General features: G+C 41.5%; 1 protein-coding gene across 2 annotated transcripts; it reads left to right on the forward strand.

The window, feature by feature from the left end:
• The first annotated feature begins 18740 nt into the window (after positions 1–18740).
• Positions 18741–115370, forward strand: REPS2 (RALBP1 associated Eps domain containing 2). Of its 2 annotated transcripts, none has more exons than XM_042868321.1 (18): positions 18741–18935; positions 48469–48592; positions 50191–50339; positions 51215–51341; positions 54638–54735; positions 56353–56491; positions 58861–58924; positions 61197–61339; positions 64393–64487; positions 69187–69256; positions 71335–71400; positions 75788–75830; positions 77961–78097; positions 94408–94472; positions 107369–107452; positions 110017–110162; positions 112225–112330; positions 113258–115370. In XM_042868321.1, the coding sequence occupies exons 1-18, from the start codon at positions 18741–18743 to the stop codon at positions 113324–113326; spliced, it is 1920 nt and encodes a 639-aa protein (XP_042724255.1). In that variant the 3' UTR covers positions 113327–115370. The 2 variants fall into 2 exon arrangements, with proteins under 2 accessions (XP_042724255.1, XP_042724256.1); XM_042868322.1 differs by having other exon boundaries at positions 51218–51341.
• The last annotated feature ends 28809 nt before the right edge of the window (positions 115371–144179 follow it).

The raw sequence follows: 144179 nt of genomic DNA on the forward strand, positions 1-144179 counted from the left end.
AACTCAAGCTGTCTGATCTAGCAGAAGCTAGAACAGGAATTCATGTCCTGAGCTGTTCATAAAGCCATTTTGCCATATGCAGCTGTACAATAATATCATCCAAACCGGTCACTTCAATTCAGAATACTGATTTGCAAGGGATCAACAGAATTGTCAGAGACAACTCTTACTCTGCTGTAAGCAGTCATGACATAGATTTCCATCCAAGATTGATTCCACTTTTAAAACCATTAAGTTTCCTATTGCCTGTGTAAGTGGAGGCAGGAGAATATTTTCATATTTCTGCCTGCCACCTCATTTCTTTGCATTCCAAATGTTACCAGAATATTTATCTTCTGAAGCATTCTGTAGGATCTGAAAATGTTCTAGGTAATTAAACCATTAATTAAGTTTCTCCAATGTCCTCCCCTCATTACCAATTTTGAAATTACTGAATAAAGTGTTAGGCAAACAGAATTGGGATTTGTGAACCACTCTGCCCAAGAGAAAGGTAAACCCATTAACTATGTCCATAACATAGTGTTACACAATGGGAGGTACATGTCCTTGCAGGTTATTGGTGCCAGAAAAGGCACTGCAAGACCTTATGCTGGGAGAACACAATTTTAGTTCCCAATCTTCTGTGTCAGACAGTTTACCCATTCACAGCTTCATGCCCACATACCTGGAAGCACTAAGACATGTGCATGCCTATGCAGTTTTGCTGGGGCCACCTGTATGTAATACAGATGGCAACAACAAGGTGCTGTCAGATTGTCACTACATTTCTTGCATGACAATAAACTAAATTAGGACAGGTTTGTATAACCTTTAGGAGTCAACAGTTAATATGGAGCAATCAATCTTTCTGCCTCTATGACTCCTCAGCAAGTCTGATGCCCCTTCTCTTTGCTTCTGCATGTCACTTATCTTTATGATGATTGTCTGTCTTAATGTTGAGCAAAGAGGGAGAGGAATGGCACTTCCATGGTGATGTAGCTTTGTTACTTCACTCCATTGTTTCTTTTGGTACTGTCAGACAGGCCTTCCCATCCGTACCAATTTTAGTATTTATGTTACATGTCTTTACACCATGTAAGGGCAAACAGGTTTTTACATAGTTTGCTGTAAAGGAACTCACCCGGTGTATGGGAACTGCTGAGTCACGGCCTGAACCTCTGATTGATCACCTGAGGTGAGCCATGAGTCAGCCAGAGGAGCACAGGTGAAGGCAATTCACCTGTGCTGCCGGAAGGGGTGGAGCCAGGCTCCACCCCTCCTGGACCTATTTAAGAGCTGGCTACCAGAGGGGAAGGATCTCTTCTGGAGATCCTCCTCTTTGATATCTTCTAGTGAGCTCAACCCAAGGGTAAGCTCTTCTACTTATTCTCTTTTGTGATCCTTGTTTGCCTTACTCTTTTGATTATATTGCAATTATAACATCTTGGTTATACAGCTTTGCCTTACTCTTTTGATTATATTGCAATTATAACATCTTGGTTATACACCCGGTATATTGGGGTATTTATTAGAGCACTGAGAATCCTGGTGTATGGCCCCAGAAGTTGTGGCGCAGCAATGCAAGCGTGGTTTTAAAGTGTCTTACCTCTAAGGACATTTGAACATAATCATTGCTCTGCAATGAGGTCAGCTAAAGGTCATTTTCATGCCTGGATATTTTCCTTTAACCAAGGTTACCACTCCTGCTTTCCAACCAGTATTCCTCCCAATATCACAGGGAAGAAAGCGGGGGAATGCCTTGCACTCCTTGACAGATATGTAACTTTTATGAAGAAGCAAAGCTTTTTATTACTAGAACTGGGAAAAAAAAAGACAAACATTTAAGCTCAAAGTTCTTTCAGCAGGTCACTTGAGGTACAGAAACAGTTTAACAATGCTTAACATAAATCCTCCAAATACTTATATATTCCAAGCTGTTTCTTCTTGCTACCTATATTCAAGACTGCAGTTGTACTGTATCAGGTCACCTACAGAATAAAACAAAACTTTTCATACCTTTTTTTTTTTCAAACTGTCCATTTTTAGTGCATGTGAAGATGTTTTGATAATGACCTTTTAAAATCTCTCCTTTATTATTTTCTCCAAAGATTAAGCACGTTAGGTTTTGACACTTCTTCAGTTATTAGGGGTTATTGACAAGATCTAAGTGTCATTTGTTATCACTGAGAATAGAGAGCGTTCATTTCAAACTCCAACGAATTATATCATAAGACTGGAATCATCAGTATGAAAGAGATCTGTCTCCAAAAAAATAATCATTGATTTTTTTTTCTCTGAATTTCTTTCTCTGGAATATGGAATTTGTCATCTTGGCTTGAACCACTCTGGTAGAACTCTGTCTCCAGTGAATGTATCTAGCCAAATGATGGAGGATTGCATTGCCAGTGGGAAGAGTATTTCTTTTATGAGTCTCACAAATGATTGGTTTACGTGGTTGGATTTATTAAATTGGCTTGCAATTAGTTAATAGTAACTAAAATTATGCCACACTTCAAAAAACATTGATGCAGCAATTAACTTGGTGATCATCTAAGAGTTTAACTTTGGATTAATTCCCTTTGGTTTTGCAAAATTGTAACTTAGGTCCTAGATATCCATTTCAGTAAAGAAGTAGCTGCAACAGTATGAACTGTTGTTCACCAACTCTTTGTTGTTCTACTTCTGCCAGAGATGAACACAACCACATTTTCCACATCCTCCCTTGTCAAATCAGGAAAGCAAAATATACTTCAGCCAGTTTGATGTGAAGTCTAGTAGTTTAGTAACTGGACTTAAATTACTGCGAGAAGCGGTTGTTGCCAAGCTTCCAGATTTTGTATGGTATTGGCACTTAAACACTTCAACATCACTTGCAAGAAGTTTGGAAAAGATAAGTGGGTCTGGACAGAGAGGGCAGGAAGGAATGGCAGCATCTTAAATCACTGCAACTGTTTCTTAAATGAAAAAGCACATAAGTCCTAGAATTCTACTCTGCCATGACAGTAATTATCGTACTGCTGCTGCTTGTTGTCCTTTACAAACCGCTTGGAAGAGCTGCTAAGTTGTTCAGCATATGTAGGCGGCTTGCTCACATTTGTTGCAGAGGAATGGTCATCAGTCACTCTAGAGACTGTTTAAGAAAAAGAATTGGCTTTGCTACTGTATCCAAAAGGAGATACTATTTGAATTTTGCCTCGAAACTCAGCTTTCAAAATGCTGAGTCAGAAAATGTGTGAAGAATGATAGAAATTTGCTGGTTCCAAAATTTAAAAGGTGCTATTTTCATTCCCATAAACTGTCGGTTGTTCTCCATGAGAGGTAAAATAATGTGTAATGAACCATAATAGACAAAATTCTGAGTCTGTGAAATACCTTTGCAGAAATATGGATAGGAACAAAACCAGTCACTAATAAGTTACCAGACTAAAAACGTTTTGAGCCAGGTGAAAGAGGTGCTGTATTTCCCATTTGGTACTATACACGCACAGCATAAAATCCACAAAGAAAACTGAGGAGGAAAACACTGCCCCAAAAAGCAGTAGTTATCTTCCACGCTATTTTTAGTGAGGGAACATCGCCAGAGAGCATCACTCAGCAGCCTGCCCTGCTGTCCTCTGCTTCAAGTAGACAGTCCAAAACCCAAGGAATGACTTTGCTCTCATGTTTGTACCAAGGAAACTGCAGAAAGCTTTCCATTCTTCCCTAACGCAGTCAGTGGTACTAAGAGCTGTATTTGTCAACAGCTTTACATTGCTCTCTGTATCCTGTCTACTATCCCTGCTCCTGAGGTTTCTGTTGGCAGCACTGTCTGTGCTAAAGCTGCTAACAACAGGGCAGCTGAATCACTGTGAGCAAAATTCTCTATTGTGCACAAAGCTTGAGAGGACTCAAAATAGTGGTGATGTACTGCCATCAAAAAGTGCCTGGGAGCAGAAAAGAGATAATGAAGGCTGGCCAAGGGCTGCCTGGTGTGAACAGCCATTCTTGCATATGACTGGGGCAGATAGCAGAGGTCTCTTTGCAGTACAACAGCTTTGAATAGAAGGGTGCAGTTATGTGGCATACCCACAAGCACACACCTTCAAGAGTGGAAAAAGGAAAAAATATTCAGTGAGAGACTTTTAGTGGTGTTATTTTATATCCTCTCCCCAAAGGCTTCTATTGACACAGGATTGTACTGAGATAGCATGTGGAATAATTAACCTTTTCTGCAACAGTGTACTGACATTTGCTGGTTGGTATACAATGCTGGCAAGGCATTTATAATTTTGTAGCAGTCATTGTTCAGACATAGAGTTCTTCTGAAGAAGATTATCACTTCTCAACCAGCTCCAAGAAACTCTCATTTTGGTTTGTTCCTAACTATAGCTGCTTGGGAGGACTCGGTTGACCAGCAGGACCTCCCGGACACTGCCAGAAGCACCCAGAAGATGCCCAGCATCACCTCATGGTAAGGAATGGCTGAAACACCTCCTGCATGGCAGGATAGGATTTTGCCCATATGTTTAAATACACATAATCCTTTCTTATTAATTGCCGATACCCACTGATGCTTTTTTCTTTGGCTGAAATACATTCCAGAGTATTGAGCCCAAGTGATTTCTATATTGAAATGATCTAAAGGGCAATAATAAATAACAAGTCGCAAAATAATACCGACATTGATTTCCAGCTGTCATTATCTGGGCTCTTAAGAAGAATCTGTTTTGCCTTCCTTCCAGAAACCTCTCACTGCCCTTGTCAGGAGGCAATTTTATTTAATGAAGACACCCATACTTTGGTATAAAGGTGTCAAGTGAATTATTCATCAGCTCCTTTATCTCCAAAGCATTCCAGCTGCTTTATCTCACAGTAAAACTGCAAAAGAAAATTAAAGTTTTTTGTTGAAGTGCAGCTGTTGCTTTGAAAAGCATCTGTTTAGCAGCTAATACTGTGAGACAGTAACATTTTCAGTTTCTGCCGCCAGGCAGCAGAAGTACAGGACTAGCAGAACTGGGATGGAGGGAAACAAGCATAAATGCTCATCAGCACTGTGAGGAAAGCTATATTTGGATATTTTTAGATGCCTCATTTTCTGCAATTAATGTCTCGAGCAATACTGGAATATGGAGTAGCTGAGCTGTTTTCCCCTTCATTCCCCATTCCTTAGCATGTGGCTGCTCTTCACCACGAAGTATTTTGTTGCAGACCGGGCCTGCCCTTAGCACAGTGTGTTGGCATATCTTTACTCATGAGGAACCCAATATAGGCAGCACAGCCACACTCAAACACAACAGGCTCTGCATTTAATCTAATTTCAGAGCCAAGATGTGCATACACGGATTCAATTACAGAGTTTAATTCACTAGAGCAACTGTTGGCTTTGTTATTACTTCTCTGGCTACATCATTACTTAAATCTGCATAAATTTGCAAAAGGGCTGCAAAAGCCTGTCGTTTTATTGCTAGTATTTTATTTATGCTGAAGTGAAAATAAACCGTCATTAGGAATGTGGTTAAAAAATAGCTGTATCTTTCAAAGTAAGAGCAAACCACATATAAACAGTTTGCTGAACTCACAACAGCATTTTAGAGTACTGTGAGAGCAGGCACACTGCAGGCTTTGTCCTGCATTTCATCCACTACATCTTCTGAACTTGCATAGTGAGTTCTGGTGTGAAGTCACCATGATTTATATTTCTACACCCTATTTTACAATCTTATTGCGAAGTATTTCCTCATAATCATTTAATCATAAAGAAAGTGTGGCTCTGTGCCTACACGTATTTTTACAGAGGGGATACACGAAGATCATCACGCTGTCACCCTTGGGAGATGCTCTCCAGGGATGGCCACAAACCACTGACACCACACGTTTTGCATCCCAGCAAGAGATACTGGAGTTAATTGGTTGTGCTTCTTGTTTGCTCATTTACAGCTGTGATGCACAGATACATTCTTGTGAAGCTCAGCATTAAGTGAGTTTGCAGCAGAATTATCACGTGGCTCCTTCAGCCCTTCCTTGCTTGCCCCGATGAGCTTCTCTCACTGCTCTAATTCTGACCCCTGCACTATTCAACATCTCCTCTTTCAAGGTTTGTAAACCATGCTTCAGAAATTAATTATCTTGTTTACTGTTAGGAGGTTTCTTTATTCAGAAGTGAGTAAAGTCCTATCTCCCCTGGGCAGATAATGTGCTATGTTCCATCACTATTTAGCAAACACAGCTGAACTTTACAGCATTCATTTTTACCTTGCACTTATGTTATGGCCTTTGTACCCCTAACAAGACAGAAATAATGTTGTGTAGGCCATCTTACCTGTGACATTTCCTAATTTGGTATCACTTCGTTATTTTATCTAAGCATTTCTGAAGGCTGCACTGAAAATAATGCCTTCTGTTTTATTCTGCTGGCCCACAACATCAGAGGTAGATGTTGGTGGTATAGAAGCAGAGGCTGAACCTTCCCACCAATATTCCCTTACATGTTGTTGCTGTGTGACAGATCGCAGCAGAGGGGCACTCTGACAAAAGGGCACCTGAATGAAAGTGCATATGAAGCAATGGGGTGTCATTGAATGCCTCCATGCAAAAAAAAAAAAACAAACCCAAAACCAAAAACCAAAAAATACCGGCAGCCATTGATGTTTATTGATGCTATTGATGCTCACTGAATGTTTGTGGATACCAACCAGTGGGTGTGAGCACAGTGAAGGATGAGTGGTGTGTTTCAGCAGTGGTAACAGTGACAGTGGGTTACCTCCACTGGTGCTGATTGTTATGAGTGTGGCACACAGGCTCTTATTTGTTACTGGTGACAAAGCGTAGCTCATGGTGGTGATTATGTTGAAAAATAGTATTTTGTAGCTGAGAATTTGTTCTATCAAATAGTGTTATTTGTATCTGTTGTAGTTTCCTTGGAAATAAACAGGAAGCATTACTTTCAGAGCAACCTACATATTTTTTATAGACTGTTTTGTCTAAAACAGTTCTAATAGATGGCATCTATCCTCAGATACCATCTTTTACCACATTTAAAAACATTGCTATAATCTTGAAGGCTCAAGCATAAAGACAAGGAAATACATAATCATGAAAAGATATTCTCTTTGGTGCAGAAGTAGATTGCAATTATTCCTAATTAATTCTAGTGCTGCTGAGATCAGTATCTGGTTGAATACAGACGACTTGCCAACAGGATGCTAATTTCTTCCTTCTGAGCACGCAGTTTTTCTGTTTTAATTTAACTGATAACGTAGGATTTGCTGTGGTAGCTACAGCTGTTTTTTTTTTTCACCCTTGTTACATCTGATGCTAAATTTCACAGCTGATCAGAAGAAGCTATAAGCAAATGCCTCCTGAATTTGGGCAATACTCATATGCCTATCTTGTAGGACAGAACAGAGGAGAGAGGGGTCTGTGGGCAGATCCGTCAGTATCAGTTTGCATCACATAAAGGAAAAGCTGGATATACCAAGGAAGAAGAAAACGTGTCAGTAACGGCATGAGATTGCTGTGCACTGGCTTGAGTGACTGGAGTAAGTGAAAAGTAATACAAAATTGAAAGGTAATACAAAAATGAAAGGTAATAAAAAATTTCATTTCATCCAATACCAGTGCCTTCATGTCTTCCGAACAGAAGAATGCATTTGATCAAGGCTTTCTGGCAGTGTTGTGAGGGTAGAAACATACCATGGGTATGTTCACACTGGGGAACGTTTGTGGTGTTCCCTCAAACCCCTGTGGGCACTCAAGAATCCAGACAGAATCACAGAACTGTAGAGGCTGGAAGGGACCTCCAGAGACCATCCAGTCCAATCCCCCTGCAAAGCAGGCCCCCCACAGCAGTCTAAGACAAGGGAGAACAGTGGGAAAACCACGCTTCATAAACTCCACTTCTCACAGAATTATTATTTTAATTAGGAATGCTGTTAACTGAATTACTTTTCATCTGCAGCTCCCTTGTGAGTGTTCTCAAAATAAGATACTAGGATATTTCTGAATCTATGGGATCGTCGAAGATTTCTGGAGCTGACCTTTAAAACATCCACAGAATAAAATGTCCTTCTTGAGAACATTGGCAGCTATGACATTTCTCATACGGCTTTGGTTTGTAAGTACTCCAGACATCAGACTGCCTCTGAACATCTGTTCGCTGAATATCCCTGAGAGATTGGGTTTGTGCTGCAGATTTCAAGCATCTCTAATCTTCTGTAGAACACCATCATCTTAGTTCCTTTTGCTGAAATGTGTTTACTGTGGATAACTTAGACATAACATTGGTCTGAAAGCTGAAAAAAAATTTTTTTTAGATCTTGAAGAAGTTTGTAATACTCACATACAATCATCCAGTTTAGCTATTTCTTTTAGCATTCTCTTTTCTTTTTATTTCATTTTCTTTCCATGGTGTTTCCTATCACTGGACCAGTTGTTGGCTTTTTAGATGATGATGACTTTTCTTTGAGGTTCCTGCTCAGAATGTACACTTCCATTAAAGCCTCAGTGACAATTTAGTAAAGTAGAAAATTATAATCTAATGTTTGAGATTGAGCCTCATCTGGCACAGTTTCTTATTGCAGATCTTTACAGTAAGACAGATGTCTTACTGTAAATACTGAGGCCATTATCCTGCACATCCTTAACTTTGCAACTATGGGCAGTGGAAATTCAGTATTCTTTCATGGATTTTAAACTCAAGCAAATACAAAGAGATCTGGCCCTCAGGGTCAGATACCTGTCTGTGGATAGTTGACACAGGAAAGAATCAATTAAGATACAAGGCATAGTAAAATTACTCCCCAAAATCAGTATAGCCATTCTTTAGTTTTGGCTGTAGACATTCATACTTTATAAACTTTTCATATTGCTTTATCCCAATATTGCAAGTTAATTAATTTGAAATCAATGGCATAAATATTTCTAGGAATGAATTAACTCTTCTGTAGCAGGATATAGAGTTCAAAAAATCTACCTTGTTTATGTTGAATGACCAAAATGAAAAATAAATTGGCAGCAAAGAACAGAAAAATAAACCCCATGACTTTGAATAAGAAAGTGGGCAGGCGAGGTAGGAAACCGGCTTGGCTCAGCAAGGACCTGCTGAGAGAACTGAGGGCGAAGAAAGGGGTGTACAAGCTCTGGAAACAAGGCTGTGTCACCTGGGAAGAGTACAGGAATGCCGTCCGGACTTGCAGACGTGGGATCAGGGAAGCCAAGGCGCAGGCAGAACTGAACTTGGCAAGGGACGTGAAAAACAATAAGAAAACCTTCTACAGGTACATTGCCCAGAAGAGACAGGCCAAAACGGGCGTACCTACTTTGGTAAATTTAAAAGGAGAACTGGCTTCAACAGATGAAGAGAAAGCTGAGGTGCTGAATGAGTTCTTCACCTCGGTCTTCACTGGTGGCCAGGATTCTAGTCTTTTTCACGTCCCTGAACCCTGCATCACCAAACCTCTATGTGGGGACCAAGGAGGTAAATCCCTCCCCACTGTAAGGACAGAGCAAGTCCGAGAGTGCCTCCTTAGACTGAATGAATACAAGTCTATGGGGCCGGATGGCGTGCATCCCAGGGTCCTGAAGGAGCTGGCTGAGGTGGTTGCCGAGCCGCTCTCCATCATATTTGAGAAGTCATGGCTGTCAGGTGAGGTCCCGAACGACTGGAGGAAGGGTCATGTCACTCCCATATACAAGAAGGGGAGCAGGGAGGACCCGGGGAACTACAGGCCGGTGAGTCTCACCTCCGTGCCTGGGAAGATCATGGAACAGATCCTCCTGGACAACATGCTCGGTCACATAAAGAATGAGCATGTGATCCGAGACAGCCAGCACAGCTTCACCAAAGGAAGGTCATGCCTAACTAATCTTGTGGCCTTCTATGATGGAGTGACGGCATTGGTGGACGAAGGGAAGGCGACCGATGTCATTTACCTGGACCTGAGCAAGGCCTTTGACATGGTCCCCCACCACATCCTCATCTCCAAATTGGAGGGAAGTGGATTTGATGGGTGGACGACCCGATGGATAAGCAATTGGTTGAAAGGCCGCAGACAGAGGGTGGTGGTCAATGGCTCTGTGTCCAGGTGGAGGCCGGTAACAAGTGGTGTCCCCCAAGGGTCTGTCTTGGGACCGGTGCTCTTTAACATCTTTATTAATGACATCGATGAGGGAATTGAGTGCACCCTCAGCAAGTTTGCTGACGACACCAAGCTGAGTGGTGCGGTTGATACGGTGGAAGGAAGGGATGCCATTCAGAGGGACCTCGACAGGCTGGAGGGCTGGGCTCGGGTGAACCTGATGAGGTTCAACACGGCAAAGTGCAAGGTTTTGTATTTGGGCCGGAAGAACCCCAGGCACCTGTACAGGCTGGGAGGAGTGGTCCTTGAGAGCAGCTCGGCAGAGAAGGACCTGGGGGTCCTGATGGACAAGAGACTGAATATGAGCCAGCAGTGCGCTCTGGCAGCTCGAAAGGCAAATGGGATCCTGGGCTCCATCAGGAGAGGGGTGGCCAGCAGGGACAGGGAGGTGATTGTCCCTCTCTACTCGGCTCTTGTGAGGCCCCATCTGGAGTACTGTGTCCAGGTGTGGAGCCCTCAGTACAAGAAAGACATAGAGATTTTGGAAAGGGTCCAGAGGAGGGCGACTAAGATGATCAGGGGGCTGGAGCACCTCCCCTATGAGGACAGGCTGAGGGAGTTGGGCTTGTTCAGCCTGGAGAAGAGAAGGCTGCGGGGTGACCTCATTGCAGCCTATCAATACCTGAAGGGAACCTACACCCAGGAGGGGAGTAAACTGTTCAGAAGGGCTGATAACAGCAGGACTAGGGGAAATGGATCCAAGTTGAAGGAGGGAAGATTTAGGTTGGATGTTAGGGGGAAGTTCTTTACTAGGAGAGTGGTTAGGCCCTGGAACGGGCTGCCCAGGGAGGTTGTGGATGCCCCGTCCTTGGACGTGTTTAAGGCCAGGTTGGACGGGGTCCTGGGCAACCTGATCTGAATGTGTATGTTTGGTGGCCCTGCTAGGCAGGGGGGTTGGAACTACATGATCCTTGGGGTCCCTTCCAACCCGGGTGATTCTGTGATTCTGTGATTCTGTGTGACTTTGAGCAAATATTTTTCCTTTAAATCAGTTACTCCTTGAGCAAATACACTCATTAAATTATAATGAGTTTCTCCCTTAAACTATCCATAGTTTTAGAAAGGTCAAGGCTTGCTAGATGTATGTCATTTAATCTGTGTGGAAAGTACAACAGTGTTTGAAAGCAAAACTGCTCTAACACAATTGCTAGAAAAAAGAGGATGCGTGTTCACTGTGCATCTCAGCCTGGGATCCTGTAATAGGGGCTTCACTTCTCAGCTGTTCTACTTCAAAATGATTCTGTGGTTTCCACAGATCCTTTTATTGTTTTCTACTACTCAATGGGGATACTGCCCAACTGGATTGAATGCTAAAGCAAAAACACCAGACGTCCCTAAGAGCTTTAGTTTATAATGGGAATGTTTTGGAAAACCTTTTGTCTCTAGCTGTTCATAGAGCCCTAAAAAATTAGGGTGGGATAATCCCAAGTTTCACCACAGTGATACTGCACCAGAACATCAGAGTTTGCAATAGCAATTATGAGCATAATTGAAGCATTGTTGTAGGAAATGTTTGTAAAATGTCTGACTGAGTGCAAGAGAGTAGCTAGACATCCTGTGGCCAAGTTCCAATTGTTTCTTTTAATACACGGGCCAGGAGAGGTTGATTTACCACACCCAGAAGAGTAAACAGGAAAGGCTGCATCCATTGGGTTGTTCTGCAGTGGTATGTAGTGAGGTGAGATGCAGGATGCAGCCAGGCATTGCATGCAAGCAGTAAGCTTGGGTACAGCACAGAGCCTCAGCCCCCTGCACTCCCGTGTTAGAGATCCTTTGAGACAAGCGATCTTTCCTTCTTGTTTTTGCCTGGCTAATCTCCAGTGTTACAAATCTTCCACCATTTAGAGCTGAATATTAAAAGGTGGCATCAACCATAGATTCCAAATGATGCCCTCAGGCAAAGAAGCAGGATTTTCTAGTCCAAGGGGCTATATCCCCTGGCAGAAATGAAGAGAGTTCTCTGTCAGCTACAAAGAGGGGAAACATCTTCAAGTCAGTTACAAGGAGGGGAAATAATGGGAAGGTTCCCATATAACTTGCAGATGAAAGTATAGAAAGGGAGGATACGGCTCATGGTGTTAAGCCTGGCAAGGAGGATGGTGGAGGGATGATAGAATCACAGAATCACAGAATGGCCTGGGTTGAGAGGGTCCACTTTAATCATCCAGTTTCAACCTTCCTGCTATGTGCAGGGTCGCCAATCAGCAGACCAGGCTGCCCAGAGCCACATCCAGCCTGGCCTTGAATGCCTCCAGGGATGGGGCATCCACAGCCTCCTTGGGCAACCTGTTCCAGTGTGTCACCACCCTCTGAGTGAAAAACTTCTTCCTAATATCTAACCTTAACCTAATAAAGTTCTCAGGTTGCCCATAGCCAGGACAGGGAGCTGTGACATTAATTACTCTAAGGAGGGGTATGAAACAGGGCAGAGATAGCCTGGAGATGCTTTTTTCTTCTTTTATTCAAGAGATGCTTCCAAACCCTGACCTGTCCTTCTTGCTATGTCACTGACTATTGTCCCATCCAGACAGAGCTCTCCATGTGGATGCTGTGTCCCCGCACTTCTGTGCATTCCCTTCCTGATGCACAGCTATGTGACACAATGCTAATCAGTAGTGGAAAACCTGTAGCTAGCACCAAACAGCTGGTGTGTCACAACAGCCAGGCCCAGTGCCATTCACAAGTGATAGTTTGGATTCCAGAAAGGCAATTTTGCTATTATTCTTCACCTGAGCTTGTAACCTTGGCACAGGCAGCTGTACTGCTTCAGTCTGTGAGCCAACTAGTGTGGCTCCCACACGTCTCTGAATGTAGCTGTGTGGTGGCCAGATTGTTCATGCAGGATAACTTCTGAAGCTTGTAATCAGGTTCTGCATTTCACCAACTTATTTCCTGTTAGTTACTGCCATGACAACTCAGGTTACTCCGGGTTTAATGTCAGAAATTACCTTCTGCCTACTAGTCCTTCACGCATTTATTTGCTCCCCATTACCCTTCTAGAGCATCTGAATGCCCTGCGAACATTGTCCATATTTCAAAAGACTGCTGTAAGATTATGAGTATTTTATTTGTACTACTAACAAAAAATGTTGGCAGGACTGTGTGGGAAATACAGCAAAAGCAGGAAGGGTACTGTATCCTTCTTAGTCCCACTAAGACAAAATCCCAAGTCTCAAGAATGTAATTGATCCTCCTCACATGCACCTTCCCTCTCTACCACGATGAGATTTAATATCTAATCCCTACATAGTGAATAACAGTCAGCTGTCAATTGCCTGGAATTCTTACATGGGACAAAATGAAGAGCACATGAACAGTGACACAAATAGTATCTTAACAATATTTAGTCTATTATATTATATTGATATTATATTTAGAGGAGGCTCTTATCAAGGCACAACAGCCCTGCAGCTAAGCCTTACCACCCAGCTTGCCCCACCAGTCAAGGCTGCCCAGCCCCTGGCCCTTCCCACAAACAGGCCCTGCCCTGGGGTGAGGTTATGAAAAGGTAATGAGACCTGGGCACAATGCTGTGAAGGATGGAGCAAGGCTCTGGTGGCTGGAGCTGCACCAGAGGCTTCAATTGCATTGCAGATAGAGTGTCAGTGATAGCAGCTTTTGCATAATGCACAATGCAGCACAAATGCACCCTTTCTAAAGCTAATGCTGAATGAAGAGATTTGCCACAGGCAGGTTACAAGCTTTATGGCACAGTGCATGTTCCTGCAAAAAATACCTGCAACAGTGCTTGCTGCAATTGCGAAGACATTATTGTAGCTGTGTTTGGTCTGGGAAAATTGGTAGTAAATATAATTTCTTGTCACTTGCCTCCTCTATCATAGTTGAAGCTGTAACACTTTGCAGCTGATCTGTTTATGTTTTACACTGAGTTTGTGAATTAACCAGAGGACTAGGTGGACTACTTGCTCTGTTAAAATGTAACAGAGCATACTATTTTCTTCAGGTAATACTGTTTTCCTTAGGTCAAAGCTGCACACGAAGCATGATTCTGCAGTAGCAGCATTGAAAGCCCTTTTTGGTCAGTAGATTATCTCATAACTCAGCATTTCTTGGATTTATTTTTTTTTCCCCAAGTCTTAAGGCAAAGTTTTGGAGAGGTAAATTAGCTGAATAACACACAGAGAAGTAAACACACAGTGGCTTTTTATTTAATTAATACTTCTTGAAGTAGAAAACACACATTTTGCTTTGCATTAGAGGCTTCATTGTAATAATGTCTCTGTGCTATTCTGCGATGACTGTGCACTCAGGAGCACAAGTGCCAGTAAGAGTTCGTTAAAAGAAACAGGTGGTGGAACATTAGCAACCTCACTAAGCACTGAGAAATGTTCTTTAATTATAATCCATGCTCTTGTTATCACCCTTGCACCTGACACGTGTCTCCCTCCTTTTCTGTGGTTATACTGCAAGGCAAATCTTTTAACTTGCATCTGTGAGCAAAGACAGTTGTGGGCCCCTCCTATTTACTTGTGTTTTCCTGCATGTGACTTCCAGGGATGTGTATGCCTTCCTTGAGTAGCACTTCTTGGCCCAGGATTTCAAGCTGCTGCTGATAAGATCTGTAGGAAGCATTGCCCTGCAGTGTGGAAAGGTGTAGTGCATTCTAGTAGGAACCAGATGCGTGGATTGCTGCTGGAGGCCTTGTGAAATTCCTGTGTTAAAGTATAGAGGAACCACTTTTTCTAATGCTTGGTTTGTTGAGCGACCTCTTGCATCTACAGAACATAAAAGGAAGTAGACCATCTTTCAAAACAAAACCTAAATTACAGTGGATGTACACCTAAAATACTATGTTTTTCAATTTCACATGGAGCCAATATTTTAAAAGAAATAAACTACCAGGGGCTTTGATGGAAACGAGGCTCTACTTTCATGGAAAGTTATTGAAAAGTAGTGTCCTCTTTCTGGCATTGATGTTATAGAGGAGTGTGCATGGGCTTAGCCTGGTGCCACTGACGCTCACACCACATGCCTTAGTGTCTGTAAAAAGACTTTGTAAAACGACTATTCTAAACACAGCTAGTTGTGATATCACTGCAAGTTTTCAAAACTTTCCTGTATCTAAGGAACCCCATGCAGCAGTAAATCAACACAATGTAAGTATTTATGGTTTGCTGGAAAAAAAATAATAATGTCCCTTAGGTAAACTAGACTGAAATTTGACTTCTCTAAGTATGGTTTGGATCTGTGTGTGGTCCTCTTTTCCTCATTCCCTCTCCACCCAGACAATAAATATTTGGATATTTGTCAAATATTTTATGAGCCCGATAGTTATTTTCTATGGTGCACTATGGTTCTCAGTTGCTTACTGAAAAAACTGACATGAAGCGCATCTCCCACAGTCTGCTCAGAGAAGGCAGTTCTCATTTATAATGCCATTCAATTCTTGAAAACACTGAATAGGTCAAAGCTAGGAAATAGGTGCTATTTCTCCAGTGTTTTTCGTGCATTAGAGGCATTAACAAGCTGGAAGACAGGGAATCAAATTTTATGGTTCACTAACCATTTATCCTTATTTTCTTAGAGATAGCACATCTTCAAGCAAGCAGCAACATGAAGAATAATAAAGGATCTGTACTCTCAGCTGGAGTATTTACACGCTGAATTGATACATCAATCTCCAAGGCTGTCAATTATGTTCCAAGCGTGCTTGAAGCAATGGGCGTGAAACCTGTGCAACCAGCTACTTGTCACCAAAGCCTTTATTCATTTTGCAAAGAAAGCAAACAAAAAGAATTGTTATTAGTAACAATGGGTGAGATTCACTCGAGCTGATCTGGGAAAATGACAGTTTTGCAGCCAAATATTTTCTTGTGTATCTGAAGCTTCACCCAGTGATACATGGAACACTGTCACTGTCAACAGGACGCAGCTGTCAGACAGGTTTTGTGCCTTTTGGCCAGGGCACACTTAGCAGGGTCTGAGCCCTGAGATGAATGAAATAATGCACATGTTCTAGTTTTCAGCCTTTGGATTGTACTGCTCAAACATATGTATGTATATATATTTATTCCCAGGATCCCCATATTGAAATGGATTTTTTTAGTGTTGATTATATATGTTGTATTATACATGTCTGTCTATACCGACCACTTCATTCTGAAAAAAAAAAAAAATACTTATCATACATATCACTAAAATTACTTCTGTTCCTACTATCAAAACTTTTGAAGCAGTATTTATTCTTCTTTTTTTTTTTTCTTTTAATAATGCTTTCATCTCCTTCCCACCCTTGATCAAGGAAGTGTTTGTAGGACTGCTGCTGGCTGTTTCTAAAGTCACTGTTGTTATTTGGGTGGGGAGGAAAGGAGGACCACACACAGATCTAAAGCATACTTTGATACGTCAGATTTCAATCCAGTTTACATTACTGACATGATTTTTTTCCAACAAACAATAAATACTTACATTGTTTTGGTTTACTGATGGGCACTGCTTCTCAGTCATTAAAAAAAAAAAAAAAAAAAATTAGTAGCCTATACTGCCATCACAATTTGCCTGTAAACAGGAAGGTTTAAAACATCTCCCTATCTACTTGTACGGCTTCAGTTACCACTGAGCATCTGTCAGTCTGAACTTATGTACCCTCATAAGGACCACAGCACAGATAGGAAACGGAGGCACACTGCTGGCAGACCCAGCAGCGTGGTGCTATCCTTGCCACTTTATGCAGAAGTAAAGGGCAGTGATTTCCCTGCCTCACCCCTCAGCCTGTGAGGGTCAGTCCTTGGTCAAGGGGTCAAGAAAGAAGAAAAAACTGTCCAGAGGGAAAAATTAAAAATAAAAAAGCTGTGTCTGTTTGCAGTAACAGGTGTGCCTGTGGGAAAACAGACCACAGGACTTGTGGTAGTGGGTGTTGTCAGTGTTTTCCTGCCCGTCCAACTTAGAAAAACTTAGAGAAACTGGAGCCAACACGCTGACAAAGGTCTGCTGGTGTCTGCTGAGGTACCGTAGAAGGGAGTTTTTGTGATGTTAACAGCACAAATACTGAGCTAGTCAATTATCAGTGGGTATCTTCAGTCACAGGAAAATGTAAAATGTCAGTATTTTTTTTTTTGTCCGTCTTGTTCAAGTTCAGCTGTTAGACAGCTGTTTTCCATCAGCTGATGTGAAGATAGGATCTAATTTCACAGGACTGCTGTTATTAAACACCTTGTAATCAGGTAAAGCCCCATGCCATCTCTGTAATGCTAGTGCCTTTTCCTCTGACCAGCATCCTGTACCGGACAGAAGCTGGCAGCCCTAATGCAGCCCAGCCTTTGCTCTGCTGCACCTTCTCCTAGGGACTCACGTTGTTATTCTGAGTTTTCTAATTTGGGCTCCAGAGTTCACTTTCTGAGATACAATTGCTCTCTTTCCAAACAATATGTTTTACAATGACAAAACACCATAGCAAAACATCCACTATCCCTAAGGGAACAGAGATTTTCCCATTAACAGTCCCTTAACACTCTTATCATAATCATGAGCTATGCAGCTGGCAATAACTGCAAACCACAACCATGCAGCATTCTGAGCACTGAGAAGACTGACACATGTATTCATGGCAGAATAAAAGGTTTGCATGTTTTGTGCAGGTTAGGAGGTACAGTTGCATGGTGTGGAAAGGATAAAGTAATTTTCATAGAACAGTTTGAGTTAGAAGGAACTATTAAAGGCCATCTAGTCCAACTTCCCTGCCAATGAACAGGGACACCTACAGCCATATCAGGTGCTCAGAGCCCCATACAGCCTGACCTTGAGTGTCTACACAGACAGGGCATCCACCACCTCTCTGCGCAATCTGTGCCAGTGCCTCATCACCCTTACTGTAAAAACTTATTCTTTATATCCAATCTAAATATTCCCTCTTTTAGTTTGAAAGCATTTCCCCTTTGTCCCGTTATCACAGACTCTGCTAAAGAGTCCGTCCCCTAAGAAGGGGAGAAGAAAGACCTTACAGCTCCCCTTTAGATACTGAAAGGCTGCTACCAGGTGTCCCCAGGATGCTGAACAGCCCCAGCTCTCTCAGAGTTGTCCTTGTAGGAGACATGTTCCATCCCTTGGATCACTTTTGTGCTCCTCCTCTGGAAATGCTCAACAGGTCCATGTCTCTCCTGTACTGAGGACTCCACGTAGGAACACAGTACTCCACGTGAGGCCTCATCAGTATAGAGCAGAGCAGCAGGACCACCTCCCTCACCCTGCTGGGCACGTTTCTTTTGATGCAGCCCAGGATATGGTCGGCCTTCTGGGCTGCGAGGGCACATTGCTGGCTCACATCCAGCTTCCCATCCACCAGTACCCCCAGGTCCTTTTCGGCAGGGCTGCACATCACACTGCCGGACTGTGCTCCGGCAGCACCTCCAGCAGCAGCCAGCACTTTACGAGAGACTGCCGGTGCCCTCGCCGCACAAGGAGGCACACAGCTCCCGGCCGACGGCTTTCCGTGGCGGCGCTGACCCGCGGGACGGCGGCGCAGCCCGGGGCGCCGCGACCCCGCACCGGGCGGGGGGCGGGAGGGGGCGCGGCCTGCACCTTCCCGTCGCGGCGCAGCCCCGCCTCCCTCCCGCCCGCCAGCCAGCCGCCGCCACACCTCCCCCGGCGGCTCGGCACCCGCTGCCCGCCGAGCGGCTCTGCCCCGCCATGGAGCAGGGGCCGGCCGGGGCGCCCGCCGCCGTGGCCGCCGCCGGCGTGCTGGTGCCTCTGAGCGAGAGCGAGCAACAGCGCTACTCGGAGCTCTTCTCGCGGTGCTGCCCGCCCCCCGAGGCGGCCGCCGGGGGCAGCAGCGTGGGGGAATTGTTCCGGGCCTCGCAGCTGCCCCCGGACACTCTGCACCAGGTGGGTCGGGGCGCCGAGGGCGTGAGGAGGGTGAGCGAGAGGCTGCGCGGAGCTCCACGGCACCGCGGTGCGTCGGCTGCGGCGCCGAGCTCACCGAGAGCCCCGTGCCGGCGGGCTGCGGCGGAGCTCCGGAGGTCCCGCAGGGTTGAGGAGGGAAGCCCCGCTGCCGGGCCGGGGGTTTCACGTGCTGCCGGGGATGTCGTTTCTCGGCGGCCTTTATTTGCCGAGCGGAAAGAAGCGGTGTCGGCGCCGGGTGGGAGCACGGAGGCACCTGGCTGCGGGCGGAGGGAGCGGAACTCCGCTGTTCTGCCGAGAGCTGTCAGCCCGTCTCTCCGTGACTCCGTGTTACGTAAATCCCTATCGCACAGGTGGAAGCGGGGATGCTTCCTGCGTGTTTTTGTCCTCGCTTCGCTATTTACCAGCCGTGCAAACTGCTGTTGCTTTTCTTTGAGTCGCACCGTGGCCTTCGTCTTCTGTGTAGAGAACAGGGGTTGCCCACAGGGCCAGCGCCAAGAGTCCAATTTCAATTAGCGAGGCTTAGTTATGGAGCGTGCTAAAGCCCTGTTAGCAGATTTGTGTGACTTTGGCGTAGAGTTGTAGAAAAACACTTCTTATTTTTGCTGTGTAGGTCCTTATCCTAACTTTGGAGTAAATCTTGCTGTGTTATCACTGTCTGCTTTGGGGGTTGTTTGGGATTTAATGTGTGACTTAAGCCTGGAAATGCCGTTTTTTCAATATTCTGAGTTTTCTTTCATTTTCCCCCCACACTATTTTGGATTATTTCTTGGTATGTTTATGATGTGAAGTGAGTGTTACTGGGAAGCAGGTCTGTAATTGGCTTCAGAAATCGTCAGGATAATAAGGCCTTTGGGACCTGGGCTATTTCTCTCCCCTTTCCTGCCTTCCCAGTCTTGTTTGTGTGGCACCAATCACAGTCTGTGACTGGAGCTCCTGTTCCAAAGCCCGCTGCTGTCAGGTGCTCTTATTAACATTTTCTTGAACTGGAAAAAAAAAAAAGAGAGAGAGAAAAAAATTAACATAATGGGGGAGAAAAAAGAGTAAAACATGAGCCTTCTGATATGAGAAAAACTTTTTTTTTTTTTTTTTCCGAAGACATTAGCTGATGTTTTGTCTTTTATTGTTCTCCAAAACTGCAATTAAATGGTTTCTGTTTTAAAAAGTCATATACTGTGCTAACAGTTATGGGTACGAGGCATAGCAGTGCATGGCATCTGTTTTTTCCACTAGCATGGGGAAAGTGCATTTTAAGCAGAGGCAGCTCAGCTGGGTTAAGATAACATGATTTCTTTTAAATAATTGTTGACTGTGGAAGTTTTCTTAAAACAGAATGTGCCCTTTTAAAATCCCCATCTGCCACAACTAGTGCTTGGTGACTTGGCATCCTTACCAACCCACTGAGCTACATTTGTGTGACTTACAGATTTTCATCCTCGTGGTTATTCATTGAGGAGTGGTTGTACTGATCCACATGCTCTCAGCTGGTCCGTGTCACAGCAGTGCTGAGGTGGTGCTGTTGCCTTCAAGGCATTATGGTTTGGGATAGAACAGTGAGACATGTTCAGAGAGGTGGTAGATGCCCCATTCCTGGAGACATTCAAGGTCAGACTGGATGGGGCTCTGAGCACCCTGATGTAGCTGTAGGTGTCCCTGTTCATTGCAGGGCAGTTGGACTAGATGGCCTTTAAGGGTCCCTTCCAACTCAAACCATTCCATGATTCTGTGAAAGAAGGAGCTTATTGTTATCAGTCTTGATAGAGATTTCTCGTTGACTGGGAAGGTGTTGAACTAAGTAATGGAAGTCTCCTTCTGCCATCATTAAATGCATCATCAGTTTGTAGTCTAGGCATACATCAGGTGGATGCAGGAATGTAGCAGTTCCTGTGGAAAAAACAAGGACATGTACTCCTAAATAGCAGTCAGTGTTCAGTTTGGTTTGAGGTTCGTTGGCATGATACAGGAGGTTATTCAGATGAAACTGGTAAGGTAGCTGAGAGCAGATAGATAATGTGAGGGAATGTGCCAGAAGAGGAAGTGCTCGAATAAATAGGAAACAATCCAAGAGCAGTCAGGTCAGAAGGAGCAGATGGTATGCACCCAAGAGCTGTGAGTCTCGCTAAGAATGAAGTGCTTGAATGCAGATTCATTAAACACAGGCTTGTTAAAATCAGCTCTTCTGCTGGGCTGTACAGTACAGCAGAGGCTGCAGCTATTGAAATGGCTTTAAATAAAAGGCCAAGGAGTAGAAATTAGAAATTTAGAAATAGAAATTCTAGAGAAATTATTGGAGTTACAGCTGGAATTAAAAATGTAAAGCACTTTGTGTGACTAGGGAGGGCATGGTAGCAACTGGACAGTGTGCTTTCTGCAGGCTGTCACTGCACAGGGTTGCAATGTGACTGGGGCTGACAGGCATCTTCAGAGGATCCCAGCCCTCCCAAGTCTGTATAGTTATCCCAGCATCACAGGAGGCAACAGTGGCTGTTCTGCCTTGTCCTGTTTGGGGCACTCAAGAGTGACCCCATTTTAAAGCTGGCCCTCAGTGAGTACAGCCTCTGCTCGTTGGCTCCTTGGATTCCAAATGCATTTGTTTTGTATGCCACATGCCAATGGGCAGAGGTTTGCGTAGATTTCAGGTAAAATAGAGCTTTATGTGTAGTTATCATCTGCTGATCAGCAAAGAAGAGATGGCTTGTGCTAGTTCTGTTGTTTGCCTGTGTTACTGTGAGTCTGTGAAGATATTGGGAAATGAGGGAGCAGGAGGATAGGGCTCAAGTTTTACACTGGGCTGCTTATCTTTGTTATTAGTTTTTGACTTAATTAATTTTCATTTGGTTGTCTGTTGGAATCTTTAATTCTAGTTTTATAAACTGTAGTCTTATTTGTGGGCTTGCAGTATCAGCACAGAGATCCAATTCTATTAAGAAAGCACATTCTTTCCTCCACAAATGAACAAACTGCGTTATTTTGAGCTTTGAGGATGACAAGTACTAATTGTATGACTTTGGAAGCTGCACAGAGATGCATTTTTTAGTTAGACCTCTCCATCCAGTTCTGTGTGAATGGAGAATTCAGACTGGGGGTCTTGCTTTTCCTGTGCACGGTCTGTGTGGTATTTTGTGTTTGTGGTAACCTGTCTCTATAGTTACACTGAATTGTTTATCTGTCCTGTTGTGTTCAAAAAGCAGAAGTGTGGATAGATTAAAAAAGGGGTTGGGGGGGGGGGGGGGGGGGGGGGGAGAAGTTGCTAAGCTGCTATTTGCTGTTTCATTGGAAAAATGCTAGCAAGGGTTCACTTTTCCATCATTTATTTTTCATAGGCATGAATTACTACCTGCGTGATAGCTGGGGTGGCATTAACTGTATGCTTAGAATGCTTTCCCTGGGTGGAAAAGAACGGTGACAGTTAAAATAGGAGCTTTTTGAGGGAGAAAAGTCTGGACTAATTGTTACTTGACAAAAAGTAAAATTCATTCTGTTGTGCTCTCATGCGGAATTCAGCATTAAGCTGTTTTCAGCGCTGGAAGTGCGATTGAGCTGACAGAAGAACACCAGCTCTGTCAAAGAGGTGTTAGGTAGGAATGCACGTGGAGAAATTGCATCCAGTTGACATCTTTGAGTCAGAAAGAAACAAAGAAGGGGTGCAATTTTCTGTAAGTGTTACAGCAAAAAGAGGAAAGGAGAACTGACATTGTGGTGTCGGTTCTTCTGGCCGCAGTCCTCCAAACTGTCATTGCATTCCTAAGGTCTCAAGCAGACCTGCGTAGGAATGTGTAAATTGGAGATATATAAGAACATTACAAAAAAATAATAATTATATTTGTATATATAGTACCGAGGTAGAGGGTAGAACTTCACCTGAAACAACCTTGACCATATATTCCATTAAAAACAATTCAGTGTTCCTAGTGCATCTTAGAACTGTCTACCAGTTTAAACTATCACTTAGCAGTCAGAGGATTAGTAGTTCGGAGTGCCGAACTAAGAGTTGTGATGTAAGAAACTGCAGAGGCTGTTCTTTCTTGTGTGTGTTCCAAGCTGTAAAACCTGAGGTTTCTGAGCCTGTTTGATGTAGGCTTCTCATCAGTGGTCAGAAATAGAATCATAGAATGGTTTGGGCTGGAAGGGATCTTTAAGATCATCTAGTTCCAACCCCCCTGCTATAGGCAGGGACACCTCCCACTAGACCAGGTTGCTCAGAACCACATCCAGCCTGGCTTTGAACGCTTCCAGGGAGGTGGCATCTGCAACCTATTCCAGTGTCTCACCACCCTCCTGACCCAACCTGGTCAAGGCCTGCAGACTTTGTTGATTAACCTTCATTGCAACCAGCTATGAATTTAGCAGTTTGTTTTCCAGTAAAACAGTGCTTTGCTCTGCCAGTGATTTAAATAACTGCGCAAGAGGGATTTAGGAAGAAAGTCAACTGGGATGAAAATGAACAACTTTCATTCTTCATGAGGGAGTGCTGCAGAGTGAAGCAATGATGAAGAATTTATTTTATTTTTTTTTTTTTTAAGCAAGTGTTTTTGTTGTGGTACTTGCACAAGAGCGGTAGGTTCACTGAACAGTCAGTTGCCATCTGCAGCCACGTGCTGTCAGTATTAAAGTCTTTACCTACGGGCTGACTGATGTGGTTTGCAATTTGCATTGCAATGGAAGGGTTACATAGAGAACCCACCTGCTTCATGGGCCATTTTAGTGCAGGTGCCTTACAAAGCAGGGTTGGAGTGTGAAATTTGCAGAGCTTAGAAACTTAGCAAAGGCAGATCCGCAAAAGCCAGAACAAGCATTTCTGTGACAAGAAATCAGGATAAATAACCTATTTAAATTTAAAATACGATGATTTGGGGAGTGTGTTTGATACGCTATTTGTAAAGCACGATTCTTTGATGTATTAACATCTAAACATAGCAGCAGCGTAGTAAAATAAAACATTAATAAGCAATACATGCTAGTTCAAATGATTGTCTGCAAAGTTGAGTGTGTGAGTTGTGGATAATTAACTACAAAAGGCTGCTGGAGTAGAAAACCAATCATGGACAATAAAAGCCTCCCTTTCCAGTAAAGGGAATGTTTTCTTTTTTCCAGTGCTCACTGACCACTGCATATGATTTGAAAGCTGTTGGGGGAAAAACCTGGTTGTCTTCCTGCAACTCGGAGCAATAACGAGGTGGAAGCCTGTGGGAGGATGAGATTTGTTAGTTCTGTGGTCTGTAGGATGCAGTGAGCAGAAGTAATCAGCGAAATCGCTAACTGCAAATTATGCTTTATTTGTGGAAAATATTTTAAACAGAAAGCATGTTTTTGTAAACTCCCAAGTGCTTGTATGCATAAGAAATGGACACTTTTCATCTTCTAGCAGATGAAAATAGTCTGCATGTTTTTAAATGAATGCCAATTTTCTTCTAGGTTTCTTTGCATCGATCACAGGTAGATGATACTTACACAGGAAGATATCTCCCGTTAAAGGACATAAAGCAAATTGCTTGAGAAATAAAAATTAAGACATATTATATGCTGTATAGTTACTTAAATGTCATTAAATATACTATTTGTTACTAAAACTAAAATTGTTGTTCTTTATAAATTAAAAATTGTTTTTATGACCGACCGATGAGACAGACCTTTACCAATGTGGCTTGCTCCGAAAGTAATGCCTCCTGTTTATTTCTATGGAAACTGCAGTAGATACGAAGAGCGCAGTAACATTGTTTGTTGGAGCAAATCCTCAGCTGCAATACTCAACACAGTCACCGCCATGAGCTGTGCATTTGTGCCAGCGGTGAACAAGAATCTGCATGCTGTGTTCATAAGCCTGCACCAGTGGAAGTGACCCGAGTGGTGTGCCAGGCAGTGAGGAGGCAGGCAGAGAGATGTGAGGCCCCACCAGCTGCAGTGAGATCTGCTTGGACTAACGCAAGGTTCCATGCTGCATCTTAAATGATCTCTTGTTCCTGAGTGAATCATTCACTGGCTATCCTAATGAATGTAAATTACTGAGCATGGCTACAGTTGTGCCCAGTGTGGAGCAAGGTGGCTGGCAATTGTTTTTTAAGAAACAGACTTGAGAAACTGTGAGTAGCCTGGTTACCAGAGTACATTTTCAGCCAGTGTTTTCTTCTGCTTCTTTATTTTTGAACTTCGTTTTTTTCTATTTTTTTTTTTTTCCCTCCATCCAATGCCCCCAAGCAATCTCCCCCATCTGAAAAAGCTGGAAATGATTCTTTCACTATCTCCTGTTTGTATCTGTATAGTCGTGCAATCTGGACTTGTGTCTCAACCTCTCCTCTTCTGTAACAGAAGATGGCAAAGCACTGCTCCTTTGAACAGGGCCATACCTGAAACACTGGATCTAGAACTCAGAACTCCCATTGGCTTGGTGACGCTGAAAATTTCGAGTGTGCTAATGGGAAGCACTCAGCTGAGCTGAACGTGGCTGTAGAGTCTGTTTGCTCATTACTGTATGAATCATGAAGCTGAATTCCACCTTCAATAGCAAATGTCTGTAGTGTTAGTTTATTATTATTATATATTTCAAGTGGTTTTGGCATCAGCTTTTCAGACTATTATTATTATTTTTCCCTCTTCTTGGATTCTCTTTCTACACCAGCAAACATTAGCTCAGCTTTGGCACAGGTAGCGTTTCACATTTCATGCGTTCTTTACTTATGGCATAATTTATGCACTGATGTCCTATGGAAGCCAATACGTGGTCTTTCAGAATAAAACAATGTGTCTAATCTGCTAAATAGGATGGGAGCTCTGGGCTGACAAATACAGTCAGAATTATTTTGTTACCAATTGTAACAGCAGTGGAGCAGTAAAAGATGAAGCACTCAATAGTTTGGATAAAAGTAAATGGGAAAGGAAGCAACAACAGCTCAGTACTGTCCTTTACATATTTATTTATTTTGCTTTCCTTCCTCTTGGAATGATTGCTGCTCTTATAAGGAACATCTTATTGTTCTAATTTTCACTTCCTTTGTTATCTAGGGAAAGAAAAGTACGAGTAATGACATTAGTTGTGCTACAACATGCTTGTCCACCTGGACAACAGAGATGATGTAATCCTTGGCTATGTCCAGTGTTGATTCTTTAAAGACCTGCATTCTTCAGCAGAAAGAGAGAATGTTTAATTTAGGCACAGACATGTAGGTTCTGACTGACTGAGATGCATTTTGACACTTAAAGTGCAAGTTGGTTGAGATGATGATCATTTTAGTCTTTCGTTTAGTGCTGTGGAACAGAAATTTTAAGCTGCTATTCCTTGTCACTTATTGATCCAAGCTATAGGAAAACGAGGTCAAGAATGGTCGGGAAACATCCTCTGCACACACACCATATGCAGTGACGTCAGCTAAAATTGAATGCTTTCGGTTAAGAGGTCTTTTGACAAGCCTTCAGTCACACAAAAATAATGCGTGCATCTCAGTAAAACAAGATGTAAATTTCTGTGATATTCATTATGTTAAATGTATAACTAAAGAAGGCAATACTTGCATGCTTACTGCATTGCTTTTAGAACTACCTGCTCAATGTGCTAGGGAAGTGGACTCAGGAAATGTGCCAAATACAATAAAATGTAGGAAATCACACTGCTGTAAATACAGTGTAAAAAGGCTTTCTTTAGGAATAATAATAATAAAAAAAAAAAGGATTACAGTAATGATAGATAACAGACTGCATGTGGTTTGTGTTTGTGACAAAAATACCTCACAGGGTCTCTGTTTTCCTCTGTATTAGCAGAGTCTCCCTTTGTCTGCAAAGCAGAACAAAACCTGGAATTACATTTTCATAGAAAACGCCAGAATTTCTTGCAGCTTCCTGAAGCAAAGTCTAACATGAACAACGTTCACAAGAGAAGTTGATTTGGACAGATATAAAACCCCATCATTTATTCAACTAAATCAGAAGATTTTGTTTAGAACTGCTTAGGTGTTCAAGTGCTGGCATCTTAAATAGATAAATTCTGGAAAGGAGATTGGTTGGTTGTTTGTGCACATCATCTCTTGGTCCCGCCTGTTAGTTAGACTCCTTTTGCTGTTAGATGTAGCCTTGGTGGTGGCCAGGCAGCTTGTGGTGCCCCACAGGTGTGACGTGAGGAACTGTGAGAGCAAGGGTGTGAACTGTCAAAACTAGAGCTTCCATAAGATTCTGTGGTACCTTTGTATTAAGGTGTCCTGGAGCAAAATATTTCATTTCTCAGCAGAATCTTGAAAAGCTCATTGAAATCTGAATGTTCTTTTAAGAACATTAAGAAACCCAAGATTTTTTAGGGTTTTTTTTTCCCAGTTAGTTAAGTTCAAGATGACTGGACCTGGTTGTTTCCATCTAGCTGTGGAGGATTTATCTGCTTGTTGTGGAAAATAACTGTCATGATTTTTAGCAACTTGAAGTACTTTGTATTGCTGCCCTCAGAATGTCCCATCTCCTTTCTTGTTTGGCTGGTATTGCTTCACCTATGAAAGGTGGAGGACTCACAAGCGTGGAATATCAGATCTGCAGTGCAGAGTTGTCAATAACTGATTCTCATTCCCAGCAGTGAGAAGCGAAAAGCATAAACCTCTGAAGAATGAGTTGTTTTTTTTTTTTTTTTCTATTGAAGTTTCATCATTGAAGTTACGGAAGACCTGCATAACTGTAGCTGCCAGAAATGTTCTCCATTTTTGCTGTGAACACAAATCCCATGCAGACAGCAATGTTCCTTGCTATTCTAGTATCCTGTTCTGTAAATTCCAAATTCAGCATAAATAGTAAAAGAAAAAAAAGAGGTCCTGCACGTTTTTCTTTGGACTCAAAATACATTTCCATTCTTCAACAGAGTAAGAAAAAAACTGAAAGTACTGCACTTCCAGAGCAATTGTATTTTTCTTTAAAATGAAGGCTCCTTTCTGCTGTGGTAACTGAGATGTCTGTGCCTTCCAACAGCTTTCTGTGCTTCTGATGCTTACGTGGGATCCCTTTCATTATTGGTAGAAAGCATAGAGAGCATGTGAGGCAAAACTAGTTTTCCATTACAAGAACTTCCAAGAAGAGGAGGCGTTAGGTGAGCACGAGGGTGGAGAGGTTTTGAAGGACTGCACTGAATCCTTCTCAAAGCTGTGGTTTGGCAGGATCAGCCAGGTGTCAGTGTGTGCTGTTGGACAGTATCTGGTCTGGGAGATCAGTAGGTAAAAATAAATCCCTACATCACTGATGACTGTTGTTCTCTGTTGTGGAATAATAAAAGGCAGAAGCCAGGAAACTGCTTGTTTCTGGTTTTTATTAGAAGCTGTAAATACCATGGCGATGAGCAGGTTATAAATACAAATGTCTGCTGCAGATAGAACTTGAAACAGGGTGGAACCTGATAACCTTTAAAGAGAGGTAATATGAGATTTAAAATTATGCTCATTACTGAAGCTTCCTGCAGAGTCTTTAGCAATGCTATGAAAAGCCTATGAATAGTATGGTTGTGGTTGGTTTTTTTTTTTTCTTTTAAGGCAAAACCAAGAAAGTTGCAGCGCTGAAATCTTGTTTTTAGGTTGTGGTTCTTGTGTGATGGCACCAAAGTCAGAAGTGAAGAGGCCCTTAGCTGTGTTCTACACTTTCTATTATACCACTGTAACAAATAGTATGCTTGGGGTTTTTTGATGCTTGTAACCTGCTGCTAGCCATGCCTAAGTGGGGACTTGTTTTAAAACAAACAAACAAACAAAAAAAACCAGTATTAAAGTATTATTCTGAATCTATATTTTACTTAGAAGATAATACAGCCATCGAGTCACGCCCTTCAAGAAGCTTTCTGAATGTTTCGAGAGGAAGGAACCCAAATGGGAGCCTCTGTGTTATGGTGCTCCAGCACCGGGTACCACACGGTACAACTGGCCAGAGCAAGCGTTGTTTCAGGGCAAGAGGCAGCAGCACCAGGCAACGCTGCTCTCAGCAGGGAAATAATTCTTAATGTTATTTACGTTGAGTTATCAGTCACCTGCTCTCTTTCTCTCCCTGTTCGCAGCTGTAACACAGTAATTACACCTCTTTTTTGAACTAATCTACATCTGGGTCCTCCTTGAGGAGGATAATCTCCAAAGGACTATTTCTCTTATGGAAGTGCTAATCAGCTGTTTTTAAAAAGCTGCTTTTTTTTTTTTTTTTTTTTAAACCATGTACATACTTATTTGTAGGGAATATGTATGAAAGACTTCTAAATTCAGTCTAGCAAGACGGTTTATTTCCATATAACCCCTGAATTTAAGCCCTGCAACAAAACAGGGCACTCTGGAATTGTGGCGAATATACTCTCTTCAGATGTTGAAGGACAGATCTTAAATATCTCTTAGTAGGTGAAATATCTTTTTTTTTTTCCTTTTTTTTTTTTTTTGATCACTGCACAGTATAAAGTATTTGGTGCTAAGTGCAAATTTCAGTATCAACCGTATTTATACTGACATAAGCATGGTGATATTTGTGTCCTTCTAGTAACCTTCTAGTCACTCAAGTGTAAGTTAAGTTTCAAAAGAGGAGAGAGCCTGCAGTATTTTAATGAAGAGAAAGAGGAGCAGTGTGTCAAGTACTGTAGATGTGGGATGCTTCTAAATAAACGGATTAGAAGAAATTTTCCATGTTCGCGATTTGCTCCTATATAGAGAATGCTGGCAAATCAAGTTTTTAAACAGGTAGTTGCAGAACCATCCTATGCTCAAGTTGGCAAAACAACATTTTTTAGTTTCTATGGCGCTTTCTGGTTGTGTGACATAATAATGATGTGACTTTATATAGCTCAGAGATTCACTAAGTTTGTCTGAAGTGCTCAAGTCATTTGGATCAACTCTAAATATTTGAAATTTTACTTTCTTTTCTGATGTCTGTTGCAAGGCATCAGTTCTTCCAAGAAGCATTGTGCAGCAGTTTTATTTTATTTTGTTTTGAATTAAGCCATGGTCACTGTTTCTGTAAAATGGTAGCAGTTTTATACTGAAAGAGCATACCAGAGTTCTGTAGTTTCAAGGGAAGGAGGATTCAAATCATTAAGTAACACTCATTACCATAGAGAACTACTTCCCTGCAGTAAAGCTTAAAGGATTTAAAACTAAAATTGCTTTTCCTTCCCATGAAATGTGAAATATAAAATGTTTATTTAGGCTTGCTGCTGATGTTTCTGTTCTTTTAGATATTTGCTGGTCCATGCTGTTTTTACCTTGTTATATGTTTCACTCTTGCTGATGCAGCGTTTTCTTGTGGTCCACCTGGGAGAACTGCTACAAGAATCACATTGAAAATATTCACCTGCAATGGGAACATTCAGTTAATTTCTCCTGGGGAGAGTAATTCATCTATTACCAAGGTTGCAAGCAGAATAAGAAATCTATTTATATTCCTGTGTGTACATTCATCAGTCTCATTAGATACCAAGGTAGACTGTCAGCATTTCGCATCTGCTATTTTTTTGAATGCTTAAATGGCTGATGATATATTTGAGTTCCTGAATGTATAATGTACTCTTTGGGGGAGGCACCTTTCCTCTCATTCTCCCTGGGGAGTTTGCTTAACGTGCCTTCCATCTCTTTAGCTAACTTAGACTTTCAGCTCCTGCTAAGAATGACTTAGCAACTAAGTCTTTGGTTACCATTATATGGCTGGCCATGGGCATGTCTTCGTGAAAGGTCTTGACATTTCCTACGTAACTGCATGGTTTCAGCTGAAAATTAGCATAAAACTGAGTTATAGTCTCCTTTATTACTGCTGATTCCACTTCATCTTTCTTAATGTAATCTAAAATTTCCCAATTTCCCGTGTCATAGGTTGAGGTTAATATGGCCTGGTTTTGAAATAAATGAGGCTTCTGCAATAATGCTGTTAGTTCAGCCCAGTATTAACTTTTGAATTTGTTCATTGCCAATAAAACTTCACAGAAAATTAAGAGACTTTGATGAGATGTAGTTCCCTAGTTATGTGAAAGACCCAGGAGATTTGGTAAAGGCAAACCCCAATCATTTTCATTCTGAGGGAAATCTCCCTAGTCTTGTCGAAGAATTAATGAGAATGCCACTTCACGGCAAGAATCTAAAGGAAATTGGGATTCATTGGTTCTGCTGCTCATGGGTGGCTTTTTCTAGGAGCCAGTATTATTGTTAAATAGTGGTTTGGCCATGAGGTAAAAGAAAGGTTGTAGAAGAGCACTTTAAAACTCACCATGCTTGAACATAAGGAGGGAGGCAAAGGAGAGATGGGTCTCAGTGTCATCTCCGGGATGCTATTTTGGTGCCTCTCTGTCCCCAGCCCTCCCTACGCTGCTCCACCTGCACTGCTCTTTGTTCCCTCGGTTCCAGCTGGCGGCCTCCATGAGCCAAGGGAGCTGCTGCTTCAGCGCTTCTCCGCATCTGCCAGGAAATAAATAAATAGTGGGGAAAGAAACGGAAGGGATGCGTTCTTGTTCTTTATGTCAGCTGTGCTTGGGGCTTTTTTTAATTGTATGTCTCGCAAAAGTGTATCACTGTGAGAAAATTTCCTTGGAACTAGAGCTGAATCCTGTTGCTGCCTTGGTTTCTTTAGTTTTCCGGCGTTAAGAAAAATGCGAGGGCTTCAACACTGATGCATCTGAGCTAGATTCTCATCTTTACTGCTATTAAATACACCATTGCTGTTGAGTGGTTTGGTGCAGTGCCCTGAAGGCTTGCCAAGCGTTGTGTTCTGTCTGCATGCACTCTTGCTCATGCAGTGCTTTGTAAGGAGTCTCATGCCTGTGCACCTGCAGGTAGGCAGCCCAAATTGATCCTGGTGTTGCTTTGGCAGTTTGACCCATATCCTATAAATTCCCTCTAACTCTTCTTCTGGAAAGACGAAGATTACATGGTGGCTCTATTTCTGCTCCTTTTGTACCCTTGCTTTCTCCTGATGTTTCCAGCCTCTGTGGTTGGGTCCCAGAGAAAGCAGTCCCAGTCCTTTTCTTGTTGTTCTCTGGTGCCCCCAGTGATATCTCATCCCATGGATGGAATTCAGAGCAGATTACATTTCTGCTGTCTTTTTTTCCTTACCTTAGAAGGAAAGTTTGCCTTATCTTCCACTTTCCATTACAGACATGTTTAGGTATAAGCACTGCAGGGAAATACTTCCTTGCACAAAAAATGCACAACTATTTCCAATGGAATTAAAAAAAAAACAAAAAAAAACAACGCCATCTTGTTGCTGAAGCATTTCTGCTGATGTTATCTCTTGGAAAGGAATATTTAACAAAATTAATTGAGCCGTATTTTGCCTGACTGTATACTTTCTGACTTTGTAAATGTGTTAGAGGTTTTAAAACACAAAGTGTATTTTAGCTTGTGACATTTGAAGGACTATTTGGAATGCAAGATAATTTCTGAAACAGTCTATTATTGGAATAAAGGGAAGGATAACCAGCTAGATAACCAGTGGAAGCATGTCTGAGATTTTATAGGTGTTAGATATTGTTTGAAATTAGTGATATTTCAGTAGTTCGTTAATCAAACAGCTGAGGTGGAGGTCAGTGGGCACAGCTTCATCTTAACTAGCTCTTAAGAATGTCCCCCCAGTGTGCTTTGTGGAAGCAAGGAAGAAGGCAAGTGCATGAGTGCTGTGTAGCACTTCTCATGGCCCACAGACAGCATGATCATGAACTGGCTCAGAAACACACTTGTTCTGGCTAGCGACCTGGCTGCTGCGTCAGCAGGGGAAAGGGTCTGAGCTGTTTTGGCCTTCTCATGGCACTGGCAATCCCAACTGGATGTGTGAAAATCAGAGCCTGGGAAATACGCTCCCTTCTCAGCTCTTCTTTCAAACCAAATGGAAACCAAAGCTAATGGGTTATGAAAAACACTGAGGAGGGGATTTGGTGCAATGTGGTCACACCAGCATCATCTGCATGGGAAGCAGGACAAAATACAGCTGTGGAAAGACCTCAGGTGATCTCTAGATCCCTTTTACAGCAAAATCCTATTTCTTTATAATTCCTGAGCAATTTGTTAATCCCTAGCAATGAAAACTGTATTGCTTCTGTAGGCAACACACTCTAGTGCTGCCTTCTCTTTAGTATGAGGATTTTTTTAAATGCCACATTGTTTATAGCTGATCTATGGAGGATGTGAAGAACAGATTATCCTCTCCCTTTTAAAGCTGACTCTTCCTTTTACTTTAACATTTCAAACTGGTATTGTGCTGGGTTTCTGTGGCAAGGTTTTGGTGGCGAGGTGGCCACAGGAGTCACTTTTGAAAGAGGAGGCTCAGAGCTACCCTCGTTGGATATGGCCTGTGTTAGGGAGCCACTGGTTGGGCAGTTGGCTTCCAGTCAAGGTCAGCCCACCCCAGCAGAAATGATGCCATCAGGCAGAAGAGTGGAGACCCCACGGGCATAACTCCTCAGAAGCACCCCCTCTCCCAAAGGGGTAATCTGTAAAGAGTTTGTGAAGACTTCATAGAATCTATTGACAGGCCTCCAAGATCATTCAGCTCAACTCGCTTCCACATTCCAAAGAGCTTAATTTCACTCAGGCACACCTGATGTTGCAGTTCCTACAGACGAACTGAGTGTATTGAAATTATATTGCATGGTGTGTTTGTCAGTGTTGCTCCCTTTCTTTTCTTTTAATTCTAGTTGTAAAATCAGCATTCCTGGTGCTGTGGCCTTGTCCTGTGGTCACAATTGCTCTTTGTCCCAGAAACCAACTTTGGCTGAGAACCACAAAAGACTGTATTTATGAGAGGCCGGCTTACAGTTTTTTGGAAATATTGGCAGTGCCCTGCAATACCTAGCCCCTCTCTGATGAAAGGATTGCACAGTAAATATCTTGTTGAGTAGGAAATGTTTCTTATTCCTTTCTTGAAAAATGAGCCACATACTGAACTTATGAGGGGAAGCTAGTTTGGATGGTGACCGTTTTACGTGATTTTCAAAACATACAGAAGATCAGAATTACCAGAAAGCAATTTAATTACAGAACACTTAATAAGGAGACTGAAACAAAATAATAGAAAAATCACCATGTTAAACTCTTAAACTGTTTGTTTTGTTATCATCCATTCTGTTCATTAGGACTTTTATTCTCAAAGTTTCGTTAGGGTCCCAACTAGTTCAATGTGCCTTTATTTTTTTTATGCACTGTGCTCTCATCTGTGTGGGTCATGTTGTAGATTTGGACCTAAATGGAATATCAATAGCTTGTGCAGGAATCCCTTGTCAAGTCCTTTCCAAAGTTTTTGTAGAAAATCAATTTCCTGTGAGGAGAGTGTCAAGATTTTTATGGTTAACGTTTCCATGGAGGAAACGCCTCCAACTTTTTTAGCAAGCTGGAAAAAAATCCTGTATTGTTATGCAATACAAATTAAGTTTGTGCTCTTGAAATGTAATAAGTATAATTACGTACTTGGTTAAAATTTCTTATGTGAAAGTGTGAATGCAGAAGTATTTGTATTCTTTCAGCTTGAATTAAATCCTGTTGACGTTGAAGCGTGAGCCAAAGATTTTCAGTGTTGGGAAAATTACTGTGAAGAAAGAAATTCTGAGGGCTTTAAAAACAATGAGAGGCAATGGTATGGTGCCCAAATGATGTGACATTAAAAAGAAAGGTGAAAAATACAAATATATTGCAATGTAAGTTGTGGGTATTGTGTGACTGAAAAGGACAGGCATGGCTATTTCAAGAATCATGGATATTTTTCTGAATTTCTTTTTCAATTGTTCAAAATGTTTCGTATTTTTTGATAGCATTTAGTTTCCTTTTACTGCTTAATGAAGCGTTTGGAATTGTCATAATTTTTCCACAGTCACTTGCCCTGAAAAATAGAAGTAATGAAGTGAATGGATGTATTTCTCACTGTTTATTTGGGAGACAAAAGTAGCACGGTTTGTCTTCATTTGAAAGAATTAAAATTATCCTGGTTTTGTGTATACCTCAAGATCTGAATACACAGGCATATGGTTCTTCAAAGTTGTGCTTTATCTGTTAGTAGTAATAAATGCTGTTTGTGTTAATAAGGGACACGCAGTGCAGAGATTCAGAATTGTTTGTGATGTTAATCGTAACTGTAGTTCTGAAATTGTAGAAGATTGTCACCTTTTTTTCAATATACACGAAGAACTTACACTAGCCATAAACTTTTCAGGAAATGAGGAAATTATTCTATTATGTATTACTCAGTGGTATTTTTAATTTTCTTGTCTCTAGGTGAAGAGACGTTGTTTTAATTCAGGACTAACAAATTTAAAAAGCCATTTCACTTCAACATTACGTTTTCTCTAAAACCTGAGAGTCTTTCAGATTTCAAAAAAAAACAAACAAACAAGGTTTTTAAGTGTACACACAGTGTTTTGTTTTCAGAAGTCTTTGCGACTAAAAGCTCACAGCTGTTTTCTACTTGAAATGATTGTTCTTTCTACAGGCTGACAATAGTTTATTTGTGTGTTATAGGACAATTTTGGTTGAAAATGAGTGTGACTAAAAGCTGGGGGAGGAAGCTGCTCCCTTCTGCAGTAATCAGCAGCGAACCCACATCTGTGCTGAGAAGTGTGGCACAGATTGATGGACTTCTTTGGTTTTACTGGGGTGGGTCATGCAGGAGGACAGATGCAAACTGGCATTCCTTCCCTACCCCGTACCAGTCCCTACCAGTGGTAAGGAAAAAATAATAATAAATCAACATCTTACCTCCTCTCTCTGTCCTCTCCTTCCTACCCTCAGCATGCACAAGAAAACAGTGATGAAATGCATTTTAGATTCATTTTAAGTACTCACACATGTGGAGAAAATACTCCCACTTCTTGACTGAAGACCTAGTTTCAGCAGCAAAATAAAACTAAGCCACAGTTGAAAGATTTCTAGTGAAGGAGTGAAGCAATAACATTGGTGGGTTTTTTTCTTCTTCTATTATTTTTCTGTTTTAAGACCTTTCTATACTTAAACTTACTTTCTGTAAGCTGTTAATAATCAGATTCTCACTGCAAAGTCAAGCTTGGGACGCACCAAGCTTGATTTGCTATAATAACACTTTCGCCAAGCAGTGTATGTCAGGTAGAGCAATACTTGCTAGGTAGGACCAGAGTGGAAAGGAGTGTCAGAAATAGGGCTTTCCGTGTAATCTTGCTTAACAAAGTAGCTGTTGTTAAGTCTGCTAAGCCAACAGATTCCTGTGCAAAAGCGTTGCAGGAATTAAAAGCTTAATCAGCCTGTGTGCTCTCAGAAGTTTAAATGATTTAGGCATAGAAAACAGGGGAAAGAGTATATATTTGTTAGGTACGAATGCTTTTGCTTATGCTCAGCCTGGCTCCAATCTAAGAAAACAGTTAAGAAACAGGGTTTTCCAGCCCATGAGCATTCCTGTTGAACTCACATGGGGCTATTTCATGTGAATCTCGGAGAGAGAAATCTTTTTAATTGTATGGCTCTTGAGTAAGAAAAGAATTTCTATTCCAACCATACAAAGAGTGTGTGCTTACTACAATACATATTTATTAATAGTCTTCCGTGGCTTTGCCTTTTTAAAGCTGCTGTGCTTTGACCCCTTTCGTGAATGTGTTTTGGGGGTTTAATTGCATGATAAACCTCTTGCTCCACAGGATTCCTTTCCATTTAGTGCAGAAATTGTACAAAGTAGAAGGCGGAGGTTTACAAGAAGGAAAGGAGACTGCTGCTTTTAAGATGTGGATTGGCACGTAACGCAGTTTTTGGTATCCAGATTTCATATGCTTGAAGCAATAATTCACCTCAAGGTTTCTGCCTGGATGTAAAATTTACCGATATTAAGTAACAGAAAAGAAAATAAAGCGATTGAAAGGGAAAAGTGATTGCTAAATGATATATTCACTGTCCTGGTGCGTATGCTTAATTTTCCATGCTGAAAGAAAGTAATGCTAAAAATGAACAGATAGTTGGAAAAGCTGCCTGTGATAAGCTTTCACAAATCCTTTTCTTTTTTTTTTTTTTTTAATATGTGGTAATGTGTACAGATGTCTTTTTGTTCTTCTAGCTCCAGAAAGTCCTGTGAAAGAGTCATAAAAACCTGACAGCTTTTTTAATACCTTGACTGCTGTGATGCTTTGTTCTAATGGTGGGGCTATATTAATATAAGCAGGTTGCTGCATAAAGGACAAAGAAATGACATGCTCTGAACAGTTTAGCATTTCACATGCATTTGTCTGGCTGGCATGGGGGGCTGGGGATCGTTCTACTGAGATCATTAGTACCTGAGGAGATCTAAAATCCTCCTTAGAATACCAGCCACAGATCACTCACCACATCATCAGCTCTTCAGAGCTGAATAGATCATCGGTCTTTTCTCTGCCGAATGTGTTAAATCCTTCCTTATTAACTTGCTACATTGAGCCACCAATGTTTGCTGAAAGCTATGTGGAGAACGTTGAAATGAAATAGAATTTGTACACCAATTGAAGATTTTGGGCACTGGGCTTCTCCCCTCACCTGCCCAAGCAAACACAGCTTCTACTGCAGTGCAGCAATGCCTAGTGTAGGGATGTGCTGCCATGAGCAGACTTGTGCCGTTTGATTAGAGTCTGAGAAGTTCAAAGAGATATTTGAAGATCTGTCTTGCAAGCACAAATTGTGCTGTTGCCATCTTTAACTGAATGTGGGAGAGAGGGGGTTGGCAGGAATAGCTGTGATGGTGACGCTTCAGCAGTGGAGGATAAATAGACATAACTTTAAGTAGTCTGTAACTTTCTTCCTATACTTTTAATCTACAGAATTTCACTTACTGAGTGGATTAAAAGAAAAAGAAAAAAGATAATTTTTGCTGTACAGCTTCCTGAGTCTTTAAACTCACGTTACTAAAATTCTGCATAATGATCTCTTCATGTACTTCCATGGAAGACTTTGCAAGAGAGCTGTAGTTCTCAAGTGGTATGTTGTTTTTGTGGATTGTGATGCTTGGATCCCATGATTGTGCTAGGCCATTAAAGGTTAAGGAGGAAAGCCTGATGGAAATAGGCACGTGTGCATTGCTGAATGTTTAAGTGCTCATTTGTATTGCACTGGCCACAAAATGTTAATGACACAAATTATATGTTAGACATCAGTGTATGAGAAGGGCTTTATTCTTATTTTTCATTACTGGCGCCAAGACATGCACAAAACAAATAGATTCAAAGGAATTAACTTGAGTTCTGTCCTACAGAAAAATCTTGCTGTGAAGTGAATTGTACATGTGAGATGACATCCTGCTTTGGTCCGTGTGCCAGGCTTTCTTCACTGACATCCAGAAACCTGTGGTTAATCACATTACTGCTCTGGTTTTTCAGTTGGCAAACTTACCAGTCTACATATCAGACTACATATTAGTTACCCATGGGACCAGGGTAGTAATATTTCCATGAGCCAGAGTTCACAGCTGCAGAACCCAGCAAGAAGGCTGTACTGGGGGGCTGGGAGGGCACCCATGGATCTTCTGAAGCTAATGGGAACAGTGCTGCTTATCTGTGGGTGCAGAAAATTCACATTTCAGCTTGCTTTTGGGTGGACATTTCTACTTATTATTTGAGATTGCTCCTGTTTCTTTAGGAGGTTGTTGGAGGATGCTGTCTGAGTTTTTTTAAAGCATTTGTCGCAGATATCATGAGAAAAACAAATCATAGAATGGCCTGGGTTGAAAAGACCTCAAAGATCATCTAGTTTCAACCCCCATGCTTCATGCAGGGTCACCAACCACCAGACCAGGCTGCCCAGGGCCACATCCAGCCTGGCCTTGAATGCCTCCAGGGATGGGGCATCCACAACCTCTCTAGACAACCTGTTCCAGTCATCGCCCTCTGAGTGAAAAAATCAATTAATCATTTCTTTTTTAGGAGCAACTATGAACAGCACTTGCTCTATGTCTTTGTCTAAGAACAAAAAAAAAAAGGCAAAAATAATGTAATAAATCACCACAAAGCCAAAAGAAAAAAAGCAAACAGACTGTCCTAGAGCACTGGAATTTACGCCTGACAGATATATAATCCTCTTTGTTTGAGATGTTCCTGGAGGAAGCCTTCAGGAGTGACCAGAATGCTGGAGCAATGCAGCCATGTAGTGGGTGACACTACTGCTGCTTGTGAATAAAAATTGCTTGTCCAAAATCAGGCAAAAACATGGCAGTGGCAGAGGAAGGGTTGCGTGTGCTGCCTTTCACAGAGCTGTGGGTGACTGTGACCTTTTTGTTTTCCCAACCATCTCACAGGTGTCCTGTGGGCTGCCCAATAAGGCCCGTTGTCTCAGCCCAATGCAGAGGGAATGCAGAGTGCATTGTTTTGTTATTGTCTGGGATTGAGGACTTATTTACCTGATATTCAGCTGGGAGTTGTGCCCTGTGTGCACCAGGATGCACACAGGTGGAGATGAGTGGTGGAGATGAAGGGCCACGGCCTGTCTGTGAGTAGGAGTGCACTTGCTTTCCAAAAGAAGTTAGGAAATGTTTTTTTGGATTTGGAAATGGATCTGTAGAGATAACAGTAATTGCCATGAGGTTTGCTGTCGGCTGCCCTTGGTATATTTTCAGTTGTGAAAAAAGCATCCAAATGGAACAGATCGTAAAGTTATTCTGGCACAGCATCTGAGGGTGAAATATTTCCTTGCTTTAGTTGCAGAGAAATGTGGAAATAATAAGGCAGCTGTTGTGGAGGCAGCATGCTGTGGTGCTGCCTGTGGATGGCTGTGTAGGTCTCTTCGTTGTGATAGCACGTTAAAATTAAGTCAGCTGTGTTTGCCAGGATTTGCCTGTAGTAACACTTTGTGCTCTGCTGGAGGGAAACCTTCAAGCATTGCTACCAAATGAGAAAATAAAGGAAAGTTTAATGGAGAAGGTTGATATTCTGGGTGAAGCATATTTTGGTGGTCTGTTCATAAAACGTTGTGTATGTCTGTAGAAGACATCTTTGTTTAAGCTCAAAGCTTCTCATTTTTCAGCAGATGCAAGTAGTATGTGCATTAGAGGAGCTTGGCTAGCTTCTTCACTGGTGGTGCCAAGGTGTTTTCAGAAATCATGGAATCATTAAGGTTGGAAAAGACCACTAAGATCACCTACTCCAACCATTAACCCACCACACCATGCCTGCTAACCATGCCCCTCAGTGCCACGTCCACACGGTTCTTGAACACGGGACGGTGACTCTACCATCTCCCTGGGCAGCCTGTGCCACTGCCTCGCCATTCTTTCTGAGAAGAAATTCTTCCTAACACCCAGCCTGAATCTCACCTGGTGCGACTTGAGGCCATTCCCTCTCATCCTATTGCCGTTACCGGGGAGAAGAGGCCGATCCCTACCTCGCCACAGCCTCCTTTCAGGCAGTTGTAGAGAGCGATAAGGTCTCCCTTGAGCCTCCATTGGACACAACAATCCCAGCTCCCTCAGCCACTGCCCTTATGACTTGTACTCCAGACCCCTCACAGCTTCAGTGCCCTTCTCTGAACAAGCTCCCAGGTCTCAATTGCTTTCTTGTTTTGAGGCGCCCAAAACTGAACACAGCACTCGAGGTGCAGCGTCACGAGGGCTCAGTACTAATTGTACTGAAATGTTTTATGGTGATATTTCATCGTGACAGCAGAGTAGGTTGTATTGCTGAGCTTTGCAGGCTAGGTTATTTAATGAAAAGTCAATTGCAAAAAATAATTGGTTTTAGGTTCTTTGGCAAATAAGGTAAATCCTGTATTAAAACACTGTTGGTGAAATGGTAAGGAAAAGGAGTGGATTTTTCACTAATACAAATTTGTATTGTAAGATTAGTACTCATGCATCTGCCTGAGTTTTGACACTAGCAAACAAAATGACTTCAAATCAGTGGGAATTTTTTTTTTCTGAAAGCACAATCATTGACTTCTAAGTCTATGGAAAGGTAGAATAAAAGTTGGCTGCATGAATACAGCACTGCAAGATTCAATCATAATTTTTTTTTTTTTTTTTTTTTTTTGCAAGCTTGAGGAGTCTTGCCTTATAAATGGCTCTATGTGCCGTTACCAAATTTCATTATTTTAATTGTTAAAAATTTTTATTACTTTTTTAAAACTCAGGGTTTTTTAGGTGCTTTAATCCATATCTGAACTGCAGTGATGGAGTGACCACTCTTCCTGTTTAAAAAAAAAGGAGACCTGGACAGCTTGCAGAAATTTATCTTATTAAAGGTTTGATGGTTGAAAATGAGCTTTAAGTTAAATTCACTTTCAGTTATGTATATATAGGCAGTGCTTTGAGTAGACTTTTTTTTAGAAGATGTATTGAGATACATTGGTGTTTATAATAAATGTCATTTTACATAATGAATTCAAGCTTACAAATTATTGCTGTATTTTAAATCAGTGAAAATGTACTCTCCAGATGACAATATGCTGATGAAAATTATGTTTCTGCAAAATATCCTTTGCAGAATTAACAACTTGGTTGGTGTAGTTGTCTAAAATAATAAGAACGCAAGGATATCTTGTTACCTGTCCCCAAAAAACAGCCTTGTTGGATATAGGTGCTGTTGCTTAGCTTTCATGTGGTTGTACTGTATTTTAATATGAAAAAGGCACTGATGCAGCTCATTTGCAAAATGTGACATTTCTACTTCAGCTGAAACACAGCTTCCCCTTCACTCTCATTGCTAGCAAAAGTTGTGTACTGTTTTTGCTTCAGCCTCCAGAAAATGGAAGAAGTTTTAGGGAGTGATTTGTATTTCAGCTGGCCCAGCGCCAGTCCTGACCAAATTCCCATTTGGGGAGTTCCTTCTCATCAATGTCAAGTTGTGGTGCATTCCATTACTCTCCGGCAGGAGAGCTCTCTGCTGAGCAAATAAGAGTCGATGGGCCTAGGTTCTCCTCTCTTGTGCCCTGAGCCTTCTTGGTGTTATTTCCATAGATAAGCTCTTGGAAGAGAAGGGGTGAGTGGGAAAATGAGCAGAAGTCCTTGGAATGACTAGTGTCTTTACACACTGCATAGAATATGAACGTGCTTCCTTAGCATTAAACGCCTGCAGGGTGGAATCTATGAATCCCACATCTCGTGTCCAAGAGAATGAAAAGCTCTTGGCAGTGTCTAGCATCACCAGAAGTTCGGATGAGCTCTATGGAAGCTCCCTGAAGTTAGTTTGTTTGGATGGATGGTGTGACAGCTCTTGTACTGTACACAAAGTGACAGTACTTGTCACTTTGATTGGGATGCTACCTTTACTCCCTTGCTTCTACAATAAGACTTGAAAAGTGGATAAAATGTCTGTCATCAAATTCTGCATACTCTGCAGATTTCCGTGGGATTTCAAGACTTAATAGTGATGTTGGCAAGGCTATGTGTACTGCATTTTATAGAGTGTCCTGATGACTATGTACATTTCTATGGCCAAATGCTGAGGAACTGATTGCCAAAAAAGAATGCGAAGGAGCTTAGTGAATAAATGGAATCATACTTCTACAATTGTTGGCAATTGTTGTGCTTATGACAAGTTCTTAAATTCAGAGTAACCTGTTTTCAGGTGTTTTATTTTTGTGTTGCAAGTGTAATAAGCTTATTGAAGTTTCATGTGTCCTATACAAATCTATTGGTACAAGGTGTGTTTACTGACCTGGATAGATGTTTATAGGATTTGATACAAACTAGTGAATATGAAGCACAGCTAAAACAATTAGATGGATTAATGCAGTTTCTCAGGTACAGCATACAATTGCCAAATAGAAGAAAAAAATGCATGGAGGTTTTGGAAAGAATTTGCTTCATCTCTTTTGCCCCTGCAGGCTTTCCACACACAACGAAAGGCATGTGTTTAGTTACAATGACAGCAGGTTTTTCTTTTAAAGAGACGGTAGAATGGATTATGAGCAAATGAGCATAACAGTGTCTTGATCTTATTCTGTAGGCACAGCTATTGTGACAGTTATTTTCATTATGTGGCATGGAAGCTTTCAGGTATTTCTCAGCAATGTTTGTTATTAAACCTCCTGGTAAAAAGATGGAAGTGTTCACTTTTTCCACATCACACCCTGATAAAGCAGAAAAGATTTATTAGTGTTTGTATGTTAAAGACAAAAGATTGAGTGTAGGAGACTGGATTTCTTTGAGGTGCAGTTCCATGCTTTTAAGTGTTAGGCTGCATCTGCAGCCTTTATTCCCTGGCAGTTTTTCTAGCCCACACTCCTTAATAATTGAAATCTTTTGATGAATTGTGCTGACTCACCTGTCCTGGTAGCTGCCCAGTGTTCAGACCAGTATTTTTTTTGTAGCTTGTCGTATGCTGGTGTTGCCACTTGTCCTTTCTGACAAGAAGTGATTTGCATACTCTTAATTTGTCTGGGCATCTGCAGCTGATGTACAATATGAAACAGAGGGCTACACAGACCTTTGCATTAATCAAGTTTTTATGAGACTTGCAGAGTTGTTTGAAAGTATTTTGTGTGTGCCTAAATGTGCTTTGTATCATAAACTTTGCAGTTCTTGGTGCTGGTGTAAAACATTCTGCCTGGAGCTGCTTAGCAAAGCTTCACTGTTGCCAAGGAAAGAGCTTGCCCCAGGAGTGCCCAGGCGAGCACCTGCACCTGCAAACCAAGTGGTTCTGGGTTGTGTGAGCACAAGGGAGCCTGGTGAGCAATGGCAGGGCTGTCAGCACATTTTGTGTAACGTGTAATGTGGTTTCTTTCTGCTCTTTTTACCACTGTGTTAACTGATTTCTAAGCTGTGGCAGCTGATCAGTAACTTACCTTATCACTTTAGCTTGAAGAACACAGTAAGTTTAAACTGGAGTCACACAGAGTTTAAAGTGAGGACAAGACGTTTTGTGGTTAAGTCTTTAAAAAATGCCCTATGTGTGTGTTGTCTGTGTGCATGAAGTAAGCAATTTCTAATTCCTTTCTTTTTAGGTGTCAGAACCCAGTTGCCAAAATGTTAGTGAGCGTTCCAGGCGATGTTTAAAGAAGTTTGAAACAGATAAAGCATCCTTTTTTAAAAGACTGGGCAGCAGCAGGTAATGGGCTGAGGCAGAGAAGCAGCACTAACAACCCGCCCCATGGCAGAGTGCCTTCCTCTGCGTGCAAAACTGCCCCAGCACTTCCCAGGCACTGATCCTTTGGTATCTGGACACGCTGTTCTGTGCTTCACTTCACTTTAATGAAGAGAGAGGAGCCCTGGGCTCCAGGCAGTGCTACAATGACCCATTCAGAATGAAATACCTGATTAAGAATGTAGCAAAACTTGTCTGTGACAAGCAGATCTCAGAATCTGTAAACAGAATTTTATTTATTTTATTTTATTTTTTTTTTTTTAAGGAGCAAAGTGGGTCAGACGCATGGAACAGTTTTGTGATAAACTGTTGATAAGCTACTGCTGCAAATATGTGGCTGTGGAGCAGTGATTATAGGTCTGTGGGTCTGGAGAGCTGGGTGCAGAGCTGCATCAGCACAGCTGGTCTTGGGTCTGGGCAGAAGCTCTTCACCCTGTTCCTTGTACTGTGGAGGAAACAGAGGAAAGGGAAAGATCTTGTAATCACTTTGTATCATGGGTAAGAACAAGCATTAAAAACTGTTTTTTGGAGCTGGACTGAGGTAGAAGGTGCAGTGAGAAAATTCCCTTTAATGCGGGAGCAAGCTGTTGCTTGTTTTCTTTTTCTCACAGAGAATTTGCCATTCAGCTTACATACTTTCAGAGTGTAAGACAGAGTGCACAGAGGCTTCCTCTTTCCTGGGCTAGGTTTGCCTGCAAGTGACAGGCAGTGACCGTGACAGATCATGACAAGAGAGCAGAACAGACCCAAACTGAGTGCCAGAGGACAGCACAGCAAAGTTACTGGCTAAGTGAAAAAACAAAAATCTTAGAATTATAGGTTGGCTTGGTTTGGAAAGGACCTCAAAGATCATCTAGATCCAACCTCCTGCTGCAGTCAGGGTTGCCAGCCATTAAGTTAGGCACCAGCTCGGGCTGCCCAGGGCCCTATCCAACCTGGCCTTGAAAGCCTCCAGGGGTGGGATATGCATAACTTCTTTGGGTAGCCTGTTCCAGTGCCTCACTGCCTTCTCAGTGAAAAATTTCCCAGCTTTACCATTGCTTGCAGCTGAAAACCTTTCCCTTGAGGCTGGAAGATGGCCATCTCAGCCAGCCCATCTGTTCTAGGGTTACCAAATGGCTCCTTCTGAGTGTACCTTGCAATCAATGTACAGTAAGTAAACTTCATTCTTAGGTTTTGGCTCCCAAAGTTTAGCTCTTGCAATCTAAATTGGACCTGCCCAGGGTATTTGAGAGGTCAGTGCTCTTGGAGACTGCAGTGGAAACTTGTTTGTAGAGAAACAGGGAGAGCTGGAACAATGTCAGATTGTTCTGGGAAAAGCAGCTTCATTGGGATATCTTCAAGGAGCAATTGCAAAAATAATACTTGCTGCCTGCTAATGGAGCAGAGCGGTGAGTGGATAAGAAATAGAAAAACCTGCTTTTTGTTCCAGCATCTCAAGATGTAAGACTTTCCTGGTAGGAGTATGCACGGAGAACGGTAATTTAAAGCAGCCACTCTACAGAACAGCTCATAGATATGTCTTAAATGTTAACGTTGATAAGCCAGAGATCTCTTTTAAAATAAATAAATAAATAAAAATGGGGAGGGGGAACATTTTTTGTTAAAATAATTGTAGAAAATCTTCTGGCCCGTCAGAATACTATACGGGCAGTCTTCCTCTCTATTTTTTTGTGGCTATTTGGTTGGGAGGGCAGGGTGGTTCTTGCACAGAATGTGTTCTAAGGCTTTCTGCTGAAATGCCATTGAAGGTACAGGCATTGTTCCAGGGCTGACATAGAGCAAGCATGAGGTTAGGCACCGCAGGTCTCCATCCTTCTCTGAAAGATGTTGCTTTTGCATGTTGTGTGAAATGAACTTTCTTTCTCAAGTGGCAGCCGACCCATGTATTTCTTCCACGTATGCAGTTATACCTTGCAGAAATTTAAACTCAGTTTTAGTCCACTCAGCACGGTGCCTCAAGAGCTGTTCAGTAGACCAGTCTTTGAGTAACTCTGTTTATTATCCCGAGGTTAGATTTGGCAAGAGGCAGCAGTAACCTGCCACCATGAAAAATTGTTTCCAACGTGTGCTGCATTAAACTTTTCTTCCATATTCAGCTATCACTAGAGGATTGCATTTTTTTTGCTGAAGAATTTAAAAAAAAAAAAAAAAAAAAAAAAAAGAAATTGACTGTCAATAGTGTTGTGTTAAAATCCCCTGCGGTATCAAGGTCTGCAGTTTATTTTATTTTACATTTGTGTGAGTAGAAAAAAAATCAGTTCTCTCCTTGTATCTCACTGAAAACAAAGTAACCTAAGCTGACAACAGGAAGGGATGAAAAGAGTTTGTTTTTAATATCAGTTGAAGGAAAGCAGTATAGATGTTTCCCTTTTGCAGGGGACCTTTTAATATGTCTTAGTTCCAAAGTAGTGCTCCCTGTTTATTTTCTTAGAGTCTAGTTTTCATCCTGAAAAGATGCAATTTCGCATTCAGGTACAATGCCTTTAATTCGGATGGATCTTGGAGACTACTAATAGCTTTTTGCACAACCTAGCTTAGCTGCAGCAATGCATATCACTAAATGCAATCTGCCCGTCAAGAGGCTGTGTGCACTGACCCTGCAAAAGGTAAAATCAGGAAATTAAAAAGAAAAAAAAAAAAAGCAGTATTGAGTTTAAACTGCTATGGGAATTTGAAGCGGGCAGCATGTTCTGAGGAACTGGTTTTGGATGAAAGTTGACCTGCCAGCTACCCGTGCTGCTGGAGGAGAAGAGGTGCTCCACCAGCAGCTCCGAGTGGGTCCTGATGTAGGTGGGGTGAGCTGCTGGCTGCAGGGGACCCACAGCCCTTTCCTTTGGCTGTCAGGGAAACTAATGAGTGTAAATGCCTGTACCTACAATTAATCTATGTAAATATCTACAGTTCTGTAATAAATTGAGCTTCTGTGGCAGCTTACATCTGTTTCTCCAGGCCATTAACATGAGACCAGGATTTAGTTGTTGTAATAATACAGAGGAGATTGTGCCTACAGAATATTTTGCTGTTGTTGCCATTGAAGGGCAAAGTCACAAAGAGGCGGTTTTGGGATGGTTGTTTTAAGAGTGCTTGAGAAGCAGCACAGTGTTTCTGAAAGACCACACATCCCTGATTAATTAAATAGTAAAAAAGGGTTTAAGCTGCTTAATCAAAATAAAATGTCTGTGTTTCCATATCAAGAGCAAGCAGATCATTTACAACATTCAGAACAGAGATGGGGAGAGTCCCTCAGGATATATATGCATGGCCACAGTCTTGGCTACTTGTACCCTGAGGTGCTGCTGGGAATGATGGCTGATGGACCACCACCTCCAGTCCTGGGACTGACCTTATCCTTGCTCTTCTCCTGCGATAAATGAGGGTGGGCACCCAGGTCTGGTGTCAGCTTACTGATGCGTGCCTGTTGCCTTCCACTGGCTGTGCCTGCTGCTTCATCCTGGGGCTGACACCAGGGATTTGTGCACCACAGCAAGGCATGTTTCCCACCCTCAGCACCACGTCCTGGCACAGGATCTAAGCACCCAGCCAGACATAAGGAAAAAAAAAAAAAAAAAGGAATGGCAGATTCCAGTGGTTAATTGGAGCTCTGCTTGTCCAGAGAATCAATCTCCCTTTTCATTGTGCAGTGAGAAAAAAGAAATCAGCTTGGTGCAGCAAGGAATGAAGCCACGCATCTCAGAAACTTACAGGAAGAGCAAAAAAACAAAGTTCAGTCAGTCAAAGCAGAAGCAGAAGCCACATCCAGAGAAGAAAAGCTTGGAGATATGTTTCATTGATTATTAATAATACTCTGAAATGTCTCAGTTTTCAGGAATTGTTTCACCTAATGTTCTGCTACAGTATGCAAGTGTATGTATATATGTATCTATGTAAATAGATATATAATTAGAGAAAAATGGCTATTCATTTGTTCTATTTGTTTCTATGCATCAGTTGAATAGTTTCTGTCATGCCAGTGTAGCTTGGGAGCATCCCACTGTTGGGTGTTACCTAGAGGAGAACCTACCTGTGGAGAAATGCCAATGAATTTGTTAGGTCAGGATGATAGTATTTGCAATCATACAAGAAGCAAATTAAAAACAATAGGGTTCAGAGACAACATTGAGGCCTGTAAGACAACATGGAAGCAGTAGAAGGGGGAATTTCTTGTACTGAGTTTGCCATTCCAGTTACAGTGGTTGTAAGGTCTAATTGTATTTCTGTGAACACCACAGCTCCTGCAGTGGGAACATCTGACTAAACAATGTGCAAAATAAGCAATCATTTCACCTGCTAAGATCGTGCATAATATGAAAGCAAATAAATCATTTTAGGATAGCTCTGCTACCCTTCACTGTAGCTGAAAATGATAATAAATAACTACTTGTCTCTGATGTACTAAGGAGAATGTGATCAGACAGCAGTCAGAACAAATACGTTTAATAGATAACTTTAAATACAGTAAGTATTTTGAACTTCAAAATATGTATTTCTTTGCTTGTGTATGCAGAGCTGTTCACGTTCCCTGAAAGAGTGAAATGCATTTTACCAACAATGTCTCTTCTCTCCTAGATCACAGAAGTTTGTGGAGCCAAACGTGTGGGCTATTTTGGTCCTGCTCAGTTTTACATTGCTTTGAAGTTAATTGCGGCAGCGCAGTCAGGGTTCCCAGTACGGATTGAGAGCATTAAGAATGGTGAGTAGCAAATGTTGCTTGCAGCACTGTGTGCTTGTTTTTCCCTGTCTTTAATCCTTGCAAGCTTCCAGTGGTGGTGAACTTTTCTTCTAATTTGTCTGTGAAACCAGTGTATTTTGACGATCTGAGGCTGGGTAGGAGGCGATGTTACTTTCTCTAAGTGGAAAAAATGGTAGAACATTGCACTGAATGACATGTGTGGCTGAGGTAGGATTGCAGCTCTGTCTCCTAAGGGGACTGCTGGGTGACAGCCAGTCAGTGCTGTAGGTACACTTCCCTGCCACCTTTGGACTCTGGTCCCAGAGGCCTCTGAGTGGAAACCAGTACTGCTTCAGATGGAGGATTGTTTGGGAGCCATGATAAAATAACACATTGTATTGGTAGGTATGGCAATGTATAGTAGATGTAATTTAGAAGAGCTTTGTTCTTCACAAAGTAGTGGTAGTAATAGTAGGTGTACCATTTTGATGGAGATACATGTTTCTTAGAAGGCAAATCAAACTCAAGTGGTGAAGAGAGAAAGCAGGTGCCTTTCAGCTGCAGAACTGTCACAGTGACTGCACAGAGGGAGCTGGATCTTCTTGCCCTGGTTGTCCTTGCTCAGCCTTGGCAGGATTCAGACTGAGGATCAGGAGGGTTTCCACTTATGTAACATTCTCTTGTGCTGTGCTCCTTTCTAAGGATGCCACTGCTGGTCTGAAAAGAAGCAAACTGAGTAAGAAACCTGAACTGAAGTGATATACTGTGTGTGTGTATGTGTTACGAGCACAGCAGCTGCATATCATCTACTAATTTGAGTGAACAAAGGTGCTTGCAGCCTGCCTACTGATATCTTGCTCTTAGAAATGCTTCCAGTGCTAATTGCATTTTCTCTTGAAATGTATTAGTGATTTTAGAGCGGGATGAGTAGCAAGCACCAAACCTACATTGATTTCTTTTTCTTCCTCCTAGCAGTTGTAGGTGTGTAAATGATTATGGAGGTGATGCATGGTTTGACCTTGAACACTGTGTTCTGTTAATTTTAGTTGTATTGATCTTCAGGTCTGACTGCACAAAAATTTATGGTTTCTAATAAGATTCCCCTAAACTAGTTATGAATTGTCTTAAAGATGCATTTGCTTAGGTGTCACTCTTCTGCTATGCAGAGCAGAGACGAAATGGTACCCCCCATCTCCCTCTCTGACCTGGTCACTGAACCCCACTGTTTGTAATTTGCTTCCTGTATGATGGGAACACTGAGAATGCTGTCACCCCAACCTAATGAATTAATCAGTCACACAGTTTCTATGGGAAACTATTCTTCTTACTAAAGACATTTCCAAGTCAGAAAAGGAGTTTGCCTCTTGCTGTAATAATGTGTGTAAGACTTCTTTCTTTCTCTACACGTTAAGAGATAATGCATAAATACGGCAGACGTAGCTTCGTGTAACATTCTATGAAGACAAAGTAATCACAAGAGTTGCACATTTATAGATGTTACAAAATACAAGTAGCTTTCTTTTACAGATAACCTTTTCACTGGTTTTACAATATGGTACTGCTTCAAGGACTTTCATTGTTCTGAAGTCCCAATTGAATGTTTCTCTCTTTTAATGAAGAATTGCCTCTGCCACGGTTCATGGCGCTGAAAAATGACAGCGAAGTACGCTATGGGACTCCAGCAGAGCTCCATGGGGCTAAGTTTCAGTCTCCACACGCAACTCTGGAAAAAAATTCCTTCAAAAGAACAGATGAAGTAGACAAACAGGTAATGGGCTGTCTTCTTCAGGCTAGTGTATCACTGTGCATGCTGCATTTGGGCCTGGTCCTGGAAGCAATGACACTTGCGTGAATGTGTGCAGCTTTGCAGCACTGTACTGAATGAGAGCTCCTTACGTGTTAATAATCACCATCAGGGCTGTGCTCTTGTTTTGATGATACCTCTCGTATCAGGTTATCCCTGAGGGAAATTTCTTTATGTGAGCATGTGTAAAACTGTCAGCCCTGTAAGAATTTTGTGTAAGTTCTTCCAGTGTTGTTCTACTGATTGTAGTGCTATTTCTTGGAGAGGTCAAGGGGTGGAGGTGCAAACAGAAATCTCTCTGCTCATGGAGGAATAAACAGGAAAATGAGGAATTTTTCATGGCAGGCATGATCCTTAGTTGCTACAGAAACATTCAGTTGGAGAAGAGGTGGTGAAATGGGGGAGCTGGTTATTAGCCACTCTTTCTGGGTGGGATAAGCCACCGTATTTCCTTCCTTTCTAATCTCCAGGGGAGGTCCAGAAAAAACTCTTTTTCTTTTGTCCTCAGTGAAACACCATCCCAGCTTCTCTTGTCCTAAACTGCCAGTTGACTCATGTTAAGCCTTCTGTAGATGCTTCTTTGGGCATGTTTGGAAGTAGATTGTCCTGAGCTGTTTTAAAGCTTTGCTATGCCATTACCATTCTTTATCCTGGAAGGTTCAATACCAAATTCATCTTTTCTTTTTAGTGAGAGTTTTCTTGGATATAGAGGGTCTGAGGAAATTGAAGTGCTTTCCTCTTCTTTGTCCATCATGCTGTATGTTTTTGGGCTACTGGGCAGAATTACTTGGTTTTGTTGTTGTCTTAGGATTCCTTTCTGTATTGATGTGTTTTTGAAGCAGGAACCCAAGTCTCCACCAATGTCTCCGATCTGTTCACCTCCTGCTTCTCCGTCTACCTACCAGAGAATACCCTTAACTTACGGATATGGTAAATCAAGAAGTGGGCTGGAGCAGCAGCATGGAGGTAGGGTAAAAGTAGGGATACGCACACTGTGTTCAGTTATTCTTCTTCCTTTTCTCAGAAGCAACCAAGTTTCCAATGGAACTGACAGCGTAGAGATTTTAAAATTTAATTATACCCCTGTTTTGGAAAATGATCCAATCATCTCATTTTATTGTGCCTAAAAGCTTTTCTTTGATTGTTCAATCCTGTCTTCTTGTTTACTTTCAGGTAGATTAGTTAGATTTATGTTTCGTAGGTCACAGATGAATGCTCATACCTAGTCCCTGGCAAGACTCCCTGTGATGTATCACAGTGGATATGTTTGTAAGTATTTTCAGAGCATGTGCCCTGGTAACGGAGGACACTGAGAAGGAGGAATTAGTGAACACTCTCCTTGCTTCAGTCTTCATTGCTAAGACTGCCTCTCGGAAATTCCAGATTCTGGAGATAAAAGAGAGGGCCCAGGGAGGGGAAAACTTCCCCTTAGTCAAGGAGAATCTGTTCAGAGACTGTCTAGGCAAACTTGACATACACAGATCCATGGGCCCTGACAGGATGTGCCCATGAGTGCTGAGGGAGCTGGCAGAAGTGATTGCCAAGCTGCTCTCTATCATCATACTACTGGGTCTTGTCTTGTTCAGCATCTTTATCAGTGACCTGGATGAATGACAGAGTGCATCCTCAGCAAGTTTGCTGATTATATGAAAGTGGGAGAGCGGCCAATGCACGAGAAGGCTGAGCTGCCATTCAGTGAGACCTGGACAGGTGGAGAGTTGGGCAGAAAGGAGCCTTATGAAGTTCAATAAAGGGAAATGCGGAGTCCTACACCTCGGGAGAAATAACTTAATGCATCTGTAGGGGTTAGGAGCTGACCTGCTGGGAAGGAACCACTTAGAGAAGGACCTTGGTGTCTTGGTGGACAACAGGGTGACCATGAGCCAGCAGAGCTCGTGATTTCAGTAGCTACTGTATTAATATTCAGATTTACAATGGACCTTCCTTTGCAGGAAATGATAATAATCTGTCTGATTTCATAACGGAAATTACAATGGGATATGAATATAAATACAGCCCAACAGCATAATGTAGACAAAACAGATAAAAACAAGGCACTACAACGTTGTCCTTCCTTTAAACTAATTGGCAAAACTTTCTGGTTTTGGTCAGAGGATAGTGGAGCAGGAGCCGGTCTTTACAAAAGCCTGAGGTGAGCCTGTTAATAGTAGGATGTCAGTGCTCTCCTAATTGCAGCATCTGGTGACCAAGGAGGTGAAGATAGTAGGCACTGGTACATAGCACTCCTTTAGCTAGGAGTCCTTCAGCAACTGTTTTTGTTTACACATGAGTGGGAAAAAACAGGGCTAATACAACATTTAGAAACTCCTTACAGAACATGTTCAACATGTAAAATGGTCTTCACATGAAAATCATGTAAGTGCTGAGTTGCAGGCATTCCATTTGTTGGTTAGGTAAACTACCATTCATTCAGAAATGGACTTTTTCCCACCCCACCTTTACTGTTTTGATCCGTTACACTAATGGATGACTTCTGAAATAAGCAGTGTTAGTAAGGTTGCCTTCTGGTAGGACATGTTTTCCACTTTGATGAATGAGACCAGTAGCAGCAGAAACCCTGAAGACCGGAGCACAAGGAAGGGGGATGCCATCAAAGCTGCCCATAGTAGTGCTCTCTGCTGTTTTCTGGGATTTTTTTCAGTCTCTGCCAACAGTATGTTTTTGGGGGAAGATGGGGTGGAGTGCCTAGGAATTTGCTTACAGTAGTAACTTCAATGAAAGTTCTCATGGAATCAATCAGTATTTGTGCAAAATACATAAAGACAACAGCATCCAATCCAGGTATATCAACTTCTGAAACTAATCATTCAGCTGCTTGAGTTGGTAAAATCCTGGAGGAGTAGAGCACTAAACGTATTTTTCAGAAAGCATTTGGGATTAAAATAAGGACATGAGTTTTCAGCTCAGCATTGGGTGCCTTACCAGAAACAAATTCTTCAGCCAAATGCATTCGCAGTGGAAGTAACTAAATAACATGTTAGGAACTGTGCTGTACCAAAGGGCTGGGCTAGATAACGTACTGATTCCTTCTGGCCTTTTAAATTAAGAACCTTCCAGTTTCCTGTGAGCGCACAAGAGGATAGACTTGAAAACAACAGCACTTGTGCATGTGTGTGAGGTAATAGCTTCACAGAAGTGATCTTAATAAATACGTTTTATATGAATGCATGATTCTGAAGTTGAGACAGTGTGACTAATAGTCAGCCTTTGCATTCATTGGTATCCAAATACTAGTGGATTTTACTTTTTTCTGGGTAATTTTGAAGTTTTTCTTGCTTGCAAACACACAGCAGTGACCCTGTGCTTAAATCTCCTCTTGAAGTGCTTCTGTATATTTCCCAACTTCCTTCCTGTGTTATTTTTCTTTTTGTTTTTTTTTTTTTCCTGAAGTTAGAACTTAATTGTACAGGAATAAAAATAGATGCCAATACAGGATAAGTCGCTTAGGAAACCGAGGGGGTTTGGAAATGTAGTTTTTAAGGTCTTCCTGAGCTCAAAACCATTAAGATTTCTTGGACTCACTTTTCATCAAGACTCTTAAATTTTGTCTCCCTAATGCTGACTGTCATTGTAGCGGTGTATTTTAAATGTCCCAGGAGCAAAAGTTTTCACCTCTGTAAGAGTTTGCAAGCGAGTTGCCTTTGCGTTTGCATGCTTGACCTATTTTTAAAACATTGTTCTTAAATGTGCCGTTATGTCACTGCTTACTATATTTACTGCAGTGGAATGCAAGTGACACTTATCTTGACAAAAGAAGGAGCGATTGTTACTTTTCTTGACTAACTTTACTCCAAATAATGAGAAGTGGTGAGTCACATATTTTGATTTTCAAAAGAAATCAGGGATAGGGGGAAGAATAGCACGTGGAAGATTATTGTATCAGAACATTAGAGTTTTACTGTTTGATAGCATTGTCAAAGCATGTTGTTTTGCAGCTCAACTATTTCTTAAAACTTGCAATGCTATCTTCTGCTATATAAAGGTGTAAGTAAAGACAATGTATAAATATATAAACAATATATAGACATATATTTACACATCATTTATAATGTTTTCTGTTATCTACTAATAATGACAATTTCTATCAGAAACATCTAAAGACAAGCATGTAGCTGGCATTTTGTTGTTGAACACTCAATCTTCTTTGATACTGTGTTGCTAAGGTCACTGATACTTGCAGGATTTAATGTTTTGCTTTTGGATTATCCTTTCATTTATGTACTCATTTTAAATGTCTGTAGCTCCCTATGAAGTCAGACACTCTACTCACCAGCAAGATGGATCATCATCAGGGAATTATGGGGCCAAACCTGCTCTCTCATGTTCAACTCTTAGCCGGGTAATGGATTATTTGTCTTTTCTTTAGCAATGTTACTGATAAAGCAATTGAGAAAATTGAAAAAGAAATCTCGCTTTAAAAACTTAAAGTGTTCTCCGTGGTATTTTTAGACAAGAGACTGAAAGATGCTTTTTTAGTGTAAGAAAAAGGAAGTAGAAATTAAAATGAATGATCCAATTAAATTTCTGAAGCTAAGTAAAATGAGAAGCACCAAATAACGTAGAAAGGAAAACTGGACTGAGAATCTTCAAAAGTTAAAAATAATTGTGAGGTTATCCTAGCAGAGGCAAAACATTTAAATTTGAAATATATGAGGTTTCATTGAGATTCCTTCTTGAGTTAGGATGTCATCTGTAACACCTGCACAGGGGTCCAATACTGTGTGTGTCCCTTTTTTACCCCAGTTTATGAGATGACAGCTCAAGCAGAACAAACAGATTGATGGTCATTTATTGTTCTTATGAGGTGGGTCCTATGTTTTCCTGCTTGTTGCAAAAGCAGATTTTTCTGATGTTCCAGTAAGCCTGCTGTACATTTCTTATGCAAACAGAGTTTGCCTTGAGGAGGCGCAGAGCTCTCCCAAGGGGAAGTTTTTCCTAAATAAGTGCAACTCAGGGACTTTGTAGCTTTTCCATAGTGTTTAGCATTGCATAATAAAATGTCACCAAAGCTTCGGGGAAAGATCTAGAGATAATGGTGTATAATTTGTGCAAACTGGAAATGAAATTGAATGCATTTGTGCAGTACTTTGAAATGAAAATTAATTTACAACTGTATGAAGTTGCCTGTTTCAGGGGATCTTTTGATGTATTTCAGAAATGGTGTTTTGCTTTGATACTTAAATAAAGTGATGTCTGTCAGAGAAAGGGTTTTGGAGATGATTGGCACCTGGTTGTTCGTTTTTACCCCCTCTCTATGAATGCTGTCATCCAGACCTAAAGCGTCTCAAACCCAAAGTCATTTCAGTTCAAAAAATGTCCTAATTATATTGGCAGCCCTCTTCTAGAGTCAATCAGAAAAGCATGTAAATAAAGGACTACAACATCCTCTAGAATATTCTTTTTCCTCAAGTTGTGGTTTTTACTCAAAGTGTGGGAAATGATAGAAAATTAAGGAGATCCCTGAGGGCTTGCAAATCTGAGTGAAGTGTGTGCCGAATTACCTTGGGTGAGCTGTGGATGCAGAGGCAGACCAGCTCTGTAGATACAGCATCTCTCCAAGGCCAAATAGTTTCTTAGAGCTAAAAAGTCAGGCACTGCACTGCACAGGTATAGATGTAGGTCTGTTACTAGCCCCATTTTAGACATATGGTGTTCAGATTGTAAGCATGGCTGAAACCTCAAAATGAATTCAGAGGTGGTAAGGGATGACTTAGACTTTATTGTGGTCAGCACTAATAAGATTTTGTTTTTCTTTTAGCTTTGGTAATAATGTAAAACTTCCTTTAATTGTCCGAATAAAGTATTAGCCTCAGTGTTAAAAGTAATCAACGTGGCCGTTTCTACTTTTCATCTCTCTGAATACCTGTGTGCTGCCAGAACAGCACGAATCTGGTCTGTTGAGGTTCCCAGAGCCCTATCTGGCCCTGTCAGCTGGTGCCAGTGACCCTTCTCTCAGTCTCTTTCAGTGGAGCGGGAGCAGCCGGACAGCAGTGCCCATTACTCAGATGACCCTTGGAGGATAACCGAGGAGCAGCGAGACTACTATGTCAACCAGTTCAAGTCCCTGCAGCCTGATCTGAACTCTTTTATTTCAGGTAATTTTTTTACCAAGACGTGTCCACTTTGAGTAGGGGAACCAGGTTGAGAGATGTGAAGTGTTAAGTAGTTGAATTATTTGTTTTCTCTTTAATGAGCTTATGGACAGGAGTTCATTGTGATTTATTTTTAAAGGCAGGCAACTTAAAGAACAGCCCAATACTGTGGGCATTATGTTTTTTTTCCTAAATATGGATATTAATTCTTTCAGAACTGATTCTGTTCCGAAGGGTAACCATTTGAAAAGCAGAATGCATCATACCTCCTTCAGTTTTGCAGATACTCTTCAATACTGAAGATCTCTTTCCCCTTCATTTTAATCCCTGCAAGTTTACTCTTCCATCAGAGAATCAGGCAAGGCATTTTTTCTTTCCCTTGAGCATCTTCCAAAGAAATCCAAACGGTGCTTTTTAATACAGATCTGCACTCCTGTTGTCCTGTTTCACAGGTGTTATTGTTGGTAGCAGTAATGGTACACATCATGTTTTTGTCCTTGGTTAAGCTGCTTGCAGAGCTAAGGGGAAAAAGACATAAAAAATTCGTGACTTCACACAAAAACAAACTGGTTACCTATTTCCAGTGCATGATTTGAAACCTTTGAGAGAATATGCACACTGGCTGCTCAGACTTGAGGCAACACTAAATGTTTGGTCCTGATTTGGAGAAAATACCTCTTAGGAGAAGCGTTGTGGTTTGGTGAAAATTAAGATGAGCTAATATTCTGAGCATGTGTATTTGTAGATCACACCTGCAGTGTTTATTGAGCTGAAAACTCTGTAGGCTTGGGCTTCACTTTCCCTGACCTGCGTATCAAGCCTGAGGGTTTATGGCTCTGAGGGACTGAGATTTTGTCTTCGAGGTGGTTAAAAGCAAATGCTGGAAAGCACATACATGGTATAATTGTAGTAACAGCATAATGAGATTGCATTTCCATCCTGAGTGGGAGGATCAGGGTGCCTGTAACAGGCTTCCCTGCAGGTACTGACAGTCTGTCAAAGAAGTTGCAGTGTTTACAGTGAGGACATTTTTTGAGTCTAGTTGTACTGCTGTTCTTCAGCATCATCTGGGATTCAGCATCCTTGGATGGAGCCGATGGTTTGAATGAATGAGTTGTCTGGATGAGGTGCTACAAGATGTGGTTTAGTAGCTTAGTGGGTAGTAATGGTTATAGGAGGACTGTTGGACTAGATGATCTTGTAGGTCCTTTCCAACCTTGTGATTCTGTGATGAATCACCTGATGCTGACAGAAATTAATGCTTCTGCAATACTTTTCCTCAATTAAGTTTTATAATTTACTCGAGGGAGAAAATGGTTGTTCAACTACACCGCATTTCCTCACACACCTATATACATCTGTGACTGTGTGCATGTGTGTATACTCATATAGAGTTTCTCAGGGAGCTCTGCATTTTTATTTATGTTGAGCAAGACTCTCAGACAGTCTTACGCATCCAGACTTACTGCTTATAAGTGATAAATTCGAGCTTCCCACAACGTCTTAAAATAATTAAGCTGTAGAAATCTTTGCTGTGGGGTGATACTGGTGCTAGAAATTTGTTCAGGCTTAGGAATTTATTTAAGAAATCCATCATATGAAAATCCATCAGTAGTTACTGAATATTTCAGTCCTAGCCCTGGTCAGTGCTTGAGGGGATATTTTGGAGCTGTACTATTACATGGCTTTGTCATGGTCTTATCCTCCTTTCTTGACATCTGGCTCCATAGATGACATGCTGTGCTAGCTGTATCTTGACCTGTCCTAGTTACATCTTTCTCACGCGCTGCAGTGGGTGATCTCACCTGAATGCATGAAGAAAAAAGGGGTATCGACCTAGAAGTGTGTGTTACTTTACATTCTGTAAAATATCAACGTAGGTTTTGTAAGCCTACATCCTGGCAGGGCTTCCAGAACACAGAGAACTTGTGCTGCCCCAGTAGCAATATGCCCATGTGCTTATTTCACGTTTGGGCCGTTCAAGGTGACGCTGTGGTTGAAGCAGTGGTTTGGGAGAGTAGTATACATTGCAGCACTGCGCTGCCATGCACGTGGCTTCTGAATGAAGCAGAGCTGTTTGTGTCTGTTATTTCATCCTTGATGACATGGTAGTGTGTTAGTTATAATCACTATCACTGAAGCATTTTTTCTTTTATCCGTTTTTCCCATGTGGAGGGAATGGGGAAATGAGGTCAACAGCTCTGTCTGGATTTCTCTGTTACAAATGGTCCAACAACTACATTAGGATGCGGTTAATCCTGGTGCCTGCTGAACGTACAGTAACCAGCTGCTTCTGATAAAGCAGCCTGGACCAAATGTAAACAACTGGAGAATTAATTTCTAGCAGTTGATAAGGCATGGTTTCCCAACAGGTTCTGTGGCAAAGAATTTCTTCACGAAATCAAAGCTGCCCATCCCAGAGCTTTCTCACATCTGGTAAGTACTGTAGTAGCATTTGGGATGTGTATCCTGTTTTTCAAAAGATACCTAATGGAAGAATTCTTTTTGAATTAAAAAAAGTGTCTTCAATTCTAATTATCACTCTTATCTCCAGATTCACTCTCAGGCCCAAGCAGCAGGGTGCTCATTGATCTTCCTGACACGCTTCTTTTCTGCAGGGATGTTTGCTTGCTCAGCGGGATGGGAAAGGCTTGAAGAGCAGTGTAACTGAGAGCTGTTCCTAAGTGTGCTGTAAGGAACATCATTAGCTCAACGAACTGACATTTTTCATAAAACGATGTAGAGGAAGGCACATTTGGAATGTTTTAGATGTGTTGTTGGCTTTATGGTCCTGGCATTGTTCTGTCAGATGAGGCCTAATTAATGCCTAATTTTTAGTAAGTGCAACTACATAATTCATCAATGCTTTTCTAATGAAGTAGCACGCTTCCTTTTAATGAGTCTATTTAGAAACAATTGCAGATGGAACTGTACATGATAAAATTTGACAAGAATTCTATAATCTTTTCATAAACAATGTGGTGCTTTGTAGTTCAGTGTCTTCCTTCCATCTAGGTAGGAAAACTGTTTTAAATGTTGTTCAAAAATGCTGATGAGTTTTTACTTTATATATGCTTTTGTGAGAGTGGATATGAAGAAAAGCTTTCAAGAGCTGGAACATATATTGGGATCCAAGAATGTGTCTGGAATTTTTTTCAAAGCAGATTGTAAGTCAAGAAAATAAAAGGAGAATAGAAAACCAACAGCACAACAAAGCTGCTTGGAGAAGAGAAGGCTCTGAGGAGGCCTCATTGCGGCCTTCCAATATTTGGAGGGGGCGTATAAACAGGAGGGAGTATGACTACTTACGTAGGTGGATAGTGATGAGACAAGGGGGCATAGTTTTAAACTGAGACAGGGGAAATTTAGGTTAGATATGAGGAGGAAGTTTTTCACTCAGAGGGTGGTGAGGCACTGGAACAGGTTGCCCAAGGAGGCTGTGGATGCCCCATCCCTGAAGGCATTCGAGGCCAGGCTGGATGTGGCTCTGGGCAGCCTGGTCTGGTGGTTGGTGACCCTGCGCATAGCAGGGGGGTTGAAACTGGATGATCATCATGGCCCTTTTCAACCCGGGCCATTCCATGATACTATGACAAAAACAACAGAAACACAGCCAGAAAGGCATTCTGTCAGGGCAAGTCAGTATTTGAATTTGAAGTAAAGATTATATAAGAAGAATGGATTAAACCAATATGTTAATAAAACACATTCTATTTGTATTGCTCACATAAGTTGTTCTCTGCACAGAATTCAAAGAAAGCATTCCTTTCTAGTAGATAATTATAATTTTGTAGTGATTTATCAAGTATACTATGTGTTAAACGTATGGGGTGTTTATTCTTTGCCACTATGACCTCAGCAGCTTGAAAAAATACTTGCTATTTTCAAAGTATTGAAAGGTATGTGTTTCTTTATTTTAGTCACTGTGTTAATAGTAAGATATTACTTCTGGCAGGAGTTAATTTATGAAATTGAATTCTTCAATATCTGAAGCCCAGTGTTATTGTTTTATAAGCATTCAAGAGTTAAAGATACAAGAGATTTAATGAGCACTTAACAGTGATACTCAGACATGTCAAGAACTTTAATTTACCTACTTTCTTGAGGCTAGTCAGCATTACTGATTAAACGCTTGCTGAAATCTATTCTTAACTTTGCTTTAACTGGCTTAAGATCCTGCATGGGTTAGTCAAAACTGCTTGCAACCATTAGAAAGTTGATTTCACCCTTAGAAATGCAAGGGCAAGCGCTGCTCCAAAAATAATGCTTCCTATTTTATTATATTGGCCCATAATGTCAGAGGCAAATGTTGGCTTTAAAATAAATGAGGAGATATTGAGATTGGACATTATGAGGTAATTCTTTACTCAGAGGGTGGTGAGGCACTGGCACAGCTGCTTAGAGAAGCTGTGGTGCCCCATTCCTGGAGGCACTCAAGGCCAGGTTGGATGGGGCCCTGGGCAGCTGAGCTGATGGGGGGCAGCCCTGCCCACAGCAGGGGTTGGGGTGGGTGGGCTTTGAGGTCCCTTCTAATGCCACCTCTTCTGTGGTTCTAGGAGTTTTATAGTTACAGTCAAGTGGAACAATCAGTGGTTGTCCTCTATCAAAATACCTGTTTTCAAAGCTTAATTTCTCCATCCCCTGTAATTGCGTGTGTACACTTGCCTGAGGTGATGGCTTGGTAAACATGTTACTGCTGTACCTACAGGGAGCTCAGTGACGTGGATTGCGATGGGGCGTTGACACTCCCTGAGTTTTGTGCTGCTTTCCATCTGGTGGTTGCAAGGAAGAATGGTTACCAGTTGCCTGAGACACTGCCTGAGACACTGCTGCCGGACTACCTCCAAGCAGGTAACATCCCTGCAGCAGGGTAACATCCCAAGCACCTAGAAACTCACGGTCAACCTTGTAAACAAGGTTTAATTTTCCACATGGCAGGTGGAGCTGAGTTCATTGCATAGTGGCTCCCCATTATTTTTTTTTAAGGCGTGTGTTTTTAATTGTGTTTATGATGCAATTGTTGAAGAGTGAATGTATGAAAGCACAAAACAACAGTGTGACATGTAACAGTTACCTGCCTCTGTCTGATTGTCTGCTCCAGTGTGCTTTAAGTGCCATTATAGCTAAAGTGGCAGACGATTATGTGTAGCTATGACAAACCAACAAGACATATATGGCTTTTAACTCTTAGTTATTTTCTCATGTATCTGTCTTTTGAAGATGTGTTGGAAACAAGACTGGACTGCTTTAGAAATTGCTGTGCTAATATATGTTGTTGCATTCAGCCACCAGTTGTAGGAAAGGGTGAATTTTGTTTTAACTTATGTAATCCACAGCTTCTGTTGTAATTAATTTTCACTAATGATGGGGATTACAACAGTTGAAAAACAAGGATCATTACAACAGTGAAAAACAAGGATGAGTTATTTCAATGTATAGCATACCTCAGTAACTATGTAGTGAGAAACATGTCCTCTCATTTGCTCTCTTCAGTTACATCTCTTGTAATTATGAGTGAACATTGAAATATAGTGTTCAATCTGAAAAATGTGCATGGCTTTTTAGGGCAAGGAGGATTAATCACAGATGATAATTACAGTGCTAAGGGATAATATTTGAGACCTAATAAAATCTCCATTAAATTTGATGACACTGAATATATTAAAAGACAGGAAAAGAGCAAATCAACCTGCAGTTACAAAAATAAATCTGATATAGGGTAAACATTTAATAAGTAATTTCTGGTGCAATCATATTCTACTGTCTTCATGTCCAATGGGAGAAGCTCTTGTGAAACCTGCACCTCCAAACTTCATCACTTTTAGTCTCTCTAATTACATTCCCTTGTCATAATTACAACTGCCGTTTTCCTTCCAGTACCACCACTTTTACTCCTGTTGTCATCATAAAATAGCTTATAGGCTCTGTCTTGCAAGCTGAGGTTGGCAAGTTCATCTGTCAGACAAGGGGAAAACCATTTTTGGCAGCAAGCTTTCCAATTTAATCAGGAGGGTTTTAAACTAGAGTTGCCGGGGGTGGAGATCCTAAGATCATTGCACTTTGAGGCTGACAGTGGTAATGGATGCCATGAACCATGAAGCAGTTGGAGCAGGTCCAGAGGAGGGCTGTGAAGATGATCAGAGGGCTGGAGCACCTCCACTATGAGGACAGGCTGAGAGAGCTGGGGCTCTTAAGCCTGGAGAAGAGAAAGCTCCAAGAAAACCCTTATAGCTGCCTTCCAACCCTGAAGGGGGCCTATAGGAAAGCTGGGAGGGGTCTTTTTGTAAGGGTAAGTAGCGACCGGATGAGGGGAAATAGTTTTAAACTGGAAGAGGGTAGATTTAGAGTAGATATTAGGAAGAAATTCTTCACTGTGAGGGTGATGAGACACTGGAACAGGTTGCCCAGTGAGGTTGTGAATGTGCTCTCCCTGGACGCGTTCAAGGCCAGGCTGGATGGGGCTTTGATCAACCTAGTCTAGTGAGAGGTGTCCCTGCCTATAGCAGGGGGGTTGGAACTAGATGATCTTAAAGGTCACTTCCAACCCAAACCATTCTATGATTCTAAGTCTTCATATAAATCTACCTACAGTGGTATCAAGTCATTACATCCATGGAAGGAAGGGCATGGTAAGCTGTGGTTGTTCTCTAGGAGTCCTTTTCCATAATTTGTCCCTTTTAGCATTGAGCATTTATCAGTTTCACAGATGATTATTTCTTCATGTGTTGAACAGAGCCAAGCATTTCAAGCTGGTCTGTGTAAAAGGGTGACAGGACTAATAGTTCTAGGCACACTACACGGGTAGTGGGTAATAAGCTAATGCTGTTGATTTGGAGATCTGGAAATGTCTTGTTGCCTGGTCAGAATTCTGAAATCTCTAGACTTGCATAATTAACAAACACAGCATCTCAGTGCACTGTACTGCTGTGAATGACAAGAAAGAATATGGCCCTGGGGTTGCATCAAGTTCTAGAATAAAGGGTTGATAAGTAAGCAAACGGTCGTATACTTGGCTAAAACTTCAGAAGAGATTTTTAAAATAAACTTTTTAATGTTTTCATTGTTTGATTTTATTTCTCTGAAATTTAGGTTTTATTTGTCTGATTTGGAACATGATGAAGATTTCTGGAAACTGTTTTTCATTAGGTTGTATTAAGTTCAGGATGGAGTAGGTTTTTCAAGGGAAATATTTGTGTCTGATAAGACTATTAAAGCTTCAGATAAAGTGACTCAGAGCATAAGACAGAGCACTTCAGAGTGAATTAATCTTGCTAGTTTTATTGCTTGTTCTATAAACTACAAGTGCAGGGCCAAACTCTATCCTGGCATGGATCTGCTGACAATTTGACCCAGCACCTTATTTTCTGAAACTTTTATTAAAACAAATTAACAAAAAATCTGTCAAGCTGTTTGCCCTGTATGTAATCCACTGTATTTTAAATTAAGACAGATTTGCAAGAGCTCAATTTCTCCAGCTGAACTAGAGGCTAGCCAGAAACTAGAGACTTGACCTGAAAACTGGTTATTCTGCATTCAGTATACCAATCTTAAAGAAGAAAGATTTTCCAGCTTTTAAGGGAAATTCATGTGAGATTAAGTAATCCTGTAGTGATACCAGCAGAAGAACCTGAGCCTATGGAATAGAAGTGCAGTTCTTGTGAATATTGCCATGAAAAGTTTAGAACTGTTTTTTTTTTTTTCTGCTCTCAGTGCTGTTTAGTTGAGGAATACTGCAGATGATAGGTACTGCAGCAGTGACTGGGTTTGTTGTCCTTGGTATTTATTTGCTTTCCATTTTAGTGTGTAACTGGTTTTAAGAAGTGCACGTTAATCACATAGCTGACATGTAACGTGTTGATTTTTTTTTTGTCCATCTTTTTTTATTGTTCTCCTTTCCCCTCTAGCCTCCTTGAAGCCTCTGCGTGAGTGTGCGCTGTTTGATTCTTACTCTGAAGCATTGCCTGGCGGCCAGCCGACTCGGGACTTCAGCCGGATGGAGGTGAGGAAGTGTGGTCAGGATAGCTCCTGCAGAGTGCCAAGCAATAGGACAGTCTCATGCTTTCAGAGCTCCATTTCCCTGCATGCCGATGAGATGAAAACTCTCTTGTCTTTTCCTGGTTTCTTCTACTTTGCTTCTTTGGAGTTGAAAGTATCCCTGTTTTTTTGCGCTGTGTAGACAAGCATGATTGAGTTCTAGGTGACTCAGTCCCCAGTTTATTGTTGAGCTTTCTTATAGTCTAAGGAATTAGCACCTAAGGGTCTACTTAGTAATTGTAAGGAGCTGGACAGCTGTTTTGAAGGGGAACAAGGAAGGAATCTTAAGGATCTACTGTGAACAGTATCACAGTGTCAGGTAAAAGTCTGTTGCAAGTAGAAGTAAGTTAAGGAGAAGTCCTTATCACTGAGGTTAAAAAAAAAAAATTAAACTTTAACAGTCTTTAATGCTAAACTAACAGCAACCATTGAGTCGTACTTGGATATTGCAATTCTGAATGAATTCACCGTGGGATTCAAGGCTTTAGCATTTAAGACAGAGAATCAAATGGCAAATAGACTGAAAAAATGGGCTTTCAGGTCAGAATTGTTAAGGCTCTGAAAATTGCTGCAGATTGCTGCTGCAATTGAGTAGAAGGCTCTTCTGATGCTGCTGCCAGGTTAAAAAGCGATGATATGTCATGCCAGCCCATCAAAGTGTTTTCCTAGTTATTTCAACCCTGTGCCTTGTTCTGGGGTGTTTCTAGCTCAGAACTCAGTTCTTTTATCACCAAATTCAACTCAGGAGGGCCAGACAGACCCTCCTGACCTACTACTTCTAACACAGCCAAGTGTAACGTTTGCTTTGTGTAATGCTGCAGTCGACGCTTTGAACATCTACTCTGTTTTCTGGAACTTTTAAAATATGTGTGGCCTCCCTAATGCACTTGCTGGGTATTGCTTTGGTACAGCAGCTTAACTAAAGCACAGCATTTCCACTGGGTTTTGAAAGCAGTGCTATTACTCCGGTATTGTGTGGTCTGGGGAGTCCTTGTTCCAGTTAGGATGCTGTCTTCACAAGTGATTGCCCAGATAAACAGAGCAGATTTTTGTTGCTGCAGAGTTGTGATAAAGTTTGTTCTTCAGTAGCACAGCCTTTGGGACTGTGAGACTATAGCATTCGTTATATATATTTCAGAAAGCCTAGAAATCTTGCTTTCTAAGTCATCTTATGTTTCTTGGTCATAAAACGTTATTCCAATAACCTAACCAGTATAATTCCATGACTTCATTAAATGTCTTATTTTTAGGCTCTGCTTGTTTATGGTCCATTAATATAGGTGCGGAGTAAGGATAAATCTAAGCAAAAAAGCTCTCAGGCTCACAAAAACCCCAAGCAGCAAATCCCCCATTTTACATTTATTTTTTCATTTGATTTCCAAAAGTTAAGCTGTTAAACCCCCTCTGCCTGCTCTCTGCTCTCTCCTTAAGATGTTCTCACCATGAAGGCAAAAAACTTACTGCGGTGTGTAATAGTCAACTACCATTCTTGGGGGAATAGCTGGATGCACTGCCACTCCGTTCGTAGTTTCTGCAAGGTGGCAGGATGTTCTGTAAAATTGATTTTTTTTTTTTAATGACTGTATTGAAAACCAGAAATCTTTTCTAGCATGATTACCTGCTGGCTGAGAAATAGTGAGAGTTACCTGATTTTATCACAATGGTTTCCCTGGCTTTGCATTTTTTCTTCACTGTCTAGGACTTAGACACGTTGGGCAGAGCTGTCAATTAGTTTATTTTTTTTTGTCCTTTGTTATCCAGGATTAATGGAGCACAAAATCTCTTCTCAAAACTGGTTTGAGAACGATTTTGGCTTGATTTTTCATTGTTGTTGTTCAACTGATGTTTTTATGTTTGGAATTAACGTTCTGAATGAATTTCATTTAGAAATTCAATAATTCATCTCCCATTCATCTCACTGTGTGGGAAGTGCAGTAATTCACTGTTACAATTTAATTTGTAGCTTGGCTATTTGAGGAAACACAGTTTAGATACTTGGCCTTTCTGTTAGAAATACTGTATTATCAATGCAATCAGTTGTGCATCATCTCCATGTCTTTTGTCTCTTTCCATCTATCATCAATTCTGTCTGTTTAATTTCAGAAGAGCATTTTTACTGTGACTGCTGAACTACAGCACTACAGTAAATTGGATATGATTCTTTACTGTATTTATAAAGAAGATAATGTCAGCAGAAATGTCATTTGGACACCAGGCTTTCTTAAACTCAAAAAATGTCCCAATACTGGTAACGATATGTTCAAGAAAGATAAGAGTGTCTGTTTTTGCTAACCACAGTTTTGCCTTTCTTTTTGTTTTCAAGTTTTTGTTTCTCACTCTGATTCTGTTGTTTTTTTTTTTTGTTTGTTTGTTTGTTTTTTCCTTTCCACTCTTTTGGCTCCTTTCCATAAGCCTTCTCATTGCCAAAAGCTTAAAGATGAGATGAAAGATTTCTTACTGTAGGCATAAAACGACCGGCTGAGGTTGCTCTAAGCTCCCTCATACTCACAATTCATTGAATTTTGTGAGAATCATTCCATTGATTCAAGCATTCACTGAGTTAGGTCTTTAGTCTGACACTCTTAACAACTAAGAGTTGTTAAAAAAACAAGAGAGAGACTAGCGTCAAGTCTCATCCAATCCCATGCTATAGCAGCACCAATAGTTGCTATTTACCATGCACTTGGATTATAAATCCTAACATCAAAAGGTAAATCTCAATCATAATAGGATCTGGCAATCCTGAAGTATTCAACTCTGAATTGCTTCTATGCCTCTTCTTCCCAATGTTGTTTGTTGTTTTGTTTTGGTTTTTTTTTTATCTGCTTTGAAGCAGTCTGTGAAGATCAAGAACCACTGGTTCTCTTACATGTGACAAGCTCTGTTGCCTAGCCAGTTGGTGACCTTTTTGCTTTACTTTCTTGTAGCACTGACTGTAATATTTAGAGTGTCACGGCTAGCTAGGAACGTTAAGTGTTTTGCTCAAATGTTTTCAGAGTCCTCAATCTGTGTGTTTGCAGTGCTACTTCCTCAAAATCATTAGAGAGTCACATGTGCAATTTTATAAGATAGATCTCATGACAGTTTACTCTGGAGGTGTTTCTTGTTTTTTTTCATGTCTGCAAGATCTGTGTTTCTTATTATTTTTGCACGATGGATTGTAACCTGATATGTGCTTCCTAAGAAAAAATCAAACCAGCAGCATTAACTTAATATTTCGAGAAGTGTGGTGTTTCTGACACTTGTTTTATAGTTGTTTTGACCACAGAATTGTTCTTATAGATACTGGTTGCAGAATTTGTTCCTACTTCCTTCTCAGTATGCTAACAGCAGAAGTTAGAAGAACCGCAAATGCCTACATTGTAAGTTGCTGCTGAAACAGCTAAGGAGTACCCCTTGAGAGCAGCCCTGCAGAGAAGGACCTGGGGGTCCTGGTAGATGAGAAGCTGGACATGAGCCAGCAGTGTGCACTTGCAGCCCAGAAGGCCAACTGTGTTCTGGGCTGCATTAAAAAGGGGTGGCCAGCAGGGAAAGGAAGGTGATTGTCCCCCTCTACTCAGCTCTTGTGAGGCCCCATCTGCAGTACTGCGTCCAGGCCTGGGGCCCCCAGCACAGGAATGACGTGGAGCTCTTAGAGCAGGTCCAGAGGAGGACCACTAAGATGATCAGAGGGCTGGAGCACCTCTACTATGAGGAAAGGTTGAGGAAACTGGCATTGTTTAGCTTGGAAAAGTGGAGGCTCTTAGGAGACCTCATTATGGCCTTTCAGTACTTGAAGGGAGCGTATAAACAGGAGGGGAATGGCTGTTTATGAGAGCGGATGGTGATAGGACAAAGGGGAATGGATTTAAACTGAGACAGGAGAGGTTTAGGTTAGGTGTGAGGAGGAAGTTTTTTTACTCAGAGGGTGGTGAGGCACTGGAACAGGTTGCCCAAGGAGGCTGTGGATGCCCCATCCCTGGAGGCATTCAAGGCCAGGCTGGATGTGGCTCTGGGCAGCCTGGTCTGCTGGTTGGCGACCCTGCACATAGCAGGGGGGTTGAAACTGGATGATCTTTGAGGTCCTTTTCAACCCAGGCCATTCTGTGATTCTGTGATTCCTGTTTTCCCATTAGAGGCTATAGCAGACATGCTAATGAAATCATTTTTCCCTTCTCTGTAAGTGCGTGTTGAAAGATACAAGTAGTCCAAGAATCAGCCACCTCAGTGAGAATGGTTTAGATACAGAACTACTGGACTGTGCTGTCCACCTTGTTTTCACCAAATAGAATGTTCAGGCAGAGACTAACTATTTTGAAAGGGCTGGAGAAGATTTCTTTAGCCCTAGTGCAGGAGTTTTACCCAGAGGAAAAAGGGAAACACAGAATGACACTGCTCTGTTTTGGGAAGTGTCTCATGGCATATAATCCTTAGTTCCTTGTGATTCAATCGTGATGAATTGCTTTTTTAACTAATTTCAGGTGTGAAACTGGTATACCTTTAAAAGCAGATTCATAGCTATCTTTTTAAAGATCTTCCCTGCTTCTTTATCATATAAAGCCAATCTTGATGCAAGAGAGAAAATCACCTTTATTCATGTTTGTCTGCGTTCTTAAATATTTGACTGTGGAAATGTGTGTGTCTGCTCTGATTATTATTATAATAAGTGATCTTCTCTCTTTAAGAAGGCATCAGCTGAAGAGGTACCTGATAATTCTGCCCTGATAAAAGATACGAGCAAAGATGACAAACAAGGTATTCAAATAATATATATATATTTTTTTTTTCCACTTAAGTTCCACGTGTTAATTAATAATTCCATGTATATGCTGACAGAAACAATCGTATGTTTGATTTCCAGGCTGGTTATGTTTTGTTGTAGATATAAAAAAAACAAGTCATTGACAGCAGCTGATGTGAAGAAAAATGAATGGATAGGTTTGCTCCGTAATTAACTATCCCACGTGAACTGTATGGAATACGCCTTTTAAGATAGGTCTAGTCCTAAGGCAAGTAGTGTTGCTCTTCTTATTTCAACAAAGTTACAATTGTCATTAACTGAGATTTCATGGAGGCTGGATTGTACCAAGTTTCGGATTTACTTTTTTTGCAGAGAATAGCAACATTTCAAAATCAGTTTTTATTCTGAATGAAACAACAACAATCTAATAAAAAAGAACCACAACCCTTTATTTTCTTGTAAAGCAAACATTTTAGACAACCTGGAAAAGATTCATTAATGCCACTTGGAGTCTCTTGGAGTCTGGGAGTTAACCAAGCGAAATTGAAGATTTTTTTTTTTACTTTTTACACTCAGCAGCTCAGGACTTTCAGAATCAGCCCTGGATGATAGCATGGTCATTGCCTTTTGTATTCTCTATCCCTGACCTCTCAGGTTCTCACTTGCTGTCCTTGTCCCTCAGCTGTGGAAATGAAACATCTGTGGGTATTTTCTTGCCTGATTCTCAGAGCTGCAGATAATGTATTCATTAAAAAAAAAAAAAGAGAAAAGAGAAAAAAAGAAGTAGATCTTGACTTTGCAGCTGTCCACATCAGAGCCTTGAGACCAGGTTGTCCACATTCCTGAATGACATTCTAAAACAGGCGTGACCAAGTTTGGCAGATTTCTTGTATTCCTTGGTTTAAGAGAAGTTGTCAAAATCAATGTATGTTTGTAAAACACTTGGATAAGTCAGTGTATTCCAAGAAACTCATGTTTTGTCGATGAGGTCTGTTACACTGTAAAAATCATAATGCATAAGACCAGGAATTGACCTGTGAAGGTTATTGCTTTCAAACATCTTTGGAAGATCTAACTTTTACTTGATGAATTCGTTTTCTTCTGTGATAGGAGAAGAAACAAAGAACTTGTTCTTTGTTTTGGGCTGGTGGTGTGTTAGGTCTGATGAGAAGCTACTCCAATTCATGTGGTCCTTTTTGACTGAGGGCTTGCTGTATTTATGACAGATTCCTACCTTGTCAGCCAAAGAACAAATGCTCTCTCATTCTACCATTTATTGCTATTCCAGCAAATGAAAGAACATATTGCTTGCCTGGCTGAATTGTTGTTCCCACACTAGAAGAATCTGCAGTTCAGGACTGCAGGAGCAAATTTTCCTTTGCTTTCAAAATGATACAAGTAGATTATCTCCACTACAGTATCAGGTTTTGATATAGTTAAGTGTGGAAATCATGCAAATAGAACTTAATCTGAGAACCAGACTGGTCCCATGCTTTCTTTGATAAAGGCAGATGAAGATGAGAGATTTCTTTAAAAGTGGTCGTTTATAATGCAGCGTATTACATGCATTAAAATATGCTAGTGTATGAGGAACACTTGAGAAAGCTATTAATAAAGGATGCATAGACATTGGTGAGAGAGATACAAGCACAAAAAATCGTGGTTTCTTGAATTTTAATCTTGTCTCTATCAGTGCTATTTGACTTCCCTGGGGCAAGCTGATGAGGCTTCAGTTGCCAAAAGCAGCTGTCTCTGCTGTGCCCTGGGTTTCTGGGTTTGTACCTTCAAAGAGGTGAGTCCCAGATCTGTCAGGTGTTGCTGGTGTCCTTCCTTCATTCAAACATCAAGTCCTCAAATTAGGGATTGTTTGGCAAGTTGAGCATAGGCCTTTCTATTCTTGACTTTTTGGCTCTTATGAATACTGTTAAGATATTTGGTGTTCTGAGACTGTTTTGCTATTGTTGGTTTCTCTTCATGTATGTTTGGCTTTATTGAGCATTCCAATGGATACTGTTCTAGTACTGCTTTCTCAGAGCTGATACCTAAAAATATGATCTGTACATATTTAATTTTCTTTCTTTTTTTTAACAAGCTCTTAAAGTAAGCACTGCTGTCAAAGTGATACCAAAGGAATTTCAGCACTTGACTGTGAAAACAGGTAAGGAGAAAAAAAAAAAATTGCAAGTTACTTCTATTGGAATTTCAATCATATATTTTTATATCAGAGCAAACCTAGGTTAATGTAATCTGGCTATTTTTTTTTAAGATCCCTTTTCACTATTATTATTATTATACTACAGAAACTAGCGTTTACCTCATAATGTCTATTACTTTATGAGTAATGTTGATTAGTACTTCAGGATGTCAAAATGTTCTTTTTTTTCTTCCCTTGTTTTTTAGCATATGTGTGTTCTTTGTGCATCAGAAATATTTTGGACGTAGTATTCTGAAAGGCATGTGAATTCTGTTGGTTTTTTTTATATTACAAATGAAATGTAGCATCTTATTGATAAAAGCTCTTCTCCGGTGTCAAACAAGTATGTGCTGTTTCAGTAACCGTGTAACTATTCTGAAATTGACTATTTTTTTTGCGATAAAATGCCGTTCACATTTTCCATCAGGAAGTTTTAGGTTAGATAGCCTTTTGGCACTTAGAATATCAGCACAAGCTTTTGTTCTGGGGCTTTTCTCTTGCAAAACCACCTATGATTTTTCTTTCTCCAGCTCTGATATAACCTTCTTGATGTAATGCTGGAAAATTTTAATTTTGGAATGACATAGTGAAAACTGCTTAGCTGCTCCAGAAACTTTCTGTGCATTCAGTTCAGTTCATCAGGTCTCCCTTGCCCTCCCCTTTGTTAGCCTCTTTCCTGGAGTGGTAAGAATGTTGGACATTTCCCAGTGAAATTAGAATCTGGACCTACTTTCTTTTTCTTCTGAATAAACATTTTTACTCATGAAGATATCCTTGATTAAGAAAACCGACTCCAAATGTCTGTCACAGCAGTTCTGTCTCACAGCTCGATTTATTCATGGCTGCTCAACAGCTGCATGCTTCATTTCCCAACTTAACTCTTTCTTTTTATTTTCAGCTTTTTTTTTTTCCCCTGGCTTCTTCCTAAACACTTGGCAGCTACAAGCTGTCCTATCAGCTCTTTTTCTTAGAGTCACAGAATCATTAAGGTTGAAAAAGGCCTCTAAGGTCACCTAGTCCAACCATCTTGAACAACTGCTTCTCCTCTTATGCAGACAGACGTACATATTTGCTCCCTTCTGAAGGGAAAAGGAGGTCCATTCAAAAAATCAGTTCTGATCTCCCTTGTCCCTGTCCTCCACATTTTGCCCAGGAGCATCCCAAGAAGAGGAGGCTCAGGGATGATCTTATCTCTCTCTACAACTACCTGAGGGGAGGTTGTGGTGCGTTGGGGGTCGGCCTCTTCTCCCATGATTCAGGCTGGGCGTTAGGAAATGCTTCTGGTGGTTAGTGGTGCTGGAATGGACTGCAAGGGAGGTGGTGGAGTCACTGTCCTTGAAGGTGCTCAGGAAACATATAGATGTTGTACTGAGGGACATGGCTCAGTGGGAAATATTGGTGGTAGGTGGACGGCTGGACTGGAGGATCTTACAGGTTTTTTCCAACCTTGGTGATTCTATGATTCAAGGAGTTTTATTTTCACTTCAGCAAGTCCATTTTTGGTATGCTTAGGAAAAATAAAACACTGCCACCTGCATATCACTGTTGTCACCATCATTTCCCCCCCCCCCGCTATCTTGCATCTCCTCCTGCTCCTTTTCCAGTTCTGCAGGTTTTGCTTACCAAGGGAGGCAGTGTAAAAACCATACATGCTCAGCATCTCTGAAAGTCTGTCCATTTTATTTAGACTGCCAAGTGTAAGATCATTGCTGGCCTTGGACTTCTAAAGGATTAAGGGATCAAATTTGTAAACATTTGAATTTTTGTCTAGGCCACCAATAAGAGATGATAGATGAGTCACTGCAGATGATTTAAACTAAAAAATCTTGTTTTGTTTTCCTTATCAGTGTAGCATGTTTGCACCTTTTATAAGACAGTTTTCCACTGAAGTCTCCATCCCATAAAGCATGGAGGCCCCAGTTGTCTGTTGGGTTACAGACAGAAGTTGTAGATTCTGCGTAATTAGAAACGTTAAAATGAAGTTGAGCTGGGGGAGGGGCTGGAAGCAGTTAAACAGCCGAAAAGGGAACCTTCATATTCTCCTGTGGTTTGAGTGAATAAGTAAGTTCACCATCAGGCACGATTTTAATTGGTCCAGACCAGGCTGCTCAGTTCATCGGGCTCTGGTAACCCAGGAATCATACAAACTTTAAAATAATGAATGTAATCAATTTACTCAACAACTTTGATTTTTGTCTTGGTTTCATGTTAGTTAAGCTTGCTTGTTCATAGCAGTAGAAATATGGAAAACTCATGAACCAAGTAAATATTTTTGTATCATCTTGAATGATCGTTGTATATGTGTGCAAACCTACACCTTACACATGAAATATGCAAAGAGGGAGTGTACCACGATGCCAGCACACTGCAGAGAAATGCTGCCACATTGTTGTTTGCGTGCCTTAATAACGAACTACCTGTTTTACAAGAGTTTTGTGTATTGTTTTTCACCTTATGAAAGATTCACACTATGGCTAGGTCTGGATGTTGTGTAACTGCAGTCTTGAATTTCCTGATTTTCAGGAGCTTAAAAGAAAATCCTTGGCAGTAGTATTACGTTGCTATATTTTTTTATTTGCAGTCTTTTCAGGTCTTTCTCTTCCTTTTGCGTTTCTCTGTTTACCTCAACAAGATGTCCTCAAGGACAGATAAAACGTCAGTTTTACCTGTCTTTTTTATTTTTCCAGAAGAAAGGCTTTCTAAAAGAAGTATGAACAGAATTACTATCTCCATAAAAGAAAGAAAATTGGATGGTTCTTAAGCATGGCTTAGCTTGGAGAGGATTTATACTTTCTATTTCTAAATGGCATATATTTAATAATTGTGCATGTAATTTAATAAGCAGCAATTGCAGTATTTTGAAAAATTGGGTCATATGGCTGTAGAGAGGCAGCTTCTCCAGTTGTATTCTCAGGAAGTTTGACAGAGAGCAGGATTATCACACTGCATGTTTTAATGGTAATTCCCTCTCTCTTCTTTAATTGCTTTTATAAGAGTTTGTTGCACAGAAACCTGGAATGACTGTGAGCCAGTTTGCTGGTGACGATAATCTGATAGAACTTGGTTTATAAATGTTTTTTTGTATCTCTGCCAGCTGCATTTGGGTTTATTACATCCAAAGCACCAGCTATTGCTGTGTGACCCTGAAAGCCATTTCTTTTGTTAAGTAATAGCGTGTGGCTGTACATGTGGCATATGGTATTTGTTGTGCTCTGTATGCCTAAAGCCTCCTGAGTAAGGCCTATGCAGGGACACGATGCGAGCCATTAAAAGGTCTGTATTTGCCAGCTGCTACCACAGGGAGCTCCTGCCCTGCTTGAGGGAATCTGTTGTACTCTCAGGCAGTGCTGTACAGCAGCTGATGGTAAATGTCTAACACCTATCTGAGGGAAGCAGAAGCTCTGAGAATTTTTTTCCCTAAACCATGACACCTATCCTCCTTGCTTCTCTGAAGTGTTGTGCCTTGATTAGCAGAACACAACAGGAAAACGTAAAGATTCACTTTGTAAGTGCATTGGGATCACTCATACTGTTGCAATACCTGGAGGATTGTTCTGTGGGTTGAATTTGAAAGCAATCACACTGATATATTTTCTCAAGATTGCTTTATGTTAGCGAGGAGAGCAACAGCAAAGTCTTGTAAAGAGTATGTAAACTGAGGAACAGCCTCAAGGAATTTCCCAGAGAAAGTAACTCAGCACTACTGTTTTCCTATTACATAAAATGTGGAGGTGGCAGGATGTTCAGAATTCACACAAGTAAAAGAAAGAGATTTTTACATTAATAGAAATGTTTCTGTCCAACACTTAGCCTACAAAACTTTCTACTGTTCCTTAAAATGCCTTTCTTAAAATGCCATGCCTTTGCTGTGTTGAAGTAACTTCAACCTGATGTATTAAAAATTGCTGTGGGTACAAGAACACAGACTTCTATACTAATTAGTTGAAGTGTTTAGGGAGGACCTAAATGTTTGTGCTCTGGAATCTGGGGCAACATATAGACATCTGGACCAGGAAAAAGATGTTTTCTGTGGGAAGTTTATATTATTCCTGTGTTGCTTGCCAACTCTTTTTTGTCATGACTGCCTCCAGAATTGCTGGCCAGTGCTGTCAGACCCATTGCTTCCTCTGCTCTGCAACAGCCAAATCAGAAGATGAAGTTCTGACTATGCTTGGGCTTTTGAATTTTCAGAACATTGACACATTACAGAAACAAAGGAGGAGGAGAAGCAAAAACAAATTGCGTGAGATGAGCAAGCTCTCACATTCACATTTGCTAAACTCAAATGTACACTGATCTAACAGCTCTTATTTAACATATTATGTGCTAGCAGATCTTTTTTCTCTTTCAGCTGCTCAGGAACCTCATGCACTTAAAGCCAGGCCCAGATCCAGGTACCGCTTTCATTTCTGTTTCAAGATAAGATGTGCACTGCCCTGATGTTAAACGTGAGGTGTGATGATGGGTGTTGTCATGTAAGCTGCAGCCCCCTGGAGCACTGCATTATGCCCTGCGGTCTTTGCTTGTAAGGCCCTGGCAGTTCTACCTGGCCACTTCCTTGGGGTGATGGCTGCCTCCAGCCCTGCCTCTTGGGGCTGTGGCAGGATGGCAGGAGCCCCCTGGCTCCACGAAAGGCTCAGTGCTGTTCTGCTGTTAAACCCTGCATGGTGGCTGTGCACAGGTGCAGTGCCAGTGGCTCAGCTCTCATGTATGAATGAGTGCATCCTTTGGTAGCTATGCTTATGCGTGCCTGTGACTGGTCAGCTCTTAACTGAGCACTAGAAATAGCACCCTGCTGGATTTGGATATTCTAAGGAAATGAGAGATGTGCCAGGAGCTACTGTGTATAAATGGATTATGTATTGGTTTTGGCTCTTCTGGACAGTCAGATCATGCCTTCACCTTAAAACTTCTGTTTTTCAGTTTGTCAGAGGGCTTCAATTCTTTTGTTAGTCAATTAAAATAGTCAGGAGTTCTTTCCTTATAAGCTTGTCAGAGTTTGCTAATAAGAGAAGACCAGCTCTCCACATAATGAATGGAGATGGAAATTCCCTGTTCTTGGAGATTCCATCCAGAAAGGTTGAACCACCTTGGGTGCCATTTTTCTGCTGACAGCCATTTTTGCTTTTATGCTGTTTTAAATTCGCTTGCTGTGTTGCTGAATCGTAGAATGTAAATAAGAAAACAAAACAAAACAAAAAGCATAAGGCTATTTTATGCAAGATTCATGTAAAAGTTCTTCAAACATAAAATGCAAATGCTTAAATGAGTTTGAAAAATGCTACTTGAACGTGAGTGATGATGTGATGTATGTCTCACATCTGACTTAATGTCACTGCTTCAATGCAGAAGTTGGACTGGACATCACCAGGTACATCCTTGCACCCAGCCCAGGAGCCTGGCTTTTTAGCATAAGTTGGTGAGGTCTGCCTACTGGAAGCAGAGATTCGTTGTCACAGGGTTCTGTGTTACGAGGTTTGGGTTAGGTCTTAAATGATAATGACATGGAATTCAAAGCTCTATCAAGACAAAAACTTCATTATCAGCAGAGGTTTTTGTGTCAGATGTAAATTTTGAAGCAATTACAGCTTTCACTCTTGTATTTATTAAAGTTTACATCAAAAACAGGATCAGCATTGCCAAGTGTCTGTCCAACTAAATAGCTGTGTTCTAACAACAGCCTGTTTGGCAAGAAAAGATCTGTTTCCCATTAGTGGGAGTTATTTCTGTTCTACTCAAATGTGGTTTTGGTCTTGCCAGTCATACATAATGTATTACAGTATGTATAACATCTCACATTGTCAATGCTCATTTTGAATAAAGCCCTTGATCATGCAGAAAAACTGGTAACTACAACAACTGAAAAATATTGGATGCTATTCAGCAAAATCAGAGCTCTTACCAAGTGCACTGCATTGGGATTACATGGTATGGACTTACATGGGATGGCCTAGAAGGGTGTACTGAGACATGCAGTTGACCACTCTAGAATGCTTTGGATCCATTCAGTTTTTTTGGTTTTTGTTGAATTTGGTGACTGTTTACTATGAAAAATAATATTCTGGTAGCTAAAGTACTATAAATGACTAAATATTGCATACAGGAGTTCAGTTGAGGCTACACCTGTATAAATAGTACCCTTGTAGTTGGGAAAGCAACAGAAACTGTAATGAGATTTTTTTTTTTTTAAACCCAGATTTATTCAAAATAGTCACTACAGTTATTGTTGTGGCAGTTGAAGTTTCACGAGAGGAGCCAAAAACCTTAGAAAGAATTAGCCCTCTTAGTGTGACAGGTCCATTTCCCCACATGCATAGTTTCTTCCCCCTGTTGCCAAATGAATCCGCTTTGTTACAAGGGGAACTGTTAGTCAGCAGGGCAAGGGATTTCCACCGTGAACTCAAGTTATTTTTAGGTTCACTGTATTTGTTCATTGTTCATAATTCACTGTAATTGTTTAAAATGAATTTTGTAATAAAATATTTTCTGCTTTTTTTTTTTTTTTTTAAACTGTTCTTCCATAGGTCTTATTCTAGCACATCCATAGAAGATGCCATGAAAAAGGGAGAAGAGCCCCCTACTCCACCTCCAAGGCCACAGAAGTCACATTCCAGAGCTTCCTCTTTGGATCTGAACAAAATATTTCAACAAAACACACAAGGTAATGTTTGCTTTCTTCCCTTCTTTTGAGACCATTTAGGTTAGTTGCATATTTGGCGAGTTGATCTGTTTGCACAAACGTTTGACAATATGTGCATATGGTTTTCAGTGCTATAGACAGTAATGTATAACAGAAGAGGTTGAGCTTTATGGCATTACATCACCAGTGAGGGGGGAAAAATCACTCTATTGCCATAATTAAGGTGATTATAATATTTTCTGGCACTATAATGAGAAGCTTAACATATGGTAGTCTGTCATCACTAACTGTTTATAACTAGTCTGGCTGCTTAGACCATTTTCATTAGTAAATACAGTGCATTTGATTTTTATTACTATTCATTATTTGTAGCTCAAAATCAGGAAGAAAACCTGGAATGTTTAAGGCAGGAGGAAGTGAAATTTGTTATATGCAAATATTTTTGACATTCAAGTCTTCCTTACACGTAGGGGCCATCAGAAACCATTCATTGGCTAAACAGGAAGGGTAATTTCTTTTGACGTGGATGCACGTTGAGGGGAGAGAAAGACGTTGGATTGTGGCTGGAGGGAAATAAAAGCAAAACGTATTCCAGTGCTTTAATGTTGAAGCATTGCTTTTGCACTGCACAGCAAGTGGTGGAAAGAGGAGCTGTTTGTTCAGGAAAGCAGGCACCCAGCTCTGCTGAACTCTGGCAGTGTCCCTGAATTGGGCCAGAGGTTTATGCAGCACACACCAATCATCTGCCTCAAGGACTAGGTTAAACATGGTCATGTTTATGCTTCACAGGAAAGCCAAGGTCTGACTGTGTCAAGGAATGTTTTAACTGGGTTCTCTAATGTGGCTGTTGGAGTAGGAAAAAAAAGGGTTTTGTCTGTTGCTGTATACGACTTCTTTGTGGAAACATCAGACAGAAATCAAGAGTCCTGTTATGTGTGCCTAACCCTGGAACTCACCAGCAGTAAACAAATTTTGTTTTGTCCTTACACAGTGAAGTAATTCCTGATCTGTGACTGCAATTCCTGTTCAGGGGTCTGTTGCCCCTAATTTTGCTTTCAGTATACATAAAATATATATTGTGAGAACAAATAGAGCCAAGTATGCATTTTATAAGGCAGAAAATCTTCTCAGATTCCAGATAAAATGCATAACTGCAAGGGAGTTAACTTGGATTTAAGTTTCTTTTGGAATACAAATGAAAAGGGAATGTAAATTCTCTAAGAAATCGTTTTGTGAATGAAAAGTAACATCTTGCTTTGAAATGGATCTTCTTGAAAGTCACAGTTACTGTGTTACAAGTAAAATGATTTCTTCTGGGCAGCTTAACAAACTGGAAGTGTTATAGAACATGACTGAAGGAATGGTTAACTCATTGATAGATTTTTGGATGGCTTCATCACTGGAAATGGGACAAACAGCTAAAGATAGGCAATATTTTGTTTAGAAAAGAAAAAACTAAAAACAAACAAACAAACAGACTCCCCCCAGAAGTACGTACTTCGGTTATCCAAAAGCAATTCATTATACTTAGTTCAAATTTATAGATAAGTAAAACTGGAAAGAGAATTGGCTCTAGGTTGACAAAACCTGAAATATAGTGTGCTACCAAATTGCGGATATGTGAAAGAGGTCTCCCAGAGGTTCAGCTTCCTCCTTTGCCTGCAGGGTCTTGGCATGTAATTTTTTGCTGTCTTGAATGTGCCCTACTGGTAGTGCTAAATGTTTGGGGTGGATGTCTTTCAGTCCCTTCCAATGGAGCACTTCTATTTTGTGTCCAAAATGTAAATACTCCCTGAGTGAGGATGTGGAGAAATTTGTAGCCTTTGTGGATTTAAAGAACAATTTGTTAAACAATGTATAGCCCTACTAAGGGTTCAATTTCAAATAAATTTGCATTATCAGTAAAGAATTAAATCAAGCCATCCCAATACACCCAGATACCACAGTGCATGTATCTTGCTTTGCTCTCATTAAAAATGTCTGTATTGGAAGTAGTGTTTTCAGTTCTTTGTTCTGTGAAGAAACGTAAGCATGCATTTTTCTGATAGTAAGCCCTGAATGTTTGTTATTCTGTAGCATCTTATTGATAATAAGTCTTTATAAAGATGCTTTTTCTTCTCCCACTTCTCTTGTTTTGACCACTGCCCTTTCTTCCTTCTTTCCTTGTTGGATTTGCCATTCATTAGAAGTTCCAGTCTCATCATTTTGTGTATTCAGATACCTTTGTCATCTAAAGACAGTTCTTCATGGAGTGGTCAATTTTTAGGAGCCAAATGCTTCAAAAAGAGAGTTTTTAAAAGAAACTGAGAACCGTCACCTTAAACCCAAAAGCTCTAGAAGGACAAGTGGCATATGCACACAGGTCAAGTAAATTGCAGACACTTGTATAATAACAACCTGTATTTCTATTTCTGCAGACAGTATAAATCATGATGTCAGAATAGTTTCCATCTGCAGTTGGAAGATACAATTAAAGATTTTCAATATAGGTGATATGATGGCAATGTACTATTTAGGTTTCTTGGTGATTGGGATAATACAAGCTGGTATAAATATCAAACCTTATGTGGGTCTACCCGCATGCTAGTTAATTACTTTCCTGGTGTACTCTTGACTGAATGTTTGTTTTGTTTTCTTCTTGTCTTCCTTTCTGGATCTTCAGAAATACTCTCATTGTGTCCCTCTCTACTCTGCCCTTGTGAGGTGCTGTCAAGAGTACTGTGTCCAGGTCTGGACCCTTCAGTCCAAGAAAGACAGCTGTTGGAGAGGGTCCAGGGGAGAGCCACAAAGATGATCAGGGGGCTGGAGCACCTCCCCTACGAAAACAGGCTGAGAGAGCTGGGCTTGTTCAGCCTGGAGAAAAGAAGGCAGCGGGGTGACCTCATTGCAGCCTTTCAGTACCTAAAGGGAGCCTACAAACAGGAGGGGAACCAACTCTTTGAAAGGGTTGATAACTGCAGGACAAGGGGAAATGGTTTCAAGTTGAGGGAAGGTAAATTTAGGTTGGATGTCAAGGAGAAGTTCTTTACAGAGAGAGTGGTGAGGTGCTGGAACAGGCTGCCCAGAGAGGTTGTGGATGCCCCGTCCCTGGAGGTGTTCAAGGCCAGATTGGATGGGGCCCTGGGCAGCCTGGTCTAGAATTAAGTGTGGAGGTTGGTGGCCCTGCATGTGGTGGGGTGGGGGAGGTTGGAGATTCATGATCCTTGAGGTTCCTTCCAACCTGGGCATTCTGTGATTCTGTGGTTCTGTTATAGCTGAGCCACAAAAATTAGCAGCTAGAATTTGAATGGCTGGAAGGCCATCCCTTCTAGATCCATTGTATTGCTAGTGTCAGTGCAGAAAAATAGACACTATAATCGGCCATTTTAATAACATCCCATGTGATTAGAATAATTCCATTCTGGTGCATTAGTTTTTGTCCTACTAATTCTTGTTCAGTGATAATCCTGATTATGCGAGTCTGGTGAATAATCTGTTCCTGTATGAGTGCTCAGTAGCATTAACTTTTATTTTCAGTTCCTCACTGGTCATATTGGTCTATGGGTATTGCTTCTTACATTGCAAAGCTATCAGTGGTCAGGAATGTTACTTGGTGTATTTCATTTCCAAAGGGCAGAAAAAGAAAAATCTCTTCAGGTAAATTCAACCAATGATTATGGCAGATCCCTATTTGGTTTGATTTTCACAAAACCATAGAATGGTTTGAGTGGGAAGCGTTTCCCTTATAGGACTTGTAGTCCAACCACCCCACAGTGAACAGGGACACCTATAGCTCCATCAGGGTGCTCAGAATCCTTTCTAGCCTGACATTGAATGTCTCCAGAGACAGGGCATCCATCACCACTCTAGGCAACCTGTTCCTTTATCCTGTATTTTATCATTTACTGAGTTGTTCTTCTCAGTTGTGAGAGGGAAAAAAAAAGCACGTGAGAATAATTCATCAGTTTATATGGCATGCTTGAGAAAATATTAATAATAATAATAAGATCATTACCATGTGGTAATATACCATATGCTGAAGAAACCTCACAAAGCTCAATGCTGGGGTTATAAAATACTGGTATTAGAGAAGCATTCTGCCTAATGCAGAACTGTTTTTTTCCCTCAAAGCAGTCATAGGATGCCCCTGTTTTTTGCTTTGCTTTACAGGGTGATGTGTTTTCTCAAGCACTGCACAAACAAGTTGCTACAGTTGAAGTCTCAGTGTCTTAAAGAAGAGGATTTTCAAAACCCCACTGCTCCCTGCAGAGTTTTGCCTACAGTATCTGTGTAAGGCTGTTACTGTATTTAACTAGAGGAAGGTCACTGCCAAGCCAGTCAATACTGTGAGTACACATGAGAATTTCTGTTAAGACATGTTAGGAGACAGAAGACTTTTTTTTTTTTTTTTTTTTTTTGATGGTGAAGCCTTTGTGTTAGCATCTGACAGAAATTTAGCACAGCTAGATTCTCAGTGTATTTCTTCTTCTTGAATGTATAATCTCTGGCATTTGGCCTATGTACATATGAAGAAAATATTTGGCTGGGTTTAATGCATTCCTGGAAAGACAACAGCAGGTTTTAGCACACACACACACAAAAAGTCAGTTTAAAATATGTGTGACCTGGTTTACATCTTCATTTCTCTGCTAGCCTGCTGTCTAGCCAGATGCAGGCAGGAGATTCTAGCGTAAGCCCTGAGAGCCTGCAGCCAGCAAAGCTTTTCTGCACTTTGCACGAAGGTGTGTGCAGAATCAGCTCCTCTTCAGGCTCCTCGTGTCCCAGCACTGGGGTGGGGGGAGCAGGCACTGGGGAAGCCCAGCAGAAAGCCAGGGTTTTCCTTGGGCTGGGGAAGGTCCTGTCTTCAGGGTTAGAACTGAAAAACACATCTGCTGTCTTCCAGCATTTTGTCTGATCACATTTTCAGCCTCTGAGAGCTACAATTGGGCCATTGTAGGCAGTGAGAGCAGTCAGGGGCTTGTTAGATTGATACTGATGCCTCTGAAATATAATTAAATACATCTAGTGTGGAAAGCGTTTTATTTCCCACTTAGTTTCATTTCTGAAGTGCACAACTTCTTTTAATTATCAGTTCTGTAGAACAAAAGATACTTGTTTGGAAAAGAGTATTTGCTTTGATGGAACAACATAGTTGTCATAGGCGATGTAGTTTCATGCTGATATGGAAGCAGATTGAATGTCTCTGTAATTCTTCAAAACAGCCCTGTAACTATTTACAAATGAATTTTAGACCGAACATTTTCAGTGCTCATTTGCTTATGAGCCTTCTCTCCTGCTGAGGCTCCCCATGTGGTGAGGAACATGAGGAGTGCAGGTGCCACTTTACTCAGACCTGTAAGCAAACCCTCAGTGTAACTTGGGGTCATTCTGTGGGGGATGTGGGCTTCAGCCTGTAACACAGTTTTATTTCTTTCAAAATGTGAAGTTTTAATCACCATGCGTAGTTAGGAAGGGAGGAATGGGCTAGTGTTTTACCAGAAGTACTGCGTGGAGTATGTTTTCATAAAATCATAGAATGGCTTTAGTTGGAAGGGACCTGTAAAGACCATGTGGTGCAACTCCCCTGCAATGAACAGGGACACCTACAACCACATCAGAGTGCTCAGAGCCCCGTCCAGCCGGACCTTGGGTGTCTCCCAGGAGATGCACCTCCAGGTGGGTTTTCCTACCTACAGCCAGATCTGTAACCTCTACCTGCATTGGCTGGGCTTGTTATGGCTGCCAAAGAAGAAAATGTCCCATCTGCTCCCAGTCTTGTGGTTACAGAAGGGAGACAAGGGAACTGATTTATTGGTGTGCATCATCATTTTTGTGCATGATCCAGATGTGTCCCCACATCACTTCTGTGCTCCTTCATATCTACCACTCTCACTCAGTGTAAAATGGTACTTTTATTGTATGGCTCGGTTGATAAGTAGTGCCAGAGGACTTGCTATCAGCATCTTTTCTTCATGCCTTTGAAGAGCAAGAATCCTCCTTTGGATGATTCTGCTACTTCCTCAAACACTCCTTACTTCGTTCAACTAGCACAACCTTTCCTCAAATGTATGGGCTTGGGAATGTTTGTTTTCTGACTGTGGAGATTTCTGAATAGTAGAGGTCTGTTGAGATGTCTTTGTTTTTTATCATATTTGCATATCCACAGCCAAATTTTATGTATTTCTGGTTTTAGTCCACATATCAAATAAAATACTTATGTGTTTGTGTAGGAGAGAGGGCTTGGAGAACTGAGTGCTGGTGTACTGTCATACAATAGAAACCAAGCCGAGTAGTTACTCTGTAATACCATTTTCAGCTGTTTTCAGTTACATCGTATTTCTAGCTCAGAGAACAAGCCAGGGTAATTTTCTCCTCTGAGTACGTGGAACTGGGTGCTAAAACACTTGCCAAAGTTAGCCGAGATATATATGGTTATTGCATTATCTTCTGTATTGTTTAAACTTATTTATATTTCCTAGGAAATACCTGTATCTGTTGAGGTTAGCTATCTGCAAGTCTTAGCTACCAAAGATAAGCTTTAAAGGGAACAGGGAGTTATGTTGTTTGTGTTAACATAAATATCAGTTTTTGAATTAACATTTTGGTTCAAAATTGAAATGACAAGATGAATCTAGGATAGCCGTGCCCTTCTTTATGCTGAATTTAGATCACAGTGAATTTCACAAAGTAATTACTTTAAATGACTCCTTCCTTTTATTGTGATTGTATTTGTCACGATTTAGTAAAATCCAACTACTCCTTGGGTAATAAATAAGGAAGAATTTTACTCGTGCTGTAGAACTGTGCTATCTTGCTTGTTACTGTCTTGTATTTACTAAAAGATTAAGTTACAAAGGTGACAGTTCTGAGGGATCTTTTTTTAGAATAGCAGTAATGGCAAGTACTATTAGCAAAATATGCTCTTTGCAGAATATTGTTTGCACAATATACAAGAGTTCTAATGCTGGCTTGATCAAACTAGGAGGGCAGCAGTAAGTGAAGTCTTTGTAAGGATTGTAACAACAATAAATAAATTATTTATTTTCACACATAAATCAAAACACAGAGAACATAAAATTCAGCTGACATTTGTGCTACTTTTTCTCAGGCACCGAACCGCTGCAAAGAAAATATTGTGAAATGCTTTCATAACATAAATGTTGCATTTATTTTTTCGTATGGCGGGAGTAGCTTGTTTCTTTTGGGAATCAGCCCCTGATCTGTTTTTGAAGCTGCTGTTTCCTTCCAGTCCTGTTCCCTTTCATAATATATGATCACTGAACTGGGCTTATTCTGAATAAAATATGAATGTCTTCCCTCTGATTTGCATGGGAGAGTTTTATGCCTTTCCGTCTTCTAGAATTTGTTATGAGGGATGTAAGGTTTACAGCTATTAAGCTAATTTCTTTGCCCATCTAGAAAAGGGGTTTATTCAAGATTGGATGGACGGGAGGAAATAGTGAGGACATAAATGAATGAATTGTTATTAAATGATAGGAATCTGATGGGGTACCTTGTTTTGCTGTTTCTAGATTTTGAAATTTGTGAATATCTCTAAGAGCTGAGTCAGGAGTGTACTTTTGTGTAAACTGGGGCAAATCTTGCCAGCCTTCCAAGTCTGTTTATTGGCAGTTTGTCTACATTGAACTTTTAAAATGATTTTCCTTGTTTTTCTAATGTTTCTAGGATTGAGGAATATAATGTGATTTCATTCTGTTGCAGGTTGTTAAAAGTGGGAAGTATTTGGATGAAATTTTAAACGCGAAAAGTTGTTAAGGCTGAAAAGTTCTTGACTAGCCCTACCAGCCTCACAGACCTTGGCCAAGCTATTTTCAAGGTCCTGTTTGGCTCACTATAATCTTTGAAAACAAACAAGAAAACAAACAAACCTGATCTATCATAGAACAGCTTACAGTCTAGGTTAAACAGTTTTGCAAGAAAGAATCTCATATTTATTTCTCCTGTGGCAGAAAGGGGGGCAAGTTGTCTCCCTTGTAGGAAAGCCTCAGCAGATGCAGATTTCCTCCAAAGACTGAGGTGGGGTTCAGGGATGGTGGCCAGTAGCCTGTTGCTCTTCTCAACTTCCGAAGTTCGGAGGTGATCTCTGTTGGATGTGATCACAGGCAGCAGGAGCATGTGACATCCCTCTGGAAGCCTCCAGCAGGCCCTCTGGGATATCCTTGGGCTGAAGAACTCTGGCAGTATGGATCCGTCAGAGCTCGGTGGAGAGACTCTGCCTCCCTGTGGGTGGAGAACGTAGCTAAATGGGAGGGAAAGAACAAAGCTGTGAATGATACCGTTTGTGGGGCAGGAGGGAGGTGGTCCCCAGACAGAAACACACAGAAAAGGAACAAGTAGAGAAAACAGTAATTTGAAAGTTGAATGGTTTAGAGAAGAGGAGGGGCAGATCACTAGGATGGATCCATGGACAAAAGCAGGTATTTCACAATCACCTTACTGGAGTCCTTCAGTAAATTTACTTTACTGGCTACAGCCCTTAAGTTTTGTTTTTTTTTTTTTTATTGTTGCAACTTTCTGAAGGCGTTTTAGTGACAATTCATAAATCAAATCTCTTCGGGAAAAAAACTTATTTCACAATCACTGTACTGGAGTACAGGAAGGTAAATAAGGAAGGGGTGCAGGGAAGGATATCTGTTATGTGATACCCAAGTACTCCAATTTCAATGAAAAAGAGGAAAGTTTTATAAGACATAAGTAAGCACGAACTGGATTTCAAACTTAGACTCAGAACTTCTTTCTGTGGTCTGCTTTTGGCAACAGAAGCAGGAAAAATACCTCAAACAAGTTTCCAAACTAGCCTCAGAGTGGAAGGGCAGAAATGCCAGCTTTCAAGCTACCAGGCACCAAATCAACTGGTGAGAACTCTTTCAGGATAATAATTCATTCTGTTGGGGTTATTTCTTAGAGCTGTTTCTGTATTGTAGATCATTCGCTTCCTGGCAAAACTAATTGAATGCTCTCCTGTTAAACCTGATCTGGGAGCTTAGCACCCTGAGGCTGCATAGACTGATGTGAATCTGCAATGCAGCCTCTCTCTTCCTTGATCCAACAGTGGTGGTCATACTGTGCTGACCTTTGGCTTCCACCTGAAAACTATCAAACACACCAGCCAGAGGAACTCTATCAGATTGTTTTCTTTCAACTTAAGTCCTAGCCCAGCTGTAGAAGGATTGGTCTTACGAGAACAGAACAGAAACAAGAACCTGAACTTATGTCCACTTGAACCAGGGCAGTCCGGATTTAGGATTAATTTAGTTGTAGGACTGCACCATCTGACAAACACAGGGCTTTTCCTTCCTTTGGGAATGGCACCTGAGGTAAGAGGAGCAGCCAACCTATGGGTGCCTTTTTATTTGTGGGATGAAGTATATGTGTAGAGCTGGGGCCACTAGCAGCTGCAAGGGCCACATCAGGGTGAGCACAGGCTCCTTTGGTAGTAGTAACTAGTTTCATCTTGGCTAGAAATATGCAAAGTGGCCCTTGACTCAGGGAAACCACCCTTCATGAAAAAAAGGGCATTGCTTATGCACACATTCAGCTCAGATGATTTGGGGTGCGTTATTTCACTTGTCGGCTTTAATTTGACTGAGGTGATACCTAGAGTAAAGTGATATAAAACCAGGGAAGAATGCAGCTGCAAAGAATATGAATAAAATTAATATCTGGCATGGATATGTTTCAGGAAATATAGTTTTATATGCTGGTTTTCACTATGATTTTTTAAATTTTTTTTTATTTTTTAATAGCATGTGTCCAGCATTACAGTCTATTATGGCAGATTTTTTGTTTGGTTGGAAGAGGTGCAGCCAGTTCTCTTACAGGTTGATCTAATGGATCCCAAGGACCCAATTTTGTCTCACCCTAATCTTGGCATTCTTTCCTGTTGCTATACGTGGTGAGCTGAAGTCCTGTTTGCCATAGGTTTAACAGAGCTGGGATAAATTTATGTTTGGACTACTTTCCTTGATCAAGTAACAGTGAAGGAACCGAGGATTTGTCTTGTGTACTACGGAGGTTGAACGCAGAGCAGGTTGGCTGGATAATATGATATGCCCCATTCTCAGAATGTAGAATTACATCCTGGTGTTTGTTTTAAAATGTTAATCTGGCTTCATATTGGAAAGCCTGCTTTTTTATCTAGTGTGGTGACCTGTTAGGGCTATTAAAACTTTGCGATTGCTGAAGTCGAGCAGGAAAATGGTCCTGGCTTCTTGCCATGCTGATAGTCCACTGTTATGTGTAAACACACTGAGAGATGTGGTTGTTGCCTGAAAGCCTTATCACCCCCTTTGTGGGAGTAACTAGTGTTGTGAAAATGCTATCATTTGCAGCAATACTTGTGATGCAGACACTTGGATGTACTTAAATGTCTTTACTGGTAACTGAACAGTCCTTCTACTCTGCTATCTTTGAGACTTCATTTGCATTGCTCACTCTGGTATAACCACCACCAAGCTGCACAGCAATGACACACCTGTGGGAGTACTGGGACTGTGAAGTCCCTTCCTGCAGTCTTCCTTGAGGGAGGAAATTGTGTGGGTACCTCTTGCTCTCTACACCTGCAAGGAGTGCACTCCTTTGGTGCAGTACCTTGCTTTTTGTAATTGCTTGTTTTCTTTGATGTGGGGATGCATTTCAAAATCCTGTTAAAATGGGCTAGAAGACAGGTGAGGCCTTTGCATCTGGTTTGCAGCTCCTAGGCCATTGGATCACATCACTACCATTGGAGGTGTAATGGAGGCACAGCTCTGGCTGGGGGTCAGGGGGAGAATTGGCGCTTTTAGAGCGGCTTTAGAGCACCACGTTTTTGTGGTGTATCTTGTAGGGAAATATGTAAGGATAATAGCAGACCAAGTGTTAGATAACTGTTTGAAGGGAGGTTATTCCATCTTACCCTGTGGTCCTTTTGTGCGTATCCATGTCCCTCTAGTTCTCTCTGCCTTTACACAGGATATGGAGACTTGTCTCCAAAGAGCAATAGCACACAGCTTTTTCTTTCACCCCAAGCTCTGGAGTGCACACCTGATAATATGACATTTACCTGGTGGCTGCTCGGTCCCATTACTCTTGCTTTCTCTTTGGGACCAGACTTCCTTCTCCCTGTATGTTTGCTTTCAAAGCTTGAGTGATATCATCTCTAACAGCAAGAACCTATCAGTGTGAGGCTTTCCCCCAAACACAGGAGGCATTCTAGAGTAGTCTAGTAGTACAAGTCACCTGCTGATATGCATACAAATCTAGGAGTATCTCTCAATATTGCCCTCTTTTAGAGTAATGGTACTAGAGGAAGCTGAAGGACGTATCATCTGCCATTAAATTTCTTTTTCATTGCCTTGTGTGGAAAATAGTTGTGGTTTTGTTTTTTTTTTAATAAGTTGTTATTAGTCCTCCAAATTTAACTAACTAGCAATTGTGCTCACATAAGCATGATTTCCTTCTAACAACAGGCCAAAGATGTTCTGCAACAGCAGGAATTTTATGAATATTTCATGAATAGCTTAAGTTAGAATTTGCAGGATTAAATAGAGGAAACTGGGTCAGATGCACATGGTGTAAGCATATAACTTCTTTAATGCTAAATTAATATATGGCCTGTTTTGAAAGCTGAAGAAGTGTTTTGTTCTGCTTTTAATTTGACCATCTTATGGGAAAGAAATCTTTTCCCTTGGAAATTTTTGGTGGGGGCTAGTCCTAGTAGTCTTTCAGGGCTTCACAGTGTATGGGGCTTTGCCACCATATCAGGATGTGCTTTTCCAGCTAGATTTAGAATCATAGAATCATAGAATCACCAAGGTTGGAAAAGACCTAAAAGATCACCCAGTCCAACCGTTCACCTATTCCCAATAGCTCCTACTAAACCATGTCCCTCAACACAACATCCAGCCTTTCCTTGAACACCCCCAGGGTCGGTGATTCCACCACCTCCCTGGGCAGTCCATTCCAGTGCCTGACCACCCTTTCTGAAAAGTAATACTTCCTCATGTCCAGCCTGAATCTCCCCTGCCGTAGCTTGAAGCCATTCCCTCTGGTCCTATCACTAATGACACGAGAGAAGAGGCCAACCCCCAGCTCACTACAACCTCCCTTCAGGAAGTTATAGAGAGCAATAAGGTCTCCCCTGAGCCTCCTCTTCTCCAGGCTGAACATTCCCAGCTCCTTCAGCCTCTCCTCATATGGCCTGTGTTCCAGACCCCTCACCAGCTTTGTTGCCCTTCTTTGAACACGTTCCAGGGCCTCAATGTCTTTCTTGCAGTGAGGGGCCCAAAACTGGACACAGTACTCGAGGTGCGGCCTCACTAGTGCTGAATATAGGGGAATAGATAGTGCCTCGCTGCTTGAAACATTCCCTGCTGCTTTTCTAGGTATATCAGTGAGCTGGAAGAGTTAGAGAGCAGGACAGCAGGTGCTACATCTTTAGAGCAGTGCTCAAGCTGAGGCTGCTTTTCAGTGCTTCCATAGCACTTTTGAGGGCCTGCTGAAGCATAAGCCAGCAGATTTGAAAAGGTGGGGCCTGGAGGGGCTGCATACTCTTGGCAGGGCACGAGGAGCAGCTGTAGGTATTGCCTGTAGTTTGCTTCTCAGACCATCTTGGCAGCAGCGCCCAGCATAGTGCCATGCTCATTAAGCAGCTTGCATAGTTCGTGCTCCTTGCCTGAACTGTTTGGCCTGCAGAGGTGATCTCCTCTCGGTGACAAGCAGTAGTAGTGGTGGGAAGGCAAGGTGCACTCATTGAATAACAGCTCCCACAAGATTTTCTGAAAATAAACATTGAATTCACTGCTGTTGAAGAGTGCAGTGACCTACAGAGCATTTGTGTTTGTGTTGGATTGTGTTCGTATTCAAATATTGTTAGTGTAATAATAATAACTGTTAAAGCTCAGTATCTGCACTGCCAGTGCTCAGATAAAGGAAAGAATGATCTGAATTTGAGACTGAAAGAAAGGAAGCCTTCTTGCTATGCTGTTCATTTCTGAAGACTGATTGTGTGGAAGAGAGGTGGAAAGTGTGGTGGAGATGACATCATGCTGGTATTGCAGTGATCTAATAGATGGAGCTACTTAAGCAAGAGAAAGGATTGTAATTGCTTAATCTGTGTTGTTTGTTGTTTTTTTTTTCTTCTAGATCTCTTTCACACCTGTAGGTATGTTAGTGACTCCCTTGGTTAACCTCAGCTGGGTAGTAATTGTCCTATCTCTGCCAATGTCTGCAGTGATATTAGGCTTCATTTTGATTCAAGAGATGATGATACAGAGGATGTAAAGGCCCAGAATACTATTCAATCATAGAACCATTGAGACTGGAAAAGACCTCCATGGTCATCGAGTCCAACTGTCAACCCATCACCTCCATGCACTCTAAGCCGTAAAACTCTTGAGAACTGTTTATAGTCAATGTGACTGTTCTCAATGATTTCATCCACGCATTTTTACTTTCATGTCACCAGCTTAATGGTTAATACTTTTTGTCTTCGTATTTTCAACCACGTAGACATTTTTAGGTCTGGTATATAAAATATGTAAATGGCTGTGCTGTAACAAGGCTTGTAATGGTCTTTGTGGCTTTTTAAAATATACATAGAAATAACAAGTGTATAAATGTAATTGCTTGTTTTAGCATTATTGTGGTGGGAAACACTTCTATGTTTAATAATGCATTTTTTTTTACTATTCAAGTAACAGTGCAAGATGGACTGTCTTGCTTCTTTACCGGTGCAAGTGCTGAGCACTCAGTGCAACAGGAACCTGGGGAGGGTAAACCACCATCAGTCCTTATGATTTCTCTGGCCTAGTCCTTCTCTGTGCAGCTGACTTTGGAAAACCTCATCTATCCTGTAGTATTTTCCCATGATTGATTTTATGTATTTTAAAGAAACCAAACTGCAGCTGGACCTTTGTGATTGTTACCTTCCTTTGTAATAGTTCACAATAAAAGCTGAAATTGTGTTATGCTGAAGAGGCCTAGAACTGACCATCAAGGGTTCATCTTCCTCCCCTTACTTCTCCTTCTCCCTTTAGAATTCCTCCACTGTATGCTGACAACAGCATACAGATGCAATACATTGCAGCTCCCCCCCTACCGTACACCATCATGGTGCCAGCAGTGCGCTATTAAAGGTGTCAGCTGAAACCAGGACACGAGGGCAGTGCTGTTCAGTGCTGACTCAGGGGAAGGCAACTGGCTAAACACAGGGTTCTGAACAGCGAGGAATATGCAGCCTTGCTTTCTGGTTTGATAAAAGAATTTGAGAATAGGTTTCAAGATTGCAAAAATTTATCAATTTATGTTTGCGACACCATTTTCAGTTGATGTAATACATGGGCTGCAGGTTTTCAAATGAAGTCAATGGAGTTGCAATCAGATACTCAACTCAAAAATCTGATCGTATCTTTTTTCTGGACTCTTTTAATCCCTACCTTAGCAGAGAGAAATACCCCTCACATCACAGTCACACTTCATTCATGTCATCGCTTTTTGGCACTACATACATTTGTGAGCAACTGTTTTCTGAGAGTGAAGCATGGGAGGAATAAAATGTCATCAAGAATCTCTGTGGAACCCATTGAGAGCCCATCAAGAATGGCAGCCACTGCCATCCAACCAGACTGATGTGTTTGTTTCTTAGAAACAAGGCCGCGTATCCCACTAGTTTTGTGATTTTGTTCCCTTTTTGTTAATGTTTTAACAAAAATATTAGAAATTAAAATGTTTTGTAACATATATTAACAACATTGTATATTTTACAAGTGTTTCTTCAAAAGTAATGCCTCCTGTTTTATGATGTTGTCCCATTACATCTGAGGCAGATGTTGGTTGTATGGGAGTAGAGGTTGGACGTTCCCACTGATATTTCAATATATGTTGTTGTAGTGTGATAGATGGCAGCAGAGGGGCAGTCTGACATGGAAATCTGACAAAATTAGAAATCACAGAACCTTGTGTCTGCATTAGAAATGCGTATGAAGCTCAGGAGTGGAATTGAAGTCCTCCATACAGAAAAAATGGCACCCACTGACATTCAGTGGCGCTTACTGAACATTTCTGGAGACAAACCAGTGGATGTGAGCACAGTGAGGTGGTGAGTGGTGCTTTTCAGCAATGGTGACAGTGACAGTGGGTCACCTATGCTGGTGCAGATTGTTATGAGTGTGGCATGTAGGCTCCTGTTCATAACTGGTGACAGTGTTGAAAATCACGGTTATGTCAATGCTCATGGTGGTGACTGTATTGAAGAACAGTGTTCTGTAGCTGAGAATTTGCTCTATCAATTAGTGTTATTGTGCTCATATCTGTTGTAGTTTTCATGGGAATAAATGGGAGGCATTACTTTTGGAGTAACTTATGTATTTGTTGCCCAAGATGATTCCTGTTCATTCAGTGTGACCTGGACAGGCAAAAAAAGTTGAACACCTGAGGTTTAGGCTTTTAGTTTTCTAATTCTATGGCAGATGTTTTCGTTATAGGCTGTGCTCCATTGCAAAGTTTGCTCTACTCAGTGAAGGGAACTGAGGATGAAGAAGGTGCTCAGAGGTCTGCAGCACCTCTCCTGTGAAGAAAGACTGAGGGAGATTTGCTTGTTTAGCCTGGAGAAGAGAAGGCTCCAGGGAGACCTTACTGTGGTCTTCCAGTATGTATAGGGAGCTTTTAAGAAAGCTGGGAGAGACTTTTGCTAAGATTTGTAGAATAAGTGATATTGATTTTAAAATAGAAGAGGTTAGATTTAGATCAGATATGAAATTCTTTATAAGATGGTGGTGAGGCACTGGCACAGACTGCCCAGAGAAACTGAGAGTGCTCCATCCCCTGGAAGTGTTCAAAGCCAGGTTGGATGGAATCCTGGGTGGCCTGGCCTAGTGAAAGGTGTCCCCACTAGGAGCCTACAGTAGCGGGGCTGGAGCTGGATGGTCTTTAAACTCCCTTCTAACTCAGGCCATTCTATAATTCAATGAACTCTAACCCCACGTTAGATACTAAGCATCACATTTTTAAAAGGCCGTGATGTTAAGGACAAAGAACAAAGTACCAAGGACACATATACTCTTTTTCTGGTGTTTTTTAACTGGAATTGGACTTCTTTAGTTAAGACTCTTGTGGCTGACTGTCTTTCATCTCTGCTTTTTATCACAACATTGTGGTTTTTTACAATAATTAAATCACTGCTCATTTTATAAGCATTGGAGAAAGTTATTTCAAACAGGGTTTCCTCAGTAAAGATCAAGTTTGGTTTCTGTTACTAACAAGTTGAATGCTGCCTCATCACTGTGAATTATGGAAATAAATTTTGGTTTTATTTGTAATTAAGTTAATGTTTGTTTTTCATTTTCTCTGTTCAGCTGTGAGGTCTGGCTGGCTGCCCCCACCACCACCCGCGCTGCCCCCTCGACCTTCTGTATCTCAGGTACGGGCAAGCTTTCAGCAGTTTGCTGCATATTGTTTGCTTGGTTATTTTGCTGTTGCAGTGGTTAGCACAAGTTGGCTTGGATGCTGTAGCCATTCTTGCTTCCAAGTTAATGCAACTTCACAGTTTGCTCTGCAATTCCGTACATGTCCTTCTTCATTGGTCTGTGTATCCAGTGTGTTGCAGTCTGAAATTGCAGGTGAATTAAATCTCTTTGTAGTGGAGCTTACATGTACCCACTAGATAGAACTGTAAATTAAATGCTAGTAAGGCTTCTAATAGGAGTCTGATGCCTGATAGGCGTGGGCTTGATACCAGTTGTTTTCTTCTCAAGCTTCAAATGCTCAGAGGGCATCTGTTAAGGGAGCTGCAGCTTTTAAGAGTGTCACCCACTGATTTGAAAAAGAATGCTGAAAGGAAGTGAATCCCATGCCAGTGATGTTATTCAGTTTGAAACCATTAGTAGTGCTTTTCTTTTGTTTTGCTTTTAGATGATTTTTGTGTGTTGGTTTGTGTTTAGAGTATTGTGCAACCACAGCATAATGCAAAATTGATGAATCTGTGCATATCTGCATTCAAATACTTCTTCGTATTTTAGGCAGTGTTACATTGTCGGCTCTGGCAAATCTTAGACAGCAGTATGCTTCATACATAGCTCCTTTGGTGAGGTGTTTAACAGATGACATGGCCACAGGGAAGCTAACAGCCCATTACATATAAAAGCTTGGCGAGGTACCTTCATTGGGCCAGAAACTGTTATCACTTGAGTTTTGGATCTGCTCTTTGGATCTGCCTGCCTGTGAGCAACTCCTGTTGCACCTGTTGCACTGTGCTTATGATGGAAATGATAAGGGCCTTGCTGCTACTCACAACTGTACCAGCAGCTCATTCCTCTCTTTCTTGCCCCTTTTAGCTGTATCTGAGTGCAGCTAGTTTTTGCCTTGAGGACTGTAGGGTACTCTGGTTTGAAGCTGCGTAATTCCCCCAAGTCACTGTTAGCAGTCCTACTGCTAATGTCCATGCACCTTAGTGTACCCATCATGTTTCTGCTTCATCTGATTCATCAGTCCCTGGAGAGCAGTCTGAACCAACTACTCTCTTCCTACACTGGGTCATGGGGAATGGGACCTTTCTAATGCCACAAACACAAGAAGAGTCCCACGTGAGATTCTCGATCCACTCCTTTCCAATACAAAAGTCTGTTTTCTGGAAAAAAAGAAAAAGAGAAGGCATGGTTTCTGTGCCTATTCAGTATTGAACATATAGCTGATACTTTGTGTACATGCATCACTTACATTTACTTATTTGATTTCTGATTATTTTTAAAAGCATTTTATTAAATATCAAAATATTCTTTTGACCTAACAAAAATATACATAAACCCAGTTCTTGAAAATGTAATAAACATAATGCTTGTCACATTTTGCTTAATTTATCACCAAATGTGCCCTTCTGTGACAAAGGTAACAGACAGTAGGAAAGCATGTGTGATAGGGTCGTAATTCAGCTTAGCTGACCCTTGCTAATAGCACGAAGGAATAATAAACATATGGATTACATTAGTCCAACGGGGCCCTTTATTTAAAGAGCATGAAGAAAGAGGGAAGGATATCCTTTCAGAACAGAGGGAGGATCAAAATATGAAGAAAAGCCATGATGTTGAAATGATGCATTCAGCTTTTTCCTGTTCCATGATTTACCAATCTCTTCTTAAATTTCCATTTTAACTTAATTTTCAACAATGTTATTGAAAATCTTATTGTATTGCCTTAACTTGTGCTGTATGCCTGCAGGTAAGTACTGCTAATGACAAATATACCTTGGAAATGAAGTGAGCCTCACATATTTCAGGGGCTGTGCACCATGTAAGTACGCTTGTGCGTGCTTGTTTTGGCTCAGGTTGGGAAATCAGCTTATGGAGGAGGAGAGGGAAACAGTCTCTTCTGAGGACTGCAGTTTTCTATGGATGGATGAGAACCAGCGTGGACCAGTTGGCTCTTCAGAGTGAGATTAGAGAGCTTCTGTGATATAAAGGCTAAAGTGCATAAAAGAGAGCTACCAAGGGATAGCTTAATTAATAGCAGTGTAGAAATAGTGTCTTGATCTTGGCTTATGGTTGCTGTTGTTTTTAGTAGAATTTATTTCAACCTTTAGGGAAACATTATTTTTCCTGACAGATCCTCCAAGGTAATCCTGCTCAGCAAGTTACTGAAATGCTGGTTAGTCACAGCATGCCAAATATCTCCAGTCATATTGCAGACTTCTTAAATTATTTCCATATCCAGCTCTGCCACCACAGCACAGCCAGCTGAGTAATGGGGGAGAAGGACTGGATTGCTGGATGAGAGTGGCACAAGCTGAAACTGAGAGCTCCTATTGCTGTGGCCTCCACTCTGCAGCTTAGTGCAGTCTTGCTGTGAGAGGCTTGAATCTTGAGACATTGAGATGAATTAGCCAGTTTATAGGGAAATAGCAGCAGGGCTGTCTTCTCTGGTGTGGGTCAGTGCTGTCAGCCCTGCCTGAAGGCCATCTAGTCCAACTGCCCTGCAATGAACAGGGACACCACAGATACTTCAGGGTGCTCAGAGCTCTATCCAGCCTGACCCTGAATGTCTCCTGGAACTGGGCGGCATCCATCACACCTCTGGGCAACCTGTTCCAGTGCCTCACCACCCTCACAGTAAAAAAATTTTTCCTTGTATCTAATCTAAATCTCTTCAAGCTTGAAACCATTTCCCCTTTTTCTGTCACCACAGACCCTGTTAATGAGTCTGTCCCCTTCTTTCCTATAGCTTCCTTTTAGATACTGAAGTGGTGCTGTCGGGTTGCCTCGGTAACTCCATCTCCTTTATACTTTTCTCCATTGTGGAAGTCAGTGTTTTGTCAACTTATATCTCCATCAATCCATAACCTGTACCTAGGTTTTCCTCAGAACATTTCTTTAATGCAGCAATGCTCTCATCTGAAATAGCTGTGGTGACTGCAAATGAGTTAAATAAAGATGGACAAAAGGCAAGTTTACGTAGTGTGGTGAGGTACTGCAATTCATTTTTCCATTGTCTCTGATTTATGATCTTTTAGTTCGAATTCCAACTCATATCTCTCTGCTCTGCAAACTGTTTTGAATTGATGTTTCCAGTAAGATGTTGTGAAATGTGCTATGAAATGCTTTATTACAACCCTCAATTCATGTTGCTTTTCTTTTGAAAGAAAAAAAGAAATCGGTTTTTGCCTAACTTCTGTGAAGGGCACTTAGAGTTTGTATGGAAACAGGCTTATATAAAGACTAGAGTTTTATTTTGGTTAATATGTTTGTTTTGAAGTGTTTTCATTTTACTACTTTGTATATGCTTATGTGCAACTTAACTGACGTCTTCTGTAATCCCAAATAGCACATCTTACACTTAGCAAATCTGTGGTAGCTGCTTGGGTTTAAGAATAATTGTGTTTGTATCAGTTTTCCTTCATCTTGTGACCATAAATGCTTAATATGTTGCAATCTGTTGCAGTGACTTAGGGTGCTGCCCTTACCTCTTTTGCTCACTTCCCAGGACATTCTAAACCTATGGCTTTTCTACTCTATTTCTTTTTCTTTAAGGCACAACTTGTTAGGTGTTTTGGACCCCCCGAGTGATAGTACGTAGAACAGGCAACCTACAGCTTGTTGAAATATTCAGCATGGTGTAGGAATCACAATAGGAAGGCAGCAGTGTACACTGCTGATTCTCAGTGGTACAAATTTCAAACAGGAAATAGCTATGGGTGCTGTGAATAACATTCCACTGGAACTGAGCTGGAACGAAACGTGTGTGCACATCTCACATAAGCCTCTGTTATTATTTTTTTAAATGGAAAACAAAATGAAGTTTATTACTTTTGGCTTTGAAGCATACAGAAGCCATTTACTGCCATTGCTTACAATGAAAGATTTAGTGACATACTTATGTTAATAGGAATTATGGATGAGCACTGAAGAGCAAGTAAAACTTCAGGATTTTTTCCAACATAACTCACTGTCTGCAGCATTGCCTAATTAGATCAACATTCCTTTATTTAAATTACTCTATTTTAGTATCTTTCCGTCCTGCAGTGGTGGTATCCTGCTGGTACAGCATAAGGAGATTTGAAAACTGTTGAACTGGAAGAAAACCCTGTATATCTTGGCTGAAAAAAAAAAATGTTCTTGGTCTCTTTTCCCAGAGCCTAAATTTTAAGCCTGTTGCAAATTAGCTCTGATTTGTGCTGGAGTTTTGTTTTCTTGGAACCTGCTTTTCCCAGCAGTTCCATGCTTGCAGTTTTGATGAACACTGACAAAAATTACAGACTAAGGCAGTGTTCTAGTGAAGTTGGAGTAGGTAGGCAGTTGTTAACATAAGCAACTTGTGAAGCGTTGCGAGTACCTTGCAGCCCTAAATATTAAAATCTCACTATGTTATATGAGCTCAGAGTTAAGCTGTCAGTTGAGAGGCCATCATTAGCATTAGTTACTATTGATTTGGTGAAATCATGGAAACATAATGCTGTGAGGGATGATAGGTGGGTCATCCTTCCCAGTTACAGGCACCTGGCTGTGTTGGAAAACTAAGATATTCTTAACTTATTGAATGTTCTGCTCTCAGAACGTTACTTGATACTTCTAATTCCTCAAAGCCCTTTGGCCATTCATCATCAGGAATTGCAAGTGAAAACTGGGACCCAGTTCAAGAAATGTCTGTAACAGCAAATTAAGTGTGCCCACGCTGATCTGTGGTGCTGAGTTGAAGAGGTGGAGAAGGGCTCCCATCCATCGTGCAGAGAGCTCCCGGACTCCTGAGTGGAATGGCCACATGCTGGTTCCATGCTGGGTGCTGGTCCTGGGGATCCCATCTGCCAATAACTGCTTTGCCTAGTTAAATTTGGAGGTCCTGACAGACTGATCTTCGGAAGTCTCTTAGGTAATGTAATTTTTTTCCTCACTTTGACCAAAATAATCCATACCTGGTCCTCTGGTTGCCTTGTGTAGTCTATGCCTTTGATATCTGGGTAAAGCCTGAGTCACTAAGAGGATGAGAGAGGGTTTGCTGAGTTCCATTATGGGGCTGTTTGGAGAAAATGTGCAATCAACTAAGGTGCCTTCTTACTGTGTAAAATTATGTGAGGAATATGTCCTGCTGGCAAGACATCCGGACCTTTGTGAGAGGGAACTTTTTTGTTATGGAAAGAAGAAAAAAAACGATTTTGCTTTTGGCAGTCCACTACTCATATACATGATGGTTCTCTCCCAAGCAGCCATGTTAAACTGAACCAAAAGATACTTGTTCAGTTTGCAATCACTGTGCAAGAAAATGATGGCGGTTTTTGATCATCTCCACTGTTTTGGTTGCAGATTAACATATTTTGTATAATCAGTGCATTAGGTACTGAAGAAGCCTGTGACCATAATAAAACTGAAAGTCTTCTATAGCATGAAAGACTTTGCCATCTGCCACTCTAATATAATACAAATGGATTATCCTCTTCTGTCATGAAAATTATATATTAAATCTGAAATGGCTAGGCAAAATAAATTATCTTTTGAGGAGTGGTAGAAGCTAGTGCAGTTAGAATTGAATTTGGGAAGTAGTTGATGGTTGCCATAAAATCCTTTCTAAAGAGATTTCTGGGAGAGTGGCAGAATAAAAGTGAGTATTTTAATTAAAACATGTTGTAATAACTTCTTGAATTTGGCTTCAGATTTATCATAAAATCAAGAACAAAGCAAGGCAAGAATCCAATGCCTGTATCTCATGTGGAAGGCACATACCTCTTCCTAGTTCTCATTCATCTGGTTTTGTAGAAGTGGAGTACTGAAACAGGTTGTTGTTAAAGCTTCCATCTGTGTCCAATTCTTTCCTTGCGAATGGGCTGAATGTTGCAGCAATTTATTTGTATTTGCTGCCTTTTGCCTAAACCTTATCAGCAGCCCTCAGATAGCTCGGGGAAAGAAAAAGCTTATCAAAACTTCAGGGCTGCACAGTGTGGTGAGGAAGCCAACAGCACACTGAGACCCCAGGAGCTTGTTGCATTTGCATCCCTGTGGGTTTTCTTTCTGTCTTATCATTTTTCAGTTTCTGTAACAAGCAATAAAAGAAACTGATGATTCAGTGTGGGGTAGACTAGACTCACAGAAACTGGAATTGAGACATCTTGACTTCTTAGAAATTGCCACTAAACACAGAAAAAAAGTGAATGTTTAGAAAGGAGAAAAATACCTCTTAAATGAAGTTACTTAGAGATGATAGAAGATTGCAATGGGCACATACTGAGCGTTAAGCATATTTAGTATCCTACTTTTTCATACAGATAAGCTGTTCTCAATGCTTTTTTTTTTTTTTTTTTTTTTTGCAAAGCTAAGCAGTGATACTGTATAGGTAATGATTACAGACTATACCAGTGAATGCGCAGTGAATGCACGGAGGTAATTTCGTTTCTGCAAGTGGTGCTATTGACTACAGTGGTGCTATTTCCATTAAAGTTAACCTGAATGTAAGTGTGGGCTGGACTCAATTGTGGAAAAGATCAAATATATATATATATATATATTTTACCTCTTGCAAAAAGCTCTCAGTTAACAGAACAGTGAAAACTCCATGAGGACCCTCTGTTGTGGGAGACCAGTTATGAACTGGACCTGTCTTGAGAAACAGGTGTGAAGTCTATATATTATCCAGCTTTGCTAAACAAACAAACAAAACAACAACAACAAAAAATACAACTGGAAATGTAAGCAAAGAACTAATTGTAAAGTAACACATTCTTGTACAGTTAAGAAAATTTTTAAATCTGAGGCTTTCAAAGCCTTCAGCACTTAACTGAGTGTTGCATGATCTTTTAGAAAGGTACTGTTAAGTATTGTCTTGTGGAGCAGTGAGAAGGTTATGACTGTCTGGTCCAAGATCAGACCATGAGACAGAGAGCATTCACAGTTCCTAACGCTCTTCCTAATGATGAGGAATTGTCTGTCCTAATACTCAGTATTGGCCATAGGTTGGTCTCAGGCTGTGATCATTTTACAGAGACTTTATTGGCCAATTTTATTTTGTGTCAGGAAGAGTGAGGAGGATAGGGCTCTTCTTAGCAAGAATGGGAGAATATATGAGTACGGGAAAAGGTGACACCACCTCTTAATAACTGGATGTTGATCTAGGCAAAGGGAAACTCTTCAGGAGACTTGGAAGAACCATAGAATGATTAAGGTTGGAAAAGATCACTAAGAAATCTGGTCCATATATGTCCAACCCATGGCCCAGCACAGCTCACACTGCAGCCACCACTGCCTCACATAATCATGGTGGTGGATGTGCCCCACTGAGAGGCCTGACCCAGCCCCACGGATGAAACCAGGGCACGGGGCACAGTGCAGTGCTAACTCAAGTGATGGCAAATAATTGTATGCATTTTGATTCATTGGCTAAGCAAGGTGCTCTAAACAGTGAAAAATATGCAGCCATGCTTTCCATTCTGATACAGGAATTCAAGATCAGGTTTCAAGATTGCCAAAAAATTATCATTTTTGGGGGTAAATTTGTGACTTTGTTTTCAATCAGCATAAATGCATGACCTGCAAATTTTCAGATGGTATCTTTAGAGTCAGGTATTCAATTCAAAAACCCGATCATATCTCTCTTCTGGACTTTTGTAATCCCTATCTTAGCAGAGAGAAATGCCACTTACTTCATAGTCACCTCCATTGTATCATTGCATTTTGGCACTACATACATTTGTGAACAACTATTTTCAAGGGTGAAGCACAGGAAGAATAAAATGTCATCAAAAATCTCTGAGGAACCCATTGAGAGGTCACTGAGAATGCCAGCCACTGCCACTGAACCAGGCTGATGTATTTGTTTCATAGAAACAAGGCCACATATCCCATTAGTTTTATGAATTTGTTGCTCTCCTTTTTTTATGTTGTAGTAAAAAATATTAGAAATTAAAATGTTTTGACGCTTATACACATTAACAATAGTATATATTTTATGAGGGCGGCTCCAAGAGTAATGCCTCTGTATGGGAACTGCTGAGTCACGGCCTGAACCTCTGATTAATCACCTGAGGTGAGCCATGAGTCAGCCAGAGGAGCACAGGTGAAGGCAATTCACCTGTGCTGCCGGAAGGGGTGGAGCCAGGCTCCACCCCTCCTGGACCTATTTAAGAGCTGGCTACCAGAGGGGAAGGATCTCTTCTGGAGATCCTCCTCTTTTGGTATCTTCTAGTGAGCTCAACCCAAGGGTAAGCTCTTCTACTTATTCTCTTTTGCGATCCTTGTTTGCTTTTGCCTTACTCTTTTGATTATATTGCAATTATAACATCTTGGTTATACATGCCTCCTACTGTATTCTGTTGGCCCATGACATGAGAGGTGGATGTTGGTGTATGGCAGTAGAGGTTGGATGTTCTCACCAGTATTTCAGTACATGTTGTTGCCATGTGACAGATGGCAGCAGGGGGGCAGTCTGACACGATGGTATCTGACATAGAAATGTGAATAAAGCAAAGGAATGGAATTGAAGTCCTCCATACAGAAAAAGATGGCACCTGCTGAAATTCACTGATGCTTGCTGAACATTTCTGGAGATCAACCAGTGGATGTGGGCACAGTGAGGTTGTAGGCGGCACATTTCAGCAGTGGTGGTGCTGACAGTGGGCCATATTCGCTGGTGCAGATTGTTACGAGCACTGATTGTTCATCGGTGGTGACAATGCTCATGGTGATGACTGCTGAAGAACAGTGTTCTGTAGCTGAGAATTTGCTCTATCAATTAGTGTTATTATGCTCTTTGTATCTGTTGTAATTTCCATGGAAACAAATGGGAGGCATTACTTTTGGAGTGACCTACATACATATATGCAGCCCAAGATGATTCTTCATTCAGTGTGGTGCAGGCAAGCCAAAATCTTGGACACCCATAATCTAGTCCAACCATCAGCCCTTCACTGAAAGAAGAAATTGATGCTCTTTTCTGTGGTCACTTAGAACTTCTTTCCAAAATCAAGATATTTTCAGTCCTGATCTGCAAAATGTCTTTTGTACTGCTAGTAGAACAAGCAAGCAGGATTTTCTTTACCCAGCTACTGTGACCTTGCATGTGGAACCAGCCATACCAGTACTTGCTGTTTCAGAAGCTTGCTCGATTCTGTGGGCATGAATGAGACACTTCCATCTGAGCAATTTCACACTGTTGTAACTGAATTTTCTTTTGGAAGACCATATTGCATAAGCAGTATAATCTCTCCAGATAGTCAAGACTTTATATTGTTGAGTTTTACAAAGTAAAGTATGATATAACTAAAAGATTTCCAAGATATAGGAAAAGTTTCTTATTGCTATGATGGAGGGAGGCAGTTTATTGTTGTGCATCTTGTAAATGTATTTGTAAAGCCTGTCAAGCCTTGCCTGGGGGACTTGGTAGGGTTAGTTGAATCAGCAAACCTTCTTTGCATTGATGCAAGTTGCAGTTGCACAAAAGGCTTTTGCCAGGGTTAAGTGGTGTCAGGCCCTGGACGCAATCCACTGCAGTAGCATGCGGGTTCTTTATGCTTGGGCACTTGTGTCGGAAGCCCATGGCTTTGAGAAGCAAAAACTTGTTCATAGGTGGGAACTCAGAGCTCTGCTGGCAAGTTATTAATGCATGGACCCAGCTTCTGCATGACCAGCAAATGGCGGACTCTGAAGAACTGAGGCTTATGGTGTCAGCACCTGCTGCCTGCCCGCTTTGTGGGGCAGGAGCAGTCTGCAGGCTCTGGATAATGCAGACAGCTATTAATTGTGCTCTCCTCTGAGCCAAACGCTGAGAAATGGCCTGTCCCGCGTGCCACTAGATGGCACTTTAGGGACACGGCAGTCCCTCGGTTTCGTTCATTATGCATGGATGGGTTGCATCGCCAGAACTAGCTCTGTTTTTGTTTTTTTTTTTTTCCTGATCAAATGTGGGGGTTTTATTATGGTTCTTTTTTTTGTGTGTGTTTTTTTTGTTTGTTTGTTTTGTTTTGTTTTTTACTATCCACCTGCTTCAATGAGTCCCTGCCACAGTGCCTGCTGAGCTATGCAGGCTGATCTGTGTGTGCAGCCCCTCTCGCTGGCCTTGTGGCCTGGCCTCAGCCTGCAGGCGCCACAGCCACACAGCTGCCGCAACTGTGGGGCTGACAGCCACAGGACAGCACTCGGCTGCTCAAATATATGCATATGGATACATGTGATGTGTTATTAGGAAATGTTTGATCAAACTGTTGGAAATTTGAAAATCTCATGGTTTTGGTGTTAGCACTACTATTTGTATTTCCTTCCACCGGGACACAAAGTTAGCTTTTTTTTTTTTTTTGCTTTTTGCTTTTTTTTTTTCTTTCTCCTTTTCAATTTTCTTCACTTTAAAATAATGTTCTCCTGAAGGAAGGCTGTTTCTAAAAATCAGTTTTTCTGCAATTATTAGGGTTTGGGTTTTTTTCTGTGTGTTTTTTTTTTTTTCCTCCAGGCCCACTGTCTTATTCTAATCTCAGTTTTCCTTCTTATTTGTAATTGACATTGTAGAGTTCAAGTCTACTTGGTTATTTCTGCATTGCTTGAACACACCACATTTTATCTACACATAAACAAGAGAGTTGGTTTCTTTCATCTTCCATTCTGTAGAGGAAATTGCTGAATGCTTGCTTGTGATGCCAAGTTTGATGGAGATTCCAACAAGAGCATGAGCACCAGAAGCAGCCTGCCTGGCCAGATTGCTGGGGGTTCTGGTGTCCCTATCAAAGAAAGGTGTTTCAGAGCTGCCTCTCACACATTCACCATTGCACTGTGTTATGCAGCAAAGCTATACCATGAGGACTTTAGAGAGCATGCATACTATGTGACTCTCTGAAATACTAGATTTACTCTTGATGATGTCCCTAAATGAGCGATTTGTCAAAGTGATGTGATTTGATGCCAACTTTATTGCGTGGCTCTGCTGGGGATTTGAGCTTTGCTATCACCAAATCATTTGTGAAAGCCCCGTAGATCTGCCAGACTGCAGCTAGCAGTGCTTTGAGCTTTGATTTCTTTCAAATGTATAAAAAGTGGTTGTAGAAGTCAGGGAGGTTATGGGCTATTCAGATTGCTGATAAAGAGATGTTATGTTGCATTAAATGCAATTTTAAAGGTCTTTGATTTTTGTAGACAGAAAAAAAGATTGCTTTTTCAATTTCACTCCTATTTGCACCAGAAATCAACAGATATAAAAGGAGCTCTTGAATCCATGAGAAAGGTTTCCAGAATTGAAATGTTGCTAACCAGTAGCTCTTTGGAATCCAGATGCTTACGGTACTAATATTCAAATCGTAGTGGAAAGTTACAGTAAGTTTATTTTTATTTTGTCATAGATAACACTACAGATGTGGCACACCTAGAGGAGGGGGGGAGCAATCTTGTCAGCCAAGACAAATCTCCCTCCTCTCCAGAGGAATTTCACATGCATTTTAAAAAAAGATCACAAATCTCTCTCCTCTGTGTACATGTTCAACATGTACGGTTGAAGAGCGGCAGTAACCTGACAGAGCTGCTTTTCCCCTGCAGCTTTCCGCTGAGCTCTTATTGTTTTTGTTACAACAGAAAGGGAAGTGGAATGAAAAGAGAAAAGTCCTTCATTTTTAAATACACCAAATTCTGCACATTCTGTCATTTTCTTAACCTATGGTTTAACGCTGTGAAACTTCTGACCACTCCAGAACTTGATGGGTCTAAGCAGAAATCTGACAACAGCAAATTAGGTTCCTCAGCGTGTGACAGGTTATTATTTTTTTGGCTAAAATTCCAGCCCCTTTAAAGTTTGAGGTTCGCCTTGAACTCCTTTTTTCTAAACACAAGCTTTCACCTGGGTGGAAATGAGTCTTTCTGGAGGAGAGAGCACGATGGCAGGCTGCCTGTCCTGCCTGGGGGCTGCTGTCAGCTTGGCTCCGACTTGACAGGAGCTGGGAAAGAAGAGAAGAGGCAGCCTGCGAGTGCCAAGCGCCCTCAGCCTCCCCACTGCTGCCTGCCTTCCCGTCTTCAAAAGCCAGCTGAGGCTTTCTAGACAGAAAACAGGCGTGCCCTGTTTATACCATGTTTGCTGTAGCATGCCCAGGGACAGGCAGCTCCAAATCCCGGTGCCCTCGCGTAGCAGATGTGCTGTGCCACGTCCTGCTGGAGCAAATCAAACAGTGCTGGAAGATCGCAGGGCAGGCACCACCAAGGGTTAACCCTCCTTCTGATGTTCGCCTGTGTCAGATGCGCTGCTGGGAGGGAGTTGTGGTTTGCTGAAGTGTAGACCTGTGCTTTGAGGGTTCAGCTTGGTTTCTGTTTGAAACATGAGAAAGGAGGAAGGAAGAAGATTATTTGCCTTTTTCTTTTATGGCTGGTGTTTTCAATAGCTTTACTGGAATTTTTGGTATAATTCATACTTTCTCACTCCAGCCTTACCATTTAAAGACACAGGCTTACGCCAGTGAACTTTCATCAGTTTCAGGAGATGATAAGGTGATGGGGTGCAGCCACGATCCTTCTAGCATTTATCCATCCTCATCTTGGTTTTTAATTTGAGTACCTAGGTCTTAGGAAGAGTCCTGGAAGGAATTCTGGGAATGAGGTCATTTATATTTAAAGATAGATATAGTTCCTAACTTTTCTCAGAAAAAAGAAAAGCCCAAAACAATTTTTCCTAGCACAGTGAAACACAAGAAAATGGTTTCATTAGAAGTCAACAAAATACATATGCCATCCATTCAGCTGTCACCCTAGGACTCTATTTCCCCTCCCATTGAATTGTTAAAGTAACTTTTCTTTTGTGTATGATGTTTCCTTACACTGACATTATTGTATGTGACTGCTAGTTGTTTTGTGGGTGTAGTAAATAACTGATTTGTTGTTACAGACAGAGCAAGTATCTGAGGTTGAATTACATCCTCAGATGAATAGACCCCCATCCCAGACAGAAGAAAACAGCTCAGCAAAAAAGGTGAGACCTGCATGTTGTACCATTGTTGAGTGATTTGCCTTCATCAACAAACGTAGTTGTTTTAAGATTTAAAGCAATTAAACTGAGGGTTAGGGTTACGTTTTCACATGTTTACCTTCTCCAGAGGTCAAGGCGCTAGAGAGAACTGGGATAGTGTGTGACATCAGCTCCAATAAATCATTAAGAAGGCTCTTATACATACACATCAATGCACGTGCTTGAAGAAAGGCAGCTTGCCATTTGTTTCAAATCAATAGGGGGCTTGTGAAGCCTTAGGGAAGACAAAAAAGGATTTGATTGTACTTGACCCCTGTCTCACTGTAATTCTTCCAAATCGTGATGCACCTCTTGCTTCCAGTTATTAAAGATTCAGTTTTGATGTAAATGTACTTTTTTGCTGCAAGTCAGAATTTGCTACTAAGTGTACATACAGTGGGGAAGATTTGCACAAAATATTTGCTTACAGTGTGCGATTTCTAATATGCTTTTGTATGAACATGATTTGTGTGAAGTAATCGCTGAAGTTGTAGTGGCATTCTTCACAGATTCTGGCTTATAAATGGAATGGCCCCGTCAGTGTCCATGAGCATTTCCCTGCTCCTGGTCATGTTCCCCATGCCTCCTTCCATCAGCGTCAGACAAAACAGATTTTTGATAGGGGGCAAAGGCAGATCCTCCCTTCTCCATCCCCTTCAGCATCCAAACAGCATCTACAAAACCTTTGCTCATCACCTGACAGCAGTTCTTGACTGGGATATGTCTATTGCCAGGGAGCATCATCACACTTCCTCCCTAATGGGAGGTGCAGAAAAATGCTCTAGCGTCCATTCCTGTACATGATGAAGCTTTCCAGGCAGTGTCCTAGCTCTACCTGTGTTCAACACATCCAATTTCTATCCTAGCCCCGTTTGTTTCTTGCTACTTTGCAGCCCTGCTGGGACAATGAAATTCTGGTGGTTCTTCATGCTCATCCTCTTCCCACTGGGCTCCGAAAAATACAAAGCAGCACCTGGCTGTGGGGTGCAGAAAGCACGTTGTTGGCACACTGCTGACTCACCTTGTAGGGCTGGTGCAACAACAGCCAAAGAGCCCTTTTGCCTTTAGGTATTGGGTATTTCTTCCAGTACTGTGCTTGAAATGGAACATAGATTAATCCTGTGGATTTCATAGTATGTTGGAGTTTTAAGGTAGACTGCAGTTGCGTGCTTGGAATCCCAGCAGTTCATAGCTGTTGAAGGCATGCACAAGTTCCTTTCCTGCCGTACATCATAAGCTATGTGCAAGCATAGGATTTCAGAGCACAGCGTTATCTGAGATCTGTGCAGTGCTGATATGCCAATGTCTGGATTAAAAGGTCTCATCATATTCTGAATTGTTTTTAAAGTAATGGCAGAACTGTTTCTTTTTAAATATCTAGACCCCTTCTCTCCTTATAATTCTAATTCTTCTAATAATTTTAATTACTAATGGCTTTATGTTAGGGTTTCTTTTTGATGTTTTGCCAGTCATAGTCGTCTCTTCTGCTGAGTCAGGCTGTTTACTATAGTTCTTTTTCTTAGGATTGCATTGTCACTGCATGTTTCTTTGTTTAGTTTTATTCCTATATTATTAACAAATGACCAAACCATAGTAAGGAAGATAGCCTGGCCCAGTAGCACAGACTGTGCAAGTGATAGTAAAACTTGATCTCTGCTGTTGATTGTGACACCAAATGAGTAACTTTTGTCAAATCACTTCATTTTTTTTTGAGTCTTGCTTTTTCATTTTTGAAATAGAGCAGTAAAAGTTATATTGCTTGTAGAAGCGATCTAGTAATTAAATGCTCTGAAAGACACATATTTATATTTCAGCATAAAAGCAGCTATAAAGCATTAAACCCACTTCCCATTGCAAAAAAGAAAGGGAAAAAAAAAGGATGATTTAACTTAAAGGTGTGAAAACAGTTCTTACCGCTTAAAGGCATAAAAATCTAAAGCTTTTTGTTTTTCCTGCAGAGTGGATTTTCTCTACGATTTAATTTATCAAGAGATGTAACTGTACTTCTACACTTCCAACATGTTGATTTTGCGTGCATGTGTCTTCCTAAGCTTTTTTCGATGTTATTTCATGTAAGAGAGTAGGGGAGAAGCAGGGAGAGAATGTGTGCCAGGGGGTTAAGGACTGAGGTAGGAAACAGGATGGAAATGATTGATGATTGGTTTCTATTGACTGAGCGCAATTAGAAATAAATCTTACTGTGGTTGTGATGATTTGGGGCCAACTTAGGGCTAGTGTATACGTTCGCACCCCTTCTATCCCTTTCCCAAATACAATCCAGTTCTGAAGAGCCTGTCATCCAGATGAAGATGAAACACCAGTGTTATCATTTCACTCGTTAAAGGGTCATAGGAGTTATTGTTCCTTTGAACTAAGTCAAAAACCCAAGAGACTATTACTGAATTTAGATTAAGCCCTGTTCCACTTTAAATTACAAAAGCTTAGGCCAGATGTCAGCAATTTCTGTCCCGACCTGGTGACGGGATGCATACAACCTGACTTAATTTTGCTGTGCTTCTTCCTTGCAGGAGGTTGTTCTTGCTCAACCGCCCTCCAAACCGGCCCGCAGGAAGCTCCGGACAGAGGTGCAGGGGCTGGAGACCCCTGAGCTTTCTCCTACCGTAAATGTGACCTCTTCCCAGCCAGCAGCAAAGCCTCACCTTCCAGTCCAAAAGTAAACAAGCTGTACCATGCATGCCTAACTGCGCCATCAGATCTGACGTGGCAGGGTTTGCTTTTTGTGTGATTTTGTGCTTAACATTTCTGGCTTTCAGAATTCTTCACAAGATACAGGTTTCTGAAATTGTTATCTGGCCACTCCAGTGCAGACTAATGCTGTAATGACTCTAAGTTGGTAATCCTCTGCAAAAAGTCCTGATTTGTCCTACTTCTGTGCCTGGTAAGGCACATCTGAAGAGCAAGCCTTGCCTTACTGTTCAATCAGCATCTCTAACTCAACTCCTTTTAGCTTTGTGAGTGTGTGTTTTCACTTTGCACAAATCTTATGGAATTTTGATCTTTGCTTGGGCAGATAGAACTAATTCAGTGCCCAAGAATCTAAGTTGTTAAATGCTTGATGTGTATCCTTGTGACATTTCTTCCTCACAGTGAGGGTTAGAAATGAGCTGTAGACCATTTGTGATAATATAGTGCCAAGCCCAGCATGTGTTGTTTGCTCTCATAAAAACAGGTTGAAGCTGTTAGTAACAAAACTGAGGGATTTAAATATGTATGTATTTAATAGCAGTATAGAAGGGGAAGAAGAAATGGTAACTGAAGGCATTTGAAGCCCTTTTGCTTCTATGCATCTCCCTCAATAGGAATTGTCTAGCTTGCCTCCACCCAAGCCTTACAAAGACATCTGATTCTGCGTGAAGCTAAATGGAGCTGCCCCAATCAGTTGACCAGTTCTTGCAAGCTGTTTGTCAACATACCACATCTATGTTTCAGAGATGGAGATTAGAAGAAATGATAAGACTCATAGGATGCACTGCTTTGTCCTTTGGGAGTGCAAATTCCATAGTGGTTTAAAAACAGAGAATAGCATTTGTTAATGTCTCAACTTAACCCTGTCTTGTCGATCACTTTCCTTAAAAATTCAAATAATAATGGGGCTATATCTTCCTGGGTTGGTTTTTTTGTGTGTGTGTGTGTGTGTGTGCTACTGTTTGTTTCCTGATGGTTTTACTTTATAGCCTGTGGAGAGCAGTTTGAAGCAAAATAGTGAAGCAGAAAGCTGATGGTTCACTGGAAGATAATAGCATAAAGACCAGAATGTGCTGCAAAAGAGCCTGTTGTAAAGATCAGTGCCATCAGCTGTGTTAAGAGAGTGAGCTAATGAGGACAGCATACCATTATGGACCTTATTTAAATAGGATATCTGTTTTACATAAAATTTGTCATTAAATAACTTTTGCTGCCTTATGTAAAACCCTAAAGTAACCTATCTGGAACGGGATTTGGATATTCACCTACTATTTTCTATACATTTTTTTTCCTTTTTCCTCTCATTACCTCCATCTCTTAGAGTGAGTCGATCTTTATATATTGAGCTGTCTCTGTTTACACCTAACTGCCTGACAGCAAATCAGTCCAAATCAGTCACCATGGGTCATAAAGTCATAATGATAATAGGTGAGGAATCTTTCATTTACACAGCCAAAGAGATAAGGCAAGTCTGTAAGTCACCTACCTGTATCTGCTTGTGACATCAGGTGGTTTTGGTAGAAATAACTACTTTGAGGGAGGAGGGGGGAGAAAGATAAATTTTCTAAGTGAAGAAGCTCTAGAATCAGTAGTTCTTCAAAATAATCTGAGTCAGTATTTTCATGCTGATGTCCTTTTTTTTTCTGAATAGAATGGTTTTTGTGTTTTCTTTTAACCACTCCTGAATCATTAAACTGTGCAAGTGTCTGAAAACGGCTAAAATGCAGACACTGCAGGAAGTACAGCTATGCAAGGGCTTTTCTTAAGCTGAATCAAATTTTAAGATAATTGAGACAGCCTAAAATGTTTCTGTCACTTGAATTAAGGAGTGTGACCGCTTTATTTCAACCCCCATCTCACTTGGGGGTTACATTTTTCTTCATTTAAATATGTAGTTTGTACTTATCTTTGAAGCATATTCCAGTGTGTATAGTGTGTAGACGCACAGAATGGATGGCTGGTCTTCTGGCATTGTTGGAGCTGTTGTTGGGGCTGTTAATTGAAATGTTCTCTATTTATCTGTCTGGCAGACAGACTTCCAAGCAGAAAAGGGCTATTCAGACTGCTATACGAAAAAACAAAGAAGCCAATGCTGTGCTTGCCAGGTTAAACAGTGAGCTCCAGCAGCAGCTGAAGGTAAGGAATGCATTGAAAATCAGTGACAAAGCTCCCTACAATTGGTTGTGTGGCAGGGTCAGCAGAGAATCTACTTCATCCTTTCAGATGAAACCTACTGCATTACTTCCTCACTTTCTGGAGGAGAATAACTGTATTGTATGTGTGCCTAAATTAGACATTCTAGGAAAAGTTACCACCTATCTGCATACGGCTTCGTTGGCAGCTGGAATAAGTCTAAAGGACTTGTCTTTCTGAGAAGTCCAGGTAATGTGATGGTAGCACCCACCACAGGTATAACTATCTTGTCATCTGATCAGTTGTGCTCCATCACTGTCTCCTGGAGTAACGCATTTGGTGTACATGGACTGGCTAAACAGTGCTCTTTATGGAATCATGTAGTACTGGTTGTTCATGGCACCTGTTGGCTTGTCTTTTAACGTGTTCTTAAGGGGCTACTTTCTTATAAATATCAGTTCTGTTTTTTATTGTTCCCTCAATCCGAAGATATTACCAAATTCAGCTTTATATCTGCTATGGCTTTTTTTTTTACTTGTATATTATGAACACATTTGCCTGGGAAAGGCAAGGGACCCTCAGTTTACATTTGTTCTCCAGTCAAGATGAAAGTCTGATTCCTTGTTCAATATTAACATAACTTCTTAACTCACTTGCTTGAGTTTATCTATAGTCCTTCTTTTCTTCCATTTGCTACCTTCAGTGAGCTTTAATTCACATAATGGGCCTATGCTGTTACCTATTTATTGCCTATATTATCTGTGGTTGAGTGGTAGTGGTGTGGTATTTTTGGACAGCAAGGAGAATTACTGGAACAGTGGAGCCCCAGGCCTCTTCTTAGCACCAGCAGTTTGCCAGGCTGCTCTTCATGGGTGTGGGGTTATGTGCAAGTGCTGAAAAAGTGACAACATGTCTCTCTTCATCCTCTAGGAGGTCCATAAGGAACGAATTGCCTTGGAAACGCAGCTGGAGCAGCTACGCCCTGTAACTGTCTTGTGACCTCCAGCACACTGCACAGCAGCAGAGTGTGTGCACCAATGGCCTTGCAGCCACCAAGGTGACATGGTGGGTCCCCAGCTTGCCCTCCACACCCTGCTGCACCTGCTTGCCTCTGTAGATGGGGAAGGTACAGAAAGCAAATACCAAACTGTCAGATGGCTCTGGGCAGGTGCTTTGCCCTCTTCTCTCCCTCTTCCTAACCTAACGTGTAAATGCAGTTTGCCACTGAAATGAATGAGAGTATTTTATTTATGCCAAGAGCCCCTGATTTATACATATTCTTGCAACGCCTCCTATCCTGAATGTTAAGAGGTACATAATTCCAGAATTGGTGTTTAAATGTAAAACCCATCCTCTGAGATGGGTTCCTGGATGTTACCAGCTCCTGTAGGATGGTAGAGGACGTGTGGATTGAAAGCACAGCAGGAATCCAACTCGTTAGACGAAAAGAGTCTCTATCCACAATCATGTGTCAGATAATTATTTTCTTAGTGCTGTTTATTATTCAATCACAGATGTATTTTAATGTTAGAGAACTTGTATTTTATAAGTTACAATTCATAGGAGAGAACAGTAAAAATATTAAATTTTTATTATTTTGGAAATTACAAAAAAAAAAATCTGTTTTTTGAGCTATAACTCTTTCCTATCACCCATATTTGATCACTTGCTTGCAACTGACGGTGTCTCTGCATAAAAAAATTTCTTCAAACCAACAGTGTATTTCTAACAAGAGGTTAAAAATGCATTCTGGGCATTTTTGTAAAAGCTATCCTAAGTATATTTGTATTGGTCTGCTTTGTTGTTTTAACAGCTGCTAGTTTGTTTTAAGGACATGTGTAGGAACTGTATTTCCAAAAGAAGAGAGAGATCAAAACTGCTGCACATGAGATTGCAAAGTGAATGATGGAACCAATTGCTTTTTACAGCAGGCTTTCATTCAGGTTCTGTTGCACCTCATTGAAGATACCACTGATAGGATGAAGCTGCTAATGCCCATCTGGTTTTCAAATGAAGAAACAAAGATTATTATTATTGTTGTTGTTGTTGTTTTTACCTGGTCTGCTCCAAGGCCAATTGAACTCCATGGAGAATTTTCATGGATGCAGTGGTCATTGGCTTTAATCTCAGTTCTCGTGATGGAAGCTTCTAATTAATGTTGCTTTATCTCTTAAGGGGCCAATATTCTTATACTGAGTGATTTCAGAGATATTATCAACCTCGCTCCTTTCATGGATATGATGTGTGCTGTGCTGCTAGGGTATGTCACCTACTTGTTAGTCATCTTAAACACAATGCTGCTTATGTTTCATATCCAGTTGTTCATTGACTTGATATAAGAATACACTTTGCAAAAACTGTGCACCAGATCGGGGGTTTTTTTTGGACCATTTTTGGTCTTGTACATTCTCCCATTAGCTATATGATGGCTTTGGGGTAGGGAGGAAGGAGGAGCAAATTTGAAATAAGTAGGTGGCCTCCCTTTGGGGTGTGTCATAGCATGGCTGCAGTGAGATATCAGGGGGCATCAGAACAGCCAAGAGTTTTGTTTAGAGATAAATAAGAATGACGTCAACAGGAAAGTGTAAAGTGATGAGGAAGCACATTATTTTTGCTGCAATGGTTGCAGATGTGGGATATGGATCCAGAAGTCTAAAGGTGACTTTAGTCTAAACACTTATTGCAGAATTGTTAACAAAAATCTGTTTCTATAACACATTGCTTTTGATTCAACTAAACGTCACTGTGTGAATGAGCAACAGCCTTTTCTCTGGATTTGGAACTTTTTTAGTGGGACTGTTGCTTAGATGGAGTCAGATGGTCATTTCTGATCAGTGACAAACTGTGAGAGCTGCAGACTCCTGGGAAGCTGCAGAAGAGCTATTGTCCTTGTGCTATCAGTGGTGCTGTTTGAAAACTAACATTGTTTATTTGTAATATTGAGTCTTTCCCGAAATTTTATTTAGGTTAAGTGCTCTTCTGTGTTTGCATTTTAGTTCTCGTGTTGCGTTTGGTTAATAAACCCCTGCTATTAAATTGGAAATAACCGTATGGCACCTTTTGTTGTTGTTTTTTTTTTTTTATGTGTGATTTTTGAGAAAAGCTTTTCAATGATTCTGAAGAGAAAATATGCATGTTGCATTTTTAAGATGGTGAGTGACTATTTCATGTTTAATAGGGACTTCCTCTGCTGTCATCCTCCATTTACTTCACTTGAGTTATTCATTGAATAGGTAGTGTTCCAAAGAATCATAGAATCATAGAATGGCCTGGGTTGAAAAGGACCACAATGATCATCTAGTTTCAATCCCCCCTGCTATGTGCAGAGTTGCCAACCACCAGACCAGGCTGCCCAGAGCCACATCCAGCCTGGCCTTGAATGCCTCCAGGGATGGGGCATCCACAGCCTCCTTGGGCAACCTGTTCCAGTGCCTCACCACCCTCTGTGTGAAAAGCTTCCTCCTAATATCTAAAAGTACAAAAGTCTGTTTTCTGTCTTTTTCCACCTGAAGTACCTGATTACCAACAAAGTAGATACTTAGTTGTTAGTCTACCGTAGGACTTAGTAAATTTATAACGTCACTGTCACTGAGGTTAGATTTTGAGAGGTGCAATCAAATGCCATGCTTAGCTTTAAGGCCTATAATATGAGTTCGTTCATATTCTGTATGGTGTGGTATTTGCTGTGATGATGATACAGTAGTTGACATGGAGACCAAAACCGGATATTCAAGGAGAAATATTGGTATGTTATGCATATGTTGCCTGAAAACATTCTTCTGTGTTTCTTAGTCCTTAAATATTTGTGATATCCCATACAAAATAATAAAGCTTCCCTACTTTTGGGAGGCTGTTAACATTTTGAGAGAGACAGGAGAAGGCATAATAAAGCTGTGTTTCTGACAGTTGTTTCATGCAGCTATGCCCATGGCTACTATTAACAGACCCTGACTGGTCAAAATTCACATCTAAATCCAGTACTGCAAATTTACAGATCACAGGAAAGTGATCAGCTTTAAGCCCCTGGTGTTCCTGGACTAGAATAGAAGTTGGGACCTGCTTGTGCTTAACTATGGAGCAAGAGCAGCTTCCCACACACCAAATCTTGCTTTCCTTAATCCACTTTTTCTGTAAGCATTAGTACAAAGTAGAGTATCTCCAGCAAGGTAGGATAACCAAGAAGAGAAGCTAGAACATAGCTTCCTAACATCTGGGAGAATGCACTGACCATGCAAGGTGCCCCTTTTTATGTCTTTGCTTTCTTATTAGCTATTCCAGTTTGGACAATTAAATAGTTTTGTCCACAAGACAAGACTGGGCAGGGCAAGGTCCTAACGAGGCTATTGCACATCCCAGATAAAGATCTTCCTCAGAGTGAGATTGCATGTGTAAGTGTTCACTGACATATCATAGAATCATAGGTTGGAAGACCTCTAAGATCATCCGGTCCAACAATCCACCAGTATTTCCCACTAAGCCATGTTCCTCAGTACAACACCTAAATGTTGTATCTAAAATGATCGTGCACTTCTTTGTGGATCTGTTTGTGTTTGTTACACCTGATAATTTTCTGTGTTTGTTTCAGTATGTGGTAATTCAGTTTTGAAAGAGAAAGAATGCCGAGCTAAGTACAGTGAATGGTTACCTTCATAGATCAAGCCATCTTTATTTGAGCCTTTAAATATAAACAGTGACTTGATAATTATGCAAGGTAAACAGTTTCCATTTCAAAAGCATTCGTTTGAACAAACTGTCTGAGAAAAAAAAAAATCAGTCCTTGCTGATCAATGCCCTTCTCCTATTTATTAAATTAATACTAGATAGAATGCAGAGGAAACTGTATCACCTCTTTCCCAAGTGTTCTCCATTCTCTCTTCCATGGAGTTTTGCTGATGTAGCAAAAATGTTAAAGAATTAGTAGATCAAGTCCTGTTGTTGGTAAGTTGGCAAATATCCTTCTCAACTCACAAGATTGTCTCTGAACTTTTCCTGTGTGTACAGCAGTACTGTTACTGCTAGGAACTCTGTAGCCATGCTGGAGAGAGGAACTTGCCCGGCTTTCATCAATGTGTGAAGAGCTCAGTGCTGTCAGGGCTGACCAGTGCAGGGCGATGATGACTCAGGCTGAAAATAACTCCACTGGAATGGCTGGGGTTGGAAGACTTCACAGGAGCATTCAGGGTGGACATGATAAGGAAATTGCCTTTCACTGGTATGTAAGCTACCTTCCTCCCTCTGGGGCTCCAGGATAAGAGAAAGACAGCCTGGAAGATTCAAGCCAGGGGTTGAGGGGGTCTCTTTTTTCCAGCACCGTCAGTTCTTTGTCCTTGACAAGAAAATACATGGAGTTATGAAAGTCAGATGGGAAAGAGGCCCTAGTTAAGTCACATATTTTATTGACTGAAGAGTAAAACTATTTTTTTAGGAAAAAGATCTCCAAATGATGTAGTACCTTTGAGAAGAAATTATGTACTTTAAGGCTTTTTCCAGTTATCTTCTTGATAATGTGCTATGAACATATGCATTATGTTTTACTCTGTTACTGATTTTTTAATGCAAAAATGGTATTGCAAGCGTTATCGTTATTAATCTAAAAAAATACCCTGAAGCTATTATATATTTGAATTTAAACTTATGAAGTAGATAGCCAGATTTAAGCAATTTGTTTTCACAGCTGCAGAATGTCCATGTGGTAAGCTACGAAATGTATAGCACTCTATACTATGCCCATCTAATTTTGGAAAATGTATGTGATATGGAACTGGGTGCTACATTAAAATAAAAGTGTCCAATAACTTCAAATTTCCTTGCTTTTGTGGTTTATTTAGAATGTTGACTGCGCAGATCTGACAGGAGGGTAGTAACTGTGACTCAGTATGGAAAAAATAGAGGCTTGAGATGGCTGACCTTCAACTATGAAAGATGAAATCACTTAGGCTGGGACTGTGTGGACGTGATGGAGAGAGAAAGAGAGATTTATTTAAAGTGAAATCGTATTTCCTTAGGTTTCTGTTAAGTCAAACCTTCATCTTTCCTTTGTCAGGCCTCACGTTGTCAGAGTTCAGGCTTACCTCCATGACAAGCCTGAAGAGGTATATCTTTCTCTCACCCTGGCAGCACAAACACAGGAAAAGCCCTTCCATGTGTGTCCCACACTCTTGGCCTGAAGGAGGGCAGGGAAAGGAACCAAGTTGTTCCCCGCACCCCAGCGATTGATATTCTCTCTCCCCTAGGCTGACAGGTAGATCCCAAGGGCAGCCCATCGGCTGTGAGAGTTGAAACTAGAGAGAAGTAAAATGTCTGAAGGGCTGGCCTTTATAGGCAGCTAGCTGGAGGGGATGGTGCACATCTACTTCAACTAGTGTGATTTTCAAGAATTATGTCCCAGCTATCCAAAGAGCAGGTCTTTAAATAGGAAATAATTAGTGATAAATTAATTCTTACAGCTTTAAGCCACGACAAGGGATGTTTTATTGGCCTGGAAATATGTCTCTAGTGCACGTGAGGCACAAGGCCAAGGTGTTAAAAACTTGTAAATATCCTGTAGGGAGCTGTTCAGCATTGGCAGCAGAATGGATTTAGATGACTTTTCCATTCTTAATTTTTACAGTTGTATGGCACTCCAGGGTGCCTTCATGCAATTCCGGGTTGCCTTTCCATGTTTGGATTCCCATTATATTTCTTAAGAAATAAATGATGCATCTTCCTGCTCTAGAAAAGTAGTTCTTGGTGGAAAAGAGAAAGAAAAGAAATGGAAGCTTCAAAAGCCCTTTCTTTATACTTGAGCAGGAGGCCTTGGGTACGTGAGATCAAATCACAGCACACTAGTGAATCCCCAGTATTCCTGCAGCACGTCTGGAAACAGTGGCATTAGCTGTGTCCCAGTCTGCTAAGTGTCTCATCCGAATTCCCAGTTAGATCCCAAGTTGGTTTACATTTATTGATTGCTAATTTAAATAGTGAGAGCCAGGAAAAAGGTCATTCTGAGGACATTTTGAAGATGCTTTATGCATCAGAAATGCGATGGGCTTGACGTCAAGGATACATGTTGCTTTCATGGGAGGGAGAGAGAAAGAGGGTGATTCTTTCCTTAGCTAGGCTGTTTCCGCACATCACAAGAAATGTCACTTTTTACTTCCTGTCCTTGGTTTGTTAAAGGAACTTACTCATCACTGTGCTGTGGTTTTCAATGAAGCATGGATGTAACGGAGGAGATGTGCAGGTAACTTGTCTGCCACAGCCCCTCCTTGTCTGTGGAGAAGGTCAGTAGTGGAGCAGTGGCAGTGTCTAGCCCTATGACAGCAGTTATTACGAAGGGGCAGGCAAGGGGAAAAGAGGAAATGGTGTCAGTATCCTCTAAGGGTAGGAGCAAGATGAAGAGAAAACATCATTTGGGAGCAGATGAAGTAATCACAGTTCTGAGGTGGCAGAGGAGTTGCTGCCTCTCCACCACTTTGCTCCAGCCCTACACACCAAAGTAATGTGCTTAAAAAAGCTCTGCTGAACACCTCGCTATCAGGAGGATTGTATGTAGGGCTGCCACTTGATATACAAGCTATTTCATTCCAAGGTCACTTAATTCTTTAAGTAGTTCATGCTGTCTGTCACAGAGTGAGGGTATGTTAAATCGATGATACTCGCCTTCAGCAGCTTGATACAAAGTGTTCATTGTTTGCTATAGGTTTCATGCTTTTATCTACAAGAGAAAAGCTAGCATGTGATCTTACCTGCGCCTTGTTTCCCAGACCTGTGCTTTTCCTAAAGGTCACTAAATAGTCAACGAGAAATGATACCTTCCAATTTCATTAAGGAATTCTTGCAGTAACTTCCCTTCATAGAAGCTGCCTCAGGTCACAGGGGTGTGCACATCCTGAAGCCATGAGCACATGGGGAGCCGTGCTGGCAGGCATTGCTCCCAGCCGGCACAAAGAGGCTCCTTGAGGGTGTCTTACTCTGGGCACTGAAGAAACCGATGCTGCTGAAGACAGTGTTCATGTTGGACCTTGCTAAGGTGACATGCTGACCCAACCTGCCCAGCAGATCTGCCCACAAACTGACATGCTATGCTCCGTATGTGTCACATTGAGCAACATGATTTAGTGGTATGGTAGTGATGGGCTGGTGGTTAGACTGGATAATCTTAGTGGTCTTTCCAACTTTAATGATTATATGGTTGTATGATTCTGTGATAACCCAGACACCAGAGCCTGAGATATCTCTGGACAAGAAATGGCAAGCAGTGGTGGTGCAGCCAGAAGAGTGATGGCCACTGTTACTGGAACTCTGGCTTTTGCGTGAGCTGGAAAGTCCGAGCAGAGCCCAAGCACTGACTGGCTCCCAGCCAGCAGTCTGGGAGGCCTGGCTGCTTTGTTTGGCTGAACTTGCGGCTTTGCTCTGGTTTGGGTCGTTTTGGGAAGCCGCCTGGGCTGCAGGTGATGGAGCAGAGGGGTCTTCACAACATGTTGGTGGGGTGCAGTTTGTTTGGTGACTTCTTGTGGCCTGTCAGCTCTGCGGGCCATTTATTGAAACCATCTGTGGAAACCTGTGCTCTGCTAAGGGCATGAGTGCAGACACTCAGGAGCACTTGACAGAGTTTGGAAGAAGTTACAGAAATAATCTCTGAGACTCAGGCACACTAATGCAGACCATGTGGAGCTGATGCTCCAGATGTCATAGAGTCATAGAAATATTTGAGTTGGAAGGGACCCTTAAAAGCCACCTAGTTCAACTCCCCTGCAGTAAACAGGGATGCCTACAGCTAGATCAGGTGCTCAGAGCCCCGTTCAGCCTGACTTTGAGTGTCTCCAGGGATGGGGCATCAACCACATCTCTAGACAACTGAGATTTTTTAAATAGCACTGTACAATCCTGTAAATGGAGGTGTGAATCTCTATCTGTCACTCTTCTCTCAATGCTTGCATAGAACTTGAGGCATCATTTGACAGCAATAACATTTTTAAGCACTCAGAAGAGCGTGTGAGCCACTCTGTCCTGTGGAAGGCAAGTTCTGTAACCCGGTGTTTTTCAGTGAACTGCATGGAAAAGTTTCTGCATGTGCTGGAAATGAAACGTCAGGCCTTGGCTGACTGAGAGCCCGTATCTCTCTGAAAAGCAGTGCTTAAAAATGTGCATCTTCAGACAGATAAAAATTGTCCTCTGACCTCACCTGTTTTGATTTCCACTCGCTCAGATAACAGCACTGCTTGTGAGCGCCGCCTGAGAGGGCAAATCCCAACCTCCGAGCTGCTCTGCAGCTTATGGTAATGGTCGCACTGAGCCTGGGCACTGGAAACTTGCAGACAGAAGGAGAATTCTGCTGGCATTTTTTACATCTGGAGGTGTTTCATTAGTGTTCTAAACTATTTAGTCTCAAGAAGAAATAGGAGCAGGATCAAAGGCAGGAGAAGATTGAAACATCAAAATTAGTTCTAATCAAATTAATAAATATCTCAATTTTTATTTCCATTAAAGGTGTATTTATTGCTTCTCTTTGAGTTCGCAAAGCCTTCTGAGACCTGCTCTCATTCCTGCACTCAGAAATCACTATTTAACTTGCCTTACGTTGTTGTCTTGTATCATTAGGGAAGAAATAACAATTCAGGCCTCAAATTCAGCTTTTCTGAAAAGAAATCAAGTCAGTTGTTCATCAACTGCCATACAGTCCTCTGATCTGTTGGATGGCTGCAAGTTATTTACGTCATTCCTCAGCCTAGATAGGTGTGTAACTGGCTGTTGTTTTTTTGCCAATTGTTTTAGTATGTGTATTCTACAGAATCACAGAACCGTAGGGGCTGGAAGGGACCTTTGGAGATCACCTAGTCCAACCCCCTGCTAAAGCAGGTTCCCTACAGCAGATTGCGTAGAAAGTGTCCAGATGGGTCTTGAATAGCTCCAGAGGGGGAGACTCCACCACCTCAATGGACAGCCTGTTCCAGGGCTCTGTCACTCTCACAGTATAGAAGTTCTTTTTTGTGGGTGTCAAATTGGGGAATGTGAATGTGTTAGCTGTATGTGTAATTTTGCTCTAAACAGGTGCTGAAAGTTTAAAGCAGTAATTGTGCAGGTTGAGCTAGCTGCAGTGCTCAGGAAGACCGGTCTGTTTGCATTGTGCAAGTTGAATGAAATGTAAAAGTAGATTAAATTAGAGAAGCTCTCTGAGGACTTAAGAAACAAGCAGGAAAAACAACTTCACTTTCAAGGGCTTGATGTTTACTCGCACCAAGCCATGTTGGACAAGGTGTTGAACTCCTGGTGATTCAAACCTATGAATCCAGCTTTCATATACATAAGGTGGGCTTCTAAAGAGCAAGAACAAAAAATGAAATGGGATGCTTATTTAATGTGACTTCTGTCCCTGAATCTTTACTCCTTATCTAGGGCCCCTTTCTAATGCTTGACCACTGATTTTTCCTAATTAAATCTAAGCTTACTTTTATCTAATCCCTTGCTTCCAGCAGCTGGAGCTTTAATACTGGTCAATACTCTGAGAGAGCAGGCATGCAGCTGTAGAGCTCAGCTTTTGATACACATATGACAGCACTACTGCAGTCCTACAGTGTTGTATCTAACGTGTAGGTGATAGCGATATAGAAAACCTCAAATAGGTTCCATCAGTATCACCTTTTTCTTTCCCAAGAATAAATAAGAGCTTCAGGGACTGCTTCATTATTTGGCACAGGTCTAAATCAAAATATTCTAACTGATGTAACTGGAAGTGGAGGCCTATGGATTTGTGTGCATTGATTTTGGCTAAGTGGCGTTCTGACCAGATCCACCTTGACCAACAGGAAGTTTTCATTTAACCAGTCTCTCTCTCTTACCTCCAGGGTCTGCAATTCTTGAGGGCTATTCTCAGCAATTAAGACTGAGGCAAAGCAGGCATTCAGAATCTCTGCCATCTTAGTGTCCCCTGTTACCAAGGCTCTCACCTCACTTAGTAGGGGGCCCACATTTTCCCTAGTCTTCCTTTTACTGTTAACATATTTAAAAAACCTTTTCTTGTTATCTTTTTACCTTCTTTTCAAGGTTTAATTCCAAGAGGGCCTTAGCCTTCCTCATTGCATTCCTACCGACCTGATTCCTATATTTTTCCCAGCTGGACAGGCCCTTTTTCCACATTTAGTGGACCTTCTTTCAGTTTATCCATGACTTCCTTGCTCATCCCTGCAGTCCTCTTGCCACCTTTCCCCAATTTCTTACTCTTAGGGTTTGCTCTCCTGAAGTCCAGGGTAGCATTCCTACTTATTGCTTTGCTTGTTCCACACAAGATCTTGAACTCCACCATCTCCTGCTTGCTGTATCCCAAGCTTCCCCCAACCACCATATCTCTGGCCAGCCTTTCCATATTAGTAAAAACAAGGTAGCACACCCCTCCTCATCACCTGCATCAGAAAGTTACCATCAATGCATTGAAGAAACTGCCTGGACCTTGTGTGCCTAGCCATGTTGCTTATCCAACAAATGTCAGTATGGTTGAAGTCCCCCATGAGAAACATTGCCGAGGATCATGATGCTACTTCCAGCTGTTTGTAAAAGGCCTCATCCACTTCTTCATCCTGATCAGGTGGCCTGTAGTACACACCCGCTATAGTGTCACCTATGTTAGCCCACCCCTTAACTCTTAACCCACAAGTTATCCACTTGTTCATCATTCTCCACCAAGTGGAGCTGAATACATTTTAGTTACTCACTCACATAAAGAGCAACTCCATCCCCTTGTCTAACCAGCCTGTCTTTCCTAAAGAGGACATAGCCATCCAATATCCATCAATATTGTCCCATTAGAATTGCTTGTGTACTAACCACAGTATTCAGATTTGTAAAGATATTAGAAGACATTCTCTGCTGTATTTTGATGATATATTGTAGCCTGTGTATATTTCGGATTTAGCGTCAATTGCTATCCTTTTATCTAGCTTCATGTTCTTATGGGGAAAACTCATAAAGCTGGATTCTTGTTATTGTGTCCTGGGGATACTAGAGAGCAGTGGTCTTTGTTCTGAAAGCACTTTGGGGGGCAGATAAATCACAGTCAAAACCAGCCTGTTTCTTCAACAATTTTTCTTCCATCAAAATGTGCCTAACCCAGCAACACGGACCATTACCACTAGCCTTGAAGCAAACAATTCTGGCCTCAGCACATAACCCACTTCTTGAGTATGGTCATTTCAGAGAGGCTGAATTATTTGATCAGCAGTGACCCAATAACGTGTATGTGGCAGATGCAGTAGGGCTCAGTAAACTGATGAAGTATGGACTGCCCTGGTTCAAGAGTCTGGGAGCTGAACTGGAAAGCAAATATAGGATGAGCTAGTGAGAGGGATTATTTTTCCTCACAGGCTATAAGAGTTCCATAAAGCTGTCTGAAATCCTGCCTTGCTAGAAATCCAGTCTTGGGAACTGGATTCTTTGGCCCTCTTCCTTCTCTGTAACCATCTGAGAAGAGGATTGGAAGATCTGGTCTTGATCCATCGTTTGCATGAAGACAACTGGAAAACTTCCGCCAATGCCAATGGAGGCAGGTGCTGACCCTCGTAAAGCAGTAACCTATGCAGTGCATAATAGTAGAAGCCTATGACAGGCTTATAAATAAATGTATTAATGGAATGTGTTACACTTGCATTAATAAAATATTATCCAAGGGAAATAATCTGATTAATTCTGAGAGCAAAAAGTGCTTGAGGCTGTCTTTACTTGTCACAGTTTTTGATTATTCACTACTGATGCTGTAGACGAGTCTGGCTCTCAGGCGCCTGCCCCCTGAGAGGAAAGATTGTCCCAGCATCAGGGCATAAGCCAAGGAAATCTGGATTCAAATCCTTCTCTGCCACATTCTTTTCTGTGTCCCTGGGAAGCTGTCAGGGCTGAGATTAATCTTGCTTAATTCCTCCTAAGCAAGAGTTAAAGCTTTGGTGTCATCTGGGTTCCTTCCACACAAAGAGGAAGAGATGAGTGCTTCTGGAGGCCAATTCCTGCTGTGCCCTGGTGCTGGTGGGCACAGAGCTGGGTGCAGGAGGCTCTCAGCATCTCTCTATGGCCCCAGCAGCACTGGTGCTTTAAGTCATTTTGAGGCAGTGCTGTTAATCAGCTCGAGAAATAGAAATGCCTTGTCACCAGCCTGGCTAGAATTGGACCTTTTTAACTAAAGCAGACACATCCTTTGGTTTACTGTGATGCTTTTAGTGCTGGCCACCAGAGAGCACCAGATGAGAAATGCATATGGGTGGCAGTCATTTGTGGAGCAGGAGCATCAGAGGTGGAGATTTTGGGTAGCTGCCTGGTTTTTGCCTGGCTGGCAAAGGGAGGTGAACCCCATTGTCAGCTTCTGCCTTGGTTCTAGGCATGCCCCACAGTGCAGCAGTGGATGAGGCCTGAATGAGCCGCAGCCCTTGGAGATCCCCTACAAGAGCAGCCCTGGGCCACAGCTGCAGACCACAGAGAGGGGCCCACGGTGGAGCAGGAGGGCTGGGGAGGGAGCTGCTGCCTGCAATGGGGACCTGTGTGGAGCAGTGAAGGAGCAGCTTCCTGGAACTGAGCTGCTCAGTGTTATGAACCCACCACAGGGCATGCTGCCACAGGGCCATCCTGCCTGCAGACCCTGGCCTGAAGGGACACTGCAGGTTTTGGGGACTGTATGGTGGGAGAGGCTGCCCCCACCATAGCCTTGCAGTGTCATACTCAGCACAGCTTTAGCACGCAAGACAAGGAGCCCATAGTGTCATCTGTGCCAGGCTCAACAGCCAAATACCTTTTGCAAACAACATCATCGACAAGCACCAGCTACTATAGGCCCCAGTCATGAAAAGAATTAAGGGCGCTTGACCAAATCAGCACAGAGCCAAGCTCTCACCCACCCCCACAGAGGCTTATGGCAGCCCTTTCCTGCCATGTTCCTGCAGAGACAGAGTACTGTGGTGTAGTGTCACCACCACATAGTCCTCTGACTCACTGCCACAGCCCATCTGGTGTGACCTGGCCTGTTCCTCATGTCGCCTTGTTTTGAAAGTTTGGGAAAGTTTGTTTTACTTTTAATTTTTCATTTTCGCGCAGTTCATTCCATCTGGGCCTGAAAGTCAAAGCATGCAAAGATGTCGCAATAACAGCTGTGCTTGTAAGCTCTCTGTCCCAACTGATAATTAAATGCAGAATATCTCAAGGAGAACTCATATCTAAAGAAGACAAGACCAGCTGTTTAAAAAAAAAAGAAAAAAAATATTGAAATAAACCCCTGAATCCAGCAGGGTCTGTGCAAACTTGAGTCAGTTCTGCTGAAGTAAAGGATCCAGGATCCAGTTGGGTCATAGAGAATATTGCTCACTTTTTAAATCTGCTGGTGCTTCACTCTTGCAGGAACTTGAGGCTGCATTAAGCAGCTATTGGCAGTGGCACCAGTGCCTGCAACCCTGGCTGTTATTCCCAGCATGTATAGTTTGGAAAGACCAGATTCAGATTCTAGCCACTTGATTATAGATCATGCCTCTTGTGTGTCTCTCTGGTTTGCAGTGTATGGGATGCTGGGTAAAGTGGGAGCAGAGAAGCTGAACCAAATTACTGTTTATTTTTCTTGTTTGATTCCAACTTTTGTTGGTTTTAATTTGCCTACAGGCTGCAGCACAGAGAGCAGCAGTACCTGTTCACCCCAAGTTTAACTAAGTATGGTGCAATTATCCTAGGAGCAGCAGTGAAAGACAGTCCATAGCAGTCACTTCGTTTTGGTGTGTTTCCTTAAAGATGGTACAGTTCTGTTGGATTCATGTCTCGCCTTTGATTTCCTTTGTGTTTCTGGGTTAACTCTGGAGAACCTCCAAAAGTCTCAATTGGGCTGAGACTTGTCTCTTGCAAGACTACCTGGTTTTCCTGTGGGGTACCACCTCTATCTTTCAGCTGAAGAGCAATGGCTTGGGTTTGGTGCAGCCATCCTGAGATCCAGGCAAGATATCAGGCTGACAGGGAGACACAGACTCCCCAGGACACGCCACCAGGTAGCAGCCACCAGAATGTCTTCTGGCAGCAGGAGGATACCAAAGTGTGTTCAGTTACAGGTCTTTCCCCTTTTCAGCCTCTCAGATCTTGACCTATTAGAATCATAGCATAGTTTGAGTTGGAAGAGACACTTAAAGGCCATCTGCTCTGCAATGAATGGGAGCACCAACAACTTGATTGGGGTGCACAGATCCCTGTCCAGACTGACCTGGCATGTCTCCAGGGATGGGGTATCCGTCAATAAAAAATTCATTTATTTCTTCAGGTTTATGAAGATGGGAAGAGGATGGGAAAGGGAGGACTGGCAAACACTTGTTGCCAGGGGTCAGGAAGCTTTTTGAAAGGGACACCACACATCAGTGCTTCAGCAAAAGGTGCAGTATTGTACCTGTACTTAAGCTCTTGGAGAAGCGTATTTCATAAATCAAGAAACAGCTTCATTAAAAAGAAAAAGGTTTTGCAAACAGAGGAGGTAATGTGCAAACACGTGTAGTTTGTGGCCATTTACCTTAGTATTAAAATGCTTAGCATTAGAAATAAAAGTTCCTGGCCTTTGTACTTGCGAAACAAATTTTGAAAAATGCAGATCAAGTGTAAACCGCCACCGTGTTTTCTTCCCAGGTCTGCAGAAGTCTTGAAACCACAATTTTGAGAGAGGCAATTAACTCCTTAACCTAAAGATGTGCATTGACATGGAGCACTGTTAACAGTTCCCTTGCTAATTGCTTCTGTGGTCTTAATCAGCTGACACACACATTCCTCTACTCCAGACAGCTTCTCAGACAGCCAGAAGTAACGGCCCTCCCCTAACGCAACCCCTACAACATGTCCTTAATACTTTCCACGTTGCACGTTTTCTTAATATACAAAGCTGTGGTGTACAGAATTTGTGGGGGCAGCATAAAAGCAATGCAAAAACAAATAATGCTGAATCTACCATGCTTACTTTGTTACTCTGGTTTGTATTTTATTCTTTTTTTTTTTTTTTTTTTTTTTTTTTTTTTGAGTAAGCTGCAGATGAATTCCCCAGCTCTTATGAGAGACCTCTGCAGAACTTAGAGGATTTGATGGAAAATTTAGTTCTAGTTAAAAACCCTCTCAAGATAGAGGGCAAAATTCCCCTTTTGTTTGTAAACTGTGGGTGACAGGAGGCTTTCACAAGAGATTCAATCGGGCCTTCATTATCGCCAATAACTTCTCCTCCTCAGCAGGGCTCCATGTGGTCAGGGGTCTCTAGACCTGACGTAGTTCCCCTTTCCAATGCTTAGCTTCTGGCTTCCTGGCTTCACTAAGGAAGTAGGTCCCTGGGTCACAGATGATATCCTGTGCCTGTGTTATCACTCCAGGTAGAAGTCTGCTCCGACAACAAGTTCTCTATGGCTTGGATGTCGCCATTAACCAACCCCTCAGGCTCTTCATTGCTGAGGCTGGAGGATAATTGGCATTTTTCATGGTGCACAGGGATTTAATAGAGAAGTAGCTGTTGCCACAAATGCTAGCCTAGCTTTCAGCACCAATGCTGATGATTGGTGTGTAATGTCAGCTGAAAAGGAGAGGCCATAACTTTCCAGGGAAAAAAAAGGGCAAAGTGGGCATGAGTGAGAAATATACTGCACACTGCTTAATCCTCCTTGATTTAGTGGTGGCTGGAGGATCGGGAAAGCTATTCCCTGTATCTAAATTTAAATAAAAGATCATTGATACTGTTTCTTCTAAAAATGCAAGCCACAACTGTTTAAAAACAGTAGAAAAAAAGCCAGTTGATGAAATTATGAATAATTTCAAAGTAAGATTCAAAAAATAATACATACATTCGATCTAGTTGTCCCAGAAGTAACCTACAACTCCTTCGTGCCTTCCTTTTGCCTGTTCAAGTATGAGGCATCTTAAAAAGACTTGAATTTGAGAGACATTAAACTTTGAAAATGAAAAGTTGAGGTTTTTTGTTTTTTTTTTGTTCATGTGGATAGATTTGGAGGTTTAGGGTTAGAAGTCAGGGCTTTCAGCTCTTCAGCAGGCTCATGGCTATTTCCTTTATTTCAGCTATTGGCACATGCCCATCTCAATCCAGCACCTGCCCTCAGCCCCTTGTTGCTCTTGATTTAAATATACCAAAAGGTCACTAGTGATTTTAAAAAGCTGTCTTTTCCACAGTCATACATATTGAAAGGATAAGACAGGGAAGGTTTCGGTTAGATATTAGGAGGAAGTTTTTCACACAGAGAGTGGTGATGCACTGGAACAGGTTGCCCAAGGAGGTTGTGGATGCCCCATCCCTGGAAGCATTCCAGTCCAGGCTGGATGAGGCTCTGGGCAGCCTGGTCTGGTGGTTGGTGACCCTGCACATAGCAGGGGGGTTGAAACTAGGTGATCATTGTGGTCCTTTTCAACCCAGGCCATTCTATGATTCTATAATATTATTCACTGAAGCTTGGTTGATGGTGTATTTCAGTTATTGAGACTAAGAGGAAAAAGGTTTTCAGTAAGCACTGTGTCTGAATTCATAGACTCATACTTGGGCAGTTTGAAATGTCAGACTGCATCCAATTTGCCTTTACTTCTATGTCCCTTGTGTCTGTTCTGCCCAGACAGAAACAAAGCTCACATCTGCATTCCTCTGCCTCCCAGTGCTGCCACACAGACCTGTGCTGCCAGCTGTGCCCTGCAGCAGAATGATGAGCCAGGATGTGTGCACATGCTTGGAGCAACACCAGGCTCTCACAGCAGGGCTGACCTTGCTGCCTATTGTGTTCTAGCAGAGCTCGAGAGAGACAGTGTGCACAGCTTGCTGTGAGGGCAGGTGTCACTGATGCTGTGTGGTTGTCTACCAAAAGCCATCTCAGGAGCTGAATGGTGCCATGGGGACCAGCTGAATGACCTCTGACAGTGGTTATCTTCTGCAGCCCTCTACATTCCTGTCTTTTTGTTTGACTGACTCTTTGATCTCCCCAATTAACACTGAATTGTCTTGTTTGACTGTTTCACTTCTCACAGGCTTCATTTTTTTCCCCACCTTCCTCAGATTAGCCACCTCCTAGAAAGTTTAACTGTATTTTGGGTGCAAGGCTGGTCTGACCTCTTTCTATCTATCTTCTTCAATAACTGAAGATAACGTCCTCTCCCACAGCAGGACGTCATTCCCAAAGAGAGACATGAGCCCTGAGATTATGGGACCAGGTAACACAACTAACTATGCCAGCAGCAACAGTCCTCTTTAAAAACACACTCGCTTCTACAAATCTCCATTTTGTCAGGAGTCACCCAACATCTCTGAATTCAAGTTCACGCTCTGAAACCAAGAAATTTGGCAGACTGTGAAGATCTGGGAGGGAAAGAGCAAGGAGGCCACAAGGATGCAAAGGAGATGGAGAGAGAATGTCTGAGGTAAAATTTCTTACATGCTTATGATCCCAGTGGGCAGCTCCATTTGTAAAGGAGTATTATAGTTAACACTGTTTTGTGATTCTGTTTGGCAGCCAGGTGCCCACAAAGGGACAAGTGCCTGGGGCTTCCCACTGAGGGATGAGGATGGTGGCCATGTCACAGGATGAAGGCTTACCAGTTTCACCGCCTTGATGCTCTTGTTTCATCTGGGCAAAATGCACTTGTGGCTTTGAAGGAAACGAGAGATATTTATTGCCCAGAAACAGTCTTGGCTGCATCATTTCTTGCTGGAAGATGTCATTCAGCAAGATCAACACAACCAAGATAATTGGTTCCCCTTTCTTTCTCATGCTGCCCTGTACGATGAGAATGATGGAGGCATTCTACTGCCAGGTTGTTGAGTCACAAAGATGCAAGAAACTCAAAATAGATAAATTATAGAGGAGTTTAAGATGTCTAGTTTTGTACCATTTTAAAACAGACCTTTAGTTGGAAGAGTATTCCAAACTGGGATTCTGTGGGTATCCTCCAGCTCAACATTTGGCACTCAGGTAGAGTTCAGTGCTCAAAGTTCAAGGAATAGCTTTGGACTTGGGCTTATCTGTCGGCATACTGTCAGCAGTGGTTGATTTTTGCGACACCCGTAGCCTCTGCTGTTGTGTGAAGCACGTGGGCCTATACTGTCCTTAAGTGAAGCTGGCAGCTCAGGCAGCCAAGTGCTGTTCACAGCGCCAGCTCCAATCAACCTCTCCTGCTTCCCTGAGGGCAGCCCCATTTTCAAAATGAGCCAACCTCCCCAGTATGCATGGGAGTGCAAGGCACAGACTACTGTTCTGGGGCTGATATTCTCCTCCTCTGCCCTCTGCTTCTTCTCAGCTCCTTTACCAGAGGAGAAACGTGGGGCTGGACTGTCTCAGCCAAACAACTCAGCAGTGCTTGTTGAGTGTTAGTTGAGCAAAACTTGACAGATTTATGAATATCCACAGAGATGCTCAGATTTGACTTTAAGTGAGATTTCCACACTTTTACAGAGTCAGAGGTGGGGGGAGGAAATCACATCCAGCCCATCTCTCTGCCATCACTGGTTAGTTTGCACTGCATGTCCTCCAGGAACAACACAGTACAAGTTGTCCTAGTTGAGATTCAAGGTGAAACTTCCCAGCGTGCACAAGGAGATGCTGCTGCTTTCACAGTACAATGGCAGTAAAGAGCTAGGCTCACCCGCATCTGACATCTCACGTGCTGCACAGCCATGTCCACCTTTTCTGGTGGAAACATCAGGCCGCCCCCGGGCTTATTCCTGGATGAGAAATAGCAGTTCATAAAGTACTGCAAAGATATGGGAAATATATGCAGCCATCCCTACACGCTTGGGCCTGAAAAATGGGAAAGCACCGTGCTCGGAGCAAAGTATGGCAGCTACCTGGGAAACCTTAGCGTTTTTAATGAGCGCCATGAAGAGTTTTATTATCATGCAAAGGAATACAATCATTTTCTCAAAAAAATCTCTTTAGTCAGAAACCATGGCCTAGCATGGAGAGACAGTTCAGCTGTCTCCATCTATCATTTCATGAGACATATAGCAAGAACAAGTACAACCCCACGTTGCCTTTCATATTAGAAGAGCATTCCTATTAATAACAGGTTTGTCTTTATAATGTGTTTGCTGGCATTAAATAATTTGAGCTCAGTGGTTCTTACGAGACATTTTAGAGGCAGCAGTCAGCAGCGATCCCCACTGGCTCCTTTCTTTGCCCTCCCATCCTCAGCTGAAGAATGTTGCTGCCATCAAACTTGTTCCTGTTGCATTTTCTCCTGCGTTTCCATCCGTGCTCTGCTTTTGTTTTGAAAGCTTCCTTCCTTATATACTTATTACATTATTAAACCAAGGTGGCCAATGAATGCGTATTTTCTTATTTTTCCTTAACTTTTATAGTGTACCCATGAAAACATGAATCCCTTACTGCGGAATTATAATACCAATCACAATACCAGTACAGTTGTTAGTTTTTTTCCATCTTTTTTCCTCCAGAGTTAGGAGGCTTCCAAGCTGGCTCCTCTCTTGAGGCTGCTGAGTCCTCGTGATGGTGGTCTGACACAAAATACTTGCCATGAGAGCGCGCAGACACTTTCCCCTGAGAAAGCTGAGAAGCAACTTGGCTGTTGTGACACTTCTGCCATCTGAACTTCTCCTGATAATGGTTGTGAGTGAGCAGAACTAGTAGCTACCTCTCCTCCATCACCACAAACTCCCTGTCTCCCTGGCAGTCCTTGCTCCAGCTCTGATTGCAGGATAAGCCAATTTGTCCCAATGAAACAGCAGAGCCAGGATTTATTCATTCTTCTCAAAGTGTTGTGTGAAACCATACCCCAAAGCTAGAAGTACAGCTGTGCAGTAAGCTATATCTAGGCACAATTCTCACTTAGCAGGGCATACACAACCTTTCATTTCTTAAAATTAGAAGTATAGATTCCAGAGGTTATGAAAAAACATATCAGCAGTGAATCTGGAACCATCTGCATTTGGACAGCTGCTAGCTTGTGTGATCTCTAAGAACCTGTTAAAGCGTGTCCAGAGGAAGGCCTCAAAAATGATCCAAAGGATGGAACACCTCCCCTGGGAGGTCAGGCTGTGAGAGCTGGGGCTGTTCAGCCTGGAGAAGAGAAGGCTCTGAGGTTACCTGATAGCACCATTTCAGTATCTAAAGGGGGGCTATAAGAAAGAGGGGGACAGACTCTTTATCAGGGTCTGTGGTGACAGGATAAGAGGAAGTGGTTTTCAAACTAAAAGAGGAGAGATTTAGATTGGATACAAGGAAGAAGTTTTTACAATAAGGGCAGTGATACACTGGCACAGGTTGCCCAGAGAGGTGGATGCCCCATCCCTGGAGACACTCAAGGTCAAGCTGGCTGGGGCTCTGAGCACCCTGATGTGGCTGTAGGTGTTCCTGTTCATTTCAGTGGAGTTGGACCAGATGATCTTTAAGGGACCTTTCCAATTCAAACCATTCTCCTGACTTTTGAGTCATTTCTCACCAGCGCTCTTGTTAGCCTGCATGTTAGTGGGAGAGCCTGGGCAGTTGCACCAAGATGAGCATCACCTTGCCAGCTGCCTTGCCGCTCCCCTACTGGTTTGTTGTCCAGTTTTGGATAACTCAGTCCATTCAGGTCTCCTGCATCCACATCTATGAAGCTGCAACCTCCTGTGCACCAGTATGCTTCATGAGATACTTTCTATAGCAGACCGAGCATAGTGCAGATGGACAGTGTTTAAGAGGAAGATATTCCAGCCATTTTTTGGCTTGCTACTGTTGTCTCTTACATACATCCTTAATTCTCTGCACCTCAACTTACATGGGGACCAGCACCCACAGCTTGTCTGTATGGTGGCATGAGACAGCAATCATTAGTGTTCACAAAGTACTCAGACATCTGGATAAAAGAGAGATACAAATGCTCAGTTTCTTTATTTGAAGATCCAGATCAAAGACCCAAGAGCAGCCTTGTTTTACCCCTGTAGGTACACCTGAAAGAAACGTCCAAGTAGAGCTCAAGTAGTAAAAACAAATGACGATAAGAACAACAAGGAAGGCATGAAGAAAATGTTCACAGCTGTTCAGCTGGAACACAATGAAACAAGGAAGACCAAAAACAACCACAGTTGGCTTTTTCTGTTGTTTTTTTTTTTTTTTGAGAGACAGAGGGAGGCATTTTTTTCTCTGACACCCTTTACCCTCTTGTTACAGAGACTTTTAAAACAAAACAAACACCCCCCAGGATATATAACAAGGAAAGAGAAAAGAAAGCTTTTTTCCTCTCTGCAACAACTACAGCCTTAGGAGGAAGGAGATTCTGCGTAAGAAGTCAACGACTGAATAATAAATTCCTAATAGATGAGGAAGCGTCCAGGCACAGCTCTCTGCCTCTATCTCTACTACTCTGACAGCCATCAGAACTTATTAGGCCTAAAGCCACTGAGAAATTTCCTGCTTCCCAGCAGCATACTGTAGTCTTCATGCCACAGTGTCTCAGGTAAGCTCTTTCACATGGTATTACGCACTCACTGACATATTTTATATCTCCCTTCTGGTTAGTATGCACTTATATTCCTGCAAGGTTAAGAAGGGCGTTCAGCTATCGAGAACAGAAAGGATTCAGAAAGGTAGGACATGTTCATCCAGGGATGGGTGAGAGGCAGCATGAGCCCTTCTGGGGGGCCCAGGGTGACAGGTGAGGCTGCACCCCAACTTCTGAACATAGGGGACCATCTCTCTGGGCTTGAGATGCAACCCAGACATGGGAGAAGCCCTCGTTTTCTTTCTCTGGTACCATCCATCAGTGTGACATGAGTTTCATCACTGGTCTGTCTCAAGACAGATGTGGTGAGCTGCTGCCTCAAACTGGTCACCTAAGGAGAGTGGAGAGGAGATGGCAGCTTCTGGTCATGTGGGATTGGATCTGTAAGTCAGAGCTGGGTGACATAAAAAAGGGGTTTTCCATTAGAACATCAGTGGGATGGCATCTAGCCTTAGAACAAACCTATATCAGCCTATTCCATTTCTTACAATGGAAACCCAGAAAGGCTGTTTCTGAATGGGTCTGGGAGGATGCATTAAAGAGCTTTACAGTACAGTGAAACATAAAGGCAGGCAGGTAAACAGAAGTGAAAGGGAGAGGTCAGGAAATGTAATTTAATCATTCAGCAAATGCAGAAAACTTGTTTTGATTAAGTTTATGAGGAAAGACATTAAGAAAAGGAAGAAAAGAGACCACCAACATAGAAACACAAGCCGAGCTAATGGAAAGAAATGAATCTTTATTATTTTAGCAAACATTGGTGGAGAAGGGATTGAAGCAACCATCTGAATACAAACTTCCCTGTTTAGGAAACTGATCAAGCTCCAAATTTCCCTGCCAGCCTCAGTTCCTCTGAAGGGCCAACCCAAAACCCCGGAGATTAACACTGGGAACATGAAGAAAATCAGGAGTAGATCCAGCTCTGTGTGGCTTTGGCTTTTTTCCCAGCAGACACAGTGAAAGAGGGGAGAAATCAAACCTATGGAGGCTGGAAAGGCTTGAAACACCAGTGGGGCTCCTCTCATCTGGCCGTAGCCATTTGAAAGGGAGGTGTAGATCTCAGCCTGACTGGCTAGGCTCTCTCTTTTGTGTCTGGAGCTACAAATGCCTCAAAAGGATGATTCACCCCCAACAACTTGGGGCACATTTATGCTATCAAATCACTTTCCAATTTGCTATCTGGCCTCAGTCCACACATCTCCCACACTGTCTGAACAGTAATCCATGCTGAGACCCCCCTCTGTACTATGAGTTTCGTGAGGAATGCTAGCCACGGCTGACAGGACAGTTGGCTCCAGCATCTGCAGAAACAGTCCCCTGTCCTGGTCATGAAAGACCTTAAATACCTCTGCACACTTCCTAGGCTTGCAGTATCTAGCTAGCCTTAGCATTCCATCATAAGAGCCTTGACTTGACAGCACAACATTAATCTCTCCATGTAAAAGGGGTACCTGGGCCAAAATGTCATGTGTTGCCTGGTGCAGAGGTGGCCAGACTGCCCCAGAGGATCCTTGCACTGCATGCTGAGTGGCTGCATCACTTTTCCTGGAGGCTACAGCTTCTTCCCTGAGCACATATGCTTTCAGCAGTATGAGCATTGCCTATGCATCCTTTATTAGCTTCTCTTGAATTGTCCTTTTACCTGACTATCTTCACTAATGACTGAGAGAGGTTGGATGGCTCCTGTAGAGCAGACCCCCTAATTACTGATGGTGAACATTAGGTGATACCATTCATACCCAAAACAAGTCATAAAATCACAGAATCATGGAATCACAGAATGGCTCGAGTTGGAAGGGACCTCAAAGCCCACCCAGCCCCAACCCCTGCCATGGGCAGGGCTGCCCCCCACCAGCTCAGCTGCCCAGGGCCCCATCCAACCTGGCCTTGAGCACCTCCAGGGATGGGGCACCACAGCTTCTCTGGGCAGCTGTGCCAGCGCCTCACCAACCTCTGGGTGAAGATTTTCCCCTTAATCTCTAATCTAATTTTCTTCTCTTTTGCTTTAAAACCACTCCCCCTTTTCCTATCACTGTGAACAGTCAGATCCCTTGTGTTTAAAAGCTTCTTTTAAATACTGGAAGGCTGCAATGAGACTCCCTGGAACATTCACTTCCCCACACTGAACAAACCCAGCTCCCTCAGCCTGTCTTCTCAGCCAGCCCTCTGATCATCTTTGTGGTCCTCCTCTGGACCTGGTCCAACATCTGCATATCTTTCCTGTGCCGGGGGCCTCAGACCTGGACACAGTACTCCAAGTGGGGCTCATCCATGAGCAGTCACACACCATTGCAGTGCTCTTTAACAATGTAGTATTTCAGTAATTCTTTATATATCTTTACCTTTGAAACTAACAGCACCTGTAAGAAGTCTGTTCTTGGTACTGCAATAAGCCCACTGTTTCAACTGCAGAAATTCTCCTATAGAGGAACAAGTACTAGCAGGGATTTCAGACATTGCTGAAAGACAGGTGTGCTTTTTAAGAATTCTACCCAATTAACTCCTTTTGCAAGCGATAGCATCAATATCTACTGATGAAGAAGCATAGGGAATGAACTGGAGGGAAAATGAAAAGAGAGCTGATTGATTTGTCATTCTTCTAATTTAAAGCTGCTTTTTTATTTTTGGAATGCTGGAGTCCTACCAGAGAGTGGTAAATTGCAAGTGTATTGGCAGGAGGGAAAACACCCTCTAAGAGTTTCCTGTGCCATACAAAACTAAATAGGCCATGTCTATAGGAGGGGAAGGGTGTCCCTCGCAATGTGCGCTGCTGTTGAGTCACTGAGCACCAGGCCTTGTCACGTGTGGTGCACATCAAAACTCAAGGAACTGCAATATTTCCATTGGGGATTCCTCATACCCAGTTTGCCTGAATTTTTGAACACAGTTCAGTGGAAAGTAAGAAGAACTCACCGAGAAAACTGTTGTAATATGAAATAAATTCCAGACACAAATATAAATCTCCCCACCCCCAGCAAGCCCATCCCTCTTTGCTACTTCCCCATCCTTCTGTATCAGAAAGATGTTATATATAATGGAAAATAAGGTAGCATAATTAAGACTGTTCCCATGCTCAGCATACTATTCAAAAAGTTATGTGGGAATAATTTAATGTAAAACATGAAATACAAGTGCTCTCCATAATTACCTACATTTCTACAGTTGTCCCAGAGTAAATCTAGCAAGCATAAGGTAGCTTCCACTTCCCCAGCTGAAAATGAACTTCCTCATTTTAACTATAGGGAAAGAAGTGAGCCCCAAAAGCCATAGTTATGGCACTAATCTCCTTCTGTCATATAGCTCTGCACATAGCTTTGCTGCCATGAACTGAGGGTGGTGATAGACATGCTCCTTTCCTGGGAGAAAGCAGGACCAGTACCAGCAAAAGATTATTGGGGTCATTATCATTTTTAATATCTGTTTTCAAATGAGAGAGTTATTGAAAAAGAGCATGTTATACTAGTTAAAACTAGTTAAAAAAAAAAAGTAATTTTTTTACTTTAAAAAAAGGCACATGTCTTTGAATTGGTATTTTTCACATATTTCTCCACATTAATTTCCCTCTCAACTTCTATGCCCTTCTAGTTGTGGTACCTTTCACTAAGGAGCATGTGAATAGTTTTTGTAGGGCACCTGCTCTATCCTTATAACAGGCACCAAAAAGAGCTTACTGCCTATATGCAAGATCAAGAACAATCTCCTCTGGCTTACAAATCCTGACAGTACTCCAATCAGTTTCTCTCCCATGCTCCCAAACTTCTGTTCTGGGTGGTAGCCAAAGATGGAAGAGACACATTTCTTCTTACACGTTTATTGTTCTCCTTCAAATGAATATGAAGGAAAATGAATAGATCATTCATGAGATCTGATAAGTTGTCTGTAAGCAGGATATAGATGACCTCTGAATGAAAAAAATAGTGATAAAATACAATAACAAATTCTCTTTTATAGTATCAATATGTTCTTCCTACCAACATTGAAGCAGATGGATTCCCTTCCCTTCCCTTCCCTTCCCTTCCCTTCCCTTCCCTTCCCTTCCCTTTATTCTTTTTTCTTTTCTTTTCTTTTTGGGAGCCAGAAGAGAGATCTCTAAAATAAAAATAATGTGAAAACACATCTGATAGTCATCACCTGGGGAGTCTTATTGGCAACTCTGGTGGGACAAAACTGAAATCTCTTTTATGGTCTTGGCACTGTTCAGTCTGAGAAAAAAATAAATATGACTGATATACCCAATTATACAGATCACATTTCAAGTAATAGCCAAAGTGTGAATAGTCCCACAGTACCTATCTAACTCATGAATGAGAAAATAACTGAACTGCAAAAATAAAACTAGGGTTTTCCAGATTCTTTGCCCAAATCTGTTTGACAGTTCAGAGGAGAAAGTGTTGGGTTCAATTGTTAATTCATGATGCAGTCTTCAAGTGCAGCACTTCTGAGGGTGGCCTGGAGTGCTGATTACTGATTTTCATGAAACAGTGTTTTCACTGTTCAGTGATTTGATCTGTTATAATTTTTGGACTAACCTCTCATTCTTTATATCTTCAAGTGGTGTCTCTGAGTTAGGAATTCCTCACATAAAAATATCGAAATACAAAAATAGAGATGGCCACGAGATAAGGAGCAGATAAAGGGCTCATGAAGATGTACTGTCAGCTGTATACATCTCTGTGATAGGGATCTAGTTAACATAAGCATCTACTTTGCATTTACCTTTTTGGCATCTAATGAAATACTCTTCTTTAAAGTAACCACCTCATTTCCCTAGCGAGATGTATATGCCTTTGAAGGCTTCCCAATAAGGTACACTCTACAGAACAGAAGAACCCCTATTTTTCTCCATCAGGTAAATAGGAAACTTCAGCATTTAAGGTGGGAATCACCTATCTTACATTTACTCCTACAACACATCACTGTCTAGTTTGGCTGCAACCTACAGCCAGTGCAAATGGATGGGAAATTCCAGAGAATAATACTCATCTGCTCTCTGAGACGCTTTTATGACAATAGGTGGAGCCTTCCTTGGTGATGTCTCTCAATCCACACTGACCAGGAGCCTAAAACCATTTTAGCAACCACCTGAAAGGAGTCAAAATCAGGCAACAGTCAAGGGTTTTCATCTACACAGCCTACATTTCTCCCTAGGCATTCACTGAAGTAACGGCGTGTTTGGATATTGCATGAATGTGCAGACATGCAAAACTTTGGTAAATGCAGCATTGGTTTTAAACGTGTTAAAATTCAGATGAAGAAGGGAACATACTGATACCTTAATACTCAAATGCAGTAGGATCTACTTGATTTTCTTTCACAGCCAGGAAGATTAAAATACTCAAAAGCATTAGTGGAAATAAAGGGAGTGAGCATCACTGTATTTTATGAATATAGCTGTCTACTTAAATGCTTGTTTATGTATTTATAGGGCAAGGAACAGCAAAATACACACAGACTCTCATACACACTCAGTCATATATACTCATATTGCTGAAGTTACATAGCAAGTCTGGAGATTATACTAGAAATAGAACCCAGATCTCCTGACGCAAAACCTTTTGCTGTAACCATTAGAGAATAGGCGCCCCTAGCCTTAAAGGCTGTCAGATTAAAATGTAAGAGGGAAAGAATCAGAAACTTCAAATCAAAGCATGAAATTGAAAATCTGTCAAGATCCGTAAAATGAAAATTCTCTCCAAAGGAAAATTGTGATGCGGTCACATTTTCTCACAAAATTGGAGCTGGAAACAAGGCCATTCTGGGGGGGGGGAGGAGGGCGGGGGGGGGTTGAGAAGAAAGACGCAGAGAGAGAGAGAAAGGAGAAAAAGGAAGAAAAAAAAAACCACACTCAGCATCAGCCACTTCAGTGAGAGAGTCTGAAGGGTTTTGACAAGTACTGTGCCTAAGCCAAAAAACCCCAGGGCTAGATCTTCTGCAAAAATCAGAAATCTTAAAGGGACACTGTCAAAATGAGCAGACCAAACATTTGAGCTACTTTAAACTCAGAGTAATATAAAGTTCACACTTTTCTTTATTAAAAAGAACAGCTGAAAGATATTTTTGAAGAGTATGGTAACAGAGTTTGCATATTTATTTTGCAGCTAAGGACAACAGGCTTTACATTTTTTTGCTGGATTTTAAACCTTATGCTATAGGTTGAATGATTAATTTCTAATTAAAAAGTATGTATTCTCTTTCCTTTGCTTGTACAAAAAAAGCTATGGATAAAATCCAGTAGAAAAATAAAAGTGAGTTAAAATGGGACAAAGAGAGGGGGCAGGGGAAAAAGTGTTTATTTTTAAGTGCAGCATGGCATCATTCTGTTATATGAATCTGGCACAAACTGATGTTCTGAAGCTCAGAGAACATACAGCTTCTTTGAATTCAACAGGATATCTGAGCACCCTGCAAACTCTTTGGGAAATCAGGCCACATAACTTCAGCTTTCCAAAACTTAAGACTGCAACAGTTTCTTCACAAGACTTGTTTGTCATGGGTGGTTATTCCATCTGGATTAACAGGATTCTTCGTTGTCGTTGAGGTAGTGTATATGCAGAGATTAGCAGGTAGGTATGTACCTCAGATAGCACAGCTGTAATCCATCTCGCTTAAGATGAAGCCTAAGCCAGTCACACCTGGCTCCACTTAACGGAGAAAACAGGTATTCTTGGGCACAGTTCATCACTCCCACACTCAGTAAACTGTAAACTAAAGCACAGCAGCTTCAGGAGCATGTGTATGCAGTATAGAGAGTGGTAGGAAGTTGTGGTGGACGTCACTGATTTGCATTAATGGAGGACTGATTCTTGAGCTTTGTCTCACACAGAAACGTTGCTTTCAGCTTTCACATTCAGACTTCTCAGCCTCTTTTCAGAGAAGTGCCCAGAGATCTTTCTGCAAAGCTCAAGAAGGGTTCAGGACTTTCTATTGATAGTAGTTTGTTTGCCTGATAGATAGTTTAATCATGAAATGAGCTTATTAAGGGTGTGGGAATCTCTCCTGTGCTGGGGAGATTGGGACATAAAGGTATTATTAGGTCACTCAATGAGAAGGTAGTTCTAACAGAAGATCTCAAGCTGGAAACTGTTTCACTTTGCATGTAATCATTAAGTATTAATGGCTGAGAAAAAGAAAGTGATGAAAAAAATAACCTTCTTGCTATGGAGAGGGTAGAATATAAAACTTACAGATGCTTTTGGTAACAAGGCCTGAATCATGTTTTTTCCGGTTAAATGAGCTTCAAATTTTCTGTGGTGAGAAGAGCTACTCTCCTCTTCATGGTCTATTACAAGGTAGGAATGAGTTCAGATCCTTCAGGCTGTCAGAATGCAGAACTGAATGTTAGATTCCAGTATTTTGGGAGTAGTCCTCAAAAGGTGATGCTTTGCTGTAATGCTTAAACTGTGGTGAAAACACTGTCACTTTAAGCAGCACCAAGTGTCTGATCTTGGGGCAGATTGAATCCCACAAATTTTCTTAGGGCGTGTTGAAAGCACGCTTGCTAGGCTAAGCTACTCTGGTGATACAGCATGGGAAGACAGTGTGTGAGATGTTTAGTTCTGACAAGAGATGTAAGGCTGGGCATAAGTGAATGCAGATTTAAACTGCGAGAGGAATGGCAACATGTATATTTCTATAAAGTTATGTTCAAGGACTTAAGGATGTACGTATTTTTTGAGGTGAGCATGTCCCTTTGCTGGTTTGCTCCCTAGACCCTGTAGGGATTCTTCTTAGGAATCAATTGGTACATAAGAAAGAAGGTCTGACCCAAGGTACTGTGATTCAGTGGGCTGCCTGGCAGGTCCATATGTTATTGTTTTTAATCACAGTAGTGTGGTATGAGTGATGAACAGCAGCTCAGGAAAACAGCGTTCTGCTTGTGCACAAAGACATAAACACTGACAGATCTGACATTTAATTGCATGCATTGTGTAAAACCAGGAGACAGCACTAATCTCTCATTAATCTCCTTTCTTAAAGTATGCATAAAGATCATTGTGTCTCTGCTAGAGGTTGTTTCCCCCTGCAGAACCTAATCCCGTAGCTAGCTGCCCCCATTCAAATGGACCCTCTAGCAGAACCCAAGGTTGAGCCAGCTTTTCAGGCAGCAGAAACAAATTAGTACTTCTTGATGAGAATAATTTGGTTTCTTACCCAGTGCTGAAGATGCGTCTATCACCCATTTCTACCTCATAACTGGAAGGCAAACGTCCAGATCTCATGCTCAAAGTAACTGTTCATATTCTTTGCCCACTCACGACCCTGAGTTAAATCTGTGGGAAAAGCGATTCAGCTATTGTTAGCATTGCTTGCTTTTCTAAAGTCTTTGGGTCAAAAATTCTCACATATCTGTGATATATGTTTGAATATACTTTTAACAGCTTGTTTGTGGTGAGGATTTCTTTTCTCTGTGAGTATTTGAGGGCAGAGATGTGTCAGTCTTAGTCCATGCTACAGGTTCACTTCCCCACCTGAGTGACCTCCACATTTAGAGATAACCATGAATTCTACCTTCAGTGACTTGGTTTCCTCTGCGAGCAATAAATGGCTTGTTATTGACCTGAATTTTCCCACATGTGACCTCATCTGTAGAGACATGGATCAAGACAGCTAGCAATCTACACAATGTAACACAAAGATGTTTCTGAGGGAACTGGAATTGTTCAGTCTGAAGAAGAGGAGCCTTAGGGGAGATCATATTGTTCTCTACAACTGCCTGAAAGGAGGTTGTGGTGAGATGGGTGTTGGCCTCTTTTCCTGGGTAACAGCAATAGGACAAGAGGGAATGGCCTCAAGTCGTACTGAGGATGTTCATATTTGACATTAAGAAAAATTACCTCTCAGAAGGAGCGGCACAGGCTGCCCAGGGAGGTGGTGGGGTCACTGCCCTGGAAGTGCTCAAGAACCATGTAGATGTGGCAGTGAGGGGCATGGTTTAGTGGTATACTGGTGATGGGTAGGTGGTTGGACTAGGTGACCTTAGCGGTCTTTTCCATCCTTAATGATTCTATGATTTTCTGTGATTCTTTGTGATGAAAAACATCAAAGAAGGACAATAAGTATATAGCTGGGCCTAAAGCTAGTGATTGAAAAGAAACCAGGATTTCCTAAAGCTTGACATATTAGGATATATTTTGGTTAAATTATGTTATATTTAAATGATGTTTAGAGCAATCCTTCCTATGGCTGTAGTTCAGATCCATTTTCGATAAAAAGAGGCAAAATAGGCTGCAAAAGAAGTGTTTGAACTTCAAGAAGGCTTTGAATAAAGTTGATCAAAATAGTGGCCTTTCATAGAATCATAGAATCATAGAATCACTAAGGTTGGAAAAGACCTAAAAGATCATCCAGTCCAACCGTTCACCTATGCCCAATAGCTCCTACTAAACCATGTCCCTCAACACAACATCCA

The sequence above is a fragment of the Lagopus leucura genome, unplaced genomic scaffold (assembly GCF_019238085.1).
Source record: "Lagopus leucura isolate 7727_CA_CO unplaced genomic scaffold, USGS_WTPT01 Super-Scaffold_100001, whole genome shotgun sequence".
Lineage (NCBI taxonomy): Eukaryota > Metazoa > Chordata > Aves > Galliformes > Phasianidae > Lagopus > Lagopus leucura.

Coding starts and splice junctions, on each gene's coding strand:
- REPS2 (XM_042868321.1), top strand. CDS start 18,741: ATGGAGCAGGGGCCGGCCGGGGCGCCCGCCGCCGTGGCCGCCGCCGGC. Junction 54,736..56,352: donor CATGTTCAACTCTTAGCCGG/GTAATGGATTAT, acceptor CCCTTCTCTCAG/TCTCTTTCAGTGGAGCGGGA. Junction 110,163..112,224: donor CCTCACCTTCCAGTCCAAAA/GTAAACAAGCTG, acceptor TCTGTCTGGCAG/ACAGACTTCCAAGCAGAAAA.